Raw genomic sequence first — 144,179 nt, forward strand, 5'->3', positions numbered from 1 at the left:
TCAAGGATCTGGGATTCTATCAGATCTCTAGATCAGTTTAGAAAGAATGTATATCTTAAAATATGCATTCTTCTTTTTGAAGACTATGAACATGATATGTCTCTCTCTCCATTTATTAAACTTTTCTTAATTTCTCTCAAGAATGTTTTATCATTTTTTTGTGTAGAGGTTTTTGCACATATTTTGTTAGATTTATTCCTAAGTTTACAATTTTTGATGGTATTGTAAATGGTATGGTTTTTCAAAATTTCATTTTCTAATTGTTTTTAGATAGTATAATGAAATACAATTTACATTTGCACTGTGATCTTGTATCTCGTGACCTTGTTAAATCCACTTAGTAATTGGAACACTTAGTCTGTAGATTTTGTTGTTTATTCAACAATAAAAAGCCACATTACCAATGAATAATATTGCTTCCTCTCTATCTTCATATATTTTTTTTTTTACTTGCCTTAATGTGCTAGCCAAGACATCTAATACAATGTTAAATAAAATTAATGATAAGATGTGTTCTTGCCTCATTCCTGATTTCAGAGGTAAAGCTTCATATTTCTCACCATTAAGGATACATTTTGCTGTAGGTTTTTTGTAGATGCCTTAAATCAGATTAATAAACATCCTTCTGTTGCTACTTTACTAAGAATTTTTGCCATAAATGGATGCTAAATTTTATCAAATGATGTTCTGTATAAATCAAGATGATAGTGTAATTTTTCTTCTTTAGTCTGTTAATATGATGATTTATATTAAGTTTTAATGTTAAATCAAACTTTTCTTTCTGGAATAAACCCAACTTTATTGTGATGTATTATCCTTTTTATATACGGATTAATTTTATTTGAATCTATTTTGCTTTTGAATTTTGCAACTCTATTCATGATTGATCTGTCATTTTTAAAAAATTTATTTATTTATTTATTTATTTTTGGCTGTGTTGGGTCTTCGTTTCTGTGCAAGGGCTTTTTCTAGTTGTGGCAAGCGGGGGCCACTCTTCATTGCGGTGCGCGGGCCTCTCACTATCATGGCCTCTCTTACTGCGGAGCACAGGCTCCAGACGCGCAGGCTCAATAGTTGTGGCTCACGGGCCCAGTTGCTCCGCGGCATGTGGGATCCTCCCAGACCAGGGCTCGAACCCGTGTCCCCTGCGTTGGCAGGCAGATTCTCAACCACTGCGCCACCAGGGAAGCCCCTGATCTGTCATTTTTTTAATATCCTTTTCAAGTTTTGGCATCAGGGTTATCCTCCTCTCATAAAATAAACTGGGGAAAAGTTTTCATTTTGCTATTCAGTGGAAGAATTTTGGTATTCACTGGAAGAATTTGTATAGAATTAACACAATTAATTACCAAATATTTGATAGAACTCATTGGTATAGCTTCTAGACCTGAGGTTTGCTTTGTGGGAAGATTTGTTTGTTTTTTTTTTTAACTATGGTTTTAATATTTTAAGATACATAAGATTATCCAGATTTTCTATTTCTTCTTGTGTTGGACCATATCTCCTTAATCTTTAGTTCTTCCTCTATTTTCCAGTACCTGGCATGATGCAGTTGCTCAAATAATATTTATTGAATGAGTAAAGGACTTAAAAGTGGATTTGTCATATGAATTCATGAGAAAATAGTGACCCAGACTGCATATGTGTATACATACTTATATGTGTAAACATACACACACATAGACACATATATACATATACATGTGTTTATATCTAATTCTAATGTTTAATGAAGCATGGCTACAAGAGGCTGTGCCGTGGGGCGTGATAAATCACCTACAGCTGCTCAGTGAGGAGCAGAGTAAGTAGACACACACTGGGCCAAAACTAAGAGACCCAAATGTAGTACTAATCTCTGCGAGCATACATAAATCTGGATGAGTTTATCTACAAGCAGCATTAATTATCTTTTGATCTGGGTTGTCATTTAGACACGAGAGAATCTGATCTGATGGATGGTGCAAAATAAGGAGAGCTTCTAAATAGTGGGGATGCACCTAGTCAAGTGAAATCAACATTATGACTGCAGGTGGTCCATTTGCCTTAGAACAAAATAGAAACCAACAAAGGAGGTAGAGAAAGCAAATCTAATCCCCAAAGTAAATGCCAGTGAGGCTTCAGTCGTGTGTCAGAGTCCTACGTACTTCAGTTGGGCTCCAGCTTCAATTTCCAATGCCATCAGGAACTGGAGTGAAAATCAGGAAACAGAGACAGAAGCCCAGGCCCGTAGTCTGCAAACTGATAGTAGAGGTTAATGCAAGACTGCAGCACAATTTACAAGCAACTGCTTGTGAATAACTAAAGAAAAAACAGACCCTGGGCTTGATGAAGGAAGACCAATACTTTAGCCCCAAAGTGGCAGCCAGTTTCTTTGTAGATCTCTCTGGTTTCGTCTAACTTGGCCCAGAGTCTTCACATGATAGGCCCACGAGCTATAGTTAGGACTGCATGACTAGGGCAGAAGGGGCTCAGGATCATGATCTTGTAAAGGGTTTCAACCCTGTTCATTCAAGGAGGTCTCATTGTAAATAGATTACTTATGTGTTTTAAAGACAAAATTAGAAATTTTATTGCCTTATTCCTTTGGAAATAATTCAGTGGAACGTGTAAACCTCTAAGTCATGCATAAGATGTAGAATCTGAAACAGTGCTTCCCCAGTGGGACTGTTATGAGTATATACATGTGGAGCAAGAGCCAGCAAATTAACGGCCTCAAAGACAAAGTTTATGATAAACATCTTATGCCCAGAGAAAGAATGCAAACAGTAATACTGAATTCAAACAAGGGAATTAGATAGCAAACCTGCCCTCTAGTCCTCTTTCCCAGTTGTAAGAAGATGCCTTTCATTTTCACATTCCTGAGTTAATGAGTAAACGCATTGTATTTTATGAAAGCGCATTGTTAAAATGCTTTGATTTGTTTGTACTCTAGGACATGACAGCAACCTGGGGAATCTGGGATGTGTAAGATGTTTATTCTTGCTCTTTGATTATTCATCGTTGCCTTCACTTTCCCTTGCTCTTCACTGGGCATTTTGGTATTCATAAATACCTTTCATAGAAATTATAAATAGACTAAAGGACTCATAGAGCTAATGAAGCTATTTTTTACACAGTAATATTGCTGATATGTACTAACATTTTCTATGTGCAGGATATGTCCTAATTTCTTTACATGTATTAGCTCCTTTCCTCATGAGAAGGGTACTGTTATATTTTACACTTGAGGAAAATCAGACCCAGAAAGGTTTCCGAACTCGACCAGGTTTACATGTGTTAAGCAGTGTAGTTAAGATTCAAACACAGGATTTATGAGTCCCATCTATATACACTTAACCACCAAACTATGCTGTCTCTTAACGATGTCGCATGCTAGAGGCAATCGGAAGACCAAATCCTAAGTTATTCAATAAACCTAACTTTAGTGTCATCTATGAATTAAATGCTGCTGTGCTCTACATGAATAAGACATGCCAGTAGGTCAAAAAGATATATGCCCCAAACTACAGATGTGGAAATAGGTACCCAAATTCAGATTTTGTGTCTAATATTACTCCAAAACAATCAGTGCAGAACGAGGAGCAAGTCCAGATTTTTGTAGCACCTGCCTTAGACTTGAGTTGCAGCCCCGTAGAGTTTTTTGAAATTTTATTTATTTATTTTTTGGCTCCATTGGGTCTTCGTTGCTGCACACTCTTTAGTTGCGGTGAGCGGGGCCAGACTTCATTGCGGTGCACGGGCTTCTCCTTGCAGTGGTTTCTCTTGCTGCGGAGCACAGGCTCTAGAGCGCAGGCTCAGTAGTGGTCGCGCACTGGCTTCGTTGCTCCGCGGTATGCGGGATCCTCCCGGTCCAGGGCTCGAACCCACGTCCCCTGCATTGGCAGGCGGATTCTCAACCATTGCGCCACCAGGGAAGTGCCAGCCCCTTAGATTTTAGGCACAATGTTTCACAGAAGAATTTGTTGCTGCACCTTTTTCATGCCTGCTGGTAAGGTCCCTGTATCAGTACTCCATTTCTTGTTTTTCTTTCCGCTTATGATCTAAATCATCTTGCGTAGTCTATTTCTGTAGCTGGAGGTAGGTGGGAAGACTAACTCCCACATCTTAGTTCAACCTTGCAGCACCTCGATTGTGTTTAAATATACTATTCTCAAGTTTTCAGTTCTGGGAACCATGAGGCTAGAGTTTCTGGAGAATTGATGTTTCTAAGTAGAGGTCACTGCAGTATAAACCAGACTACTATCTCTGCTGTGTTTATGTGAATTCATGCAGCCTAATCAATAGCGCCAAAGGAAATGGGTGGGAAAGCAGTCACTGTATTGGCCACTGCATAGAAGTGCTGTGACACAGTGACACTGTCTCCTGCTCACCCACCCCAGTGGATTTGTAATGTTAGGTGATTTAAGGCTTATGATGGCTCATTAGATTACATGGAGTCATTGATACATCAGTGGTGGTAACAAGACTTCCACAACTCACAACCATGAGTTGTCTGTGACTCCCAAATCTATCTTTGTAATGTTTTTCATTTTGCTTTTTAATAGAGAGACCTGGTATTTTAGTCCTCAGTGGCCCTGGCAATCAATCCTATACCAATTCCGGACTGGAAACTGATGGGCTTATCAATCTAGGACATTAACAAAACCCAGGGAACTTTAAAAGTTGTAATCCTTCCTTGGGTCTGATGGCATAGAATGCCAGAACCATCACTACTCAGGGCACTTACTCCTTGCTTTTTTTTTTAACCACCATGACTTGCAAAAATCACTTATAAACATTTTCCCCATAGAGCAAGCAATAAAAAAGGATGCCAAACCTTTGGGAAATGCAAAATGCCATATAAATTCAAGTGCAGTTCTGTTCATTGTAAACCTTGCATGGAAGCAAATATTACTTTTACTTAATTTAGGGGCAGAATGGATGCATTCAGTGAGGATACTGGTGCAGTGAAAAGAGCATGGATTTGGGTTTGGAGAGACCAGAGTTTACTTCCAGCTTTGCCACTCACTAGGTATTGGACCTGGACAGATTAATCTCTCAGAGCTTCAGTTTTGTAATCTACATAATAAAGGTAATCACGCACACCCACGCACACACACACACACACGTACGTACACACAACCCCTCAGAGATATGAGATATGAGAACTGAATGAGATAACAGGCAAAGTGTCTAGCAGAATGTCTATCTTACAGATTTTCCTAATGTTTTCAATGCTAAATCACTAGAGCAAACAGCGTTCAATAGAAGACAGGCTAGCAAGTGTGGTGCATTCAATAAAGTTGCCACAAAAGAAGAGGAAACCCTGATGGAGTCTCATTCTTTCTCATCCTAGCTGCTCTGCTTGGAATAAAAATCCATGTGGACCCAGAATGACACTGAATGAGTAGGTGGAACTCTTCCTGAAACTGCTCCATAATGGGTCATTGCAAGTTCATTAATGATGGTGGAATTACATTGGAGAAGGTATTAAAGAAACATGGTACAGTGGAAGCAATCCTGGACATGTGCTAGGTGTGGAGGGATCTAGTTCCACCTGGTTGCTAGCTAGCCAGTCCCCCAGGCTCCGTGGGTGTCACTTTCCTCACCTGAAAAAAAATGAGGAAAATGGCCCAATGACCTTTGATAGCCTTGAACTGCTATTTGAATCTGTGAAATGAAATTCCTTCGTGAAAGAGAGATTGTTCTGTAGCTCAACAAATAGGCCATCTGCTAAAGAAGAGTTATAAGCTTTTAGAGCAGGAAAGAAAACTACCTCTATCATTTCCAGGATGGGAATTTAGTTTCAGCCGTCTCTGGAGCACTGGCTGTTGGCAAAGCCGTGGGCTCAGTCACTGAAGAGTAAAGCACAAACGACCTTATTCCAAATGGGAAATGTCACCTGTAGATGCAGCAACATTTTTCTAACCAGTATCATTTATGAAGTTATTCCAGACCTTGAGGATTTTACAACAAAGTGAAAAATTTTAAAAAAAGAAAAGAAAAGAAAAACCTCTCTTGGCTTCAACATCTTCTTTGACAAATGAGAGAGTGGAACAGAGTAATTTTAAAAGCATCTTCCATTTCTAAATTCTATATTTTTATTCTACATACATCATGGATTCTTGATAATCTCACAGTTGTATTTGGAAATGACACGGATTTAAGGGATACTAAAATGACTTTTCTCCTCAAAAATATAAAATGACTCTTCAGTGCCTAAATTTCAAGTTCCTGAAACCTGGCATTCAGATCCTTCACAACATACAATTTATCAATTCAACATGATATGTTTTCCAGGGTCACTTTCAACATACATTACTCAATATACATGTGCAATTTTAGAGGATCAATAATATTTCTTGCCACAATTGTCCATTCCTTAAGTCTTTGTAAAAACTCCTTGAATAAGGATTGAAGTTTTATTTTTCTTTTAGTTCTTGTGAATGTTTTGCATATAGCTGGTGCTAAAATATATGAAAATATAAATGAATAAATGGCATCAAATCTTTTTTTTCAAACACAAAATGAAGGAGCAAAAAAAATAAGGAAACCCAATGAAAGTGTCAGGAAAGGAATAGAGAGTGGATCTTCTTTAACTAGAGGTTTAATTCAGATCAGAGAGATATAGGAGTGATTGCAAGCAGGCAGGGTCTTAGCTCTGCAACACACCTGTTGAAAATACTTGGAAGAAAAATATCAGATCTATTGGGTTGAGCATATATAGATTCAAACAAATTACTTCTGCTCAGTTATACCAGGTGAGAAGCACATGGAAGTCATTGATTGTTGAAGATGGTGCATCCTAATTTACAACCTGGTGCTGTGTGATCATGAACAAACCACTTAACACCCCTGGGCTTAATAAAACTGATAGTAAATGAGGAAATGCAAAGAACATAGCACAGAGCTCGACCCTTCTTAAATGTTCAGAAACATGTTAGTTTTATTCCCCTCCACTAATTTTGTATTTCTTATTCTTCTCTATGAGATTATAAAGAAAAAGTCATGTGCAACCATTTAGATGATCAAAAAGCATAGACCATTTTATGACGTGTAATCTTACTGGGGTCCATCCATGATAAATTGACTTTGCTTGCAGCCAATTCTGGTCATTTTCATCTCTTTGCCCATTTCTACACTATTGCTTCTTTTAGACTGCAAATCAAACAATGTGTCATAATAGATGTAGCATAAACCTAAAGAATTATTGACTCATTTTTTTAAGAAAAGGAAATTAGGGAAACTTTCCTGTGTGGCAATCACTTTTGGGTGAGTTTCTGGGCACTTTGACAGCTTTGCAGTTTCCAAACTCAGAATTGTGTCCTAGGCCTATTTATCTGTCACCTCTCCTCCTTGCAGAGATTTAGCAAAGCGCCATAACTCTCTTAACTAAAGATTTCAGGATTTCCAAATGGGCCATTATAGAAGAATTGGCTTGGCTCTCTTGGTTCCTGCATCTTCCTGAAGGTCTAACGTGGTGATTCTGAGGAGAGCACCTTCACAACTCCAAAATCCTATTAAATTAACCCAAATTGCTGAAACAATTCCTCCCAGTGATCTGGTCATGTTTAGCTTATAACTTTAATGTTTTCCTATTGCTGACTACATCTAATTTAGATATTTCTTTTTTAAAAAAATTTTTATTTGAGTCTAGTTGATTTACAGTGTTGTGGTAGTTTCCTGTGTATACAAAGTGAATCAGTTATACCTATACATATATCCACTCTTTTTTCGATTCCTTTCCCTTATAGGCAATTACAGAGTATTGCATAGAGTGCCCTGTGCTATAATACAGTAGGTCCTTTTTAGTTATCTATTTTATATCTCATAGTGTGTATGTGTCAATCCCAGTCTCCCAATTCATCCCTCCCCCCCCTTACCCACTGATAGCCATAAGTTTGTTTTCTACATCTGTGACTCTATTTCTGTTTTGTAGATAAGTTCCTTTGTACCCTTTTTGTGGAGTCTTAATTTAAATATTTCTACCTAGCTTTCAAGCTCTTCTATTGAATGACTTTGTCGACCCATTCAACCCCATCTCCCCTTACTCCCCAGCACCTGCTGCCCACAGTCTTTTAATGTTCTACCTCGTTATCTTTACATAAATGTTACCCACCCCTGAAATGCACTCCAAGCTCTCTAGTCCCAAGTCCTTCATCTCTATCAAGGTCAAGTTGGTTTTATCTTCTCCATAAAAGCTTTCCTGATTAGTCCAACCTTTGTAATTATGAATTTCGTACCTCTGCCGCTAACACCCTCCCCTACCCCCTCAGCGTGCACGCTTCTATATTGGAACTCAGAATGACTTGCTTAGATAAGTTAATCCCTCTAGGCCAAGCCTTCCTTCCTCATGCCCCTAACAGCCATGTCTCTTCGTATCCATATTTTATGCCTGAAGGGGGTGCTGTGAATAGGAGCAGGGCCTAATGAGAAGGATGGAGAGAATTATTAAATTGTTTTCTTTTTGCCTGTTTCCTAAGATCGTAGGAAACTGAGTTTCATGAAATTTTCATGACTTAACTATATAGAAACTGATCTGTTTTAGGGCTCATGTAATTGCATGTGGCACCAAACCAGGAAAAAGGGTGAATATTCTCCTCACCTCTGCATGAAACTAAGCAGAATTTTGTTGTTGTAGCCAACAGGGTCTAGGCAGATCACAGATGCCACACTCAAATGTGGGTAATTGATGAATGTCAATGAAAAGAGTAGCAAGAAGAGTAGCAAGTCACACTGAAGTAAAGAATGACCAAATATCTTCATCCTAACTGCTTCTCCCCCAGTAGCACACAGGGTAGATGGGGAACTCTGAGTGGCTTTTTACTTAGGAGAGGGGTGGGCAGTGGGGCTGAAAATGCACTTAACAATCCGCCTTCTGTGGTAGCAGAGGCCGAGGATGCGATGCCCTTATTACAGAAGATTATTTGTTCTGGTTCTGACTCTGTTTAGGACATCGACAAGCCATTTTCTATGCTGAGAATGGAGATGGGAAATCAGGCGTGACTCATTTATCTATCTTAAAAAACACATTATTTCTTTTTAAATTACAAAAAGTAATCTCTTTTGCTTTTAACTAGTAAATTATGCAAACGTATAAAGAGAAATTTAATCATCTCCTTGCCTCCTTTACTTTCTCTTCCCTGCAATGGCCAAAGTTTGGAGCCTGAAAGACAGTCTTTCGCAAGGTCTTTGGGGTTCAAACCCATACACGTTCACACGTGAGGTAGTTCACACTGTGTTTCTCTTCTGTCTGAGGTGAGTGCTTGACACTTAACACGGGATTTTTTTCTCGACAAATTAGCCTTTATTCCCAAGCTGATATAAGTGACTTGATAACAAGGATGATTTAAATTATCTTTTGTTTCCTATCAGATACATCCTTACCTCCCAAACCAATGAAAACCCACACAGCACTAGGTTGTACTGCAGACCATATCTTAAGCTTCCTACCCTACTCTGGTTGCCATTAGAAATACAAAAATTTCCTTGGTATCGTTGGCTTTATAAGAAACTAACTAAAACAAAACTTGTAGTTCTTCTATTTCTGATATCTTGCCCAAATGCAACTGTCTTAAGGAGCAACTTTGTACCTCCTGTAATTAAGAGAAAAATTATATACTGAACAATATGCATAGCTGAAAAATTTGGTATGAAAAAGAGAAGGATTTTAACCACAAGAATGCAAGTATTAGCATCATTAGCTTAGTGGATTTTTAATATTTTTCTTGTGACATAGCTATTCCTCTTTTAAAAACCATCTCTACTTATACATGCCTGCATCCTCTGAATCTGCTAATAAAAATTATTCTCAGTAATAAGAAGAAAACTGCACTGTCACCTTCTAAGTACTGTAGTGTAACGCAAGATAGTTTAATCACCACCACGTCTAATTAAAATAGTAAATCACTTAAAAAAATCCTTGTGTATTATTGAAGACTTGATTATAACAGGCCTATGTTAGCAGTGCCCCTTAAAGCAAAGAGGTAAGTAAACCCATTACCCAGAAGAAACAAGCCCTCAATGCTAGACTTCTTAGTCAAAAGCAGGATGCTTTGTCAAGTCAATCAGATTTCTAGTGACACTGTCATCCAATGATGCTGTTTCAGTATTGCAGCAAAGCAGGGCTCTGACTTGATCACTTGAAGACTGGTAATCTCATCTATTTCATTAATTTAGGATGGTTTACAGATGTCATGCATCGAATTTCACAATAAGAGAACAATTTACCCTTTGTGTATTTGTTCAATTTTTGAGTCTTCCTTTCATGAGATAGTCTGACATTCTTTTCTGCTCCATCCTCTTTACTGGGTGAACTCACAGATGCTGATGTATATGGAGAATTTACACAACCTTAGTGGTGGTCATGGGCTCCCACCTCTCTGGTTATTCCAGGACACCTCCTAGTCTTGTCATTCCAGCCAATTCTCTCCAAATGGCCAAGCTCTCCAATTCCAGTTGACTTTCAATATGTGGGCTCTTGATGCTTCCTGTATTGCAGTTTAAGGACCCACTCTGCACACGTCTCTTTGGATCAGGCTCAATTATGTCTCTTAATCGCAATTTTACATTGTCCCTCTGGCAGGATGTTGATGGAACCGTCTTGGTGCTTGCTGAATCAACCCCTCCATACACTCCCTTTAGTCTGCCCAGCCTGAATTCTCCACTAGGGGAAACCAACTTGAAATATAAAGGACAATTTATTGTGAAGATCAGAAAAATTGCATCTTTTGGTGTCTCAATCAGAAAATTAAAATATTACATTTTCATCGAAATTGTCTAAGTTATTTACTCATTTACATGAACCAGAAGTCTAATTTCTTAATTAGATTACTGGGTCTCAGGATGAACAGAGACCTTATGTCCATTAAAGGTATTTTTTTTCATGAAACATACATATAATTTAAAATATCAAATAATATTCAAGATTTATAATGAAAGACAGGAGCTTCTGCCCCATACTTTCCCATTCACTCTACACTAAACAACCCGTACTGTAAGTTATTTCCACTACCAGATACCTCCATATTTCTAAATAAGTCACTTATGTTTCCATTGGTACATTTGTCAATTTTAGGAATTTTCTACCATCTTCCATCTAAGAACGATAAAGACTCACCACTCTTTTACCTCCTTCTTCTTACCACTTGTTTCCTAATCTTTCCAAAATAGGTATAGCACAGTTGTTTTAAATATCGCTCATAGTTGAACAGCACAGTATATGTGATTACATTTCTTTCCTTGTACATTTTCTTCCTTGGATTTCAAATAGCCCCATTAAAATTTTTTTGTATTAAACTCTCCAGGACAGGGTTTTTTTTTTACCTTGGATCTATTGATAATTTGGTCTGATAATTCTTGGATGGGATTGTAAAGGGCAGGAGGCTGTCTTGTGCATTGTAGGATATTTAGATGCATCACTGGTCTCATTCTACTAGATGCCAGTAACACCTCCATCTAGTTGGAACAACCAAAAATGTCTCCAGACATTGTCATATGTCTCCGGAAGAACAAAACCACCCTCACTGAGAACCACTGCTCCAGAAGAACTGGAAACCACATCTCAGGATGGTAAAGGCACTGTGTTCTCAGCCAGGTCCACTATTGTGTTTTTGTTTATCTCCTCTTGGGGACATCTCTTCTGGAGCTCTCTATCCTTTCTGCAATCTGACCAGCGACTTTCTGGGACTCCCTAGGACAGCAGTCATCCTGGGACCTCCCTCCACCCACATCTGGGAAATTTCCTTTGCTTTTCTACTATGTTGAATCATCTGTTCCTCAAATCTCTTTGTCTTCTTTATTCTTTTATTCTCTTACATTTTGGAGCACCTCCTCTACCAACTTCCAGTAGGTGAATAATAGCAAAAATTTTGAAAGCTTGCATGGTGAGAATGTTTATTCTACCTTCATACTTGATTATGAAGTTTAGCTGAGTTTAGACTTCCGGTTTGAAAAACATTTTTCCTCAGTATTTGAAGGCATTGATCTATTTTCTCCTAACCTCCTATACAGTATTGAGAAATATAATATCCCTGATTTTGATTCTCCTCTTTATAACCTATAACTTGCCTCTGAGGGTTTGAGTTCTTCTCTTTAAAACTGGTGATTTGACATTTCACTACACTATAACTTTTTTTTAAATTAATTAATTTATTTATTTTTGGCTGCATCGGGTCTTCGTTGCTGCACGCGGGCTTCTCATTGCTGTGGCTTCTCTTGTTGCGGAGCGTGGGCTCTAAGCACGCGGGCTTCAATCATCATGGCTCGTGGGCTCTAGAGCGCAGGCTCAGTAGTTGTGGTGCACGGGCTTCGTTGGTCTGTGGCATGTGGGATCTTCCCAGATCAGGGCTCGAACCCGCGTCCCCTGCATTGGCAGGTGGATTCTTAACCACTGCGTCAACAGGGAAGTCCTTTTTAACATCTTTATTGGAGTATAATTGCTTTACAATGTTGTGTTAATTTCTGCTGTATAACAAAGTGAATCAGCTATATTACACTGTAACTTTTAAGGTGGGTACTTTCTATCTGGAAACTCACATGCCTTTTTGAAGGCTTCTCCACTCTGCCAAATAGTACACACCTCCTCTTCCTTCCCCTGGGCAACCCCATCTACTGCCTTCCTCCTTTGTGCCTTTCATCACACTATTTTATGACCATCCATTTAGAGGCCTGTTTTGCTTTCCCATGAGGGTTGGGTTTCTTAGGGCAGAGCTTTATCCACCTGTATATCTTCATGTCCCTAGAACAATACCTCCAACACAGCAAGTGTGCAATGAATCCTTATTGAATAATGAAGTAAATGGATAATGAAACAAGAAGAACCTAAATGCTATCAATCCATATTTGTGATTCATTTTGTTATTTTTATGCCATTTTTTTCCCCTCTGAAATTTACAAGGATTATCGGTCTCTGTTTCTAGTTTTTACTTGTTTGCTTTTAGAAGTGTCACCGAGTGGGGGAGTTCCTAGTGAAGAAGGTCATATTTTGGCTGTTCTGTGATCCTGAAATGATGTTCATTGTATCACTCGTCTTTCCTTTTTTTTAAATTAATTTGTATTGGAGTATAGTTGCTTTACAATATTTTGTTAGTTTCTGCTGTACAACAAAGTGAGTCAGTTATACATGTACATATATCCACTCTTTTTTAGATTTCTCACTCTTCTTTCTATATCCACTCTTTTTTAGATTTCTCACTCTTCTTTCTATATCCACTCTTTTTTAGATTTCTCACTCTTCTTTCTGAGCATTCTCTCAGTTGAAGATCCAAGTGAACCCAGGCAGGAGTATGACATTACATTGGCCTTGTGTCTGATAATTCAGTTCTGAAGGTGGGATGTTGAGTGGCAGAGGGTTCAGCTGGTGAGATTTTCAGCATAGAAACCTGTTAAATCACCAAAGCATCATTAATGAGATGGGGTGAATTGATTTCTATTCTGAATTGCTTGGCAGTGCCTCAGTACTGAGACATCAAATGTGCTCAGTGTGCTACGTGGAAGACCATTTCTTTTTTTTTTTTTTTTTGAATTTTTGAATTTTATTTTATTGATATTTTTATACAGCAGGTTCTTATTAGTTATCCATTTTATACATATTAGTGGATACATGTCAATACCAATCTCGCAATTCACCCCACCACCACCACCCCCGCCACTTTCCCCCCTTTGTATCCATACATTTGTTCTCTACATCTGTGTCTCAATTTCTGCCCTGCAAACCGGTTCATCTGTACCATTTTTTTAGGTTCCACATATATGCGTTAATATACAATATTTGTTTTACCCTTTCTGACTTACTTCACTCTGTATGACAGTCCCTAGATCCATCCACGTCTCTACAAATGACCCAATTTCGTTCCTTTTTTTGGCTGAGTAATATTCCATTGTATATATGTACCACATCTTCTTTATGCATTCATCTGTCGATGGGCACTTAGGTTGCTTCCATGTCCTGGCTATTGTAAATAGTGCTGCAGTGAGCATTGGGGTACATGACTCTTTTTGAATTATGGTTTTCTCAGGGTATATGCCCAATAGTGGGATTGCTGGGCCATATGGTAGTTCTATTTTTAGCTTTTTAAGGAACCTCCATACTGTTCTCCATAGTGGCTGCATCAATTTACATTCCCACCAACAGTGCAAGAGGGTACCCTTTTCTCCACACCCTCTCCAGCATTTGTTGTTTGTAGATTTTCTGATGATGCCCATTCAAACTGGTGTGAGGTGATATCTCATTGTAGTTTTGATTTGCATTTCTCTAATAATGAGTGATGTTGAGCAGCTTTTCATGTGCTTCTTGGCCATCTGTATGTCTTCTTTGGAGAAATGTCTATTTAGGTCTTCTGCCCATTTTTGGATTGGGTTGTTTGTTTTTTTAAAATTGAGCTGCATGAGCTGTTTATATATTTTGGATATTAATCCTTTGTCTGTTGATTCATTTGCAAATATTTTCTCCCAGTCTGAGGGTTGTCTTTTCATCTTGTTTGTAGTTTCCTTTGCTGTGCAAAAGCTTTTAAGTTTCATTAGGTCCCATCTGTTTATTTTTGTTTTTGTTTCCATTACTCTAGGAGGTGGATCAAAAAAGATCTTGCTGTGATTTATGTCAAAGAGTGCTCTTCCTATGTTTTCCTCTGAGTTTTATAGTGTCCCGTCTTACATTTAGATCTCTAATCCATTTTGAATTTATTTTGTGTATGGTGTTAGGGATTGTCCTAATTTCATTCTTTTACATGTAACTGTCCAGTTTTCCCAGCACCACTTATTGAAGAGACTGTCTTTTCTCCATTGTATATCTTTGCCTCCTCTGTCATAGATTAGTTGACCATAGGTATGTGGGTGTATCTCTGGGCTTTCTATCCTGTTCCATTGATCTATATTTCTGTTTTTGTGCCAGTACCATTTGTCTTGATTACTGTAGCTTTATAGTGTAGTCTGAAGTCAGGGAGTCTGATTCCTCCAGCTCTGATTTTTTCCCTCAAGACAGCTTTGACTATTCGGGATCTTTTGTGTCTCCATACAAATTTTAAGATTTTTTGTTCTAGTTCTCTAAAAAATGCCATTGGTAATTTGATAGGGATTGCATTGAATCTGTAGATTGCTTTGGGTACTATAGTCATTTTCACAATATTGATTCTTCCAATCCAAGAACATGGTATATCTCTCCATCTGTTGGTATCATCTTTAATTTCTTTCACCAGTGTCATAGTTTTTTGCATACAGGTCGTTTGTCTCCCTAGGTAGGTTTATTCCTAGGTATTTTATTCTTTTTGTTGCAGTGGTAAATGGGACTGTTTCCTTAATTTCTCTTTCAGATTTTTCATAACTAGTGTATAGGAAAGCAAGAGATTTCTGTGCATTAATTTTGTATCCTGCAACTTTACCAAATTCATTGATTAGTTCTAGTAGTTTTCTGGTGGCATCTTTAGGATTCTCTATGTATAGTGCCATGTCATCTGCAAACAGTGACAGTTTTACTTCTTCTTTTCCAATTTATATTCCTTTTATTTCTTTTTCTTCTCTGATTGACATGGCTAGGACTTCCAAAACCATGTTGAATAATAGTGTGAGAGGGGACATCCTTGTCTTGTTCCTGATCTTAGAGGAAATGCTTTCAGTTTTTCACCATTGAGAATGATGTTTGCTGTGGGTTTGTTGTATATGGCCTTTATTATGTTGAGGTAGGTTCCATCTATGCCCATTTTCTGGAGAGTTTTTATCATAAATGGGTGTTGAACTTTGTCAAAAGCTTTTTCTGCACCTATTGAGATGATCATATGGTTTTTATTCTTCAAGTTGTTAATATGGTGTATCACATTGATTGATTTCCATATATTGAAAGAATCCTTGCATCCCTGGGATAAATCCCACTTGATCATGGAGTATGATCCTTTTAATGTGTTGTTGCCTTCTCTTTGTTAGTATTTTGTTGAGGATTTTTGCATCTATATTCATCAGTGATATTGGTCTGTAATTTTCTTTTTTTATAGTATCTTTGTCTGGTTTTGGTATCAGGGTGATGGTGGCCGCATAGAATGAGTTTGGGAGTGTTCCTTCGTCTACAATTTTTTGGAAGAGTTTGAGGAGGATGGGTGTTAGCTCTTCTCTAAATGTTTGATAGAATTCACCTGTGAAGCCATCTGGTCCTGGACTTTTGTTTGTTGGAAGATTTTAAATCACAGTTTCAATTTCATTACTTGTGATTGGTCTCTTCATATTTTCTATTTCTTCCTGGTTCAGTCTTAGAAGGCTATAGCTTTCTAAGAATTTGTCCATTTCTTCCAGGTTGTCCATTTTATTGGCATAGAGTTGCTTGTAGTAGTCTTTTAGGATGCTTTGTATTTCTGCAGTGTCTGTTGTAACTTCTTTTTCATTTCTAATTTTGTTATTTGAGTCCTCTGCTTCTTGTTCTTGATGAGTCTGGCTAATGGTTTATCAATTTTATCTTCTCAAAGAACTAACTTTTAGTTTTATTGATCTTTGCTATTGCTTTCTTTATTTCTATTTCATTTATTTCTGCTCTGATCAGTATGATTTCTTTCCTTCTGCTAACTTTGGGTTTTGTTTGTTCTTCTTTCTCTAGTTCCTTTAGGTGTAAGGTTAGATTGTTTGAGATTTTTCTTGTTTCTTGAGGTAGGCTTGTATTGCTATAAACTTCCCTCTTAGAACTGCTTTTGCTGCATCCAGTAGGTTTTGGATTGTCGTGTTTTCATTGTCATTTGTGTCTAGGTATTTTTTGATTTCCTCTTTGACTTCTTCAGTGATCTCTTGGTTATTTAGTTACGTATTGTTTAGCCTCCACGTGTTTGTGTTTTTTACGTTTTTTTCCCCTGTAATTCATTTCTAATCTCATAGCGTTGTGGTCAGAAAAGATGCTTGATATGATTTCAATTTTCTTAAATTTACTGAGGCTTGATTTGTGACCCAAGATGTGCTCTATCTTGGAGAATGTTTTGTGCACACTTGAGAAGAAAGTGTAATCTGCTGTTTTTGGATGGAATGTCCTATAAATATCAATTAAATCTGTCTGGTCTGTTGTGTCATTTAAAGCTTGTTTTTCCTTATTAATTTTCTGTTTGGATGATCTGTCCATTGGTGTAAGTGAGGTGTTAATGTCCCCCACTATTATTGTGTTACTGTCAATTTCCTCTTGTATAGCTGTTAGCAGTTGCCTTATGTATTGAGGTGCTCCTATATTGGGTGCATATATATTTATAATTGCTCTATCTTCTTCTTGGATTGATCCCTTGATCATTATGTAGTGTCCTTCCTTGTCTCTTGTAACATTCTTTATTTTAAAGTCTATTTTATCTGATATGAGTGTTGCTACTTCGGGTTTCTTTTGATTTCCATTTGCATGGAATATCTTTTTCCATCCCCTCACTGTCAGTCTGTGTGTGTCCCTAGGTCTGAAGGGGGTCTCTTGTAGGCAGCATATATATGGGTCTTGTTTTTGTATCCATTCATCTAGCCTGTGTCTTTTGTTGGAGCATTTAATCCTTTCACCTTTAAGGTAATTATCAATATGTATGTTCCATTTTCTTAATTGTTTTGGGTTTGTCTTCGTAGGTACTTTTCTTCTCTTGTGTTTCCCACTTAGAGAAGTTCCTTTAGCATTTGTTGTAAAGCTGGTTTGGTGGTGCTGAATTCTTTTAGCTTTTGCTTGTCTGTAAAACTTTTGATTTCTCCATCGAATCTGAATGAGATCCTTGCCGGGTAGAGTAATCTTGGTTGTAGGTTCTTCCCTTTCATCACTTTAAGTATATCATGCCACTCCCTTCTGGCTTGTATAGTTTCTGCTGAGAAATCAGCTGTTAACCTTATGGGAGTTCCCTAGTATGTTATTTGTCGTTTTTCCCTTGCTGCTTTCAATAATTTTTCTTTGTCTTTAATTTTTGCCAATTTGATTACTATGTGTCTCGGTGTGTTTCTCCTTGGGTTTATCCTGTATTGAACTCTCTGTGCTTCCTGGACTTGTGTGGCTATTTCCTTTACCATGTTAGGGAATTTTTCAACTATAATCTCTTCAGATATTTTCTTGGGTCCTTTCTCTTTCTCTTCTTCTTCTGGGACCCCTATAATGCAAATTTTGTTGCATTTAATGTTGTCCCAGAAGTCTTTTAGGCTGTCTTCATTTCTTTTCATTCTTTTTTCTTTATTCTGTTCCACAGCAGTGAACTCCGCCATTCTGTCTTCCAGGTCACTTATCCGCTCTTCTGCCTCAGTTATTCTGCTATTGATTCCTTCTAGTGTATTTTTCTTTTGTTACTGTATTGTTCCTCTCTGTTTGTTTGTTCTTTAATTCTTTTAGGTCTTTGTTAAACATTTCTTGCATCTTCTCGATCTTTGCCTCCATTCCTTTTCTGAGGTCCTGGATCATCTTCACTATCATTATTCTGAATTCTTTTTCTGGAAGGTTGCCTATCTCCACTTCATTGAGTTGTTTTTCTGGGGTTTTATCTTGTTCCTTCATCTGCTACATAGCCCTCTGCCTTTTCATCTTGTCTGTCTTTCTGTGATTGTGGTTTTTGTTCCACAGGCTGCAGGATTGTAGTTCTTCTTGCTTCTGCTGTCTGCCCTCTGGTGGATGTGGCTATCTAAGAGGCTTGTGCAAGTTTCCTGATGGGAGGGACTGGCGGTGGGTAGAGGTGGGTGTTGCTCTGTGGGCAGAGCTCAGTAAAACTTTAATCCGCTTGTCTGCTGATGGGTGGGGCTGGGTTCCCTCCCTGTTGGTTGTTTGGCCTGAGGTGATCCAATGCTGGAGCCTCTGCAGGCTCTTTGGTGGGGCTAATAGCAGACTCTGGGAGGGCTCACGCCAAGGAGTACTTCCCAGAACTTCTGCTGCCAGTGTCCTTGTCCCCGTGGTGAGACACAGCCACCCCCTGCCTCTGCAGGAGACCCTCCAACTCTAGCAGGTAGGTTTAGGTCAGTGTCCTACGGGGTCACTGCTCCTTGCCCTGGACCTGATGCACACACTACTTTGTGTGTGCCCTCCAAGAGTGGAGTCTCTGTTTCCCTCAGTCCTGTCAAAGTCCTGCAATCAAATCCCACTAGCCTTCAAAGTCTAAATCTCTAGGAATTCCTCCTCCAGTTGCTGGGCCCCCAGGTTGGGAAGCCTGACGTGGGGCTCAGAACCTTCACTCCAGTGGGTGGACTTCTGTGGTATAAGTGTTCTCCAGTTTGTGAGTCACCCACCCTGTGGTTATGGGCTTTGATTTTATTGTGATTGCGCCCCTCCTACTGTCTCATTGTGGCTTCTCCTTTGTCTTTGGATGTGGGGTATCTTTTCTGGTGAGTTCCAGTGTCTTCCTGTCAATGATTGTTCAGCAGTTAGCTGTGATTCCAGTGCTCTCGGAAGAGGAAGTGAGAGCACGTCCTTCTTCTCCGTCATCTTGAACCAATCTCGGAAGATCATTTCTTTTCCTTTCCTTGGCAGCCTAAAGACTGCAGTAGATAATGATATCTTAATCTAAGTCCCTCTTCAGAGACAGCATCACACACATTTCCGAGATAAAACTAATCTCCAGCTACTTTGCCGGGTGGACCTGAAGAAGCATGTTCCAGAGTCAGGACCTCAGATTTCTTCTTTTTTTAAAAAAATGTCACCTTTCCCGGGTCATGATCATAAACTTTTATATCAAGAGGCTGATCCTGATAAAGTGAGGGAATGGAAAAGTTTAAATATGGGATGAGAATGATTTTTAAATGCTGGAGGATTTGCCTAAAATCATTCATGTTTTTCTATCCAGCGAGTCCTTTTTTTGAGTCCTGTTGGAATGACGACAGACCTTTGAATATTTTCTTCCCTCTAATCATTACTTTGAAGAACCTGGAGAAGATATGAAAAATGAAATTGATATCTGTTGCTTTATGGCCAAAACCCAGGCCCACCCACTGCACTTCGTTGGGCAACCCCTTTCTAGATCAAAGTCGTGTTCCCCAGGAATAAACTCTTAGGTCATTCACCAGCGACCTGTTATGTTGTTGTCACATTGGTGCCTGACTGTTACCCACTCCAGCCTCAAAACTGGAATGGGTAACAGTTCAAATCATGGTTTTATTCTGAGGTCCATTTACAGCTGTATGTCTGGGGACCACTTATCATTAGTTTCCTTGTCTATAAAATAATAGTTGTCACAGAACTTTGCAGTGGACATCCCAGGAGAAGTGTGTAAAGGTCTAGCAGGTGCCTGGAGTCTGAAAGGGTGCAGTACAGATACCCTCTCTTTCCTTACCTGTGAAAGGTGACCATCTGGGCATTTTTTTTTTTTATTAAAGCAAGGAAGAAGGCTTCATCAGAGGGTTCTGCCTCTTTATTGATGCCCGCCCCCCCCCTGGCGCATCAGCTGCTAAGTGTCAATAATTCTGCTGGTTTTCCTTCCCTGAGCACAGATGGTGGGGGCAGCGTCAGACAGTTTCCCAGGCATGCTAAACTGAACTAAAACATCAGCCAGGGAGAGCCCCGTTCTGTTGAGAAAGCATTGTCCGGAACCTGAAGTAGTTGTAAAACACAGAAAAGATTCCAGGATCACAAGCACCCCCTAGGGAGTGGCCAGGAGAACGGTAAAAGGTATTAAAGCCTCAGCTGTATCCCCAAACACAGCTCTCTGTGGACAACAGCTTCTCAACTAGAGTAAATTGGCTAAATCGGGAGGTCACTGCTGCCTGGCTTCCCTTTTCTTTCCTTGCTGTGTTAACCCATGAATCACTGTCCCTGTGGCTGCAAAGGTTGGGAAGTTTGGTGGATGGAAAATGAGAATGGGTGTGAGATATATTAATTTCCTTCCCAGGAGTCTGAATTTGGAGGAGGCCTCAGCTTTTTCCCTGTCAGAATTATATTTACAGCAGCAGCGTGGGAGTGATTGAAAGCATACTCTTTGGAGTTAGACTTCCTGGGTTGATGCCCTGACTATGTAATTTAATCAGCTATCTCTCTTTCGGTGGATTATTTGACTTTTGACCTTGATTTTCTCAAACTGTAAAATGAGAATAATAATATTAGTTCACTCAGAACTGTTTTAATTTTAAAATGAAATTATACATATGAAGTGCTTAGAATAATGCTTAACAAATAGTGTGCACTCAGTAAATGCTGTATTTGCTCTCCTTGTAGCAAATTGCTGGTATCCATGGCAAGAACACTGGCTTTTACATTCCGTTATCTGAGATTCTCTAAGACAGCTCTGGCATAATTTCTTCTGAGCTAGCACTCGGGTGACACTGAAGACATCTTTTTCTATGTCTTTCATTCCTGGAGACCCCTGAGGTTTAAAGTTATATGTATCTTCTTTCCTTAGCAATCAATATCCATTACGTATGGCTCACGGTTACCGCTTTTCCTGGAGAAAGATGTTAATGGATTCTGTCAAGGCCACGAGGCAGCCACTTCCTTACAGAATGGCTTTTGAGTTTCTTAAAAGCCTGACCTTCAGTTAGAAAGTGATCAGGAAGCTTCCAATAAGCTCAGGAGTCTAATCAATATTTCTGTCTTTGGTGATGATCAGTTGTCATCAAGGGTCCACCAAAAAATCATGTAAGTCGCACAGGCTGTGGCTTTTCCTGACATTTTCTATCCATTAGGTGTCCCTGGAAAAGGGGGAGCTCTTCAAGTTTCCACGGCAGAAGTGGCTAATCTGCTGGCCTTCTAAAAAATAAGTATACAGATAATACAAAATTTAAAAACAAAAGCAAAATCTCACAGGAGTCTTCAGGAGACTGGGTTATTTGGGACTATTGACAGGTCAGCTTCAAGAAGACTGGATTGCAGAACTGAAAGTAAATAGTATTTGTCTTTCCAATTTAAAATCTCCAATCATAGCTTTCAGGCTGCCAGGCCAGCTCCCCTTTCGTTCAGTGATATGATCCCTATTTTTCTAACTCAACCCACGACCCTGGCAGACAGGAAGTTGTGTCTGGCTAAATTCACAGAGTTACCTCCTTAATAATCAAGAACAAGACTTTAACACATTTCTTAGTAAATTTATTTAAAGTCATGATTTTGACAGCCTGGTGTTGTCTGACAAAGGGATGAAATCGTCCAGCAAGCTGCCCGCTCACAGGAGATTTAGTTTCCTATGTCGCCACCTAGTGACCATTGTAGGAACTTCATTGATGGATTGTCGGGTACAGACAGACCTGCCACATATGTGCACGTTTATAAGGAGGTTATTAGCTTTCTTTAGAATATATTTCCCAGTTTTAGCACATGTGTGTGCTAAAATGTATGGTTTTTTTAAATTCCACAATCTCTTGTCAGTACAGATGCTTTGAGAAAAAGGCAAATTGGGTATATGGAGCTGGTTGGTATTTGAGAATACAGTCATCCCTCTGTAATCATGAGTTCTGCATGCAGGGATTCAACCAACTGAGGATGAAAAAATAGTTTTTAAAAAATTCAGAACGTTCCAAAAAGCAAAACTTGAACGTGCCACATCCCGGCCACTATTTACATAGCATTTACATTTTATTTACAACTATTTACAAAGCTACTGTTTTCATTGTATTAGGTATTATAAGTAATCTAGAAATGACTTAAAGTATACTGGGAGGATATGCTTAGATTATATGCAAATACTTTGCCGTTTTATGTTAGCGACTTGAGCTTGGGAGGAGTTTTGTTTGGGGGGTCCTGGAGCCAATCCTCCACAGATACCGAGGCAGGACTGTAATGGATGCTATTGGGAATGCTGATTTTGTTTTGTTTTCGTTTGGGTCACCATCACTGCATTCCTGGCAGAACTGATGTAAAAATATACTTGAGATTCCTTGGCACTGTAGCATTTAGGCAATATATTATAACAAATACGGATTCTGATTTATTTTTTTGGAGAATTTTTTAAAGTGATTTGTGGGAAGTTAAACTGCAGAATCTGTCCCCCACCTGCCCTCCACCCCCTGAAATGTACAGCCACTAATGTCTCTGCTCAGTTTGACTTCTTTTTATATTTTACTGATTTCTATGGGTTTCCCTGGTTCTGTATCACTCACTGGTCAGAGGTTTGGGCAGTGGTTTTGCTCAAATTCTGGGAGCCAATATACCTTTGGCCCTCTGCCCTTGATCTGTGCCTGGGCTGGGGAGCATAGTCAAAGTTCAGCTGGGTTTCACTCATGCCTTGGATTTTCCTCTGTGGCGCTCTCTCAGGTAGTCACCCCCCAGGTGGGGGTGGGATGGTGTGGGGGGCTTGTCAAACCTGCCATGCTTCTCTCATGCCCATACCCCCCTCTTCCCATTTCAGGTCCGGTCCACTCTCGCCCTCCCTATGACTAAACCTCAGCCTAACTAAGATGCGTCTTTGTCCTATTTGTTTTCTGTCGGCACTTTTGCTCATCAATCGTTTGAGTTCCTGCTCCCCAACCCAAACCAGCCCACTGAATGTCCTTAAAAAATGTAAATACAAAGTTAGATAAAAGGTCTTGGAAGGAGCAGTGCATGTGATGGGCCCTGAAGCCCCAGCTTCGTGAGCTTGCCGATAAATCTGCCTCTGTCCAGGGCAGAGGGCACATGACCCAGCTGTAAGCATAGCCCAGCATCCCACGACACAACATCCCAGACCCGTAGCAAGCTCTGTCTAAGTTTAGGCAAGTACTAGCATCAGGAAGGGTTATTTATTCGTGGCAGGGCAGCAAGGCACTCACGGGGCTGAGGTGGGAGGCAGAGGTGCTCGAACAGTAGGTCTAGCAGGTGTGTCCATTCCCACCAGGAGTGGGCCTAGCAGGTACGTCCATTCCCACCAGGAGTAGGTCTAGCAGGTGCGTCCATTCCCACCAGGAGTTCTGTCAGTGCTTGTGGGTTCAAGGGAAAGGATTCAAACCCTGGGAGGTGACAAGAGCTAGAAATATCAAGGCTATGAAATCATAACTGCTCCATAACCAGGGACAGAACTGGGCCTACAAGGGGCCCACTAGTAGGGGATAGCTGTGAAAATGCTTCCTAATCTGTAGACAATATTGGAAGAAGAAGATCCCTAAGAAATAGGACAGAGAGAGGCAACATTTGAAAGGACTGTAGGTAAAGTCTCTAAGGCCCAGGTTGAGTAGTATGGGCAAGCATGATGAATACCACCTGAAATTAAAAAGAGGCTCAATTGTCAGAAGGCCCCTGGGGTTATTTGAAAAATAAGGAAGCAGATTAGAAGACTAGAGTGATTATCTAGGCAGGAAGCAATGAAGCAGGAGGACTTAGGGAATTCCAGACATATTTATAATTGGAGAGAAGAAATTTGAAAAAAGGAAAAATCACTAGAAATTGGTAGTGGAGCCCAAGACAAAGGACATGAGTGGCGTCCTCGGAAAGGACACCATGAGGGGAGTTTTCTGAAAGAGATATGGGAACAATAAAAAAAACCCAGCAAATCAAGAAAATGATTCTTTTAAAGGGGGAATATCACCAAAATGTATATTGTTCATCAACACGTATTGTTCAGGCAAATATGGATATGTGGACATCCCTTCATTTTGTCTTTTTTAAAAAAATTGTTTATAGTTGATTTACAGTGTTGTGTTAGTTTCAGGTGTACAGCAAAGTGAATCAGTTATACATATACATATATCCACTCTTCTTTAGATTCTTTTCCCATATAGGTCATTACAGAGTATTGAGTAGAGTTCCCTGTGCTATACAATAGGTCCTTATTAGTTATCTATTTTATATATATAGTAGTGTGTATATCTCAATCCCAGTCTCCCAATTTAACCCTCCCCCTGCCCCCTGCTTCCCCCCGCTTCCCCTCCCAACCATAAGTTTGTTTTCTACATCTGTGACTATTTGTTTTGTAAATAAGTTCATTTGTTCCATTTTTTTTTTTTTAGATTCCACACATAAGCAATATCATATGATATTTGTCTTGGACATGAGGTCTATTGTTTGCTTTAATGAGGCTAGTGTATATGATGTGGAATTTCTCTTCTCTCAAAAATTTACATAAAATATTTCAATTAGTATATTTTGCATTAAGCATGCCTTTATCGGTATTGTTTCTTTCTTTTTTTTTTTTTTTACAGATAAAGATTTATTTTAATCAGGTAAGTATTCATTATCTCTTTTAAGTGTCCAACTTATCCTGTGGAGGACACACAGGAGACAGGCACTTTTGTGGAGGCCGGAGCACAGAGGCAGACTCTGTATCTCCTACCAAGACCAGACTCATGTCACTCTGGAAAATGGGACAAATTAAATCTATAACACCTATCAATATATACTGTGAAACCTTATTTCATTACCACAGGCTGGTAAATGCCCTTGGTGCATGAATGCATTGCCCATCCAAGGTGCCAGTTTTGTTTCTTAAAAGAATAGCTTTGATTAGAAAAACAGATGCTTTTTGAAAGCACACTAGGTACAGAGTGCTGAGTCACTGCTGTCCTTTGCTGATTTCACTCACTCTTCCCATCTACCAGTCAGCAGAGCAACAGAAATTCACCAAGAACCACCAGCTTTCTTCTTTGATTCGCAGCCTTTATTTCATTGAATCAGAAAATTTGCAGTTAGCCCTTGAAAACTTTATTTCAGTAAGTGAAAGAATAATTGCAGATAGCTTTAGCAGTTAACAAAAAAGAAAATAGAGAACACATGAGAACACTTTGAGGAGCCCCCGTATAAGAAGGAGCTGAAATCATTCCCAGGACAATCCCACGCATCACCATCAACCGACGGAAGGGAAGGAAACAGTGCAGAAAATGCACAGGAAGTGCTCAAACCCGTATATTGTAAGGATCTCAAAAGCCCTTCGTGGGAATTGTCTTTCTTCTCTGCTGGAGTCAATTTTCTGAAATTTTTGTAATGCTCTGACTTTTCTGTCAAGTTCTTAAGGAATTCTAAAAAATAAGGAATTTTGAATTAACTTCTAGGCATTTAGAATTACCAGGAGCATTTCATGTCCTCTTTGGCTGCCACCACAAGTTTAAGAAGGATTTTTGTAGTTAAAGTGACTATTCTTTTCCCCCTTTCACTGTTAGGACTGAGTGGGACAACTGTCTACCTTTTGATTAACTAGTGGAATCTGATGTTTCCTGCACGGATTTCCTTGGCATCTCTGCAGGAGAGAAGTTTATTTAAACCATAATTAATGGTAATTATGTCAGGTTCAAATTAAGATAAGTACTTTTATGTTCCCAAAGAAATAACCTGTTACAAGAGATGTTTTACTTCTTAGACTCAGCATTGTAATTTACTATCCTCTAAGTTTTGACTCTTTTTTTTTTTAAGTAATTAGATTAATATTTTGTAAGAAAATACTAGAGCAAGAAGACTATTTTTGTATTAAACTAAGGAGCGTTTGAAAAATGGTAGATTTTTTTGGTAGCATATGTCTATGCCATTCTACAGGTAAATATTACAGAAGATGTTGTTTCTCTTCACCGTTTTCTGTCTGGATAAAAAACATTTGAAAAACTACCAGAAATATGTGTAGCAAACATCTAGGGAAGGTTAAGAAGATCTCGCATCCAGAATCCTCAGCCTAGCCTTGCACAGCCATTCTGGATATCTAATTTCAAGCTCTAAATAAAAAGAGATGGTTAAAAGTAAATTGTTTTCTGCAAAATCTATAAGCATGTTATATTTCATTATAGCTACTAATTACAGTAACCTTTCTGGATTCTGTTGTACTTCATTTATTCACATTTTCCCAGATTGCCTTAGCCATGGCTAATTAAATAGTTATTATAAAATCGACAAGCCTATCACAAAAGAAAGAAAATCATTTTATTTTTCAATACAAGAAGCCAGTTTGCTTGCACTAAGGAGCATGTCTTTCTACTCCCCAGTATGAGACAGATTCATCCTTGAGGAGTGGAAGGGCCATTAGAAAAGTCTTTCCTTCTCCATTCCAACAGGGAAAGTGTATTGGGCAGTATTTCTAGTAAGAATGCTTTCTGGGGGAAAGCTTCACATTAACCCAGTACATTGTAGGGACTCAGCAAAAGTCACTGAACGGATGAATGAAGGAATGAAAACAAAAACTCTGAAATGTAGTCTCCCTTTGGCAAAAATCACAATTTTTTGATAAATTTTCTGACATTAGACATAATAATTCAAAAGTGAAATCATCCCTCGGGCATAGTCAGTTATTGATTTGTAAGTGAAAACTTTGGCAAAGTAATCATGAAAAAAACTGTTCCATTAGAAAGGATACCTTTTATATGATTACCAGTACTGTTGTGTCCTTTAAAATACCTCATGAGAACCCATGGGTATGTATACTCTAGCCAAGAAAAGTTTGAGAAAGAAATTTTGTTTTGTTGTTATTTCCAAAATGTATTCAGACTCTGACACTGTTGAATTCTAGCTTGCTCCTTGAGTCGGGTTGAAAACTCTTGGACTAAAACATGCACTGCAGAATTATCAGAAATTTAAGCATATCGGGGGAAACAATTTCAACCCTCCTAATCTTTTGATAAGAACAGAGGATCTCTCCAATCAATGAGTAGACAAAGAACACAAAAGGAGGCTAGCATTTGAAAAATTTAAAAAGGAGGGAACCGTCTGTCACAGGAACCTACCACTTCGGCACTTGGATTGGGATCTGCGATTCCTCTTGGCTCTTTATTTGCAGGTTTCTATAATAAACACATTTTGTTTTGTCAGGAACCAAACCAGATTTCACACACAGGCACACATACACATGAGCACATATACACACAGACCACCTCTTTTTGATCCATGAAAAATCTAAGACTGTAAATCGCTAGGGAATGGAGGAGATGGGGCTGGGGTGAGGCAATGATAGTTCAGGATAAGTGAAGTTTTATCAGAAACCATGTTTCCTTGTTATCCTGGTTGTAACTCTCTCCAACAATATATTTGGTAAGAAGATTGCCAAACATTTTTCAAGTACTAGAGCTTTCATTCAAAAAAAAATCTCAGTTGAAATCCCAGTAAAACCAATTTATAAAAAGGGACTGCGCTGGTGGAGCAGGGCATGGGGAGGTATGCTCATTCCGTGCCACCCTGACTATACAGCACGTTCTGAGACCCTTTTGTGTGACAGGCAGATTCTGTGGAGCCACAGACTGAACACTACCTTAATCACATCCTTCTAGCCATTAAACAATGCGTAATGAGAACTGCTGAGTTTACAAAGATGTAGTTGAGAATCTCGGTGATTTCGGCACCCAGTTCTGAATAAGAAGTGTTCTGTGTGACCTTGAGGATACAGGTGTAGATAAAGATTCCAGTGGCTCAGGTGCTCTTAGAAACCTGGTAATATCTCTTTTTTGGCTCCGTGTCTCTCGTGCATGTGTGGGCTGATTTAGCTAGTTTGTTTCTTTCTCATCAATATTTATTCAGGGAAGACATCTCCTCAGTTAGTGGAAAGCCCTCTGCTGATCAAGGCCTCTCTGGAAGCTGTCATTGGGTTTGACCCCTGAGAACCAGGGCTGGGACCAGGGCGAAGTGAGCAAGGCATTTATCCCAGGGGCAACATTTAAGGGGTACAAACAAACTCTGTGATCACAATAAATAATACGTTAATGTGTTGTTTAAAAAAAAAGTCAGAACTAATTCCCAAGAATTCATGATGAGCACAGTCAGTATTTTAAATAATGACGGTATCTGACTGTGTACTTACAAGGGTCACTGTGCTCTTAATCACCCTAATCCCAGCCCTGCTGCGAAGTAGGAAGTCCCTGTTTCTGCCTCAAGTCAGAGAGCCATGTTATATTGTTGGAAATTTTCAAGGAACCAATGAGTGGTTAAGTGGCACCAAGATTATCAGTGAAAAGGACACAGACTAGCACAACCAACAGAAAAGAGCCAGGGGACCGACCATACCAGCGTGATGCAGTGCGGGCTCGAGCAACTGGCTGGAAGTCTCTCCAAGGACTCTGCCGTTCTTGGCTGATGAAGAGAGATACTCTTAACCTGCAGTTAGGGCTCAAACAGTATGACTATTTTCCAAGCCTACAAAATACATTTGCTAGTCGTCTCTAGAATACAGTCCTAGTAACTGTACAAATATTGAAACACACACACAGACAATGTTCTTGCCTAGGTTGTTCTCTTGTGATGGATGAGTCTAACAACTTATCTGTAAATCAAGCATACATACAAGAGTGGGAGTTTCTTTACATGTTATGATATGAGTAGTTCAGGGTCAGTCTATTAACTTCCAAATCTTAGAGTCTCTAATGGTCTGCATGCCTGAAATTCCACAACCAGGCACATCCCTTTGGACCTTGGAGGTCTTTGAGGATTTCCAGAACTTGCTATTGTAATGCAGATGTGCCTGGCCGAAGTTACCCCTTTTTTTTCTTAACATCTTTATTGGAGTATAATTGCTTTACAATGGTGTGTTAGTTTCTGCTTTATAACAAAGTGAATCAGTTATACATATACATATGTTCCCATATCTCTTCCCTCTTGCGTCTCCCTCCCTGCCACCCTCCCTATCCCACCCCTCTAGGTGGACACAAAGCACCGAGCTGATCTCCCTGTGCTATGCAGCTGCTTCCCACTAGCTATCTATTTTACATTTGGTAGTGTATATATGTCCATGCCACTCTCTCACTTCGTCCCAGCTTCCCCTTCCCCCTCCCCATATCCTCAAGTCCATTCTCTAGTAGGTCTGTGTCTTTATTCACGTCTTACCCCTAGGTTCTTCATGACCTTTTTTTTTTTCTTAGATTCCATATATATGTGTTACCCTTTTTGAAGTGCTTTCTTTTAACCCCCAGTGGACATTAATACAACCAGGCAGCATGGTTCAGTAGAAACAGGACCTAGGAGAGGCACTGGGTACCAGACAGAAAAGCTAACCAAATATCATTAATGTAACTGGGAAAGGACACCAAACACAGATCTTTTCCAAACCACAATTTTGCTGAGAACTGGCCTTTGATGGGTAACTAATGTATCAAACAGGAGTCAGATAAATCATTATTATTCATATAATTTTATGACAAATAATACAAAAAACCTAAACAAGAGATTCAGGGACCCAAACTGTCCTATACAATCTACATTTATAATATATTATGCTATATGGTTAATTAAATTCATTCATATATTTAACAAATATTTATTAAGCTCTTCTTCTAAGTTCCCACATTTAACTAAAAATCCAAAAAGCCCTTAAGGATTTTGTATTCAATACAAATATGCCCCAGGCTCTATTTGAACCTCTGGTGACTATCTATCATTGATCATATGCTCAGGCTAACTTCACCTGAATCCTTTCTCTGGGAGTGCAACTGTTTTGCACATTAATTTAAAGAAAATGTAATTAGGAAAGTCACTGAGACAGTGCATGAGGCATAGTAGATATTTAACACATATTAAGTGCTAAATATACCAAACACGGTGCTAAGTGCATTTACATTCAGTTTCTTATTTAAACCTGATATTAGCATCCCGTGTTTTCATATCAGAAAATCTCAGTGTAAGCTTAAAAAATTATTACGCGATATTTTCCTTTCATTTGCGTGGACAATGAAGACTTGTTTATTTGGGTCACCACTGGCATAATAAAATGTATGAATGGATAAAAATGATAAACCATCATATTACCAGAGAAAGGGTAACTACACAGACATAAGTAAGAGAAGTTCAGTAAAAGCCTTTCTACTATAATGTCATATATGTGTTCCTGGGGGTAGGGTGGGAGCTTGTTCTGTAATACTGTACAGTAAAAGCACAGGGCTTACGGGACATGGAGAGTTGGGGCAAAGCATTCAAAATCTCTGGAGCCGTGGAGCAAGATTACCACTAACCAAAAAAAAATAATAATAATAATAATCCTAATTTAAAAATACTAACACCATTATATTTTCATTGGCGTTTGCATCTAACAATGATCAGTTCATACTTCCTTCAAGACTTAGGTCCTAGTGGGCAGTTTCATCCGTATAATCTTATCGCAAATTCTTTCTTCACTGGTTAACTTTTTTAAAAGGAATGCTTTTGTAGCGTCCTAACCAGCACTCAAATTTTTTTTTTTTCCCCCACTGAGTCAAATGCACTGGAAATCATAGCTGTTGTTAAAGGTACTGAACAAGCCACTGCTTGCAGAGACTTTTACAGGATTGTCAGCTTTTTTATTAGGTTTTCATATATTGCTATGGGTGTTATTTTAATAAACTTTTCTTTTAATGTAAAAGATACACAAAGAAATGTACAAACAGAAAGTATGAGGTGGGTGAATTTTTAAAAATGAGCACCTATGGGTAACCGAACCCCACCCAGATCAAAACTTAAAACTTTACCGTTCCCTCTGAAAATCTACCCTGTGGTACGACTACCCTGACTTCTAATACCATAGAGTAGTTTTGTCAGTTTGAATTTATATAAGTTGAATCATACAGTTTGCTTTTGGGTTTGGTGTGTTGTCTAAGAGTATGTGATAGTAAGATATCACATACAATAGTATGTTGTAAATGTCAGTAGTTTGTTCATTTTTCCTTCTCTATAGTGTTATTGGACATTCGTATTATTTTTACTTTTTGCAGATCATGCTGTTGGAACATTATTGTTGATGTTTTCCAATATACACATGTACACATTTCTGTTTGGTGTGTTCATAATGACAGGAATTGCTGGATTACAGGGAGTGTGTATGATCAGGTTTAGGGTATAGTATGAATTTTACCTATTGGTTGTACCATTTAAAGTTTCATTAGCTTTTATGAGAGTTTTTACTCTCTATAGCCCCACTAATAATTGGCATTGTTGCCCTTATTCATTTTTAGTCATTTCTTGGGAAAATACAATAGAGATAAAAAACACACAGAAAACAGATTCATGGCTTAATGAACCATTTAAGGTAAATATCCTTGCAATCACTGCACTGATTAAGGAATAAAACTTTGCCATTTCAAGTTTCCTATCATTACTGTCACCCACTTCCTCCCCCCAAATTAGCCACTTTCCCAACTTAAAAATAATGACCTCCTCCTTGCATGTGATTATACTTTTACCCCTGAATATTTATCTCTTAACACTATCATTTAGTCTTGTACATTTTAAATTTTTTACGAGAAAAAGATTTTTCCCAGTATTTTTCTGATACTGATTTCTAATAGAATTTTATTTTGAGAGCATATTTTGTATGACCCCAATTCTTCTAAATTTATTAAGACTTGTTTTATATCCCAGAATATGGTTTATGCTTGTACATTTTTCCAGTCATGCACACATTAGTATTTTATTTAACCAATATATTCTGCTCTGAAATAGTGTCTTGGTGTGTTTGAGTCCTGCCATCCTCTCCTTCCCCACCTGTCAGCTGAAGGTTATTGGTGTGGAATCATGTTAGACTATTCCGCATTTCCCACCTCACTTAGCTTAGGGATAGTTCCACTTCAAACATACATACAACTACTTTTTAAATTGATTAACTAGTGCAAATGGTATTTTCTTACATGTAGGGGGTGAATATCAGGTAAGATGGGCTCAGTCCTTGTCTGCTGCTCATCACCGAAGTATCCTTTATTCTCCACTCCTAGGGTTTCTCTCGGTGGGCTGCCAAGAAGGGAATTGAATGTTGATACCAGCTAAAGTATGAGGTAAGCCTGTGGTTAATATTAAATCATCTAGGAGATTTTTTAAAGACTGATACTCATGTTACACTCTATAACAATTAAATCTGATGGAGGAATCAAATTTAGTATTTTTTTAAAATCCCTTTTTTTAAAAAAATTGGAGTATAGTTGCTTCACAATGTTGTGTTAGTTTCTGCTGTATAGCAAGGTGAATCAGCCACGCGTATACAAATATCCCCTCTTCCTTGGATTTCCTTCCCACTTGGGTCACCACAGAGCATTGAGTAGAGTTCCCTGTGCTATACAGTCTGTTCTCATTAGTTATCTGTTTTATACATAGTAGTATATGTCTGTCAATCCTAAATCCCTTTTGATTCCAGTGTGCAGCAAAGTTTGGGAGTCACTGGGATAAACATTTCAATGAGAGCAAAGTGTGTAAAAGCTTGACTTATTACTACTCTTACTTGGTCTTCAGTAAGAGGCTTATACTTTTCTCCCATCTCTATGGCCATAAAGCTTACATAATCTCAGTCATGGGCCCCTTCAACACACAGAGAATACAGACATACCTTTGAACTTGCTTCAACTTAATACATTTTTTGTAACGAATTAATACTATGACAACCACGACACCAATAATAACCAGGATGAGAACAACCACCAGGATGGAGATATCTGTAACATTAAAACACATGAACTTCAGCCAGGACATCAACTTTAGGACAATGGAATATTAACATTTAACTGAGCTGTTACCATTCTGCTTCTTCCTTAAAGGGCTTTAATTCTCCTTCCTCCAGTTATTTTTTTAAATAAAGTAAAAGGCCAAAGCATTGCACAATTTATTATCTGTATTAACAATTAGCACTCCACCCAAGATTCCATTGTGTTTAAGGGAATCACAGTCAGCAGGAAAAGTTGGATTGTCAGTTATTGACTATAGAAAAGGCCTTACTGTGTTATGGGTTCTTAGAAGAACTCATCCAAATTTAACTAGAAGGAGATACGTTCATTCTAAAAAGAAATTTTAGTAAATTCAAACTTGGGTATTTAAATATCCAAAGTACCAAGAAGACCATACAAATCCATACAGAAATACAACATATGTGTAGTAGACTTAGCATATAAGCAAAAAGCATTCTCACTGGTGAGGCTTTTGATATATGCAAGATATTATATTAATCTAGGATGCTCACTGGTAATATTTAAGGTTTCCTCCCATTCAGCAGATGCCTGTACTGCCTCGCACTGGCACTCAAGTTCACCGTCATCCACCTGGAAGAGCCATAAATCATAATTCATCAAATGACTGACGTAAGTTGTGTTTTGCAGCTCATTTAGCTTAGTGCCAGCTCTACATCAAACACACACACAAAAATACACACACCCACACACTCATGAACTTTTTATTGATTAATTAACTAAACTGCATACCAAAATCAACGTTGGGAAAAATAAGCAAACAAAATACAAGGAGCAGCTATCTTTGAAGATGGCCTTGGAACAAGAGAATGATCCTGACAAATTCAAAACCAGGTGAGCCAGATAGTTTGACTTATTTTTCCAGAAGCCATAAATCTTATTAAATGAACAGCCCCGGCTAGAGCTGGACATGTCATAGCCAAAGAGGAGACTCTAACTAGGCTTAGTAACAGTGAGATAATATTAACGTGGGAAAAAAGTGATGGCATAATGTTTAGTTCATCAAAGAGCATTGTGTAATGGTTAAGAACACACACTCTTTCTGTATCGAATTCTCACCTTTTCCTTGCACATACCATCAGTGTGACTGGTTTGCCATCTCTAAAAGTGGGCATAGGAATAGTACTTATCTTTTAATGTTGTTATGAAGCTTTTAAAATTTAATATATATGTAAAATAATTGAAAGAGTACAACTCTATATACGTGTTACTGATTAATTTGGCTTAGGAAAGATGTTACCCACACATGCAAACTGCTAGGTACTGCTAGTATTGAACAGTGTTAAATGAGTGAAAAAAATTGTTTTTATTGTTTTTCTCAAAAGCTTTAGGCTAATGTTGATATTGGTGTAATTTAACTGTAAGTGAAATTATGATAGATCCAATGTTAAACTTCAGGTTTAAACTTCATTCATACGTAAGCTCCTGGGTTTCTGGATTACCAGTCCAATGATAAGACATATACTTGCAACACTGGCGTTATCTATGTATAATACTTGGTTTGGCTTTTGGATCAATATTATTGATGATACACAAAAAAAAATGGATCCCAAATGCATATTTGATTTAAAAATCACTATGCATACATATATACATACATACATACACGTGTATGCGCACACCTGCACTTATACATAGGCTCAGGAATGAAGTCTTGTGTAAATAAATGACTGGTAAGACACTAATTTTAAAAGAAGTCAAACCTTACAGAATTTTCACTGCACTGAGAGGAGCAATCGGTTGAATTGTAGGCCTTTGCAGTAGTCACACATTCACCATTGCTGCACACCTAGAAATGAAGTCACCAAGATAAATTAGAATTACTTGCTCTTAGAATTTGCATCATTTGTTCTATTGTGAAAAACCATATGTAGAATCTTCTGTGGAAGAAGAAATCCTCTATAAATATTCGATGGTTATTTGAAATGTGTACTGCACATTCAAATACTGTTGTATACAAACATTAATTATTATAATGTCTATGTCCTTATTAATTCTTCAAATGTTAATCTATCAAAGATTCCACCATTGTAATTGCAGCAATTTCTTCTATTACTTCTATCAACTTTTCTTCTGATTTGATAAGGATCCATGATTGTTTATTTCACAGTTGCTGGTTGGGCATTTTGTCAAAATCAATTAACCTTCTTATTTATACTTATTTTGTTTTAAATTATGCTCGTTTTTGGGGGTAAGTTTTATGACCAAATTACTGTTGTTTTGTTGCTTGTGGTTATTGCCTGGCTTATCTTAGCTCATTTATTTGTCGACTGTTATTTTTATTTTTACCTGTTTCTTTAGAAAAAAAGCAGACATCTAGAAATGTTTTTCCAACTCTATTGAGGTATAATTAACAATTAATAATTGTATATATTTAAAGTGTATATCGTGATGACTTTAGGTACTCTTATACATTGTGAGATGACCACAAACAACCTAATTAACACATCTGTCACCTCACATAGTTACTTTTTTTGTGATAACACCTAAGATCTACTTCTCAGAAAATTTCAAGTACACATTATGGTATTATTAACTATAGTCACCATGCTTTACATTAGATCTCCAGAATTTACTCATTTTATAACAGAGAGTTTGTACCCTTTAACCAATGTCTCTCTGTTTTCCCTACCCCTCATCCTCAGCAACCATCATTCTCCTTCCTGCTTCTGTGACTTTAATTTTTTTAGATTCCACATATAAGTGAGATCATACAGTATTTGTCTTTCTGTGTCTGGCTTATTTTGCTTAGCATAAGTGAAATCTCCAAGTTCATCCATGTTGTTAAAAATGATTTCTATTTTTAAGGCTAAAAATATTCATATATATATATATATATATATATATATATATATACACACATATATAAAGTCACATATATGTGTGTATATATATTTACATATATAATCACATTTTCATTATCCATTCACCTGTCCAAGGACATTTAAATTGTTTCCATTGGCTATTGTGAATAATGTTGCAGTGAATACGAAAGTGCAGATATCACTTCAATTTAAATCCATTTTCCAGTTGGCTGGAATACTTGACTATTTTTCTTTTCAGAAAATAAATGCTGTCTAATTTTAACTGTATATTGTCTTAATCATAAGGTTGTGAGGGTGTTGTTCTATTACTTTACACTCTGAATAATAGCTTGGTTATATATATGGTTTTAGGGTCACCATATTTCTGTTTCCCAAAACTCTGTGGATTTTGCTGTGTTATCTTCTGGCATTTTTTGTTGGAGATAAATATGATGGTAATGTGATAATTTTTCCTATTGAAACAATACTTGCCTTCTTTTGTGCTCATAGAACATTTTCTTTATTATTGACTTCATGGTATGAAGGTAAGTCTAAATGCTCATTTATTTTTATGATTTTTTCCTGGTACTGAGTTTTTACTTTATGCCTTCCTAAGCTCAGGGACATTTTGAGTATTATTTCCTTAATTACATTTTTTTTTACCTCTATTCTGTTTCCTTTATCTAGAATTCCTATTAACACTGTATCAGGTTTCTTAGCACTGTTTCTCTTGCTTTTTATTCATTTTCTTTTATTTTTAAAAATTTCCTTATTTTATTTTTCTGTGTTAAGAAGTTTAGCTTCCAATTTCCTTTTTTTTTTCATGGAGTTTCTATTCCATGGCTTACTGCATAAATTGCATATAAACAGGCAATCATGATTCATTTTGCAATTTGAAGGCAGTGCTTCTTGATTTCAAATTATATCATTTTTATAGATTTAATATCCTTTTAAATAGTATAAAATATAAATTTAACTTATTTCTAAAGGATTTTCCTCTTTTTAAAAATGTTTCTGTTTCATAGGAGACTATCATCTTTGATATCTCACACTGGTCTCCTTTGTTCACCATACTGAATTCTCTTATGTCTGTTGTTTATCTTCTTTCCTTATGCTTATAGAATGGGTTTTCTATATACATGATTAAACACTGAGAAACATTGTTTTAAAACCCATGTAGACCTTACTTCAAGTATTTCAGGCTCAACTAAAGGAAAACACTGAGACGTATTTTATTTTGATTTTGCTGTTCTGTATGTTTAATAAAGAGATAACTACAGAGACAGTTTTTGAGCAATTCTTCTGTGGTAGAGAATGAAAGAATTAACTAATTTCCTCTCTTTCTTCTCTTCTCTCCTCTACTCTCATTCTCTCCGCAGTCTACTATCTTTCTCTCTTACCGTCTCTCGTCTTTATTTTTCATCTTTTTTTCTTATCTATGTTGTAAGTTCTATAGTATAACTAAGGAAAAGGGCACCCAGGGGTAATGGGATATGTTTGTCCACTTTTCCCATGCCAAATTAAAATTTACCCAGAAAGAATAACTACTAAGAGAAACTAGAGTGTTTTTAGGCATTTAAAGTTCCTCAAGTCTAAAAAATAGTATCTCAGAATAAATATGAAAATGACAAATTCTGTCAGTAGTGTCTTTGTGATACCTCTACAGACTAGCGTTTGCTATGCATAGATTCCCTCAATAGGAATTGGTTCAAGAATTGGTACCATTGTGAGTGGTGCACTTCTGTACTAAGATTTCTCTAGAAGGAATTAGGCACTCTATGTGGTGGCACATGGTCGTGATGTGTTTGCACAATCGCGAAGTGTTCCTTAACAACTGCTCCCCTATCCATTTCTTGGCTGAATCCCTGCCATTCTATGAAAGGGATGTCATATGTTTGCTTTGTACCTCTGGCTGATTTTCCTTACCTGAAGTGAGTAGAAAATTATTCGGTATTTTCTTCAAACCAATGCCGCGTATACTCTATCTTACTGAACGTCCTTGAACTTTCTAGTTTGGGTAGGTACACATACCCAAATTTTCACAGCTATTAACTCTTCGCCATTTTTATGCTTATTTAGTCCTTTTAATGGGAAACTGTATAATTAAATCTATGGACTTGAAATAGAGGTCTCTATGAAATTATTAAATTCTGGTTCTGCCTTTTTTTTTTTTTTTTTTAATTTTTATTTTTATTTTTATTTATTTTTAATTTATGGCTATGTTGGGTCTTCGTTTCTGTGCGAGGGCTTTCACTAGTTGTGGCAAGGGGGGGCCACTCCTCATCGCTGTGCGCGGGCCTCTCACTATCGCGGCCTCTCTTGTTGCGGAGCACAGGCTCCAGACACGCAGGCTCAGTAATTGTGGCTCACGGGCCCAGCCGCTCCGCGGCATGTGGGATCCTCCCAGACCAGGGCTCGAACCCGTGTTCCCTGCATTAGCAGGCAGATTCTCAACCACTGCGCCACCAGGGAAGCCCTGGTTCTGCTTTTACATGCTGAATTTTTACTTTCCAATTCATTTATCTATCTCATTATATGAATGATACTGTAATGCTTGTGGATGGCAGTGTCGGGGGGGTGGTGCGTATCACAGAAACTGCTCACTTCAAAATTGCTGATTTCTCTACAGCATTATATTTTTTCCAATATTCTTGTGTTTATAAACCTTGATGAGATGGCTGCTTTTTTTTAGTTACATTCTCAGGTTTTCATCTTGGAGTGATAAAGCCTTTCCAGTCAGGCTTCACTCTACCTGTTCAATTTAATTTTTTGCCATTTCCTCGGAGCGCCAGTCACTCTGAAACTGTCAGCTACCTGTCTGTGCCATACACGTGTACCTTTTCGTATTATGTAGGTATATTTCTTTTTTAAAAAGTCTTTTCTATCTTCTGTGTGTTGAAAAGTGTTGTTCATAAAGTCAAAGCTGAAATGTCACTCATTTAATGGCATCAGAAGATGCCACTCTGTGTTCTACAAGTAAGGTCAGTCACTTCCTTTGGACTCGTGCACATTGATCACACCACCGTGAAAACAGTTGAGTTGGATTGTGGTGATACACTTGATTTAATCTACGAAATTCTCAAGTACACTCATCTTTACATCAAGTGTGTCCTGCACAGACACTGGCACCTTAGTATGTGCCCAGTAAATATGTCTGAATGAATAAAATAAATGAAGAGTCTATGGCTACTTCATAGTCAAATAAATTTTAAAAATTCAGTCTATAATTTTATTGAGCATCTACTGTAAGACACTAATTAAGCACATTTATAATATTTTCATAATTTGTATAACAAATATTAAGCAAAATGATATTTACTATTAGTGTTATTGCTACTCTGCTCAATTAAAAAAATACTGCAGAGTTTTTTTCTGTGTTCCCGTATATAAGCCCTCTGGACCATTTATAGGATCCAATGAAGTTTTAAGTGACTGGACAAGCAGTTTTAATAAAACAAAGGGCGTTCATCTTACCAGTCCATCTCCACATTTTGTTCCAGGAGCAACCAGGCCAAAATCCTTAGAATCGTGGTAGTAAAAAAAAAGTTTTGCATTCAGTGGCATTCTGCTTCAGAGGCTTCTTAAGGTGATAGATCTTTTCTTCTCCAAGGACAGAAGAATGCTGCCCTCCTGTGCAGAAATCTTTCCACATTTGATATCTCTGAAGGAAGGAAGAGTATTCTCACACTTGGGACCAGAAATACAATAGAACTTTAGAGACTAGGTTGGAAGTGAAGTGACCCGGTCACTTTTTTCTAAACCAGGCTTGTCAGAGCCCAGGAGAGGCTGGGTAAACTGTTGGACCCTGTTTCCTGACCCTGGAAACTGAGATGAGTAGACAAAGATGTAAAATGATTGTATTTCTTTATGATATCTATGTAATAATAAGCAATATTAGCTCAAGTTTACAGGAGAATATTTCTTATTAGTAATTTGAATTAGCATAAACTTTAATCAGGATATTAAGATTTCCTTCTTACTCTTTCTTGCCTGGAGCACATCAGTTGATTCTCACAACAATCTATGAAGTTGCTGTATTATAACTCCCTCTTTACAGATTAGGCAGCAATTGGAAGTGAGAGAAGTTAAGCTACTGCCCATTTTTAGGATTATATTAGAAGCAAAGTTGAACTTGATTCTAGGTTTTTATTATTGTTGTTTTCAGTCCAATCCTGTTTGGGGGCACACAGAAAGCCTTGCCAAATGTCAGAAACAAAACCCAGAAGTGGGGTCAACACATGCTTTTTAAAAATCAGATCTAACATCCAATTCTCCCATTCTGTCTTCAACTTCAGCGTCTACCTTTCTTTCTTCTGATGGCTTTCCTTCTTTTTTCCTCTTCTCCCCCTTTTCTACTATTTTCCCCCTCCTCTGTTGCTTCTTTCTCCCTTTTTTTGTACCTTCTTTTCCTCCCTTTCTTCCTAAGAATCTTAAATCTTTCCCATCTTCCTCCTTGTATTCCATGACTTTCAGTTACAAAATACAGAACATAAATGCCAGTTAATTCCATCAGGGATGTATGCTCTCTCCCTTCTTGCTTCCCTTCTTCCTAATCTCCTCAGTAAAAACAGGCTGGCAGCTGTCAGAACAAGAGGCTGCTCTGATTTTGCAAAACACTCTGAGAGGGCACGTACTTTTCTTTACAAGGCACTTACTTTTTCTTCACAAGGAATTAATACGTGTTTCTTGTTTTTGCAGTATCCAAATTTATTTCCAATTTTATTCATCTTGTAGCAGATATCAGAACTGTCTTTTGCCTCTGGGATGCAAAAAATGGTATGATAAAAGTAAAGAATGAAAGCATGAATATGACAAATCATAAAATGCCTTACTTTTCTAATATAATTGAAGTTCAGTGTTATGTAGCAGTGAAGCAGAATGGAACAAATAAATTACTAAAAACTATCCTATTGCCTCAGGAGGATATTTTAGGAAGGACTATGCCATATAAAAAAGAAATACTGAGCTAGTTAATTAATATTAGAGGTAAAGTCAATGATATGAAAGGTATTATTCAGAAAGGTGCCAGGTACTATCTGCCACAATGGCATTATCTCCAATCTTGTCCCCAGATTCCTAAAGGACGTAACAGAAATACGGCTATTATCTTTATCAAGCATTCACTGTAATTGTCTTTCACCTTTATCAAACAGTTCAGAGCACTGGTCATCCCGGGTGGGACAATTCCCCATGAAGCAGTAGCCTTTTGCATTCTTGCAAGGAAATCCATTTATTTGGAATTGGTCCTTAGGACCACCCGGAAGAGTGGCCAGTACACATCTCAGGAAATCACACTCATCTTTTGCTGGTCTGCATATAGACGCTGCTTTTTTCAACTGTTGAAGAAAACGAATAGATTGAATCTTGGACACCCATAGGTTAGGAAAGGTTCAGTAAGTAGGAGGAAGTAAGGAGGTTGACCCATTTAATTTACCTAAAAATGTTTTAAGGATGGATCATGACTTCCCTCTCCATTCCACTGAGAATTATTAGCATTCTTGGTTTTTATGTAATTTTAGGAACGACAGGTTGGTGTTTTTGAAATTTGGTATTAGAGCAGCACTGGGAAGAGTTGGAATGGACATAAAATGGGGACATGAAGCATATGTTCTGTTCATCTTTCCTTCTTCATCCCTTTAGTACATCCCTTTCTCACACCTCACCCCACTGTACACGCACAACTGGGAACGCCAGACTCTAATGAGGAATCACCACTCCCAATAAATCAGATCTTTTCAGATGAACTAAAAAAGTACCCAGGCTCTCACTGCTGGAGGGCACGACATGGAAATATTCTCTTTCATTCAGCCATTCAATATGCATTTAATTTGTGCTGGGTTTTGGAAAGATTTGAAGATGAATAAAACACACTTCCTTTCCTTTGTCAGTTCACAATCCAGTGGCGTGAAAGAAGTGTCAGTAAACTCTTGGACAGAGACATTTGGACTTTTGGTCATCTTTCCTAGGAATACATCTCCAGCTGCTGGTCACTATCACTTTCCAACTCCAGGATAACCCTTTTCCCTTTCAGTTCACTGTCGTTGGGATGCCATTTTCCCCCTCAGCTGAGGTGAAATAGGTTGGTAATGATCGACAAAAAAAGCAAGAATAATGTTAGTCGTATAACTCCACTCCTAAAAGTCCAAGCACTGCTTACCTGCTTCTCCACTCCCCAGACCATAACACTGCTTAGTATTTAGAAGTCTGAGCATCTCAGAAGAAGCTGTATTGGGTACGAGCAATCTTAGCTCCAATCTGGGATTAGTGGTGGAAGGTCATTCAGTGGCCAGACGACTCTGGTTCTATGTATACTTAATAAACTGAAAACAGAGAAACCCAGTCCTAGCAAAGGATCTTACCTGACAAGATTCACAGCATTCTCCTTCTGCACAACTAAATCCTGGCTTCAGCATACATTTGTGTGCATCACAGCAAGGATTAGTGCACTCCTGGCAATAATCAAAAATGAAAAAATTAGAAGCGGTTTGTAGTTGGCTCCTGTTTGAAGAGTTAATTTGTGGTGCTTCTATGCAATTTAGCCATAATTGTTTTTCAGAGTTAATCCAAATGCATGGTCCTTGTCTATGATATGTATACAAAGACTACTGCTTGCAACTGGTGTTTGGGACTTTTACTTTGTTTCCTTCCCTTGTGCTGTTCAGTACTCCACAGCTAATGATTCTCACTGGTAGCATACAAAGCCCAAAGTTTGTGACCTTCCATTCTCCTGATGACTTCTGTTCTCTGGAAGAGTCCTGCGGCTTCTCATGCTAAATGTTGGGTGTGAGATAATACAACTTCTGATTTTATTTTTTCTCAAGATGCTAAATATTTCAGGCTGAACTTTTAACAAATGCATCATTAGATAATAACAGGATAGGACACTTAGACCCTATCTGCTGAAACAAGTTAAAACTGCAAAATATTGTCTGCATCTTGTCATGTAAGGTACTTCAAGTGTTGGAATGAAACTGTAAAACCATTCCAAAAAATGCACATAGGCAAAAGCATCACTTTCCAAAGTTAGGATTCTCTTTCCATTTAATCTGAGACATTTGAAAAATAGAAGCTGTAACCTCTGGACATTCGCTGCCTCCGCTCTGATCTTGGAGTCTCTTCATGGCCAGAATGAATTTTGAATTGTGCAGTGTCTAGAGCATAGCTACTTAAAATGTGCTCCTTGGACCGGCAGCCTTAGACAACCTTGCAGGTTGGTAGGAATAGGATCTCAGTTCCACTCCAGACCTACTGAATCAGAATCCACATTTTAACAGCATGCCCAGGTGATTTATGAGCACTTGATTATGTGAGAAGTCATTATCTAGGACACATACCTATATGATGAGCTCTTGAAAGAAAAGCTCCTATGTTAGAGAAAAGCAGAATAAGAATTAATTTAAAATATGCCTCCAAGGCTTATTCTAAACGTATCAGAGACTGCAATAAATATGTGTAAGTTTAGAAGGTTTCTGCTCAATTAAGTTTTCTAATAATGCGAACTGGTCAACAGGGATATAGACTAGCCTCATAAGACCCTGAGTAAAACTCAATTGACTGACTGTGAGGAATTTTGTAGAACAGATTCCTACTGTGCATGAGAGATCAGACTTAACGACACCTATGAGCCCTTCTCACAAGAAGAGCCAATTAATGTATAAACCAGGCTAATGTGATGCTTTGAATCTCCAGCAAGATCATTACATGACTTGGTAAGAAACCTTGCATTGAGGCTGCACCAACAATTTGTTTCTATTTTTTTTTAAAGCACAGTTTTTAAAGCTTTACAAGAATTACCATGGTTGATTAGTGGCTACATCCCTGTCTAGGTTCTAGCTGAGGTTACACTTTGTAAATGTAAAGGTAACATCATTTGCAAATACCTGAACAGGGCCACAATCACACTCTTCTCCATCATCCAACCTCTTGTCTCCACAATATGGATAATCACTTAACTTATCAGAAAATGGAATATTGAACATGCACGTTGGCTTATAATCCTTGAGATATTGCTGGTACTGGTTTTGCGCATTTACTGAATTTTAGTGCAGGAGTGCTAGAAATAGGATGAGTTAAAAATAAAGATCAATCATATCAATGCATAGTGGTAGAACAGCTATGAAAGTTCTATGAAGAATTTAGAGCAAAAAAAATATGTAAATGATGGACTCAAGGTCCATTTACCTTTTTTACTCTTGTCTTACTGTTACAACAGAGTAGTAGCTGGGCTCTTTATTATAGGAAATGTCTTATTGAAACACAGCCAACACATACTATTTTAGTGAAAATTCTCAGACTATACATCCGCCAGAATATCCTTCCTGAAGCCCACGGTTTAGACCAATTGTGCCTGCTGCTCCCATATCACTTTTTATTTGTCCCACTTGAAATAATCTATATATTTGCCTACCATCCATGCAAGAATACAAGCTTCTCAATACAGGGACTGACTTGTGTTCAAAGTTTTTAAAAATAAGCACTAGTTAACACAGTGCCTGGCACAAAGTAGTTCTCTATAAACATTTTCTGAAACAAACTATTAATATTTAGTACGCTCTTACACATCTTAGGAATGTGACATATTTCTTTTTAAGCTGAAACTTGCCTCCCTTCCATCTTCCTTTTGTTTTGACTCCCTTGTCATTATTATTGATACAATGATTGGATACAGGTGGACTTTTAAAGTCTTGGAGACGTTTCAGTGGGATATTGTGGTCCCCCCAAAATTATGGTCCCCCTACTAATTATGTAGATAATGATGTAAAATTAGATATCAGTTACTGAGTTCTTACCCAGGAGATATTAGGAAAATTCCAGATAATAACAGTATGTCCCTACAATATTGAGTTTTACTCAAAGCCACTCCCCCAATATTGAAATATATTCTCTATGTTGTTTAAGCCTCACCTTCCATCACTATCCATCACGCATTTTCCCAAAGTACAGGTACATGGGTAATCATCATGCCACATCCCAAGGTTATGCCCCAACTGATGTGCCATTCTGCTTGCAATTGCATTTAGGTCAGGTAAAAGATCCTGATGCCAAAAAAGATGTGCATTAGAAATTTCTATAAGATAGTACACTACAGTACATAAAGCTTTGAACTAGTGGTTGAGAGCTGGTTTCTAGCTTCTGGTTAACTAGTATTTTATCTAAGAGGTCGTGGACTTAGTTATCTTCCGTTCTTGCACCTTAGTTTCTCAGTTATATAATGAGGTTGGACAAGTAACCTTTTGGATGTCTCTAACACTAACACTTTGAAATTTTTTTTTTTTGGTGCAGTAATAGTCATTGTTGGTTTTATATAGACTCATTTTTACAAATAGCTCAAATTTATTAAAGTCCTACACAATAAAATAAACATTATTGATTGTCTTCTATTACTAGATATTCAAAGGGAGTAAAAATAGAAATATGTGAGTTTCGGGTTTCCAATTTATAGTCTCACATTAGGCAATAATGTTATACAATCATGAAGAGGCAGTTACTACTATGAAAAAAGTCAGAAGATCAGTAATGTAAAATCCAACACAGAGTTGATAGTTATCTCTGTTCTTAGTTCTATTTCATGTTTTAATCTCTATATTAATGAAAAAATTAAATTTCCAAAGAGGGGTGGGGTATCAGGTTACTGTAAAAGTAAAACACCCCTAATTTGGTGATTTCATCTTACTCATATGACATTTAAAATGTGTCCTGGATGGGTTACAATGTCATAATTGGAGTTGACAGCCTATATTAGATTAATTTGACTCTATTATGCAAAATTTTGTTTCTAAAATACCATGGGCAAAGGCATAATCATAAAAAGAACCATAGGAATAATAAATCATGTAGTCATTTTAATAAGTACTGGCTTTTAAGTTCAAGGTCTTACAAGACTTGCTTAAGCATAACAACAATTAGGCAGAGACACTACAGGAAATCAACCCAAACCTTGATATCTTAAAGAATATCTTAGATAGTGTTATTTGGGCAGCATTTACTAGAAGTGTAGTGACTTGGGAAGAGATCAGATAAACAAGGGGAGTCAGCAGTATGTAGGTCTTAGGCTTTCTGAAAGTGAATGGTAAAGCCATCTAGATACGATATTTTCCACATAAGAACAATTATCCTTACTTGCTAAACCAGCCATCAAGTTTTGTGTATATCACATGTCCTTATAAATAACTATATTTAATATGCAAAAGAGCTTTCCTAATCTTTGTAGGTTAATTCATGTATGACGTTCATATAAACTCTGGAAAACACTGGTTTATCTTCATTATTTATCTATAGTTTTTAATAAAACATTTCCCATTTAATAACGGAAACATGACAGTTTCATCATGACATTTTGGTGGGAATGTATGACAGGATGCATACATGGTCCCTTTTAATAGGACACAGAAGATTACAGAAATCTAAGATAAGCATTTTGATTAAGTAATATAACATAAATAAAAGACAGCCCACCTTAACGACACTGGAGGAATAATAGGGCAGGCATATACCCCCTGGATAAGAAGTTCCGTGTGCATGTGCGTAGAGCCACTTTCCACTATAAACAAGATATAAATAAACTCATAGTTCAGTTAACACAAACACTGAAGTGCAGTGAGCCCCCCCAATGCTAGTGCCTTGGCACTGGAGTTCTGGAATTGAGGATGACCTTGGTTGATATGAAGCTCATTTTAAACCTGTGGTATTTTAGAGGCATGGAGAAAGTCAATGTAATCTTGAGTTGAAATCATAAAAGAGTACTTTCCCCCCCCCCAATAATAATAAGGTCAGAGTCCATTTGACTTGACTTTAGTTTGCCCTACACTCAACTTTGGATAAAACCACTTAAAAGACCAAAAAAGTTTAAAGTGTTCAGAGGGGAAAATGCAACATAGTGAATGGACTCAACACCACGATTAATTTGCCGTGGTTGAAAATTAAAACAAAAAATTAACCATAGAAACTCATAGAGGATTTGATAACTATAATCAAACATTTAAAACACTTGTCATGTGAAAACATGTCTATTCCTGGATTATCTAAAAAGACAGATGTAGATTTGAATATTAAAGGGAGCCAACTTTGATATGCTTTCAAGAAGAACATTTAGAGTTGGACCACTTTAAAAAGAACTATCATAGGCTGAAGGACCATACGTAGAGTATAATAGAGATGGTTCAAATACAAGAAAGCTAGTCAGGCTAGAGGACCCCTTCCCATGTTTAACTGTTTTGATCAAGAAAATATGCTATATTTCTTTCTTCACTGCTGATATGTTTCTGTCCCTACATTTTAAAGTCTTAGTATTTGACTATGCATACTGGAAGAACTTAGAATTCTGGTCTTCCCAGACTCTGGAGATCTTGGGAGAATATCAGCTATGGAGATGAAGCACCAGAGAAAGCACAATCTGGATTCTGACTTGCTCATGGTCACTGAAACCAAAAGTCACACCATGATAATATCATATACGGTATCCAATCACTTCTAGATCTATGTGACTATAGAGGGAAGACATATAAGAAACCAACATGAGAAGTTCTAAATATGATGCCCAGTTAGTCATTTACTAGCACTCCCCCATATCTCTATTTGTAGACATACTATTGGTGTGTGAAACTACTGCTCAAAATAAGAGACACACATGGAAGTAAAAGATTGTCTACTTATATCAGGTTAATTTTCCTAGGCTAATTTATTAAGTATTTTAAGACATACATCCACGGAATAGGCAAAAGAGCTAATCTTGCCTGCTGTGAAGGTCATGATAATATTTTACTTTACCTCCATAATTTTGGGGCACAGTAGTACATGAATATCTGAACCTAACCACTATTCCCCTGGAGATATGTGTTATGGACCATCCTGGATATGAAAATCAGAAATGATATTTGGAGGTCTGGTTCACTCATCAGTCTGCCAAAGGGCTGAACCTGACCTCTGACTATGGGCATTGGAAGCTTCACAGTTCTGAGTTCAGACTGAAAGTTAACATTTAGATAACGATAGAAAGCATATTTGCAGGCTATGTTTGTAGCCCTTAGGAGAAATACTGGTAATATAGGTAGATGAAATAGTTAAAGTGGATACCACTCTTATATAGTAGCTTAAGGACATCAAAGAGATGCTAAAAGACTCCACTGCTTCAAAGTTGTTCTTCCCTAATTTAACATTCCTTATGATGACAGGACTATGTGAAACACAGAGGTGAAGTTAGATCAGTTCCACCATAATTTATCATTTTCCTATAGGCTGAGTAGTGTACTAGGTATTTTGAATGACAAAATGGTAAGATTAGCCCCCCTTTTAAGGAATTAATGACCTAGTATTACAGAAAAATCCAACCCTTTACTTAGGAACATTAAAGCTGTGACAGGTTTAATTTATCAGATTAATTATTTGTTATCTTAAATATAGATGCTCTTGAAGAGCTGGTCTGGATGCACACACTCTGTTGAGGGAAAATGTCCAGGAAATGAAGTGCTTTCTCAGAAAGGTGGGTTTAAGTGCAGTGTTGAAACGGCATAGCATGGAAGGCTGAAGAGAGTTAAAATTGGCTGCTGATAAGTAAAGTAAATGGATTCTAAGGGTGCTTTGCTTACCTAATGACATTTTCAACTCTGCCCAGCAACATGAATATTTCAAGGTTTTCCTTTCTGATATTAATCATTATTAGGAAGAAAGGTATTTACAAGTTCATCTGGAAATTTTCTGTATAGCTACACATAACATTTTTATCCCTGTGACTTTTATCCAAAAAATCAGCAGCTTTAAAAAGTATTTTGGTTTATTTGTTTTGTTTATTTTTAATAATCCACCTAAGATATGCAGGAAAATAGAGCAGCGACATACCTGAGTAACATAACGTGATCAAAAATTCTTCCTTTTTTTAAGGATTATTTCTTGCCAAGCCGAAAAACGTAATAAGGTAGTTTCTATTTTAGAATCTATATCTATTTTGTCTCCATTTGTCCATATTCAAAGCCAACTAATGTCACTTGAATGTCCAAGGTTTTATAAATCTGTTCAAAGGAGAAATAATTTTTCACAATGTCAAGTTGCAGAAGGATCCTTTATCATGACTATATTCCTTTATATTAAAAAAAGAAATTTTAATGTGTGAAGTACATAAGCAAAAGTTCAGACCTCATTTTACAAACAGTTGTATGAAACAGAATATAGAGTTGAATTGTCCAGAATATTGGGTGAATTGCCATGACCAACAAAGAAACTTGACTAAAAACACCTGATTCTCCTTGAACTATTATAATCCTTACAGACACTGGGCTCAGGATATGTCTAAAATAAATAATTTACTAAGCTCTGAGATTATACCTGACATGAAAATATGAATTTATGAACAGTGGCACATAATGGAATGAATGTTCTTTATTCATCTCTCTACTTAGGTCATGAGTTTGTTCTGTAGCAGATTAGAAAGTTGATATTGTTTTCAAAAACCAATAGCTTAGCTTTCATGTTTGTTCCCCATGTTTGATTTTTGGAACTACTTTGTTGTGTAAGAAATCTTATTGGGAATTGCTCAAAGCCTCAAAACAGACAGAAATAGTTGTAGCCCAAGGCTTCTTACACCTATTCCCATCTGCTTTTGTAAACACCTAGTTGATAGGTACTTTGATGCCAGGACAAAAGAGTTTAAAAGTTTAAGGAAATATTATGATGATTTTGAGATGAAGAACTATGTATTATATCAATTTTATATTTCATAACAGCCAGTACAAAGTTGGTTGAAAGGAAGAATGAATGATAAACTATGAACACTAAGTTAGGAACAGAAATAGAGAGGTCAACTCAACAATATTAATAGAGAATGTAACTGATTATTAAGAAGTTTAATATTCACATCATTGCTATAACAATAACCTTGTATTAATTTTTCACTTTTCTTAACCTGCATAATATGAATATATTGAATTTCATGTGCCAACATGATAACCGTGACCCATAGTCATTTCATAACCGTGAGAACTGTGGTTCTCATAAACTCTTATAATGTTAGACCTTTAGTTAAATCATGATCTCAAACCTAACTAGATGTCCATTCCTTTTGGATCTGATCGTATTGTGGAATAAACCTTATGAATTAGGTCCCACCAAGAAAGATAATTTTTTTAACCTTTGGATTCTCTACATTCATGGGTGGGCTTTAGGTCCATAAAACTGGATTCAAGTGCAAATGGGAACAATATTTGTTATTCTATGGATGTATTCTCTTCTAGTGAGAAAATATCCTATAAAATAAAGCCATATTTTATCTACAGCATGCTTGGATGGGTTTGGATATACATATTCGGAAGGTTGTTGAGAGAGTTGGTTCACTCTTCTTAACAGAGAAAGAACTTTGGAATTTCTGAGGCAAAAGAGGTGAAGACATGAAAGTAAAGTGAGAAAGGATGCAGTGAAATAATGAGTGTGGAGGATAAAGGGCCAGTAAGAAGGGATATGACAGGAAGAGTCAAGGACTTTTAGACTATGCTACTTTAAATTATTTGTGGTATGAGCCCCCAGTCTGAACTGAAAATCTTTAGTAAAAGTTCAGCAATGTGTAACAGTTTTGGAGATGGGACCCCAAGGAGAGAGATAGAGTCTTATATTTGGGTCAGTGTTAGAGGAGTAATAAAGACAATTGCAAGATACAAGAAACAGGAGAAGCAGCACTTGAGATCACCCCCAGAGCAAAGCCAGTAGTGGGTGTGGGAGCTCCCCACTATGCCCAGGAAAGGGATTAATTTATATCCAAGGCTAATGGTAGCTCTCAGCCTCTCCAATCCTGTTTGGGAAATTGAGAGTACCCTGAAGCAACTCCTCCACATCCTGCCCATGCTAGGGGGCTGAGACAGCCCCGCCCACTGTGGAGAGTGTTTTCCAGCCCCATCTGACCCGAAGGGCTGGTGAGAACACCTGAAAGATGTGCATCCCAGTGGTGCTCAAGCTGAGAGAAGGGCAGAGAGAGCCAGTAGTTTGCAAGCAAAGCCAGTAATCCTGTTCAGCTGGGAAACTTGGGGTCAGCTTGAGTTAAGGAAACAAACAAGGAGCTTTACCAGTTTCAGGGCTGCTTCTCCTGCTGTGCCCAAGCAGGGAATTTAATTTGCAGCCCCACTCATTGCTGAATATAGACTTCAGCCTGTCTGACCAGGGACCTTCACTGTGAGACGCTATGTAGCCCATTCAACTGTGGAACTTGAACAGAGTTCAGCCCGTGGCTTCCCCCATCTGCGGAGCAAACCTGGTGGCCTCATCTAACCCTGGAATTCAGTGCACTCAGGTCTGATTCAGGCCCCAAACATTCTAGTAAAAAACTAGAAAAAGATCAAATGTCCTTCAACTGGTGAATGCAGAAACCACTGATCTAAAGGAGCGATTTCTTACAATGTCTTTCTTTGGGGCCTCTTTATCCTGGTAATGGAGCTGGTCGGAAGGAGTCAGCTTTAAAAAGATGTGTATAAATCACAGTATTACTTCTTTAACAGGATTCTAGTTCATTTCATGTTAGACGAATTAATCATTTTAGTGAATTTTACAGAAATATTTCCCCTGATTTTTCTGTCTAAACATGGGCAATAAATTATAGCTTGAAAGACTTTTTGCTATGCAAAGGTCATGGAAGAGTGATTTAAAATAGTGGATTTGATTTACTCATGATGGGTATTCAAATCTTTGTACATTGCTTTATAAATTTTGTGATAGTGACCAATATTTGAAACTTATGTAAATATTAAGTGTCATTTACTTAGAAAACCAAAAACTTAGAGCTGTGATGCATTTGTTGCTGTGATTTTTTTTTTTCAATGGAATTTTGCTAGACTACTTGGTGAACTGTTATGTTTTGGGCTGTCTTAATATCAGTATTACTACAAAAATCCAGCAGAGATCTATCCTAAAAGTTTCTTTCCATTTGTGTTTTTGGCTTGATTCAGACTGTATCAAATCTTACCATGTTGACAAAATTGACCATTCCCCAAACTCGATTCCTCAGTTTGTTAGGGTGATTATTCCTGCGATACTGGAAATATAGACATCAAATCAATACTCATTAATCATAGGAGTTGAATAAAAATTCAACATCATGAGATATTTCAAAGAAAAAAATTCGTTGACTTTCCTTCCAGAGAGCTAAAAAATCTGGGCAACTTATGCAGAAATACATGTTTTATATAAAATAACTAGATATAGCAGTTTCAAAAGTCATGCTTCACCTTGGCACTACTTTAAGGTTTTCTTTATAACTCTGCTCCCTCTTCACATTAAATATATTACATTACGTTGATTTATTAAACCAACTGATAAGTGTTCTTTAGAGTCCATATTCATAACAAAACTTATTAAAGCTCCACAGCAACCATTATATTGCAAAAAACAACTTTGTCAGCACTCCTGTATCCATGGTGGCTACAAACTAAGGAGCATATAATCAAGGATCATCCTGGAGCCAGGGATATGATGGAGAGGGGCAAGAAATTGTGGTTTCCCCCTCCTTTCTCTCCAGGAAAAGGCTAAGAAGACAAAGCAGTTTCCTGCTCCAGCTTATTTAGTATGTTGTTCTCTTCTTACAGGTGGATTCCCTATTTGTACTTGTTCTCAACATTATCAATTTAGACCTAATAAAATACACTTAATAATAACATAAGGTATCCCATAGAGATAAATGCAAATGGTCAAGCTTCTTTTATAATAATTTTAAAAAAATGCCTTTTCTGAATGCTGCAATTATCCTATAGTTAACATTCCATTGCTCGCCTGTTATCTTAAATACCTGAATACCCCAAAGATATTACATTAGAATCCCTTTAATTTTCATTTCCTACCCACTCCTCAACCTACTACTCATTGATTTAAATGCCACTATTCTACTGAAACTATTCCTGATAGGCCCATAAATGTCCTCTTAATTATCAAATCCATTGCGTTACTAGAATAAACCTTCATTGTTATGCACACTTTTTCTTTTGATATGTGCTGGGTTGGGTTTGCAAATATTTTTAGGGTATTTACAGTCATATTTGTAAGTGAAATTGGCTTATAATTTTACTTTTTTTTTTTTTTATAAATTTATTTATTTATTTAATTATTTTTTGACTGTGTAATTTATTTATTTAATTATTTTTTGACTGTGTTGGGTTTTCGTTTCTGTGCGAGGGCTTTGTCTAGTTGTGGCAAGCGGGGACCACTCCTCACCGCGGTGCGCGGGCCCCTCACCATCGCGGCCCCGGCCGGCCCCCCACCCCCCGCTGCGGAGCACAGGCTCCAGACGCGCAGGCTCAGCAGTTGTGGCTCACGGGTCCAGCCGCTCCGCGGCACGTGGGATCCTCCCAGGCCAGGGGTCGAACCCGTGTCTCCTGCATTAGCAGGCAGATTCTCAACCACTGCGCCACCAGGGAAGCCCTAATTTTACTTTCTTGTCTGGATTTGTTATCAGTGTCATCATAGGTTGTTATGGTAATGACCCTTAAGGAATCGCTCTTCCGGGTATCTGCACCAATGTGTGGTTCCCTCAACCATTGATTATAGACTTGGCCGTATGACTTTAGTTAATAAGACATTAATAATTGTCCTATAAGCAGAAGCTTGAAAAGCTCTTGTACATTGAAGCCTGGTCTCTCTCATGATGTTTTGATGCCCAGCTATAATACCAGAAGCACGGGCTTGCCTACTGGGGACACATGGGCCAAACCCAACACTATATACCACACAAGTGGCTAAGGCCAAGTTACACCATCCAGCCAGCCCAGTGGAACCACCAGATTACTGCAACTGTATAAATGACCCACACTAAGTTTTGGGTAGTTTGTTACACAGCAGTAGATAACTAATACGAATGTTATAATAACTATGAAATGTGTGAAGAATTTTTCCTATTCTTGAAAACAGTGTATAAAAGATGGGGTTTTCTGTTACAATAAATTTCGGTAAAATTTGTCTTTAAACTCATCTGAGCCTAGTTATTTGTCAATAGATTGTGGACTACTTATTTAACTTTAAAACTTTGTTATATTCTTTTTGGAGTTTCCTATTTCTTCTCAAGTCAGCTTCTTAACATTGTACTACATTCTTCTGCTCATAAATTTATTGGCACAAGGTTGTTCATATATTTTTTAATGATATATAACCTTTCCTATATTTATAGTTATGTTTTTCTTTCATTTCTAATTTTATTTGTACTTCTATTTTTATCTTAATAAGTATGGTCAGAAGTTCCTCTATTTCATTTATCTTTCCAAGGGACTAGCATTTGACTTTGTTTCTTTTTGTCTTGTGCTTTTTGTCAATTTTACTCATTATTAAAATCATTTTTCCTTCTCTTTTTTGGTTTTATTCTGTGTTTATGTTCTAACTTTTCCAGTTAGACTCTTAATTCATTAAATTTCTTTCTTTTTTAATATAAATATTTGTCTACAAATGTCCTTCTAATTACTGTTATGCCACCTGCATCTAGAAAAATTTATCTCAACTAATGTTTTCTTTTTGCTATTATAAATATTTAATACTTTCAGATTTGACTTTTTTAGTCAATTAATATTTGGCAATGTATTTTTCTTTTAGTTTCCAAATCAATTTTCTTTTTGTAGTCTAGTTTAACAATTTTTTTGTTATACCTTCCAATTTGGTTGTGGTTAAAAAAAAGCAGTGATCTTCTCCATATATATCTTTCCTATCTGTTTTACTTCCTTTGTGGCAAAATGTCAGTTTAATTCTTGAAAATGTTTTGTTTGAACTTGAAATGAATACATATTGTCTTTTTTTCTGGTTGCAGTATACATCCATCAATTGATTAGATCAAACCTATATTTATGTGGTTCAAATCTTTTCTATTTTTGTTGAATTTTTTCCCTGCTTAGCCTAAAATTTTCTAATAGAGAAGTAAAAAGACACCCTTCTTACCCTGTAACCATGTTTTTGTTGTTGTTGTTGTTGTATATCTTTTTATACTCTGCTGTAAGGTGTATAATCTGAAATATCATTGGATGATTTGCAGTTCTTGGAGAGCTCATTCTTCTTTTCGTTATGTTGGTTGACTCTTCCTCATGTGATTAGTTTTACCTTGGATTATGATTATAGGGCATTTTTGACTTGAAGTCTAGCAGTTTATCGAATTTATAATCAGTTTTTTTGTTGAAAGCTTGGCGTGGCATTTCTGTATCTATAGAAAAGTATGTCATGCCCCACATCAGTGCAGGACACAGGCGTAGGGTTTTGTTTTCCCATGCATAATATTTTCCCTGCCCATTGCTACAGGCAGACAAACAAAACATTTCCTTTCTCTTTGCAGTTTCACTAGAGAGCTTTTCCAGTTCCCTTTCAGAGGTGGGACAGCCCTTTGTGGCTCTGGGCCTTATGCAATATATTCTGTATACTGTGTGTTGTGTCACCATGCCTTTGAATTTTAGTTACTGTTTTGATGGAGATTCTCTGCCTCATTTTTAGGACTTGGAGATTTTCTGTGTTTTTTTAGCTCAACTATAGATTGTGGACATATTTTCAATTTTTTGAAGTTGTTCATCATTTCCATATGTTCATAATGCGGAGGGAGGTTCTATTTTGGCTTAGTCTGCTATACTGCCAAAGGACATTATCATCTCTTATATATGTCTGTTTGGGGAAGCTAAAAACAGAACATTGAACCTGGAATGGAATTCTGATTAAAATACTACTTTCTCTTTGTTAAAAATCACAACTATAGTTTTATAAGAATGAATGGGGAGCAAATGTTTATCTGAAAACTTACCATGTTATCATCAGCAACAATGAACAGTTCAATATACTTTTCTTTTTCCATACTCTGGAAATTTATGGAAAATTGAATGAAGTATGGTTAATGTCTCTTATCTTAACATTTTAAGCTAAAATTTTCAAGGTAAGAAATGTTAGTATTATTGGAAGTTGACATGCAGGAGTATATCTAATAATTCTAGAAATGTAGGTAAATAAAACCCACTATATTATTAAAATGTGTGCTTCTATGCATCAGATTCTAGTAAACCTGAAACAACATTCCATATTTTATTATCCTTTTTTTTTTTTGTTTAGTCTTTCAGGTAAAATAAGGATTATAAATAAAGGATCATGAATCCAGTTTTTAACATTTAGGTTTTTTTTTTTTTTTTTTTTTTTTTTTTTTTTTTTTTTAAATTTTTTTTATTTATTCATTTATTTATTTATTCATTCATTTATGGCTGTGTTGGGTCTTCGTTTCTGTGCGAGGGCTTTCTCTAGTTGTGGCAAGTGGGGGCCACTCTTCATCACGGTGCACGGGCCTCTCACTGTAGCGGCCTCTCTTGTTGCGGAGCACAGGCTCCAGACGTACAGGCTCAGTAATTGTGGCTCACGGGCCCATTTGCTCCGCGGCATGTGGGATCTTCCCAGACCAGGGCTCGAACCCGTGTCCCCTGCACTGGCAGGCAGACCCTCAACCACTGCGCCACCAGGGAAGCCCTTAGGTTTTTTTTTTAATTTACAAAGTAAATGCTTACTAAGTAAGCTCATGTAAAAAGGACCATCTACAGTTGAGAGCAAGACGTATAACTGGCCAACAGGAGTGACTGTATTCCTTCTACTCCTCTTCTATCTCCCAATCTCCCTTTGTGGGAGTGTCAATTCCAAGGAAACATATAAAAGTTGTTAATTATAGATCTTTTATTTTATAAAACACAATACCAAGAAATTCTAAGTTTTCAGCTTTCAGTGTCATGCATTGAGGTACATGCATATGCTCTTGAATATAAACCAGAGGCATATTGTTCAAATATTTGACTGTCATTCTTTTCTGAACTAAGTAATCATTTATTTATTGATTTATTCAATCAAAAAAACCCATCTATTAGGCATCTAGTAAGTTTCAGACACAGTCTACACCATGGATATGTGAAGAAGATAAACACTCACAGATCTTAAAGGCTAACATGTAGAGGGGATTTAAGTTGATATGAACAAGTATAGAAAAGCCTAAAATATGGAGGACTATCATTGTGCCTTCATTCTACTAGAAATTCCACCTTAACAGTTAGAATATTTGGCCTGATGAAAGGGGGATAACCTGGCTTATCATCAACAACTCCTCCAAAAAAAGTGGCAGGAAAGACAGGGAAAGAAAAGACAATATCTAAGAGAGATTTCAAGATGTAAATTTCATTCTTTCCAACCACTTATAGCCCTAATACTATAAATCTATATGTAGGGTTGTAGATATCCCCCTTCTTAGAAATTGATGAGACAAACTGAGATTCGATGTAGGGAATGAACACTTTCTGTATAGATAACAAAAACAAAAGTTTGACATTTCAGATTTCAAACAATGAAGAGTCAGATTCAGGCAGCCTATACACTTCATTAATTGGGCTCATAATCTCTCTCTTGAGATCAGTAAGAAAGTAGGAGGCATTTGACTTGGGATAAAGGTAATTTAAAAATAAGGCACTCACTTCCATTTTGGAGTCTTCCATGGATTTAGTATTGTCATTTGGAACAGCTGTCCTGGTAAAATTGAGCTCTGTACAAGAATAATTGGCAGGTTGCTGCATCTGGGGTTTATATTTGAACACCAAATGTTCTCCTTCATCCGAATATTTCACTGGTTCAATGTGGTACCTTTGGTCACTCACCCTGAAGAACCCCCTGTGGAAATTGGGAATACAGTGTCTATTTAAGATCGTTTCCATTTTACTACTACATTACTTACACAATATTTATCTGTTCCACTTTATGGAGTTTGCCTTTTTAAGAAAGGGAAACTGCAGAGTCAAGGCCTCATGTAAGCATGTAGCCAGGTATTCTGAGAGACAAAGAGGTGAGATGGCATGTAACCTTTGACTCAGTAACTTTTCTAAGAGTCAACTCATCTGGATTTTCAGAAGTTTAACAGCCCAATCTCTCCTTTGAAGCATAGGTAGAGTAACAATTCCCACCCGGGGTTGAGGACCTCTGGCAAGTCTGAGTTCTTGCAAAAATTTTGTGAATTTTCATGTCCATCATTCATTAATTACAGAGTAAATATATGAAGGTACAGACACTATTATGGGTAATTGTGTCATTAAAGGGTTTCTCATTCTTGAAAATACTGGGACCTACTCAAGTAAAATCCTCAAAAATGAAGACACAGGTTTCTTGCTCTTCTACTCTTTGCCTCCCCACATCTTCTTCCTCTGTCCTTGAGCCCGAGATCTAGAGACAACTTATATAGGCTTTACTTCTGACATTTTTTACTTTCCAGAGTCTGGAAACACTGCCTAATTTAGTAAAAAGCTGTGAAACATTGTAGTGTGATGCAATGGGGATTCACAGGCCTAGAAATTAGTAGGCCTGGTTTTTGGATGGAGTTCAACCACCAGCAAAATGAATGTTCAGGAGCAAGTCTCTGATGTCAGTATCCTGATCTGTAGCATGAGAGGACAGGCTGGATGAGTTCCAGTCACCTTCCAACTCTGAATCCCTTGATCATATACTGAAAAACTTGTCTTGCTTAGGGCTGTGTTTTACATCTTTTTGTCAAAAATGAACGTAAACAATGGGCTGGAGTGGATCCTCATGCTGAAAATATACAGTAGCTTTTTTCCATTAATTTTTCTATTTAAAGGTCTTAAAAAGAAAAGAGAAGTGAATGTCTTTGAAAATTCATAGGAAAACTCATAAAGGTAGAAAGATACGGTGCATACCTCAGACCATTACATGTGCTGATACTGGCAGCAGAATCAAATTCATGTATGATGGATCCTTGGTAAAAACAATGATCCTAAAATAGATGAAGAGGCTATTGATATAAGTACATGTATTGATATTATATAAATATTAATATCTACATATTTTATGTTCAAAATACATCATTACTTCATTTTCACAAACTACACTTATGTTCATTTATGCATTCATTCATGCATTCATTCATTGCATTCTTTCATTGGAAAATTTCGAAGCTACTTTAGAAGCCTTTTCTTTTAATTGCATGATTACTTTGTGTGAAGCAGTGTATGAATTATTCTCTCACAAATTTAAGAGTCTATTAGTTGATGCTAACCTCAGAAATGTGACCCTTTTCCTTTGAAATATTACTCTTTTAATCCATCTTAAAATCCTATCAAACTACCCCTCTTGTGCTATTATTATAAATTTTCCCCAGTTGCCTATGAAATAAAGTCAAAATTTTTGATGATCGCAGAAATTAGGTCTCACTCTCCAACCAGGTCCCCTCGTGCCTTTGTCTCCTGCCTCTCTGCTTCGATCAAGTTGGTATCTTTATTACTCCCTACTGGGTGTTCCATCCTTGGTGATTCCACCAAATAATTTCTCTTTCCATCAGTTCCTTATGTTCAACTCCTGCCTATATGTGACACTTTCCATGGTCCTGGACCTCAGACTCTCACAGACGAACAACCACTCACTGTATAAAAGAATGTTACCCAGTTTTCTTACTGTTCTACTTTACAAAGATTGCATGATGACTGAGATTTCATAGTTGACAGCTCCTTAAACAGAGGCAATGTGGTTTAAAAGTATACATTTAATAGAAGAGAATAAACTCATCCTTGGCTAGAAGGCTGCAGTGGGCATGTTCTGTAAAGGGGAATAAATATAAAAATAGAACTCATATCCACTGGAATAATATTCATGATTAATGAACAAAGATTCATTTGGAGAATGAAGGAGAGGACTCAATGTTGGTGCATCAGAAGGACAGGGTAAGAGGATTTGACTCCCGTAAGGGTCAGTTAGATGGAGGTTTTAAACTTGTTTCATGTCTTTAAGTTTTATCCTTTAGCTTAATTACTATTCCATCATGGTACCTTATACTTCTCTGGTGTCCTGCTTTACCCTTCCTCCAGACTTTACCCCATTTTGGGTACATAGAAGTTAGTGTGGTAAAGGAAAATACATTAGCAGTCATTGATTTGCTTGTTAGGCAGTGATCAATCTCCTTTAGAGGTCAGAGTGTCATAGTTTCTGTTCTAGAATCATTCAGTGATGGTAGTCAATGCAGGAGTAATTTCTGATGTAACACTTTCTGAAGCTGCTTGTAAAGCTAGGATGGGGTTTAAAAATCATACGAGGAAACAATAGTTTCAGAGAAGAGACATAGGAAGGTCCCATAAGATACCATGATCTGAGGATGCTTGGTGATCTGCTCTCCTTTTGTGGAGTAGTATGTCTCACTGTAATCTGAGGCTAGGAACTTCCTGGAAAAGAGGGCAGAGAGGTAGTGAGATTCACTTATTCTAAAAAGTTAGGAGGTAAAACATATTATGTGAGAGTGAAGGCTCTAGGCTGCTTTCACTTCTCAGCAAGATCCTCTTATGCTAAAAGCAAATAAGCAAAATCAATCCCAGTCACATGAAAAGCCTTTCTACCTAGATTTCATGGTTTGGTAAAGATGATAAAAGATTCTGGCAGTTCTAGCAAGGCATCATTTTGAGAAGAACCTAGAGAAAATATTATCTAAGTAAAAATCTTCTTGCTTTAAGCGCCAAAATTAATGCAAAAAAATTGTGATGTGTATGTATCATATATATAAATATATATACTATATATATTTTATCTAAATATACAGCTGTTGGGTTGATATGTATTAAGATATATGTATCATATGTACATAGATATGGATTTAATATGATTGCAAAGTTTTTACATTTTACATAAAATTATACAATATTAACTGTAAATATTGTAACCTCTAAAACAAAAGCTTTAAACTAAAACAGAGAGATATTGCTATAAAAACAATCAATAAACAAAAAGCCAGTAGATAAGAGTAAAAAAGAAATCAAATAGTTCAAAGATCCAAAGAAGGGCAGGAAGAGAAAACCAGAGGAACAAAATCAGAGGCAAACATAAATTAAATATTAAATACAACCATATCATTCATAACATTAAATGTTAATGGATTAAACTTTCCAATTAGAAATCAGATTGTCAGAATCACTAAAAAGGCAGAACCCAACTACTTGCCATCTTACAAGAGACACCTTTTAAATGTTAAGACACAGGTAGGTTGGCATGAAAAATAGTATTTTATGGAAACAGTAAATATGTGAATGCAGAGCTAAGCTGTAGTAATATCAGGTAGAATACAGTTCCCAAAAAGATGGGCATTCCATAATGACATAATGATAAAAGAGTAAATTCACCATAAAGAAAAAATAATAGTACATGTGCATAACCTAATAGCTAAGCTTCCAAAACATGAAGAAAATATTTTAAAAATTGAAAAGATAAACAATTCTAAATCATAATTGAATGTTTTGACATTCCTCCCTCAGCAGTTGACAGAACAAATAAACAAGTAATATAAGTAAAAATAGAAGATCTAAATAATCCTGTCAACCACTTTGTCCTAATTGTTGTTTATAGAGCACTTCACCCAGTAACTGCAAAATACATATTCTTTTCAAGGTATGTTTAACAAATTAGAACATAGATTTGTCCATAAAACAAATTGCAATACATTTCTTAAAAAATGGTATCATACAAAGCTTGAGAAAGGGTATGCAAAAAGTACCAAATGTTGGAAATTAAATAGCCCACTCTTAAATAATCCATGAATCAAAGAAGAAATCTTAAAAGAAATTAGACAATATTTTGAAAGGAATTATAATAAAATAAAAGACATCAAGGTGTTTGAAATGCATCTAAGTTAATGCTTGAAGGAAATGTCATGGTTTTAAATATTTTAAATACTATGACAAAAAGATGAAATGTTTTCATAAAAAAGTAAACACTAAATAAGTAGAACAAATTAAATAATAAAGATAATAGATGGATTCAGTGAAATAAACAGACAATTGCAATAATAAACAAATTCAAATGTTGGTTATTTGAAAAGATCAACAAATTGATAAACCTCTTTAGATTTGTCAAGAAAAAAAAAAGAGGGAGAACTCAGATTACCAATATTAGAAATTATAAAACGGTTATCATTAAAGGTACCACAGATATTAAAAGAATAATCAAAGAATAATATGAAACACTTTATACCAAAAATTTGACAACTTACATGAAATATACATTTTCCTTGTAAATTACAATTTAAAACTGACATAAAATGGAATAGAAAATCTGAATAACCCTCTCAATAAAATTGAATTTGTAATCATAAAACCTCCTCCCCACATATACACACAAAAAACCCCTCAAGGCACAGGTAGTTTCATTCGTGAATTCTATTCAACAATCTAAAAATAACATTCTTCAGAAAATATAGGAAGAGAGAACACTTCCCACTTCACTTTTGAACACTTCCCAATTCACCTCTTAATATTAAATATGTGACAAAGACATCACACACAAAAAGCTAAAAATGCAGAATAATATCTATCGTTAACATGGTGTCAAAATCCTTAAGAAAATCTTCGTGAACTGTATACAGCAAAGAGGGTTTTATCACAGTGATGCAAGTATGATTTAACATTCAAATATCAATCAGTGTAAATTACCATATGGACATTTCAATGGATGCAGATATGCTTTCAGTAAACTTCTCAGGGAGCTATCTTAATCTCATAAAGTACACAAATGACAAGTCTACTGGCAATATAATATTAATCATTCAATATTTATCACTTTTCCCTTAAGATCAGGGATACTGTAAGATTGCCAACTCTTCTATTTCTACTCAAATTGTACTGGAGTTCCTAGCCATTACAATAAAGCATAGAAATAAAAGGAATAATGACTAGAAAGAAAGATATACAACTGCCAATACTTGCTGATGAAAATCTCTAAGTAATCTATGAAACAATAGATAAATCCATAGATTAAGACCTCTCAATAGAAAAATGAAATAATAAAAACAATTCTGCTTACAAGAACATTGCAAGCATTAAATATGTAGAAATACATCTAACCAAAGACATATGAGAGCTGTACACTATAAAATACAAAAAATTGTTGATAGAAATTAAAGAAGATCTAAATTAATATAGAAATGCAACACGAAGACTCAATATTATTGATATCAATTCTTTCAAATTCATGTATAAATTCAGTAAAATCACAACCAAAATTCTAGCAGGCTCTTTAAAAAATAAAAATTAACAAGTGAGTTCTAAATTTTATAGAGAAATGCTAAGGATCTAGAATTTTTTTTTAATTCTGCAAAAGAAGAGCAAAATTGGAGAAGTTACCCACACTGGCTTTTAGACTTACTTTAAAGCTGCAGTAATCAAGACAATGTGGTCATAACTTGGAGATTGAAAAGCAGGTGAACAGGATAAAATAGAGAGCTCAGAAATAGTCATTTGCTTTTGGTCAAAGGTGCAAAAGCTATCCAATCCAAAGAAAGGCAATTCAACAAAAGAGCCTGGCAATGTATATGCAAAACCAAGAACCTTGACCCACCTTCAAATTACACACACACACACACACACACACACACACACACACAAAACACAAACACAAATTCAAGATGATAATAGACCAAAACTAAAAGCTAAAACCATGAAAACATTAGAAAATTTAGTAAATTGAAATTTCTTCAAAATTGTAAATTTTACTTTTTAAAAGAATATTAAGAAAATGAATATAAAAAGTAACAGGATGGAGAAAACAGTTGACAAGAAATATATCTGACGAAGGGCTAATCTCCAAATTATATGAAGATCTTCAACTCAGTAAAGGACAATTAACCCAATTAAAAATGGGTAAATATTTAAACAGACACTTTACAAAAGATATACAAATGGTCAATAATCACATAAAAAAGTTTTCAACAGGGAACTGAAAACTTATCCAAAATGAAATCTCACCACAAACCCACCAGTATAACTAAAATTAAAAAGGGGGTGAGAACACAAAATGACGAAGAGGATTTGAGCAACTAGAATTCTCATACATTGTTCGCAGTATTTTGGAAAATGATCTGAAAATTTTTTATAAAACTAAACATATACATCCCCTATGATCCAGAAACTTCACTCCTTGGCGTTCACCAAGGAGAAATGAAAGCATATATTTATAAAAGGACTATACAAGAATGCTCATTCAAGCTTTACTCATGATAGCCAAACACTGGAAACAGCCAAGGTCTCCATCAATAGAATGGATAAAAAAATGGTAATGTGTATATATGTGTGTGTGTGTGTGTGTGTGTGTGTGTGTGTATACATATATATATATATGTATACACACACACACACACACACACACACATATATACACACACACATCATGGAGTAGTACTCAGAAAGTAAAAGAACCACACTTCTGATACATGAACTACATGAATGAATCTCTGTTTATGGAATGCTAAAATAAGAAGCCTTACACAAAGGGTACATGCAGTGTAAATCTACTTATAAAAACTTCCAGAATGGACAGAATAATCTATGATGAGTAAAACCTCTGTGAACAGGTTTTGAGAGAAGTTGACTAGGAAGGAGCAGGAGGAAATTTTCTGAGTGACAGTTCTTTTATAATTCATTTGTATAGAAATTTGGGTAACACAGGTATGTGCATTCGTCAAAATTCAATGCATGTACACTTAAGGTTGTGCATTTCATTGCATGAAAATTTTACATCAAAAGAAAAACTGTCAACACATATTAAACTCTAATGATATGCTTGCTGAAGTACTTAGGAGGAAGTATACTAATGTCTGCGATATAATTTGGTATGCATAAAAATAAGAAGGAGGATGGATGGATGATAGAGTAATGGATAGACAAAGAAATATGATATAAAATAAATATAGTGAAATGTTAATGAGCATATTTGTATTTGTGTGTCTTGATGGGATTATGGGTATATGTATATATTAATGGGTATATGAATGGTCAGTATAAGATTCTTTCAACTCTGCTCTCTGTATAAATTTCTTTTCTAATAAACTGTTGGTAAAAATGAAAGATACCACAAATAAGTAGAATACAATCATTTTTGTGGTTATTTTGAAATAGCATATATAAAAGTTTTAGTTAAGTACTTGGCTGTATAGTATATTCTAAATTAATGGGGGTTTTTTTTGCCTCACATACACATACAAATGTAACTTTTCACCTATTAATGGGTTGTTATAGTGAAAACAAAGTTGACCCAGTCAATGTTTCCACTGGATGAATAAACAATCAGATTTGACATGGTTGACCTATGAAGGTTCACCTCTAATACTCAACATCAGGTTATACAATAATATTCATTATGATTAAAACCAAGCCAAATGAAACTCATAGGGAAAATATGGGAAAAAAGTGGGTGATGGAGAAAAAGAAAAAGAAAATCAAAATTAATAAGATCAAATTTTTGTTTGCTACCATATTATATGAAACATCTGAATAAATAATATTCACAGATTTGGGAGGCTCAGTGGTATGCACTAAACTCATTTACTTCATAGAGCTGGGGGAATGAGGGTAATGTTGCCCACTGGAGATATCACATCAGATTTAAGTGCTTTGCATGTCTACAATTCTATAATATACCACTGCAGGCTGATTAACAGAATTAAACAATGGCTAGTCTATTACGATTGGCTACTTGAGGCATAGGCAGCATTGGGTAATTTTGAAAGCAGGAAGGTCTGAGTTAGAGCATCAGCCTCATCACCTGCATTGTGACCTTGGAACAAGTTATTATTTCATTGAATCTATGATTCTTCCTCTGTGAAATGGAAATAAAGCAATATCTGCTTCATATGGATATTGTAGGGATTAAAAGAGAAATTTGAGGAAAGCAAACAGAAATTGCTCAATAACTGTTAGCTTTCTTCCATCCTAAGAATGTTAGAATATGCAGATTTTGAACAAATTATCAATATATTATGTTATTAGGTTTATATTTCTGTACATTTGTCCAGTGGGGAACTCAGAGTGGAAGGAGAGGTTTTTTTGTTTATTTATTTGTTTTGTACTTCTGTTTGTTTTTAGCTAATAGGCCAGAGTCTCAATTCTTCAATGGAGTTATCCTTAGATTTTATGTAACGTTTGACAATTCTTTATAATTTCAATGTCTGGGGCTGAGAGGCAGAGCTATTGTGTATGGGAACGGCCCAAAGGAACACAGTGGAAATTCAACAACAACAGCAAAGGCTGTGAAGAGAACTAAGAAGAAAGTTAAAGGTGTTAGAATTATTTAGCTTACAGACAATTAACTTGATAAATTAAATTCTTCCCAGCCCTTAGCTTCCTCTCCAACAGAACCTGGTTTGATATCTATTTTCAATAACTTAGAAGTCACTTTAAAAACTACGGTTTTCCAATTTCTTTTGTTCCACTGATTTACAAAGAAGTAATGTACGAACTCTCAGAGTGAGCATACTCCAAGTACCCCAAATAGGGAGTAATTTAGGAACTGGAGAACAGGGTATGTAATTGTTATTAAGGTGCTGAAGTGAAATGGGCTTATTTTAGAGGAGTAGGAATTCAGATTAGTATAGATAACAAGTTCTTGAAGAATTCCCTGGAAATTTTATGAAAACTAGGATACTATAGACTAATAACATCTATAAGGTATTGAATCTTAATAGGACTTACCTTGATTTTAAAAGGTGAATTATCAAGATTTTTCTATTTAGGCTTAGTTCATACAACAATTCTTCTTCATAAGCTTCCTGAAAAACAGTATCCATCATGTGATTTAAATGTGTGCTCATTTATTAGTGTGTGTTGGTGGTGGGTAGAGGGGTGGGTGGAGGGGGAAATTACAGATCTTTCACAGTCTACCCAGTAGTCATTTCAGGCAAAATAATAAATACTGATAAAGCTGAATTTATATGGAGGGTTTTCTTTTCAAGTTATTTTTAATTAAAACTTTGGATGGGCTTTTCTTCTAGTTGTAAAATGAAATGAAATGAAAAAAATGCATATTCTCCCCTTATTCAGAGATACACAAGTTACTATATGTCCTTGTAGTTCTACCCACCCTGGATCTTCTGTTTATGTATTTTTAACAGTTTGTGTATACCGTCCTATAGTCTACGTTTTCACATACAAATAAATGATAACCATGAGCATTTCCTATTCCAATACATGTTGTCTTACAGTATGTATTTTTTGAAAAAGTGAATTTATTTAATTTACATCTATATTAGAAATTTCATTGGGGTATTCACTACAGTTAGAATTTCATTTTCAATAACATGGAAAAAAATGTAAAGCTTTTGGTAAATACTGCCAGGTAACCTTGAAGAAAGGAAGTTCAAAATTAGAATTTCACCAGAAATTTATAGTGATTCTTGTTTCCTTGCCTTAGGTATTGTCATTAATAAAAGTCTTTTGAATAATGAAATGATAACTTATTGTGATAAATTATTCTCTTTGATGACCACTGGAATTTATATTTTCCTTTTGTTTAGTTTATTTATATATTTGCATATGAGTTTCTAATTTTTGTCCTTTCACCATTTTCTTTTGTGGTATTTTATTTCTTTATGATTCATAAGGGTTCTTTATAATTTAAGTATTCACAGTTACTAGTCATATATCTTGCACATTTCTTTAGTTTATTGTTTACTCATTTATTCAACAGTGGTGCACAAGATACAGGTCACTGCCCTCAAGGAAGCCACAGCCTGGCAAAGAAAAAATCAAGTAAATGTAATTGGGTATTATAAGCATCATAATATGAGAAATGCAAGCGACTGTGTGAGAGATATTGAAAAGAGGGATCAGGGGCAGGAACAGCACATGCAAAGGCTCTGAGGTAGGAAGAGGCTTGACACATTTGAAGGACAGAGAAGTTTAATATTTCCAGAAAATCAAGTGTCAGTTGAATAGAAATGAGAAACGAAAAGTTAGGAAAGAGTCAAATCATGTACAGCCCACTAAGTCACTTAAGAGGATTTGGGACTTTATCCTAAGAGCAAAGAGAAGCAAAAGGTTTAGGCAGAAAAATGGCAGAAGTTGGTCTGGTGTTTTAGATGGCTTGCTTATTATGGATAATGGATCAGCAGAAATCACGACTGTAGGCAGAAAAAGAATTTACAGGTTATTGATGGTGTACAGGTGATTTGAGCAGGGAGTGCTGCAGGAATAGTGATGAGTAGATGATTCCAAAGACTATTTACATACTGGAATCTTCAAGGCTTAGTGATTGCTTGATAGAGGAGGCAAAAGAGAAAAGTCAAGGATTGCCCCAGGTTCTGGTTGTTTAACTTGTCACCACTGAAAGGTGGGTCTTTTGAAGAGGGGCAGCTTTGAGGGAGGAAAAGGGGAGGTTTGTGTTTGTTGAATGTGAGGAACGCATTAGGTTAGGACTTTTTTATTTCAGGTTTAATATAAAATTAGAACTTTATTGTAAAGATGCAGAATTCATAGATGGACAGCAGAAACTAGGTGCTCAATCAAATAAGAAGGGTTGAATCCCATCTTACAACATAACTATATGTATAGGGGTGTATGTGTGTGTGTGTGTGTGTGTGTGTGTGTGTGTGTAACAAGATGTTATAATGGGACTTTTTTGAAATTTCAGTGCTTGAATATGGATTTTATATTAGCTAATATATGAACTTGTTAATATTGTTAAATGTGATAATATTGCTTTTCATCTTGTCATTCTGTTGTCAATAAACAGAAGTTTTCACTTTTTTATTTTAGAATTATATTTATTTTTGTTTAATTTTGAATTCATTTTATTTAGAAGCATTTTAGATTTAGAGAAACATTGGATAGACAATATAGAAAATTCCCATGGACCCCACAACTCAGATTTCCCCGTTGTTAACACCTTATATTACTGTGGTATATTTGTCCCACTAATGAACCAAGATTGATATTATCATTAAAGGCTACATTTATCCAGATTTCATAGTTTTTGTCTAATGTCCTTTTACTGTTTTAGAGGATTCCATCCAGGACACATTATATTTAGTTGTCATTTCTCCTTAGGCTCCTCTAGATTGTGATAGTTTTTCAAGACTTCCGTTACTTTGATGACCTTGACAGTTTTGAAGCATACTGGTCAAATACTGGTCAGGTTGTTTGTAGGCTTTCCCTCAATTAGGTTTTTCTGATGTTTTCTCATGTTTAGACGGGAGTTATGGAGACTTGACAGAAAACAACAAAATCAAGTGCCAGTTTTCATCACATCATATAAAAAGTATGTGCTGTCAACATGACTTATTACTGATGGTTAACATGGACCGCTTTGCCGAGGTAGCATTTGTCAGCTTTCTCCACTGTAAAGTTATACTTGGTTCCTCCTTACATATTATTCTATCTACTCTTTGGAAGGAAATCACTATGCACAGCCCACTCTCAAAGGGTAGGGCTCTATGCTCCACCTCCTGGGGGGATGAGTTTCTACATCAATTTTTTGATTCTTCCTTATGGGAGATTTGTCTATTCTCCCTCATGAATTTACTTGTTCAATCTTTTATTTATATCAATGTGGGCTCATGGATATTAACTGATACTTTGTGTTATGGTCCAAAACCATGTTATTGACTTTGTTGCTCAATTGTCCTTTTGGCCACTGAAAGATCTTCAGCTGTCCGCTGGTGTTCTCTTGACATATTCCCATCAATGTGGGTTTGGGTTTGTTTTTCATTTGTTGGAGAGTTCCTGACTTTCTAGAACTACAAGATGCTCCCAATCATTTGTATATTTCCTGCCCTGTCCAGGCTCATCTTGTAGATTCATATGGGAAATTTCATATTAGTCTGGATTAAGTCTTAAGACAGTAGATGCCAAAGAACCCATCAGCTTTGGACAATGGGTGATAGAAATTTGGTTTGGACCTCTTAGCTGAGTACCAACGTCCAACCAGTGAAGGGTTTGAGAATGTGAGAAAGAATTGAAGATCAGAGACACTATTTGCAGGAGAGCATTAGAGAAAAAATGGTTAGAACATTATTTCCAAATGGCAGTAGATGGAGACTTGCTTGTTTATCATCACAAGCCATGGGAAAAAGGCCTCAATGGGACCATTTGGAAACTTGAAATGTGTCTTACTTGTGACTGAGAAACCTAAAAAGTGAAAGCCTGGAAGGCTGTCTCCTCTCATGGTAGGGGGAAGACAGGTCATTCCATTGAGAAAGGTCTGCTTTCTCAAGGAGTGCTGGGGCAAAGCGACAGTCAGGATGCTCCGTGGGCCAAATTAAAATCCTAAAGCTCAAAATGGAAATGCCTGATAATAATTGTCTAAAAACAGTCATTGAATGTCTTTTATAATTGTGGGCATTGAAAAGAACCTAATTTTGAAGCTTCCTCCCCATTAGGTGTATTGTATATTTTCTACATAAATATTTATTATTTTTGGAATGAATTTTAAATGTATTTAAATTTTAACACCTGAGTAAACACTCTTCTGAGCAACAGGCTAAGTAGGCCTTTGTGTTCCTGTGAAAGTTGTCCAAGTTTGCTGTAGAATTTGTGAGGTAAATAAATCTGCATATTAGATCACTGGGAAAGCAAAATGCTCAGAGATTACATTCCACTGGCACCAGCTCAGAACAAATGAGGTTGCCTTAGATCAGCCTGGAAAGCTGTTAGTGGAACTCGTCACATCAACTGGAAGAATTTAAATGTCTCTCCCCCACAAAACCTGAGCTTTATTCTTTGTTGTTTCCTAATCTGTCAAGGGATTACTTTCTCCCCCAACCTTTATTTCCCACCCACCAAGCACAGGCAGTAAGCTGAATAAGAGTCCTCAGAAAAATCAAGACACCTCCCTTGTTTGCTTCTGATTGGAGACAGGTTGCTTTCTTTATGCCTGTGAAAGTAATGCATCTTTTTATTAAATCAAAGCCTGTACCTGTATGTCATCCTCATGGGTGTGCCAAATATCTCGCTCCTGTATCAGAGGAAGCCTTTTAGGATAAACCAGTTCTTGACCCTCTACTCCAAGGATGACCTTTTCTAAAAGGAAACATAGTGGCAGAAATATATTTGGTATTAACATTCACCCACAGTAATTGGATAACAGAATTATTCTCATAGAGTTCACTTGCTCCCAATTAGCAGTCATGGACAAGAGCATCCCCACCTTATGGATATGGAAATTGAGACTGATATTTCTAAATTAGGAAAATACAAGCAAAATTGGAAAGTAGGGTCCTTCAGCTTCTTCTGTCTTTTCACCTTGTTTTGCAGGTGTCACCTTTGTCATCTTATTCCTCTCATGCCTGTCTCTGGATTCTGCCACCTATCCAAACCAGCCACTGGAATGGGCTGTTTCAATGTAAATTAGTGATTTCAACTCCATGGGACATTTGCATTTGAAGTCTTAACTCTCATAGCTAATATAAGGCTTTCCCCTGTGAAAGGGATTTTAGATACTGAGATAATCTTCTATGCTTTACCTATCAAATTGGTAGTCATCTGTCAGGTGAGCCCTGTCAACCCCACTACAGAGAGGTATAGAGAAAAGAGTATAGGATTTTGGAATCTGCTCTTATTTGAACCAAAGTTTTACTAGTTTATTAGCAATATGACCATAAGTAGTATATCTAATCTTCCTGATCTGTAGATATTAGTCTCAATTTCTTTACCTGTGAAGTGGAGATAATAACATAGCATTTTAAGCATGCTAATATGCAAAGTGGCTGATGGCTAACAGTGTCTGCTGCCTTGCAGATATTCAGTAAAATCCACTCCTTCCTCCTTCTCATGGTCCATCAGAGTATTTAAGAGTGATACTGCATTTCATAGACTTGTAGAATCTCAAGATTAGCCATAATCTAGTCCAAATCCTATGCTATGTTCTCAGCAAAATCATCAATGGATATTAATGTTTTTATCATTTACAATTTAAACTTAATGATGAGAGAGACATTACCTCATAGCTTAATAAGGAAACCCTCATAAAAAGATTATGACATACCTTTAATCTGAGAAATGAGTAAAATCGTGAAGAATAAACTCCTGGGAAACATTCTGAATGATTCTGGCAAAAGTGGGGCACATGTGCTTGAGAAGAGACATGCACAGTTTTTGGTCCTTGCTTCCGCAGTGAGGATGAAGACCCTAGCAGATAGACAGGCAGTTTTAATCCAGCACAAGGAAGTGTTCCTTGATCATGTTACACAATTTGTGAGGTACTTGAGGCTAAAACCGAGAAAGTGGACGTCATGTACTAATTAAAGGCAACCACTGAGATGGTGGTGGTGGAGGAGGTGGGCTGGGCAGAGATCCCTACTTTATGCCTAATATAAATATGATTCCAGATGTATTAAAAATTCAAAAGTGAAAAAAATCACCTATGACTTGGAAAAAATTATTGAAGAATCTTTATATAAACTGTGGTTGAAGAAGGTCTTTCTATGCTGAAAGCCACTTGTAAGAACTGTTAAGGAAAATTTGATAAAAAAAACTAGACAGAAATATTGAGAACTTTTTTTCCTAGCTAAATAAAGGTCTGGGCCAGGAACATGAGGATAATGGTCTTTAGAGTACTGAATGAAACACAATCAAAATGAATATTTCACCCCCCATCCTGATAAAAGAACCCAGAGAGTCACTGGGGCAAGAGGGGGAAATGAAGGGAAATAACCTCCTTTTTTTTCTTCCAAGTTTTATTGAGATGTAATTGACTACAGCACTGTATAAGATTAAGGTGTACATTATAATGATTTGACATCATATGTTATGAAATGATTCACCTCATACAGGTACCAAAAAAAATATTTTTCCTTGTGATGAGAGCTCTTAAGATCTGCTGTCTTAACAACTTTCAGATATACCAGACAACCCTGTTCACTACAGTCATCATGTTGTACATTCCGTCCCTAGTACTTATTTATATTATAACTGGGAGTTTGCACCTTTTGACCACTTTCATCCAAGCTTATTTATGAAAACTTATTTATGCCATAAATCACAAATTAATTACAATTAAAAGACAAATAAAAACTCCAGAAATGTATGCAACATATATAATAAAATGTAAGGGCACATATCCTTATAATATAGAGCTCTTTCAAATCAATACAAAAAGCAAACATTAATGGGCAAATGTGCAGAAGACCTGTACAAACCTATCTATATGCATGTGTTCTCTCGTTATATTAGAAGAGAGATCCCTTTGCAATACAATCCCTTATCTGGGATTTTATCCCCTCCCCATCTCACATTATTGATTATCCCTATAATATTCCCATGAACGGAACCAATCTACCATAGTGGGAAGCTTTCTTTTGATATTTAAATAATCTAAAATCTCTCCCTTTCACAAAATCCTACCCTCAATCCTATATTCCACAGACCGCCACCATCACCCTCTTTCATTCCCTTTTCAGTTAAACTTCTCACAAAGTTGATCTATATTTCTTGTGCCAATCTCCTCACCTCCAACTCATCCTAACACATCCCACTTGCACTGCCTTTATTATTCTACTGATATAGCTAACTAATATCTCTGATGATTTCACAATTTCTATAGCCAATGGATACTTTGGTTCCTCATCTACTTGCCCTCTCGGCATTGTTGACCATACCCTTCCCCTTGAAATATTCTATTGAAGTACCTTGACACATAATCTTAATTTCTTTCTAGCTCTCTGGCAACTTGAGTGCTGTATCTTTTACCCAACCTTTAAATTATGGAGTTCCTCAAGGTATTATCCTATATCTTCTTTTCCCTTAACTGTACACTTGTTCCAAATCCATCTCATCTTCAGTTATGGTTTAATTCTCTATAATATGCCTCACACTTTATATTTCCAGTCATCTGAGCGATAGACCTTTACAGCCAACTCTCTGCTCAACACCTGCATTGGAAGTGCTCAAAGCCCCTACAAACTCAATAGATACAAAACTTAAAGTGCTGCTCCCCCAACCTGTTCTCTTAGTTAATGATGTCATCATCCATTCCTCATTGCAAGTCTGAAACCCAGTAGTCATCATGGATATCCCTCATAATCAGTCCATCACTAACTATGTTTATCTTACCTTCTAAAAAATCCCATCCACTTTTCTCCAACTTTTCTGTCTCCATCCTAGTCCAGGATATCATAGACTGTCTTTGGCTATATTCCAACAAGCGTGATCTTTTCAAAATGCATTTTTTTTATGGGTGATAGGATTAAGACTCACTTGGCTTTAAAGCCTCAGAAGGTAAATTGCCTGCCACCTTTTGACTCTGTGGCTTTGGGCAAAACATGAAACATTTCTCTACTTCTGTTTTTTCTCATCTATAAAATAGGTATAATATTATCAATAACATGTACCTCATAGGGATGGTGTGCGTATTAAATGAATCTGTGCTGACAGGCAACCTTACATTCCCTGGTTTATTCACTCTCCAGTTCTTAGCTGACTATTTTATACTCCTTCTTCTCACCTCAAATCTCTAAATCTCCCCTTAGTATCAGCTGATCACCCTGCTTTCTTTCTATTTCGCTGAGAAAAAAGAAGCCATCAGATGAAAAAAATCTCGCCTTCTCCAATGATCACATCTACATTACTGTCAAGATGTAGAGAGAAAACAGACTAGTTCTCTCTCGTTTCTATAAATGTACTGCCCATTCCTCTAAGGTCTACCCACCATTAATATATTGGTTTCCATTTCTTCTTGTCCCCTAGCCCCAATATCATCATTCTGGCAAGTTCTTTCTTGAGACTGAATACTCTCAATTAGTATATATACAAATATGCTGCCATTTTTATATCTTTTCAAAAAGCATTTCTTCTTTTACATCACCCTACCTTCCACCCAGCTACTACTCCGTTCCTGACTTCTTTTAATAGCACAGCTTCTTGAAAGATGAATGTACAGTTCCTCTCTCCCCATTTGCTCTTGAAATTACTCCAAACAGACTTTTTATCCTTTACTCAATGAAACACTTCTTGTCGATGTTACCGATGATCTGCACCTCTGCCAAATCCAGTGGTCAATTTTCAATCTTCACTAACTTGACCTTTTACAACCTTTGACACTGTTGATGACTTTCACCTTTTGAAGGGTTTAGCTCATTTGTGGATCTCCTCCATGCTTATTCACTGCTTCTTCTTAGTCTCATTTGTTGCATCATCCTTCCCTCCCCAGTATCTAAATACCTCAGATCCCCAGGGCTCGATTCTTGGAATGTTATATACAGTCACTAACAAGGTGGTTCTCAACCAAACTAATGGCTTTTTCTTACTCTGGTACCACAAATCTAGCAGTGCCTTGCATATACACACTGTATTCAATATAAATTTGTTGAATGAAATAAACCTAATTTGCAACGTGATTATCCACGTGTGTTTCTAAAAATTTTGAACGTAACTGAAACAACTTTGATCCAAATGATCATCTCTACCAGTAGAGTTTCTGATAATCTTTCAGGTCATTACAAGAGATAGTAGAAGACTGATGGGCGTACTCAGTATATCTGACCCGTCACCAAACAAATACTCATCCACATATCAAATGGAACTTAGCAGCTTCATTCACAGTGACAGTTAAAGAGAGCATTTTAAATTGGGTGATAGGTTGGAACTATATTGAGCTTGCCTTTATTATAGTCTAAATTGTGGAAACTAGAATAAACAATGTTTAAAATACCAATTGTGGAATCCCAATTATTTATGGTGTCATGTTAAATGATAAGGCTTAAAGGCATTTGTCTGATGCCTTTAGTTATGGCTGAGCTAACTTTCTAGCATGTCTATAAGATTAGAGATATGACATTATCCATGGCTAATCCAGGTGAAACAGCCAAGAACTTTCAAAGAAGAAAAATTTTTGGAACTTACTCATGACCCATAATCAATAAGTGAAAAGCAGACATTAAAATAAAATTTCTGCTTGGCTCTCTGTTCTTATTATACACTAGTGCTTTTTTTGAGGGGAAAAGAAACTATTTCTTCTCATAAAACTCTATCAAGTGACTAGTGTGGAATAGTGCAATATTATAATATAACTAGTTTATAATTTATTCTCACTCTCAGGTCACAGCTTTCTGTGTTTAAATTAACATCATCACTAAAGTATATAAAGCTTTAGAAACAAACAAACAAACAAACAATGATCCCTGAAGCAGATTTCAGTCAAAGTGGCTCTGGGAAGTCTGCTTATCAGGCAAAAGCAGATTTTAAAAATTAGACAAATATGAGACTGTTCTGTCCCCTCATATCTTAGCTGCAAATTAGTGAAGCAACCTCTCATAGGAGGTTCTCCAATCTAATGCCATCTTGGTTTCAGGGAGGGGTTTGGAGGTTGTAGATTCTTGTGTCCAATCCTTATCATTACTAGGATCACCCTTTAACAAGTAGTGAAGCAGGAGTATGTGTCTTGGGGGCTTCCCAGCTTTGTGAAGTGCATGTCCACTTTCTCCCTTTGACCTCCCTCACAATCCAGGTACCCCTTCAGGCTTGCCCTCCTGAGCTTCCTTCTCTCTTTCTTTCCCTCAATCCTGCTCCCTCTCTCCTAGCCAGCAACTTAGAGAGCAATCCCTCACCCCTTTTTAAGGACTTAACAGAGTGAATTCACAATAGTGGAGGCCCAGGAAGCATGACAGATGATAAAGAATATATTCTAAGTCAGAAACGGGAGGCGGCCCACTCTGCAGGCTCAAAATGCTTATTCTTTTTTTTTTTTTTTTTTAATGGGTTCTTTTTTTTTTTGGCAGAATAATTCTTTTTATTTATTTTTTTTGGCTGTGTTGGATCTTCGTTTCTGTGCGAGGACTTTCTCCAGTTGCGGCAAGCGGGGACCACTCTTCATCGCGGTGCGCGGGCCTCTCACTATCGCGGCCTCTCTTGTTGCGGAGCACAGGCTCCAGACGCGCAGGCTCAGTAGTTGTGGCTCACGGGCCTAGTCGCTCCGCGGCATGTGGGATCTTCCCAGACCAGGGCTCGAACCCGTGTCCCCTGCACTGGCAGGTGGATTCTCAACCACTGCGCCACCAGGGAAGCCCAAAATGCTTATTCTTGTATGTCCTTTGCCAAGAGAAACATGAAGAAAAGGGGAAGTAAATTCAAGTGAATGAAGAGAACGAAGTGAATAAAAAAAAAAATCTTATTCAAATTACACTAGAAATGGCAAAAACTTCACACAGAAATACTGGAATAAAGATTAGCATTTTCTGTCTGACTTTAAAAGAAATATCATTATAAAGTACTGCAAAACCACATTAAGGGGAACTTGCAATTCTTTTTGTAGAAGCTAGTTTCAGCCCATTAATTGTGTTTTAAGTGCATTGAAAAGAACACTAGATTCAAAATCAGGAACTCTATGTTCCCCTGTAACTAATTCTGCTACCTCTGACAAATCACTTATTTTCTGGGCCCCAGTGCCTTATTTATAAATTGGGAATATCAGATTATTTGATATTTAAGATTTTTTTTAACATCAAGATGCTATGTTTCCATGCTTTTACTGAATTTTTTTCTCCTTTTCCAAGACCTCTTCACTGTAAGTAGAAATTTTGACTTGATAGAATAATGACAAGTTTGGAGGTTTTTTTTATCATTATGCTACTTTCCACAAATTAATATGCATAGTAAATGTCATGTTATAAATGCAAAAAGAGCCATAAAAAAAATTGACTCACTCTGCTACCCAAAAGGACAAGGTTATTCCTGGGGAATGGCAGACCCAGAGTAAAAAGAGTGCATAGAAATTTCATCTCTTAATTCTGATAATCACATTACTTAACTAGTGACATTGAACAAATTACTTAATATTCCTAGAGTTTTGGTTTCCTCATGACAAATTAAAGATAATAGTGCTTCCTACACAAGATCACTGTGTAGATTAATAAGATTAATGAATAGTGCATAATACATATACGACTCTCAATTTTGTTGAAGGGTTGACATTATTTCTCACTTTCAATTTAACTGTTTCATAAGAGCTTTAGGGAATGCACTAACTTCGGTAAGGTCAAAATGTTTAAACAACATAGACTTAAAGCCAAGTGGTGACAGGGTATGAAATGAAATGCAATTAGATTTTCCCCAGTTGCATAAGTGATAGCATTCATGATCCTATCCATAAGTCCAGTTCCTACAGAACTATGTCACACCTTCACTTCATTCCTCAACAAGCTGTAATTTTCATTTTTAAACAAATTATAGTAACTCTCTTGATCTCTCATGCCCTTCCAGCAACCTTGATATTTTTCTGATCCCTTTATACCAAAATCCACTCAAGGAGTTATCTATAATCACTGTTCTTAGTTCTTCATTCTCTCTTTAAGCCACTCCAGTCAGGGACAAGAGACAATCTCTTTTGTACCCACTACTCTACTGAAATTACTCATCAAGGTCACCAATGATCTCCATATTTTAAATTTGTGGTTAATTTTCAGTCCCAATTTCATTTCTTGGTCATATTCGACTTGTCATTTGACCCTCTCTCTCTTTTTTTTTGATACACGATCCTTACTGGAAAGGAAGCCCTGCTTTTTCTCTCTCATTAGATGCTTTTTTTTTTTTTTTCACTTTGATTCACTCATTTCTCCATATATCCCAGACCTTTAAACATTGGAGGGTCTCAGGTCTCACTCTTTGAACTTATTCTCTTTTCTGTCTATACTTATTCCCTTGGAGACCTCAACAAATCACATGTCTTAAAAACTATTGCGCTGCTGTTGATTGCCAAATTCATAGGTCCCAGAATTATTTCCTTGACTCCAGTTGTCCGTTTGGCATCTCCATTTTGATGTCTAGTGAGCATAGCAAATTTAATATACACAGAAACAAAACTCCTGGTTTTCATCCCCAAAACTGCTCCTCCGCACGTCCCGCTCACCTCAGGAAATGACAATGCTGTCAATCAAAATAGCTACTCAAGCCAAAGACCTTGATGTTGGCCTGGGCACCTCTCTTTCTCTCACATTCCATACACCATCTCTCAGGAAGCCCCAGTGGCTTTTCTTTCAGAATATACTCTGCATCTAATCTTTTCTCATCTCCTCCACTGCTACCACTCTGAGCAAATCCACAATCGTCTGTTATTACAATAACCTCCTGACCAGTGGTTTCACCATTTCTATCCTTGCCTCTCCCTCATAGTCTCTTTTCCAAAAGTAGCTAGTGATCATCTTAAAATGGAAGCAATGCCATGTCAATTCCTTTGTTTGGTATCCTCCAGTGGCTTGCCATCTAATGGTGAGTGGAAGCTAAATTCCTTGTGGAGATTTACAAGTCCCTACGTGATCTGGTGCCCTGTTACTCTTGGACCTCATCACTGGCTCTTCTCCTCAACCTCTTCCGCTACTCTGTCCTTCTCCCTGTACCCAGAATGGACATGCTAGCCCATTGTCACTTCAAGGCAACATCCCTATGGCTCCCTCCCTTACCTCTTTTAGCTCTTTCCTCAGTACCTTTTCACCAAGACGTTCTCTGTTCACTCTAGTTTAGATTGCACCCCTCTTTGAACAAATATCTAAGCACTCCGTATCCCCCTTCCCACTTGGTGACTGAAGGCTTCTTAGTACCTGTAAAATGAAGACTTTTATTCATGTATTTATTTTTCATCCTCTGTCTGTTCTAAAATGTAATGTAGAGTTTTTTTTCTGTTTGGTACTATACCCCCAATGCTTAGGATTGTTCCTTGCATTTAACAGACTCTCAATAAACTTTTTGTGTAAATTAACCATTTATTTCAGGATATTGTCCATATAGCTTATATTTTCTTTTCAAGAAACTGAATATTACCAATGAATGACTGAGATTCTGGCCTCTTCTGCCTTTCTGAAGAGGATTTCTTAGTAGCATGGATGGTCAAATGTAAGGAGACATAAGTTACCATATCTAGCCACTGTTTGCACAATATTTTAAGATTATCAACAAAACGGTGTAAGGACTTTACTTTTAGCCAAGTGACCGTTTGGTTGGTTGTCCTGTTCGGTTCTTGGTGCCCCTGCTCCTTTTATCAGCACGCCTGTGGGAGTTCTCCTACACAGTTGGCCCTCCTTTCATCTGCCTACAATTTCAGCTGAAACATCTTTTTTCAAGGTTGATTAAACAGAACTCAGAGTATACTTGTCAGTCTTTTGTGGCTTCATCATATGCTTCATTCCATGCCACCCTTCACCTCCAATTTGACAAATATAATAAATCACTCTCTGGGGTGAAGGGCCATCATCCCCTGTCCACCTTCCCTGAACCCAACACATCTAGTACCACATTCTTCATGATACTTCTGTTACCCCTATTACCCACCATAGCACGCACTACTCCTTCCTTCCCCTGACTCCTAATACTCTGCCTAGCTCTGCTCTACAGTCTGCATGTTGGTATGTGAGTACCTTTGAGTGAGTCTTTCTTCTCTGCTTGTTATGGTAGACTAGATATAGTGGAATCCACAGTATTAAGTTTGTTTGTTTATATCTTAATAAAGTGATATATCTGAAGTTACCCTCTGCCTATCACTGCTCTCAAATATTTGCAGTCATAGAAATTATTAGTATAATTTTCACTTTATCTTCTGAAATATGTGCAAGCTCTTTGAAGACAGAGACCATGGCGAGCATTCATATGTCACCTGCGGAGTCTAACAGTACCAGACCTTGCATGTTGCTGGTACTCAATAAATAGTAATGTAAGAAGTTGATTATAATTTATCATAACATTATTGCTACACTCATTTTATAGAATAGATGATAAATATTGTGGATTCACTGGGACTGAACAAAAATTTCACAATAATTCTCATTTTCCTGAAAAGTTGAGCTTCTTTGGGTCTCTGTATAGCTAACCTAAGGCTGCTTAAAAGCCCCCTAATCACCTGTGACTAAGGGCTATTCATGGACCATCAAGTAGTAGGAGTCAGGGTCATAGTAATATTTTGAATAACTTGGATATCGATCGTGCCTTTCTTCTGAATATGGGAAAGATGTGATACCATCTCTAGAGTTTGCCCATTCAAACTCTGTAGATTGCTTTCACCCACAATAATACCTGCCGGCACAGCTTGATCTTGATGTGGCCTGTACCAGCAGCACTTCATTAATCGTGGAGCAGAGGCTGGGAATGGCCCTCAAACCTGTGCCAGAAGCTCCCCATGGGACCAAAGGTTGTCACCTCACAAAGAGAACATTAAGGGAAGGAGGAATATTGGCACCCTGGATATTCCTTAACTCAGAATGCACAGTCTTGATTCAGCCTTGAAATTAAAGGCTTGGTGAAGTAAAACTTATACCCTGAGCACTCACTCTGTCAGTCACTTGCTCGTTCAGTGTTAAACAATATGTGGTAGTTAAATTAAATAATAATTTAGCCATTTTCAAATGAAAAAATTGAGTCTCAAAAGGAAATTCACCCATTCAAGGATAATCAGCAAATGGTGGAGCTTTGTGTATGCTCAAGTCCCTTAGACAATGTGTGATGTTCCCATTATTCTACTCTCTCACTTCTGAGCATAACAGAGAAGTCCTACAGTAGTGATAATCTCAAAAAAAATTCTTTAATCTTCAAAGTAACCAGCCCCTGCATAAGGTTTGAAATTCCCTTCCAGTTTCAAACTCCAGCCACGGGCCATGCAAATATGTAGGGAGTATTTTGAGCCTTGCTTTCCACAGTGCTTTGTTGGTGATGGTCCTGCTGCCTGCTAGTATCCATGTTAGAAGCAGAAATAGGAAGAGAAAGTTGAGATTGATAGTTTTAATTTTTTTCATTGGTTTCTTCTTTTAAGAATCATACTAATTTCTCCCTAATTCTTAAGGAGAATTCACCCAAGAAAACTATTTACTCTCATTCTCTTCCTATGAAGTGAGGAAGTATGCTTTTGGTTTTGTTTTGTGTTATGTTTTTCTCTTTGTTTGTTGTTATGGTTTGAGCCCTCTAATCTTGGGCTTCTGCCATTCCTTTGTTGAACTTTCTCAGTTGCTTCAACTGAGTAATACATTCTTGTAGAAATTGTAATAGTTTTTTAAGCAGGACAAAAAAAAAATTAGTTGGATATTAATGGAATGAGACTTGCTCAAAGGTATGAACTCTCTAGGAGAGTATTGCTATGAAATTAAATGAAATTGTTTAAAAAACAATCTAGATGAAGTCAACTCATATCTAAAACTCTGACAGATCCTTTGATTTGGGTGATCAATGGAGATGTTAACAATGGAACATGTTAAATGAGATTGGGGAGGTGGATTGTGCCATGAAAGAAGGCTTCCCAGGTAGGTTGAAGATGGAATATGAAGAGGTCAGTTTGCCAGAGTAACAGGATGATACTTTATCCTGAAGACAATAGCTGTTAAAATTTTCAACACAGAAAAAATGTTGTCAGACCTGTTTCTCATATGATAAGGATATCTGGCTTGATGAATTGTATTGGAGAAAGGAGAAAATGGTGTTGATTGTACTAGATCTTCTGACTGACCAGGAAGAGGAATTTTATCAGTTTTATCTTAATTTAGTTTTCAGTCAAATTGGTAAGTTTCAATCCTATCCCTCAGATGGAGGGATTTTATTCCTGGGAGTTTTCCTTGCTAGAGACAGGATATTCCAGCTGTATTTAGTGTGGAAGATTAAATGTAATGATTTGTAACCCACTATTTGGAAGGTTGCTCTGTGATATTCTGCAAAATTAAGAAATAAAATTGCATCCATTGTATTTTATGAGCCAGGGGTTGTGATATGATGGTCTGTGGGCCACCAGTTTTATAAATAAAATTTTATTGAAAACTTAGCCACACCCATTTGTTTATGTATTGTCTATGGCTACTGCAGAGAAGTAGTTGTTACGTCAGAGACCACATGACCCACAAAGCCTAAAATACTTGCTTACTTTCTAGTCCCTTACAGAAAATATATACCAACTCCTGTCTTAGGCAATGTTGTTTTTGTCAGTGTATTTTTCCTTTGTTTGTTTTTAAAGTTTTGAACCATTGAGGAGATAAATATTCAATAGTACTGAGGTTGCTGCATTACATTTTACTGATCAGAGCTCTTAAGAGGAACTGAAATGGAAATCTGGAGAAAAGAGTTGAATAGAATTCCTCTCAAATAGCCAAAGTTACAGAGTACTGCACATAATACACACAGACATGTACACACACACATAGTAAAAAACAGAAAAGCAAGAAGAAACAAAAATGGAGCAATTTGTTTTGCTCACTGTGTTACATAACACTTTATCTTTTTTCTTGAAAGAAAGCCAACTTGTCTTTTAGAAGTATTTAATCTCATAATGAAGTTTCTAGGCATTCTTTTCCTGGACACCAAGGCACCACTCTTTGTTGAAAGTGTGTAAATGATCATGTCAGTATAAGTGATGCAAAGAGTGCAGTCCTCAGATGCACAAGAAGTTTTCCAACTGTGTCCTGAGTTACCCTCCTGTGTTGAAGAGGATAGAGCTATGGAAAGTCAGAGATGTTTAGGTGGTCCATCTGAGATTGAACAAAGAGAAAAATGATTTCTATTATAGAAATCTGCTAAAATTATTTCCATGGGTTGAGTGCTTACTGTGCTCACACACACAGCTAGCAATTTATATATCTCTGTTAAACCTGTCAAAAGTTTGCAGCATGTAACCATACTTCATCCAGTGCCTCTACATCCTGTGTCCTTATCTATTAATGGGGGGTAATTTCATAGGTGAGTAAACCAATCTCACTTTCCAATTTCATACAGGTGGTAAGTGGCAGAGTAAGGATTCCAACCAAGTCTATATTCTAGAAGCCAGTGCGTTTCAGGATATCACACTGACTCTAATAAAGGTCAATACCTTTTAAAAAATCCCAAGCATCTACCTCCTGTCAACATTTATGATTTACAAAACAGAAACAGACTCACAGGCTTCAAAAACAAACTTACGGTTACCAAAGGGGAAGGGTGGGGGGAGGGATATATTAGGAGTGTTGGGATTAACATATACACACTACTATATATAAAATAGATAATCAGCAAGGACCTACTGTATAGCACAGGGAACTGTACTCAATATTCTGTAATAATCTATATGGGAAAAGAATCTGAAAAAGAATGGATATATATATATATATATGTATAGCTGAATCACTTTGCTGTACACATGAAACCAGCACAGTATGGCAAATCAACTATAATCCAATAGAAAATAAATTAAATTTTTAAAAAGATATAATAATTTTAAAAGATTTATGATTTAAAGCGGTTAGAAAGCCCGTCTGGGTAATAAGAACATAGAGAGGTAACTGGAAATATATAATTCTGAAGAAACACAAACTTCGTCAGTACTACAAATCAATATGTATCCTAGACATACTTTTTCTAAAATTAGCTCTGATTCCATTAGGGCTGTTAAATATTGAAGGGTTCTTCTAGCTCTAAAATGCTCTGTTCCTAATAAGGAAATCTGACTTCAATAACATGCCCTGGGCAAAAAGCCCTTTATCTGAAAAAGTAAAATCAAAAGAGCATTTAAGTCAACCTAATGAGTTTTTCTCTCTATTTTACAACAAATATTTTGGTTCTCTAATTTCTGTGAAGCTTATTTTAATTTCCCAAGAGGAAGTAAAACAAAAACAAAACAAAATATAGTCACTTATTTGAGTGAAAATAATGGATTTTTTCTGCTTGTCTTTTGTGTGTGTATATGCACAGGACTATATGTATATGTATTTTACTCAAAAGAGAGAGTCTCTTAACTAGGAAATTAGTTGATTTCTGGGATTTATTAAAAGAGAAATTTCAAGGACTCAACCTAGAGCTACTTTCTCCTACTTTTGCTGTTCCATATAAATTTTATGATCTTGCCATTGTATGACTGAGGAATATAGAGAAAATATTTTTGTGTTTCTGCAGATCAAGGATTTTCTGAATAAATCTTGTAGAAATTTTGTACCCTGACCTAAGAATAAGCCATGAGAAGATAATACACCAGTATAGAGAGTGAGAGAACTCCAGTGACATTTATCTAATTCCATAGGTACAAGTATGAGTTAACATTTCAATGGAAAATGAGACCTGGGACCTTGGAGATATACCTATAGGTCATCGAAGCCTGAAAGTCTGGGGCATCTCTAGCCTTTGGAGTGATATATTTATATTCCAAAAGATTAGAGTAGAACTTAGAAACTTTTCCATCCTGTCTCTAAGGAACAAAGGTTTTTCTGTGTTCTTCTTGGACTGGAGAGAAAGACAGCTGTGAGACAGCTGAGAAAATCCAATTTTTTCCATTTCTTGCTTAGGGAGTATCTGACCACTCAAATAAGTTTTCCCATCTGGCTTTCTTTGTATTGTCTTGGGGTAAGAGTGGAGCAAAGGAAACAATACAGCTATTATTATGGAAATACTAATAACTAATCTCTCTCTGATCCAGAACACCTCTTATTCACATTGAGGACAAAATTAATAAAGATGAATATTTTAAAACCCAGAGGTTTACTTTTTGTTCCTTGCTTCAAACTGATGTTTTCATCTTTGTGTATTATGTATCATTATTAGTTACCTTAACAATTTTTTTAACTACCCAGTGTAGGAATAAGTAGGTTGGTATGGATAGGATGATAGATTAGAAGAGAGAGAGAGACCAGGCAATAAGCTTTGATATTCATATTTACTAGTTTTTTTTTTTTTTGGTTTTTTTTTACTGCGGGTTACCAATTAAGGGAGATATATGATTTTTAAAAATCTAATTTAAATCTGAGGATAATGAATAAATATTTGACTATACTAATTGGAGATCCATTAATTTTCTTAATGAAATGCATGCAAATGGTTCCAATTCTCCATATAGTTAAAATCAAATGCTTTTCAGGAAGAGAGACTCAGGACATACACTATCAAAGTAATTTCTTAGTAAAATAAATATTCTCACATACATTATAATGGCTTATGTCAAGGACATTGGGACTTCACAAACGTGTGTATGACATATCTATAGCTCAATACATCTAAAAATAGGCACCTCATAGATTATCTCATGTGATCCTGGTCATACCTCATAAGTTAGTAAAATAGAAATTATCCTTATGTCTTAAGCTATGAATAGTGAAGTGTAGAAAGAATAAGTGGTCAGGCCAAGGCATGCAGACCAGGCGTGTAGAATTCCCATAAAACAAACAAAAAATATTTACAAGCATACCTCATTTTATTGTGCTTCATAGATATTGTGTTTTTTTAGAAATTGAAAGCTTGTGGCAATCCTGCATAAAGCAAGTCTGTCAGTGCCATTTCTTCAACAGCATTTGCTCACTTCGTGTCTCTGTGTCACATTTTGTAATTCTCTCAATATTTCAAACTTTTTCATTTTCATCCTATTTGTTATGGTGATCTGTGGTCAGTGATCTTTGATGTTACTGCTATGACTCACTGAAGTCTCAGATGATGGTTAGCATTTTTCAGCAATAAAATATTTTTAATAAGGGTATGTACTTTCTTGGATATAATGCTATTGCACATTTAATAGACTACAGTATAGTGTAAACATAACTTTTATATGCATTGGGAAACCAAAAAATGCATGTGATTTGCTTTATTTTGATAGTCACTTTATTGTAGTGGTCTGGAACTGAACTTGCAGTATGCCTGTATTGAATGGAAAAACACTGTGAATAAAGAGACATATAGTTCTGGTTTGAATAAGAACTTCAAGAACTGGAAATGATTGCATTTCAATCATGAGATTGATGTACATTGCTCTAAAATAAGTTTCTTCCTGCCCTTTTATCTAGTGATGAGAAATGGAGTACATGGAATAGTTTCTGTGAGTGGGAGGTACACTTATGTTTATAAATTCATGATGCGTTTTATCTTTGAATTTAGCGTTTATTTAAAGGGATTGGATTTTTCTTATATTTTACAATAAGAACAAAGTTTTGTTAGGATAACTGCATCCAAAAACCATATGTTATGGTTAAAATGTTATTCTTCACTGTTTCGAAACTATAGGTGTTAAGGTGACAAATTAAACTTAGGCGTTCCTTTCTCCAAAATCTACAGATAACTGATGAATGGAATAAGAAAAAATAGGTCCAAATATTTCCAATTTCCTCATTAAGGGGTATCGAAATTTGGGTTTATGCTATAGACAACCAGAAAACAGGACAAATTATATGTAATGATTTTTTTAGAAATTAGACAACAGACTTCCCTGAAATAAGGGAAACAAACAAGGAAGCCCCACAGCAACCTTGATTTCAACCTGAAATGCAGCACAAGAAGAGGAAACACAAACATAGCCTATGGTTCTGCTGAATTGAGGAGAGAGTTCAATTGGGTGGGAGAGTCCTTAGGAAGATAGGATTTGTAGATCAGTGTAGCAGAGAAAGTGCTCCAGAAATCTGCACATTGGGTCCATTGAGTGTATGGATGAACAAAAATTTGTGCATGTGTGTAACAGAAAACTTCGTGATTCAGGAAAATAGCGACTTCTGGAGAAAGAATAATTACAGAGGAGTAATAAACCAAACAATTACAAAAGCTCAGCTAGTAATTCTAAAAGCTAAATTCAGAACCAGAATGGAGAGACTTTGTTCATCACTCAGAACATTCAGTAGAGTAAGAGGGGATCACGTCTTAGTAGTAAGGCTAAGCTAGTGCTAGATTCATGCTCTAAAAGGCTACTCTAGATCCATGCTAAAAGTTCTAGAGTCCATGCTGAAAAGACTATCAGAGGGAAATCCAGTACACTGTATTTATTTATTTATTTTATTGGAGTAAAATTGCTTTACAATGTTGTGTTAGTTTCTGCTGCACAAAGAAGTGAATCAGCCACATGTACACCCACATCTCCTCCCTCTCGGACCTCCCTCCCAACCCCCGATCCCACCCACCTAGGTCATCACAGAGCACCGAGCTGAGCTCCCTGAGCTATACAGCGGGTTCCCACTAGCTATATATTTTACACATAGTAGTGTATTTATGTCAAACCTAATCTCCCAATTCGTCCCACCCTCCCCTTCCCCCCCATGTCCACATGTCCGTTCTTTATGTCTATATCTCTATTCCTGCCCTGCAAATATGTTCATCTGCACCATTTTTCTACATACATATGCGTTAATATACGATATTTGTTTTTCTCTTTCTGGCTTACTTCACTCTGTATAACAGACTCTAGGTCTATCCATGTCTCTGCAAATGGCACTCTTTCATTCCTTTTTATGGTTGAGTAATATTCCATTGTATATATGTACCACATCTTCTTTATCCATTCATCTATCGTTGGACATTTAGGTTGTTTCCATGTCCTGGCTATTGTAAATAGTGCTGCAATGAACATTGGGGTACATGTGTCCTTTTGAATTATGGTTCTCTCAGGGTATATGCCCAGTAGTGGGATTGCTGGGTCATATGGTAGCTCTATTTTTAGTTTTTTAAGGAACCTCCATACTGTTCTCCATAGTGTCTGTATCAATTTACGTTCCCACCAACAGTGCAAAAGGGTTCCCTTTTCTCCACACCCTCTCCAGCATTTATTGCTTGTAGATTTTTTGATGATGGCCATTCTGACTGGTGTGAGGTGATACCTCATTGTAGTTTTGACTTGCATTTCTCTAATAATGAGTGATGTTGAGCATCTTTTCATGTGCCTCTTGGCCATCTGTATGTCTTCTTTGGTGAAATGTCTATTTAGGTCTTCCACCATTTTTTAATTGGGTTGTTTGCTTTTTTGATATTGAGCTCCATGAGCTGTTTGTATATTTTGGAGATTAATCCTTTGTCCATTACTTCATTTGCAAATATTTTCTCCCATTCTGAGCATTGTCTTTTCGTCCTGTTTATGGTTTCCTTTGCTGTGCAAAAACTTTTACGTTTCATTAGGTCCCATTTTGTTTTTACTTTCATTACTCTAAGAGGTGGATCAAAAAATATCTTGCTGTGGTTTATGTCAAATAGTGTTTTTTCCTATGTTTTCCTCTAAGAGTTTTATAGTGTCCAGTCTTATATTTAGGTCTTTAATCCATTTTGAGTTTATTTTTGTGTATGGTGTTAGGTAGTTTCATTCTTTTACATGTAGCTGTCCAGTTTTCCCAATACCACTTATTGAAGAGGCTGTCTTTTCTCCATTGTATGTACTTGCTTCCTTTGTCATAAATTAGGTGACCATATGTGTGTGGATTTATCTCTTGGCTTTCTATCCTGTACCATTGATCTGTATTCTGTTTTTGTGCCAGTACCATACTGTCTTGATTACTGTAGCTTTGTAATACAGTTTGAAGTCAGGGAGCCTGATTCCTCCAGCTCCTTTTTTCTTTCTCAAGATTGCTTTGTCTATTCGGGGTCTTTTGTGTTTCCATACAAATTGTAAATTTTTTTTTCTAATTCTGTGAAGAATGCCATTGGTAGTTTGATAAGGATTGCATTGAATCTGTAGATTGCTCTGGGTAGTATAGTCATTTTCACAATATTGATTCTTCCAATCCAAGAACATGGTATATTTCTCTTTTGTTTATGTCATCTTTGATTTCTTTCATCAGTGTTTTTAGTTTTCTGAGTACAAGTCTTTTGCCTACTTAGGTAGGTTTATTCCTAGGTATTGTATCACTGATGAACATAGATGCAAAAATCCTGAACAAAATACTAGCAAACAGAATCCAGCAACACATTAAAAGGATCATACACCATGATCAAGTGGGATTTATTCCAGGAATGCAAGTATTCTTCAATATATGCAGGTCAATTAATGTGATACATCACATTAACCAATTAAGGAATAAAAACCATATGATCATCTGAATAGATGCGGAATAAGCTTTTGATAAAATTCAACACCCATTTATGATAAAAACTCTCCAGAAAATGCATATAAAGGGAACCTACGTCAACATAATAAAGGCCATATATGACAAACCCACAGCAAACATCATTCTCAATGGTGAAAAACTGAAAGCATTTCCACTAAGATCAGGAAGAAGACAAGGATGTCCACTCTCGTCACTCTTATTCAACATAGTTTTGGAAGTCCTAACCACGGCAATCAGAGAAGAAAAAGGAATAAAAGAAATTGGAAAAGAAGAAGCAAAACTGTCACTGTTTGCTTATGACATGATATTATACATAGAAAATCCTAAAGATGTCACTAGAAAACTACTAGAACTAATCAATGAATTTGGTAAGGTTGCAGGATACAAAATTAATGCACAGAAATCTCTGGCACTCCTATACACTAATAACAAACAATCAGAAAGAGAAATTAAGGAAAAAATCCCAGTACACTTTAAAGGAACACAACAAAGCCCAGAATTCAACAGTATAAATCGAAAATGCCTGACATCCAATAAAAATTACTAAGCATGATAGAGAAAAATATTACCCAATACCAGGAGAAGATCAACCAATAAAAAAAGAACTAGAAATCACAGAAATAATGGAATTAGCCCACTAGAACAATAAAACATTGATATGAAATATGTTCAAAGATTTAAAAGAAAACGAAGTTAATGAAGTGATAAATGAATTATATAAAGAGTACAAAAAAGGAATTATTAGAAATTAAAAAATTGCTCTCAAAATTTAAATTTTTGCTTATGATTTACAGTAGATTAGGCATGCAAAGGGAAAGATCAGTGAACCTGAAGATATAACAATAGAAAATGTCTATAATGGAGCATAGAGTGTACAAATACTGAAAAAAATAAACAAAATTTCAACAACTTATGGGAAAAGGTCAAGATTTCTAATATGTATATAATTTTAGTCCCATAAAGAGAGGGAAAGTAAAATTAAACAACACAATCTTAAACAACCAATGATCAAATAAGAAATCACAAACAAAATTAAAAAATACCTTGAAGCAAGTGGAAATGATAAAAAAAAAAAAAAAATTCAAGAGGCCAAAGGAAAAACACCTTTACCTACAGAGGAGCAAAGATAAGATTACATCTGACTTCTCAGAAATTATACAAGAAATAAAAGAGTAGAGTAAAATATTCAAAGTATTGAGAGAAAACACCAACTATCCTAGAATTCCATACCCAGAATAATTACTTTTTAAAAGTGAAGAAGAAATAAAGACTTTCTCAGACGAAAAAAACTGAAGGACTTTTTTGCTGGTATACCTGCCTTCCAAAATGTGTTAAAAGAAATTCTTCAGAAAGAAGGAAAATGATAAAGTCAGAAACTCAGATATACATAAGGAAAGAGCATTGAAGGAAGAGTAATTGAAGGTAAATAAAAAGTTTTATTGTTCTTATTCTTAATTGATCTAGTGGATAACAATTTGTTCAAAATGATATTATCAACAATGTATTCAATTATGTTATGCTTATGTATATATCATATATATGGTTGTGTGATATATATATATATATATATATATATATATATATATATATGGTGTGTGTGTGTGTGTGTGAAGTGAATGGTAGCAATCAGGATGGGACTGGTGAGAAATTAGAATTATTTTGTTGTTATAAAATACACTACCTATGAAGTGGTAAAATGTTTTGTGAAAAGGGAACCTGGATTAGTTATATATGTATATTAAAAATTCTAGGGCAACGACTAAAAAAAAAGTAAGAAATGTAATATAACTAATGTGCTAAGGAGAGAAAATGGAATCATATGAAAATCTCAATTAAAAATCTCAAAAGGCAGAAAAAGAATGGAAGACAAAAACAGGAACAGAGAACAATGGCAAAAAATAAAAGAAAAACCAGAAACAAGTATGGTAGCTATGATTCCAACTATATCAATAATCATTTTAAATGTCTCAATTATAAGAGGAATAATTTCTGAAGATCTAATGTACAGCATGGTGACTATTGTTAATAATACTGCATTATTTACTTGAAATTTGCTAAGAGAGTAGGTTTAAGCATTCTCACCACACAAAAAGGTACCTATGTGAGGTGATGGATGTACTAATTAACTTGATTGTGGGAATTATTTCATGATGTATATGTATATCATATCATCACATTGTGAATTTTAAATATATTACAATTATATTTGTCATTTTGTTAAATTAAAGCTGGAAAAAATGTCAATGGTCCAAATGTTATCAATTAAAATTTAAAGACTGAGATTGTCAGAGCGGATCAAAAAACAATACCCAAGCATATGTCATTTACAAGAAATCCACTTGTCATCTACAAGATATATATAGCTTAAAAGTAAATGGATGGAGAAAAAAATACCATGTTAACACTAATCAAAAGAAAGTAGGAGTAGCCATATTAATTTCAGACAGAACAGACTTCAAAGCAACGAACGTTATCACAGATAAAGAAGAGTATTACATTATGATAAAGGAGTCAATTCTCCAAGAAGGTATACAATTCCTACTGTGTAGGCACCTAACAACAGTGTGTTGCAAAGGCTGATAGAACTGCAAGAAGAAATAGATAAATCCACCTGATAGTTGATAGTTGGAGACACAACACTCCTCTCTCAGAAATGGACAGATCCAGCAGGCAGAGAACCAATTAAGACATAGCTGAAATAAACAGCACTATCAATCAACAAAATAGAGTTGACATCTATAGACTACTTCATCCAACATCAGCAGAATATACGTTCTTCTCAAGCTCATGCCTAACATTCAGCAAGATAGACCGCATTCTGGGCCGTAAAACACACCTTAACAAATTTAACAGAATAGAAATCATACATCTGCTCATGGACCACACACTAGAAATCAATAACAGAAAGATAACTAGAAAATCCCCAAATATGTGGAGATTAAACAACATGTAGGTATTAAGGTAAGGCTGGACCTCATTAAAATTTACTTCTGTTTTGCAAAAGACAATGTAAAGAGAATGAGAAGACAAGACACAGACTGGGAAAAAATATTTGCAAAAGACACATCTGATAAAGGACTGCTATCCAAAATATACAAAGAACTCAAAATTCAATAGTAAGAAAACAAATGACCAAATTAAAAAATTGGCCAAAGTCCTTAACAGACACCTCAGCAAATACTATCTACAGATGGGAGAAAAGCATATGAAAAGATGCTCCATACCATATATCAGGGAAACACAGGTTAAAACAACAATGAGATAACACTGCACAACTATTAGAATGGCCAGAATCCAGAACACTGAGAATACTAAGTGCTGATGAGGATGTGGAGTGCCAGGAACCGTTACTCATTGTTGGTGGGAATGCAAAATTGTACAACCACTATAGAAGATGATTTGGTGGTTTCTTGCTAAACTAAATATACTCTTTCCATGTAATACAGCATTTGCCCTCTGTACTACTTTCCCAAAGTTGATGAAAATTTAGGTCCACACAAAAACCTATATGCATGAGTGTTTATAGCTCTTTTATTCATAATTGCCAAAACTTGGAAACAACCAAGTTATTCTTTAGTAGGTAAATGGATAAATACACTATGGTACATCCAGACAATGGAATATTATTCAGTGCTAAAAAGAAATGCGATCTCAAGCATGACAAGACATGAAAATACCTTAAATGAATATTACTAAGTGAAGAAGCCAACCTGAAAGGGGTGCTTACTATATGATTCTAACTCTATATACAATATTCTGAACAAGGCAAAATTATGGAGACAATTAAAGGATCAGTAGTTATCAAGGGTTGGGGCAAGGAAGGAAAAACATCTGCAGAGCACAGAGGATTTTTAAGGCAATGAAAATGCTCTGTTAGATACTGTAATGATGGATACATGTCATTATACATTTGTCCGAACCCTTAGAATGTACAGCACCAAGACTGAACCCTAATGTAAACTGTAGATTTTGGTTGATAATGACATGTCAGTGTAGGTTCCTCGGCTGTAACAGATATGCCACTCTGGTTTAGGACATTGAGGAGGCTCTGTGCATATGCCTGTCGGGGCAGGGGCTATATGGGAAATCTCCCTTTCTCTCAATTTTGCTGAGAACTTAAAACTGCTCTAAAAAATAAATTCTTAAAAAACAAAAAGAAATAAAACCCTTTTTTTATTGAAGTGTAGTTGATTTAGCATGTTGTGTTGGTTTCTGGTATACAGCAGAGTGATTCAGTTATACATATATATCTATTCTTTTTCATATTCTTTTCCATTATGGTTTATTACAGGATATTGAATAAAGTTCCCTGTGCTCTACAGTAGGGCCTTGTTGTTTATCTATCCTGTATATAATTTGCATCTGCTAACCCCAAACTCCCAGTCCAGCTCTCCCCTGCTTCTCTGTCCCCCTTGGCAACCACAAGTCTAAAACAACAATCCTTTTTTTTTGGAATTTTTGAATTTTATTTTATTTATTTTTTTATACAGCAGGTTCTTATTAGTTATCCATTTGATACATATTAGTGTATATATGTCAATCCCAATCTCCCAATTCATCACACCACCACCCCTACCCTGCCACTTTCCCCCCTTGGTGTCCATACGTTTGTTCTCTACATCTGTGTCTCTATTTTTGCCCTGCAAACCAGTTCATCTGTACCATTTTTCTAGGTTCCACATATATGCTAAAACAACAATCTTTTAATCTTGGAAAGAAATCTTTAAGAAAATGAAAAGGCAAGAGATAGCCTAGGAGGAAATACTTATAATAAGTATATCTGACAAAGAACTTGTGTCCAGATACATAACGAATTACTATCACTCAATAATAGGATACACAACATAATAAAAATGTGCAAGTGATCTGAATGCACACGTTGCACAAGAAAATACATATAGCCAATAAGCATACAAAAATGTGTTCAATAACATTTGTCAATAAGAACACGCAAATTAAAATCATATGGAGATAATGCTGCGTACACAGCAGAATGCCTAAAATTAAAAAAGATGAATGATACTAACTGTTGGTGAAGATGTGGAGTAACTTGAGTTCTCACATATAAACTGATGGGGATACAAAGTCATAATATTCTAGAAAACATTGTGTTACTTTCTTATATTAAATATATACTGCCATATGGCCTAGTAATTTTCTTTTTAAACACTTTTAAATTTTATTTATTTATTTATTTATTTATTTTTGGCTGTGTTGGGTCTTCGTTTCTGTGCGAGGGCTTTCTCTAGTTGTGGCAAGCGGGGACCACTCTTCATCGCGGTGCGCGGGCCTCTCACTGTCGTGGCCTCTCCTGTTGCGGAGCACAGGCTCCAGACGCGCAGGCTCAGTAGCTGTGGCTCACGGGCCTAGTTGCTCCGCGGCATGTGGGATCTTCCCATACCAGGGCTCGAACCTGTGTCCCCTGCATTAGCAGGCAGATTCTCAACCACTGCACCACCAGGGAAGCCCCTGGCCTAGTAATTTTATCCTCAGTATTTTCCTGAGAAATAAAAATATATGTCCATAGAAAGACTTGTACACAAATATTTATTGCAGTTATAGTCATAATAGCCACAAACTAGAAACCACCTAAAGATCTATGAAAGGTTAAATCAATTACACTAAGTATGGCACAGCCATACACTGGTGCTCTACTAATTGATTTTAAGAAATGAACTGCCAGGGCACACAATTAAATAGATGCGGTAGTTTTAAAACATGTTCACAGATTCTCTGAACATGGACCTCTCCTCTTGAATCTAGACTGACCACAGGGGTGCATTTGCAAGCAATACAATACAGCACATGTGGTGCTATGCAACCTCCGGGACTGTGTCAGAAAAGGCCATGCAGCTTCTGCCTGGTTCTGGACGCTGCCTTTGGATCCAGGACCTGCCGCATGCTAATGCTCACTCACCATGCTGTGGGGAAGCAGCAGATAAGTGTCCCAGTCTATAGAGCACAGAGGTCTCTGCCCATAGCATCAACCGCTAGATGCATGGGTGACATCGCCTCAATTGCTCTGACACCCAGGCATTTAGTCACTCCTAGTACTTCCAGCTGAGACCCCAGACGGTAAAGTGCTGTCCCCACCGTGCCCTGTTGAAATCCTAACCCACAGAGCCCATGGGCAAACTAAACTCCAATAAAAATTAAAAGAAAAGAAAAGAAAATGCTCAAAACAAAACATAGGAACAAACATACAAAAGGAACTAGAAACTATAGAAGGGTGCTATCTACCTGCTCAAAGAATGGGTAGATGTCTGCAAATATTTGTCCATCTGGTGGTCACTAAATCACTCATCACCAAATCCTCAGGAAAAAACAAGGGGGAGACACAGAGACATGCTTTGGGCTGCTTACAATATTTCAACACATAATGCTACCTACTTAGTACTGGAATTTCAACGGTCAGGAAAAATTAACTGTTCTTTGCTCATTTTCTCCTAGAAGTTTTCATGTTCTAGCAATATTTATCTCTTTTCCATAGGAAAGACCAGCAAGGAATTGGAAAGTAAGTTCTTTGTTTCTGACAGCAGGTGTCACAATTGCCTAATAAAAGAGAAGCATGCTGTAAGTTTTCTTAATGAAAAAGAGAAAGGCACTAATCACTTTGACATATGGCTTTAAAATACAGGCAACTAGTATCATTAACACATTGTGAGAATTGACATGGTAATGAGTGCATTCCCGCATTGGCAAGTAACATGCTGGTAAACTACAGCATTGATTTAATTATAGTTATTGAAGAGAAAAATAGAACACTACCTCATCAAATGTGCGTGTGTGTGTGTAAAAATATACAACCATATATACTACAAGCAATATCCCAACTTCATAATGTTAAATGTGAAAGGATGTTACCCTTAGCACCAAGGAAGTATGGTCACTAACCACATGCTATTTGCAAGTGGCTGGTGAGTTTCACACCCCTGCCACTGCTTCCCAGTTTCCCAGACATCTGCCCTGTTCAGTTTCCCTTGCGCAGAGCCTAATTCTGGAGGGTGCCAACCGAGTGTCAGTACACCTGCTGGCTGATCCTTTAAGGAAACAACATGATGCTATACATTACCAGAATTCTGAGAATTTCAAGGCCACAGGGCCTGGGGTGATGAAGGATGGTGGTGGGCCCTGGTATTTGCTGATGGACACAGGAGGTGGTACCCTCTTTTCCATTTGCATTTTTGGAGTGGTTAAGAGGGAAATAAAGAATTCTCTCTGCTGCCTGAAATAGGAGCCTGCAGCAAGTGCCTGCTGTTTTTTTTTTTCCCTTGGCCCACAGTAGGAGTTCAATAAATACAAGAAAAATAAACCAGGTAACAATCTCCGCACAATGACCATCCCAACCCTGGCAGCAGACCATGAGAAACTTTATCCCCCAGTGTTCAGCGGAAGCTTTTATCTTTCTTTGCTCACATTCTTAGAGAAGACTTTACTATTGAATATTGTTTGTTTGTATTTCCCTTTTTTAAAAAAAGTAAATTAGCCCCTAGTTTTTCATATAATACATCTCTGCACTCAATCCCGGGCCCCTCATTTTAGCGAAGACCATCACATCCTTTTGGGGGGATATCCCTGTGTAAGACAAGAGGTCTACATGTACTGTGGTCAAAAAAGATGTCCTCTTGTAGCTGAGTTGTGAAAAATATCCTGGCATATTCCAAACATGAGTCCATCTTCCTCAAATTTACAATTTCTTCTGTACTTCTATTTATTCTACAAAAGGAAGAAATATTGCCATAAACAATCAAATAAATAGACAACAAAAAAATAAAGCAAAAAAATACAAATCCTAAATTATCAATTATGGAATATGAGATTTTTCCCCCCCATGGAGACAGCCCTCTCCAGGGTAAAAGCTGGAATCTCCAGTGTCTGAATTACTGGGCTAGCAATGTTGCCTAAAGCAAAATGTAGATGATGCCACTGACTTGGAGGATGGGGAAGGCCGAGTGATGGTCGTATCAGCCTGGTTCTTGGTGGGAGGGCATGTGTACGGGACAGGAAGTCATCACATAGCAGCATTAGGAAAGAGTGAGGCACCAGGGTGTGGAACAGAACGCACATGCCACATCCAGACTGAATGGCGGTCACTGAACTGGCTGCACAAACTGACTTAGGAATAGCCGCTAGATCCTAAATAAGGTGACACATCAATGAAGAGCATTGGGATTTGTAGTCCTCTAGACGACATACAACAAGAAAAGGCAGTATTTAAATTAGGGGGGAGAAAAAGCTGTTAGGGGCTTCCCTGGTGGTGCAGTGGTTGAGAGTCCGCCTGCCAATGCAGGGGACACGGGTTCGAGCCCTGGTCCCGGAAGATCCCACATGCCGCGGAGCAGCTGGGCCCGTGAGCCACAACTACTGAGCCTGCGCGTCTGGAGCCTGTGCTCCGCGACAAGAGAGGCCGCGATAGTGAGAGACCCACGCACTGCGATGAAGAGTGGCCCCCACTTGCCACAACTGGAGAAAGCCCTCGTGCAGAAACGAAGACCTAACACAGCCATAAAATAAATAAATAAATAAAATTTAAAAAGAGATAAGCAAAACATTCTCTCTATAAATTTGATCTTAAAAAAAAAAAAAAGCTGTTAGAATGAATAAGTTAGTTGAGCAAGGTCATAGATTAGATACATAGATCAATGAAACAGAATAAAGAATCCAGAAACACGCTCTCACATATAAACCATTGATTTTTTGTTTTTACAAATGCATCAAGGAAACTCAATGAGGAACTGATACTTTTTTTTTCAACAAATGGTGCTGGAACCACAGGCCATATATATATATATATATATATATATATATATATATATATATATATATATATGGAAAAAGTGAACTTTGGACCTTACCTAATACCACGCATGAAAATTAACTTGAAATTCATCATAGAGCTAAATGTAAAACCCATCAATACAATAATAAAAATTCTGGTAGAAAGCATAAGAGAAAATCTTAACAACCCTAAGGGAAGAAGGATGTGCGAATGTAGAGTAAACAACAAACATTTAAAAAAATCATAAATTAGCCTTCATTAAAATTAAAAACTTTGAATCTTGGAAAGATAGCATTAAGATAATGAAAAGGCAAGTTGCACTATACCCAATGGGGAGATTATATATATATATATATATATATATATATATTCATATTCTGGCTTATCTGAATGTTTGTAATACATATATCTGACAAAGGACTTGTGTCCAGAATATTAGCACTCAAAAATGGTAGTAGATGGATAGCCATAATCCAAGAGATTTGTGGTCCACAGGCAAGGAATGAGGGGTAAGTCTCAGGTCCCAGGTAGAATTAACAAGGAAAAACAAGGGAGCAGGTCATCCTGCATCTTGTGTCTCTAGGCTAAGGTTAAGGAGAAAGGAGGGAGCTTGTGTAGGATTTAATGAGAAGATAGCTTTCCTTTTGAGTAGAAGGGGAAAGGAAAAGTTTGATGAACCCTTGGATAGGAGATAGCATGGTTGGACTAATTTTAATTCTTAGGCAGAATAGAGGATGTATCCTAGTGATTCAGTGTTTACTCTTGGCCCTAAACTTTCTGAAAGCTCACTAAATGGAACATCCGCCCAACAGGGCTTAGCAGGGTTCCTTTTGGCTGAATGAACCAGCTTACCTCTAGGGCCTGCGAGTCTGGGAATGAAACCCAAATGCTTGAAGTCTCTGACATATGTCACTCTGCCAGAGCAGAAGCAATCTGCCAGAACAATCTTCAGACCTCTGATTTCCTCTGATCCAGTTTTTTTTTTTTTCCTTGTATCCCTGGGAAATAAACCAGAGTGTCCTCAGTATTTGACCTTTCCTTTTGTGTTTATGACTAGGGACAATAATCCTGTGGTTTATACCCCCTGCCCAGGCTCTGACAGCTGCGTGGAATCTGTAAACCCCGTGGGTAATTATCCCAGGTAATCAGTGCAGTCAGCTTGGTGTGTGAGTATGTGTGTATGTGCAGTACATTAGCAGTGCTGGGAGGAGACCATTTCCAGAGCATGCATGCCCATCTGTCCTCTGAGCTCCTTCAAAGAGTCTTCTTAGGTGGGAAACTGGTCAAATCTGAAAGGAATAAGGAAGAGTGTCCTTATAAACTCTTAAAACTCAATACAGTTTCAAACCAAAAGTAGAACCAAGATACCAACATCCTCATTTCAACAGTTAACCAGAGAGCAGTTTGTTGTATTGAACTGAATGGATGAAGCTTGGCCAGGGGTGCAGCTTTCAACCCCAGGGGATCAACTTTGTTAAGATGACTTGAAGGAAATGCAGATTGGACTGGTAGTAAAGGCTACAGGTAGGACTTAGGTCAGGGACAGGTCCTAAGTAATTCTCTTTGGAGCTGGGTTTCTTCTCTCTGCCACGGTGGCATGGTCACATATGCTTCACCAGCACATTCCGAGGCCTGTCTTAAAGGCATTCTCTGAGGGTCATGTTAGCGCTGAGGATTTACTAGGTCAACAGAGAATTTCGACCTGGGCTCTGCTGCGATATATATTGTGGCCACACGAGGGCGCGTAAAACCCTAAATAGTGTCCACAACTGCGAAAGCCGGCGTTGAGTCCACAAGTCCTGGCCCTGCCTGAGCCCCTCTCTAAGCTTCCAGACTTCAGAGTAAAGTCCACCCGCCCTGATCCTGGAGTCCTCTACTCTGTTCAACAACGCGCACTGGTCACAGCCCCTCTGATGCGGGAGAAAAGTGGACTAGACTGAGATGCAAAGATGGGGAAAGGCAAGAAGTCCTTGCTCCCGGGAGGTCCTGACGATCAGCCGGCCTCGGAGAGCCCCTCCCACCCTGCTCTGTGTCGCCAAGGCCGCTGGGCTGAGCAAATCTGCTGTCTGTTCCCTGTCACTGGAACTCGGCTCCTTGTCCAAAGCCTTCCTGGAAGAGAGTCTCCTGCAGGGAAGTAAGCGGCTTTCCTGGAAACTTACAGGGAGGGCCTTGCAGATGGTTCTTAAGTGGGATTTTTTAGGGATGAATAAGGATCAGAAATTCAGGACGAAAAGTTAATAGATAATAAAATGGAATCCCTCCCGTGGAAATAAAGAGGAGGAGGAAGGGCTCTGGGCAAAGTACATGAAGATGTACAGTCCTTTGGACTGGCGCTTGTCAGAAAAGCCACACTGTGGGAAGACGGCTATGTTTTATGTTTCCTTTTTATGCTGTTATTTATTTTTTCCTGTTATTAAGTCTATAGTAAAGTGAGTTTTTTCAAAAAGCACTTTAGTTAGCTCTGCTAAGAGAAACAAGAAAGAAGTCATTATTTTTCATTATTTAAGATAGGCTTGTGTCGATAACAGGTGAGGAAGAGCTATATCAGGAATTTTCGTGGTGCATCAGCAGAAGGAAAATGAGTGAGCCCAGTCTAGGAGGGCAGTCAGGGGCTCCAGAATATTTGAAGAGTTATACATGTTTCCTGTACGATGGGTTAGATTCCTTATAAGCAGTCTCTATATAGCTGATCTAACTGTGTAGTTCTAATTTGATTCCACAGCACTGACCTTTCAAACCTTGATTCTCCCTCTCAGCTTCTTCCTATTGGTCCACAGAAACATTATTACCTACCCTTGACCCTGATTTCTCACTGCTTTCTTGTATCCCATGGACCTTATTATACCTGAGAAAACAGCACTTCTCTTTTTACCCCTAAGATGTGTAGGGGCACTCTCTCCCTCTTACAGGTTTATCTTTTCTTGATTATTGTCATTTGTCTATGAAGTTGCCAAAAATCCTGATTAATTTGATTTCAGAAATTAAAAGCTCTGTCAATTTTGGGCTGTCCCTAGGTGGTGGTAGACTCGGGGATAGGCAAAGCTGAATAGCTGTGAGTAACTATCTAATATTCTGATGTGTTGATATTTGATGGTCAAGATGAAGAATGATTTTTCTAGTCACCTGGTACAGAGCGGTAGCCACCTAGAAAGGGTATTTTCTAATATATCCATTGAGGAGAGTAGATTTCTTTTCCTTCTACTTCCTCTCTTTCCCCTCTCTCTTACCTTTTCTCTTCTGGTGAGCTTCTTCTATTTTTTAATAATTTATTTACTTGGCTGTGCGGGTCTTAGTTGTGGTATGTGGGACCTTTATTGCGGCATGCGGGATCTAGTTCCCTGACCAGGGATCGAACCCAGGCCCCTTGCATTGGGAGCGTGGAGTTTTAACCACTGACCACCCAGGAAGTCCCTGGTGAGCTTTTACTGACCCTCTGTTTCTATGCCTCCGTTTTTCTCTTAGAATTTGTTGGCTATGTGATCACAAGGAAGATGGAGAAAGGCATGTAAAAACTGATTCCAACATTTCAAGACTTCCTGAAACATGTATTTGAAAAGGAAGCTCTTTGGAGGAAACAGAAGTAACACCTGCAGTGTCTTTAGAAAGCACATTACTGAGCACTATCTGTAGACATTAGGCCTTTGAGCTCAAATTAATTTTCCAACATCCTAGGTTCTCTTAGGATTTATGACACACTCTAAGGTTTAATATATAAATGCCATCTGAATGCTTTAAGATGTGAGGTTCATCCATTTCCAGAGATAATCCCATCAGAAGGGAGGATAAAATGGTAAAATCTAAATTATTTGTAAGTGATCTGACGTTGGGACTCAGGGCACTTGAGTCTGAGTTCTGTCAAACTTTACTATAGAAGTCTAGATAAATCACTAAACAACCTCTTTGGCCAAGATTCTTCCTTATGAAATAAAAATAATAATATTTTTCATGCATATCTCTTATTGATTTCATTAAGAATCAAACTAAGTAAAAGATATAAAAATAGTTTGAAAAACTTACAGCATCGAACAGATGTATGGTGGTGTTTGATTTGCTTTGGTTGGAAACAAAATTATGCCTTTGAAAAGTAAATTTCTAGATGTTTAAAAACACATCACATTAACTGTTGGACTGTCTGCATATTACCAAACATCAAAGCAAAACTATCCAGATGTTTGGTCTACCAACATGCCAATCATCTGAAGGTTTCCAAAAACAGTATTTAAGTCTTTATGACAGCAATTTTTTCCCCAAATAGTTTGATGACTCCTGATAAACTCAATGGAAGACTTTTATATAAATTGGTTATTTGGTAATATGCCAGTTATAACCCAGCCTTTAAAATTGTCCAATCTCTAAGCCACTTTTCTGAAGATGCTATCTTTTTTTTTTTTTTTTTAAAAGGAATTCTTTATTTTTATTTTTTATTTATTTATTTTGGCTGTGTTGGGTCTTCGTTTCTGTGCGAGGGCTTTCTCTAGTTGCGGCAAGCGGGGGCCACTCTTCATCGCGGTGCGCGGGCCTCTCACTATCGTGGCCTCTCCTGTTGCGGAGCACAAGCTCCAGACACGCAGGCTCAGTAGTTGTGGCTCACGGGCCTAGTTGCTCCGCAGCACGTGGGATCTTCCCAGACCAGGGCTCGAACCCGTGTCCCCTGCATTGGCAGGCAGATTCTCAACCACTGCGCCACCAGGGAAGCCCTGAAGATGCTATCTTTTCATGACAGATAGAAACAGAACAGGACCCTATGGTCCTTGTCCCCCATGTCCTCTGCCTGTCTTTCATCTGTGGAAAAACTTTAGCCAAAGAATAAGTTTAATCAGAGAAGTGAGAAAATGCAGAAACAAAGGAAAATGGTCAAAGGAGACCAAATAATAATAGTTTAGTCATTAAGCATAGTCAAGGACCCTTAGTTCCTTCTCAAGGGCTATAGATAATATTATGAGCCATATCCTGTGAGGTCTCTTATAGATACTGAAACCCCCACCAGGTGGAAGAAGTTAACTACATGATGCCCAGACTGTAGCCATGACATAAGCTGCCACAGTTCCAAGAATTGGCCTCAAGGAAATGGGAACAAACCAACCCTAGAACCGAAGATTAACTGTACTTAAAACAATCAAGATGGCAGTGGTCAGACCACCTCATGAGCAATTTCAAGATGACTGTCAGAGCTGAATGTGCTGTTTCCGCATGTAGTCTCCTCCCTCAGCCTATAAAAGCTCTGCCCCCAATTGTCCGAGTTGGGGAGTCAGCCTTTGGACAGGTGTCCGCCTGGTTGCTGGCATCCAAAATAAAGCAAACTTTCCTTTCCACCAACCTTGCCTCTTTATTGGCTTTGAGCAGCAAGCAGCTAGACCCCACTTTGGTTACAAAATGAGAAGTTGTTTAGAAATTTAAAATTATGTAATAGGACATTTTAGCTAGGCAGGGCTTGGGACTTACAGCCTGAAGCCACTTGGAGTTAGGTGTCGCCCCCCTCCCCCTCAATATACATCAGCTTTTGGAGCTTAGATACTATTAAGTAGAATTGGAAGGGGTCCTCCCTACTTCACTCTAGTCCGTGTATTTTATATACTGTTTTAAGGTGGAAAAAAATCAAAATCCTGACTCTTGCCTTTGAGGTTTATAGATATAAGCCCAAGTTGGATAGACTGGAGCAGCCCTAATCAACGCAAGTTTCAGAAAAACACTAGGGATCTTTTAGGAAAAAAAAAAAAAAGAAACACTGAAAGGAAGAGGAAAGGACCAGACTATGTATCTGGACTTAGTAGGTGAGAAGAGAGTGGAAAAGGGATGGAGATCATATTTCTGGGCTATTAGAATCCATTCCCATGACCTGAGCATTCTGATAACACTGATATACCCTGGACAAAGTGATTTTAAGTCACATGAGTATGACTTAAAAATTTTAGATATAAAATGCTCTAATCAGTGGTACATTGGTAAAATTTTAACAACTGGCTCTCAGGGGGGAAAAAAGGCATGTTTGCACATAAGTACATATGCTTATTATAAACTTTACTGATATAAAGGATGTGTGTCATATAATTTTTAAATAATAATAAAACATACAATATTCTTTATTGTAAATTCCATACAGCCTTTGGATTCTCACAGGATGCTTTCTTCGATTTCTGTTGAACAATTGTGTCTGTAGCCAAACTAGCTGCTGCAAGTGATGAATGAGGGTAATTCTGATATGAATATCAGAACTTGTATCTTTGTTTATGCAAATGAACAAAAATGAAACAACAAAAATATATATTGGAATTTCTCTCATTTGTCAAAGATGTGAGTGACTTTGTTTAAGTGGATAATAGTTTTCCAATACTGACAGAATAGTCTCTCAATTTTTTTGTGCTATTCACATTGTAATTGCTATAAAGACTCATTTTTAAGTTGAATCTGCATTATAAGAAACTACTCCATCAGTTTCTGAAGTATAGACAATACACAAAACAATCAGTGATTTATAGCACTTGCCTGTTTCTGTAATAAAATTCTCCCGCCAGGGTCCATTTCAAAGCTACTAATGTGACGTCACTGAACACAGAGTAGAGGTGTACCCACTACACAGAGTAGCACACGGGTATACAGACAGTCCCAGACTTATGATGGTTCAACTTAACAATTTTTTGACTTTATGATGGTGCAAAAGCGATACCCATTCAGTAGAAACTGTCCTTTGAATTTTGAAATTTGATCTTTTCGCGGGCTAGTGATATGCGGTATGATCCTCTCTCAAGATGCTGGGCAGTGGCAGGGAAGCAAAGCCTCCGGCCAGCCATGCAGTCATGATGGGAAACAACCCATACACTTATAACCATTCTGTACCCAGACAGTCACTCTGTTTTTCACTTTCAGTACAGTATTCAATAAACTACTTGCAAGATTGAACACTTTGGTGTAAAACAGACTTTTTGTTAGATGATTTTGCCCAGCTGTAGGCTAATGGAAGTGTTCTGAGCGCATTTAAAGTAGGCGAGGCTAAGCTACGATGTTAGGTGTATTAACTGCATTTTCACTTAATGATGGTTTGTTGGGACATAATCCCATCATAAATCAAGGAAGATCTGTATGAGATTTCTATCACATGATTATGGTAGACCTAGACAACAAGAAGAGCATAGGTTAGTAAAATGTAGTATAATAGGAAGTGATAAGTTTTCAGTATGTCCTTTGCTTTTGTGACTGCTAATTTTATGGGTCAACTTGACTGCACCACGGGGGGTCGTAGGGCTCAGTAAAGCAGATTCTTCCTCAAGGTTAGTGGGCATCATCCAATCTGTTGAGGATGTGAGCAGAACAAAGGGTGGAGAAAAAAAGAATTTTCCTGTTTTCTCTTCCTGCCTGCCTGCTCGAGCTGGGGCACCTCATCTCAACTTCTCCTGCCCTTGGACTGAATTACACCACCAGCTCTCCTGGTTCTCCAGATGGTAGATCTGGGGACTTCTCAGCCTTCATAATTGTGTGAGCAAATTCCTCACAGCAAAATTCAATCTCTCTCTCTCTTACATAGGTAGGTAGATAGACAGACAGACAGATAGATATAAATATAGATGTAGATATGTATTTATCTATTTATCATATGTATATGATAAATAGATATCATATGTATATGATATCTTTTATCATATAGAGTGAATAAATGTAAATATAGTATGTATGGTGTTTCTCTGGGGAGCTCTAATATAGGTTTTAATATAATGTATTTAATTATAAATTTTTTACAGGCTGGTTTTTTAGTAATGGCTGTGTTTTACAACCAATACTAGCTGTCTCCAGCATGCCACTGGCTATAATCCTTGCAGGTCAAGCAGTTTTACTATAAGAAGCCTCTATCTGAGCATGAGGTAGGGGAGAAATAAACCTAAAGAAACCCTTTTTCGTTGGAAGATTTGGGTGGGAGTTTGTATCAGACCAGTGGACAGTGGGGGATATTGACAAGTCCTGGCCGCAGCAGGGCTACCAGCAACCTCAGATGTGCAGCTTCACTGTAACACTTGTAGTTACAAACCCACCAATAACATGGAAGCAAGGAAGGGGAAGACAGCCGACACCAGCAAGCAGGGCTTTCTGGAAGGTTGCTTGTTTCAAAAGCTAATCTTTAGAAGTATGTTTAAGTTCCTGTTCTCCCAGCCCAGGCATCAGTGGAAATGTGGGCAATTATTTTAATTGTTAAAAAGGGTTTAGAGAAACTTCAAAAAGAAGTCTAGTCTTGTGCAACTGGCCTCAAGTCATTTCATTTTGGGCATTAAAATATGATGTAACCTTTTCCATCTCCATCACGATGCCCAGCTCTCCGTGGCAATGCCATCAAATGACCAGAGGGAAAATTGTCTAATTATGTGAGGCTTTAACGTCTAACACAGACCTATAGCGAAGCTAGAAAATATTCATTTTTGAAAATGACCACACAGAAAATCCTCAAAAAGTTGTGCTTTTATTCATTGACATTGTGGTTCATTACGCCAATAGATGAATGAAGCATTCCTTGGTGGCTAAATTCCAGTGTGAGCAATGCAGACTTCTCCAAATTAATATTAAGTGTGATGGTGAGAGGATTACACATGACAAAATTAAAAATGCTTAATTAGTCTTGACATGATATAGATAAATACCACATTTCTAAGAGCAAGGTAAGCAGAACACTGAAGAGCAAGAAATGACACGGGAACTCTGCTTTCCTTTCTTCCACCAAAGACTTTACTCTTCAAATGGCCTTATATTTTCATGGACTATACTAAAATAAAAGTGGGGTTAAGACACAAGACACTTGTCATTTTACAATTCTGAATTGAGCCAGCATAATTCAGCGGAACATTTTGAGGTGTTTTAGTCAAAGGCTAATTTCTTTTGTTCTCCAAAGAGCAGAGCTAAACAACAGCTTCAGGGTCCTTAAAAATACATTAAAGATCAGGCTTAGAAAACATGCAGCTTCTCTAAATACATTTATTGACCTGTTGGCTGGAGTGGTAAAAATATAGGAAGCATAATGACAAGTGAAAAGCAAAATATATCTCAGGACAACAGTGAGAATATGCAAGATTCTTGGCATGTTTAGATTTCTTGATTCTTGTCCTGGCAAGTAACATCTCAATGAAGTGGATTTTGGATTCATTCTCTGATCAAAAGAAAAAAGTTTGGAAGCCATGGTTATTATAAATTATAAATATGTAATGATAATAAATATTTACAGAATTTAAAAAATGCTAACAACCCTACTGAAAGACAATATCATTAGCTTCATTTTACAGGTGAGAAACTAATTAAAGAACTTGGCTTAAAGTCCCTAGTTTTGGGAAGAACTAAGAAAAGAATTGAAGCTTCCTTAGTCCAAGTCCAATTTTCTTTCCATGATACTAAATTGCCAATCTTGCCCGGTAATGGGGCATGCCCACCTATCATTCCAAGCCCCTAAAGAGTTGAATGGATATTTTTTGTGATGCTATGCTTCTGGTCTCTGTGACAGAGGAAGAAAATGGGCCTAATGTCTAGCATTCCCTGCAGAGTGGATCACACCAGGGTTTCAGCTGAGTGCAATGATGCTTGGTGAGAGAATGAATGATACTCCTCATCTTATGACCTTTCTGAGCCTTTCCTTGAGGAAGTTATAGTCAATGGTCTTTGAGTCAATTATTCCCTTTATAATCTCTCTGCAGGTTCTGTCCCAGAAAAGATTCAGGAAATTCAGGAAAGGGTGGGGATTTGTAAGAATAGCTCCTTTAATATAATTTATCCTGAACCTTTCCCCTATTTATAACTTTTTGTTGTTGTTGCCATTTTTAGATTTGGAGACTGTTTTTCACTGGAAGGAATATATTCAGAACAATTAGGTTTCCTAGTCTAAATCATGTAGGAGTGTGTGAAACACAAAAATAATAAGTGAATTATGAATTATTGAGGCATTTTGAAAGGAATAAAATTGCTAAATCTTGTAGTGTGTTCTTAAATGTTATTTTCTGACTATGCTTCAAGTTTCAATGACCAGCATTTAAGAACAAAATTTGCTCTTTAATTGAGACCTTTTTAAATAAAATTTTCTGTCTGTCATACTACGTTGTATTAAACTTATAACTATCTAATAGAAATTTTACAAATTTTAGCACAGATTTCAGCAGTCCCTGATCTAGTAGATGATAAAGTAGCCACTTTTCTCATTACTATATTAGTATACACACAACTCTGAGCTATTTACGTTCATATTGATGGCTTTTTTCATTTCTGAAACTGTCATTTAAAAAATGTAAAATAAATTGTGTTTTAGTGTATTGTAGAACTCAGTGTCACATCTTTTTTAAGTCACATAGAAGTATGAAAATATTTGGAAACAAAGAACGAAAAAAAAGTCTTACGTGTTATGGTTTACTGTTTTTTCCACAGTCAGCTTCAGGTTTTAACATACAGGTCATGGCCTCACAGCAAGGATTGGCACATTCCTTTAAAGCACACAAACAATGGGAAAGTAGGTTCAAGTATTTTTTTTTCCTGTAGACTAGGTGCACAGAATTCTGGTACAAGATGACAGTGAAATTTCACTTTTTAAACTAAATTACTCTGCTATACAAATTCCAATGGAAATGACCAAAGAAATTTAATAATAGAAAAAATGCTGAGTAATGAAAACTACCTCCTAAAAGGACAAAAATAGAATTATCCAAGAATTATCCCAAATAAATTTGCCCACATGATATTACATGTAAGTTAATTTAAAAGTTCAAAGGACAATATTTCTATACTATTCAAACAGCTTGAAGATAGAGAAAAAAATTTTCTTAATTCTCAATTCATTTTACCAAGCCTACATAATTTCAGTAATGAGATTTGGTAATGAATATACACATATATACTATTCTCATTTATGAATATAAATGCAAAAACTTGAATAAAATATTAGTAAAACACTAGCTTATTAATATAACAACTCTCTACTACAAACTATGCAGGTTTTTTTTGTCACCAAAAATGCAAGAGTGACTCAACTGTACAGAATAAAGTAATATAATCCATCATATTAAAAGGCTGAGGGGAGAAAACAACTAATATTATTGTGATAGATGGCAAAAATTAGTACAAATTAGGTAGCCATTATTTATTTAAGCATATATTAGTAAACTATGAACAGAGTTATGCATCATTATGATAAAATCTATCTGATGAATAGCAAAAATATATTCAATAATGTAAACTATAAGACAAGAATTATTTATAAGCTATGTAAAGCAACTATACTCCAATAAAAATTAATTTTAAAAACTTACTCATAGGCTATATTTTAATGTAAATTCTGACAAATGCTATGAGTGAAAAAATACATGAAAGTATAATAATTGGAACATAAAATCACACTTTCATTATTCATATGTGATACAATTCTTGACCTAGGAAAAAAAGAGAGGATCAACTCTAAAAACTTTGAATGAGTCACTAAGATAGCTGTTTAAGATAACAATAAAATAATGTCAAGAATACTAATAAATAAGAACCTAAATAAAAAAGAAAACATTACACATATTAATAGCAAAAAGAAAAAATTGAAAATACTTCAAAATAAACTTTCAAAATGTGCAAGAACTGCATGAAGAACATTTTATATAACTTCCCTGAAAAACTTCAAAGGCAACTTGTCTTTTAAAACAATACTTAACATTGTGAAAATGCCAGTGGCCTTCAGAGTGAATTATGAATTTAACACATTTCAACCAGAATCTCAATTGTATTTGTGGGCAAGTTGACAAAAAAAAAAATACCGGGAGTTTTATGGAAGAATGAACACTGAATAATTGCTATGTAAACACTGCAAAAAAAAAAAAAGCCAGTGAAGAAATTTTCTATTAAAGATATTAAAGTGTGTTACATAGTTACAGTCATTAAAATAGCATTCCGGTTGTGTGATAATATCTAGACAGATAGAATGATTATTTTTTAAATCTAGGAAAATACCTAAATACGTACAGAAAAATAATAAAGTAGCATATAAGATCATGGAAAACTGGATTTTTCACTAAAGGATACTATATAAAGTATATATACACTACTTTTTAGATAAGAAAACAGTTGTTTAAAAATTCAGTTGTTCGTAAGCTCGAACTCTCTAACTGTCTGAGTTTATTCAACTACAGAAGAAGAAAATCAACAAGATATGGAAACAGTATAGCAGTTGGATGATATACTTAAAGATTATTAGATATTATACATCATATATATAGTAGTTTCTCTCTCTCCTCTCCTCCTCCCTTCCCTCCCTCTTTTTTTGTATGTGTGTCTGTATGTACTGAATACATGTAATTTATCTGCTGAAATTAGAAATACCAAGGATTGTGAACAACTTCAATGATCCTCCACCCAAGAAACCACATGGGAATATAAGGAAGTAAGAATAAGTCTAACCTATTGTAAAGTATCACATCATTTGTAAATTTCATATCTCATTATAATTAAGAGAATATTTGCAATATTCTTTGCAAATGATTAAGTTGCACCATGTAAACTTTTAATATAATTCAATAGCTTAAAATTTCTGAATAAATAAACTCAGGCATAGGGAAATTACATGCCTTCCCCGTTGTCATAGAGCCTCTTAAAATAATGGATAAGTCTTGGGTTGCAACAGGCTTCACCAATTACTAGCTTTGTATCCTTGGATCTAGTTACTTAAATTTTCTGAGTCTCACTTCTTTTCTAAATTGGGAAAATAACAAACCTATTTTGTAGATTTGTTGTGAGTAATAAGGAGATTGTGATTATAAAAGCATTTTGCGATTGACACATAAAAATTCTCTTCAAATAGTAACTCATTTTCTTAGTCTTCAAAGTAAAAGAAGATTGCTAAGAAAACAGAATGCTTTCTTTTAGAAACCTAGTCTGGGATTGCTAGTAAACATTCTATCAGAGACATTCTTTAGAGTACACTGATGCCTTGAAGGGGTCAGATTTTTATGAAGATTAGCAGAAGTATAGTAATTATCTTAGACGTTCTATGTTAACCCATTTCCTACAGTTTTGTGTGATTTTTCTTTTTTCTCCTTCTGTTTTAATTTCTCCTCGTTTACACACTGGTTTGATGAGAGAAGGCCAGCTTTTTCTATGGAGAGAACTTACTTCTAGACTTTTAATTGTTATTGCTCAACAAATGATCAGCTGTGACTTTATGTGATTTAGGAATTTCTGACTAATATATCTAGGAAAGATCATAAGTGACATGCTATAGTTAATGATTTACTTCTTTACACTGAACTTCATAAAATCATGTCATAAGTGTATCCTGGCTTTGAAGTGCTTTTCAAAAGATTACTAAAAGCAGTACTGAAAACAAGCACAAGCCTACTTTTTACTAAGATGCCAAGTTTGTCTTTAAAAAGAATTTCCAAAAGAACATTTTAAAGGAAAAAAAAGAAAAAGAAAACAGTATAATTCTTATGCAACAATAACTCTTTAGTAAATGTTTTAAACCGTGGATATTTTCATACCTCAGGAGAGCCACAATCACAGACTTCTCCTACTTCCAGAAGTTGGTTCCCACACACTGGTTTTATCATCATATTTTTAGGAACCAATGTTTGCAGCAAGCATCTTGGTTTTCGAGATAAAATATATTTTTTAAAATGTGAGCGACTGACTGTACTGAAATCCTTTGGGAATTTTGAACTGTAACCAGAAGAAAAATGAGAAATACCATGACACACAGTGATAAGTCAACATGAGAATCTGACTTGTCTAACTATATTACGTAGTTCAATGAAAATTCCAATTTTAGTATAAATGGACCATGTTATATGTGGAGCGTGATAGAGCATGCATACTATGCTGGTTGGAAAATTCTTTTCCTAGACACCCAGTTGTAGAGTTGGAAGAATTCAAATTTCCGTGTGGATTCACTTCTGTCCTAAAGGGCAGCAGTGATGAGCCTCGCCATTTGTTTTCATTCACTCATCTCGCCAAGGGCTAAGAGGTAAGCGATAATAACAATGAATAGTGAAAGGAAATAATTGCAGAATTAGAGTTCTATGGACATATTTATCTTTCTATTTATGAACACTTCAAAAGCAAGGTATGTTTATTCATTTTTCTATCCCAAGTCCTTGCAAAGTGCCTGGAATTAAAAGGCAACTATTAATAACATAAAAATGAATTGATTGGTGATGGGGATTTATAAGGATGTTGTCATCATCTTAATTAGATAAATATTTTTAGAAAATATTTTAAGTTAAAATAACATGGTCACTATACTTATAAACTCTATCTTGGCATATTTGGAGATCTTTAATAATGAACTCTGCTAGCTGGTAAATCCTATACATCAAGAAGCTGGAGGGTGGGGATTTCCCTGGCAGTCCAGTGGTTAAGGCTCTGTGCTTCCAATGCAGGGGGCACGGGTTTGATCCCTGGTTGGGGAACTAAGATCCCACATGCTGTGTGGTGCAGCCAAAAAAAAAAAAAAAAAAAAAAAAAAAAAAAAGAAGCTGGAGGGTGAATTAGCAGGAAGCACACAGCCCTACGTAAAAAAAATGTCCATCCAACTATATAGGCTGCATCTGAATTCTTTAAGATTTAAGAAGTATCTTTTTCTCTAGGGTGACAAGGGCTCACCTCAGATATTCATTCATCACACAACTCCCAGAGGGACAGTTGGTGTTATATGGAACATCAGGCATACCAAGGACATGACCCAACTCATGTGCCATCACTCCTACAAGAGAGACACTATTCTTTCTCTTACCCTGGAAAACAAATAGAATATATATTACTTCTGATTTTATTCAGTTATTTGTTAATTTTTGCCAGTGTTCAGTGTTACAAAAAAATAGTTTGACAGATGAAAATTATTGAATCATTGAGCTTCTTCCCCTGTCATTGGTTATTGTAAATTGTTGCATAAACATTTGAAATGATTGCCTCCTGGGAATCTAACCATTGAGCCAGTGTTCAATCAATATTTGCTGAATTAATGATGAATTCTTGGTAAACCATGGTTAAATTATGGTAATTCCATTCTTCATAAGAAGTACTAAAATACACCATAGTATGTACTCAAAACCTCCAAAAACTATTGCCGTGATGCTTATGACATTGGTAGTGTTTGGCCATATGACACCAGCATGCACTTTGTCTGACCTTCCTGGCCATAGATACTAAGGATGATTAATGTGAAGTTGCCTCGGGCCCCAGAGGGTACCTGGATTCCCTTTATGTCCCAATCTTCCTGTTCTTATTCCCTAACACAAACTAAAGAGTGAAACCTCTGAGATGGTCAATGTAAAGAGATATTCTGTTTCATAATCCAAGGAATCTTCAGTGTAGTGATCTAGCAGGAGGTTCATTTCTACTTTTATTTACTGACTCAGCAAATGTACATTGTGCTAACTCTGAATAAGACATTGTGCTTGTCTTCCTGGAGGTTATAGAACCTCATGGAGCTATATTTTTACAAACCTCAATAACGGCAACAGATGATGGGGAGCACAAGGAATTCGAGGCTGCCAGTCCTGTAATTCGATTTCTGAAGCCAACTCCACTGTGTGAAAGTTACAGGTACATTGTCACAATTTGAATCTTTGGAACCATCAGCTTTTTCAACTATGTTTGAGATTTCCCTAGCTCCCCTACCCTTTTCATATTCATGAGGCCCCAGAAAAGCTTCTGCTGTTCTATAGCACTATAATGACCACAGATGGCTATCCCACATCCAAGAGTTGATTTTAGTGATCTGACATGGGTCTCCAATAATCTCACAGGTGAACTGCTATTAGTAGAACTTTAGGCTCTCTGACATCTGATCAGGGAGGTAGAATTGAACAGGAATCTCTGCCAAGAAACCTTTGGGATAACTATCTTCTCTGCCAAAATAGGCCTGGCCCTGTCCAGCGTGTGCTCACCTGAGTAGCTGAGCGTGGTCATGGATCTTCATCTTCCCCAGGTTAGAACGATGCCAATTCAGAAAGTTATTAAAGGTGACACCTGTGTTGGGTACCACCTTTATCTTATCACCATCAGACCAGATTTCCATACCTATCAAGACCACTTGAATGTCTATGGTATTATAAATCTGTGGAAAGAACATTTTTCTTCATGAAAATGTTTGAGATTTCTTTTTTTAAAAATTTTGATTGAAGTATAGTTGATTTACAATGTGTTAATTTCTGCTGTACAGCAAACTGACTCAGTTATATATATATATATTCTTTTTCATATTCTTTTCCATTATGGTTTATCCCAGGATATTGAATATAGTGTCCTGTGCTATATAGTAGAAGAGATTTCTTTAGTATTTTAGATATTTTACTGACCACAAGTGATGGATAAATGTATCCGAATTTTGGAAATAGAAAACCTAGAAGTTGCCTTTGCTACAGTATATGTGATTTTACCTTGATGTTGATCATTATCTGCTAAATTTCCCAAAACTGCTGGCCATAAGCCATTGTGACTCTCCCAGCTCCTTATTTGGTGAACACATAGGGAAGCCCTAAGCTCCTGTGTGGAAATATATGTTTAGAGAACAAATATCTTACCACATTGAGTAGGTTTATCACATCAAACACAAAGCTTCTTATCAAAGTTATATTCCTATTATACATGTTATACTGTAAAACACAAAATGCAAAGAGTAATTAAAACCACAAATTGAAGTGAGAAAGCTGATGGGGTACAGGATTTTACATTCTAAGAAAAATTACACATTTCAATGTAAATAAATGTCTATTCATTCCACGTCTATCTTACATAAGAATCTGTTTCAACAAATTCTAATTCAAATGTAAGAAGTTTTTGGCAGGAGAACAATTTGGCATTCATATAAAATTTCAATTCAAATTAAGTTGAATAAATCAAATTAATTTCAATGTTTTTAAACCAATTTAATATTATTAAAATTTGGTTATAAAGCAGTATTTCAGAGTTAGAAGCACAGATTCTAGTATTTTTGACCATATGAATATAATTTGTAAAGTATATATAGTTTTATGTCTATATTTACGTATTATAGTGAGAACTTTAAAAAGATAACCCATTCTTTTATGTTTCTAGTTATTGTGGTTGTTTTACTGTTGCTATCTGGCATTAAGTATATTTCCAATATCTGAATATTTTGGCAGAAGATTTTAAAGGGGGGGATGAATGAAAACTATTTCTGACAAAGCAGGTAGAACAGACAAGACAATCAGGTGGACAGGCTTTGTATTTTCAGCTAGAATAGTTTATTGCTTGTGTCCGCTTGATAAGAAAACTTAAAAATTGACTTAACTGTCCAAGAAGTACTTATATTTCATACTCACAAAGGCATTATCCAGCACCAAAAAGAGATCGATGTATTTCTCAGCCTGAAGAAAGTCTTTCTTTACAAAGAGTGAAAGAACATTGTTAATAATGTCTTCAACCTAAGAGATTAAAAAGCTTACAAAGAGATTTAAATAAGTAAATAAGGGTTGGGCTTTACTCATACGAGTCATTGCTGGGTGCACCAGTATTTCATATATCATTACTGAGACAGTTGAAATGAATGTTGGTCGGAAAGCTGCACTCACCTCTGGCCTTTTGAGTGACCTTGAGGTTCGAATAAGGCCCTGTTTCCTGCCAACATTTCTTACACCACAGGTGTGATTAGCTGGGTCTAGCTCCTCCTGGTTGTGTATGAGGACAGCATGTTCTTCTTGGTCTGTGATTTTCAGAGGCTTTATCATGTATCTCTGATTGTGATGTGTGAAGTATCCCCTGTGAGATACAGAGGCTCATATTTCAAGATTGTCTGCCAGAGTCACATCCACTGACCAGAGTGGAGGGATACCTCTTCCTCAATCCCAAGCTCACACACAGAGTTTTCATTCGTAAGCCTTGCAGCTAACTTTTGCTAACTTAAGTTATACTCAGTATTTGTCAATACTAAAATAGAGCCTATTTTAATTACCCAGAGAATTCTGAACAAGAAGTACTAAGATGAAGCTATCCCAAAGAATTTGGAACTTACACCATAGTTTATTTTCACATTTAGCAGATATTTCTTGGCAGGTCCCAGACATATAATGGAAAATGCAGTAAAGGCATGTTTAGATACCAAGAACCCCAGAAGAGAGAAAGAATGATGAGCAGATCAGCCAGAGGAACAGTTTGTAATTAGTATTAACTTAAAGATTTTTCTCTTCTTAGAAGGAAAATTAGTTCAGAAATACAAAGTAAATCCATATGATGGAATATTAGAAAGCCAACACAGCTGTTAAAAATTACATCTATGAAGGTATTTTATGATCTGGGAAAAGGCTTATGATGTCATGTGGTATGTCCCAGGTTGGCAGAAGAATCATGTATATTTTATTTCATATTTCAATCATGTAAAAGATATATTTGTCTATATGCATAAAAGGCAGCAATCATGACAAAATATTAATAATAGCGATACACAGAGGTAAAATTTTATGGTAGATAATTTTGTATTTGTGCTTTCTCACACTTTACAAATTTTCCCTAATTGGCAAGAATTACTTTAGTAAACAGAAATACCGCACAGACACACACACACCCATACACACAAACTTCTAAAAATTATGTTCAACCATGACAATTGCAGGGTAGAATCTTTAAGAAAATGAAACAGGTAGTTTTGGGGAGTGAGTGGTAGAGTGGGTGATAAACATGAAAATGGATCCAGATATCATCATGCTCCAGAATGTAGTACTTGTTTAAAAATTGCTAACTTTAACTTTTACTAGAACCACAGATAATGAAATGAGTGCAAGGATGATACATTATTCTTCACTTTAACCACATATATTCAACATTTTATTATTGGAGACAATTTTACCAAGATAGCAAGAAGATATGGTGTTCAGAAAGACTCAATTTTGTGTAACAAAATGGTGCTTGATGTTTAACATTTTTGCAAGTGACACTCACCTCAACCCATCACAAGTACAAATACTGGCAACAGAATCCTTTTCATTTAGGACGTGTCCTTTATAGTAGCAGTGTTCCTAAGGTTGGAAAAAAATGTGTTTGTTTTTTTTTTTAACTACAAAAATAAACATATCACAGTTGTGTTGAAAGCTCTTATCTTGAATACGTAGGAAAGTTCTTCAAGTAGTGGCTGTGGCCAGACCAGTTCCCAGAAACAAAAACATTGAGAACCTCAGTGGTTTCATGAACTACTCCACCACTGACCCTGGAAACTCTCCATATTTGGTGGCTGAGCTGTCTTTCTGATACTAATTCACACTAAAGAAAAGTCCAGGGAATTTGAATCTAAATAGACTCATGGCAAGAGTGGATGCTGCATTTGAGAAGTAGCCAGGTCCCGCATGGGATCTACAGCACTCCCCAAGAGCTCTCAGGTTTGAGTGCCAACTTTTGAGAATTTAGTTCCCTTGTGCAAGCTCCACTGTGCATCACATATCAATAAAATGAGGTATTCATTTTTCCAGATTCTAGAGTCCTCAAGGGGCCACACCACCACTCCTGAGCTCCTCAGACTAACGGGTCCAACTCATTATTTTAACTAGTGTGTTAGTGGCAACGCTTTACCAGCATCCAAAGCCCAGAGAATTTATCTACAACTAGAGATTCACACATGGTTGGCGCTTTGTAGAAGCAAAGTAGTGGCTCACTTATGTAGAATGGTCCAAGAAAGCTAATGAATAAACTCTTGCTCAAAATAAACTGACTTGCCTCAGGGTCTGAAAATCCATCTGTGTCTTTCTTTCCTTTGTAAGAAACCTTGTCATCATAAACATTTTCTTATAGACGACTTGGAAAAGGTACCACATTAAGATATCACTGGCCATTCACACTTGAGCATGAATTAATTTATCAGATATTTTTCCCAGAGGTCAATGTTAGCAACAATCCAGACGTCCATGAAATGAGAGTCTTGATTTGAGAAAGGAATGGACAGTCATTCTGTGGCATAAGTCTTGTCTGTTTTTTTATAGAAACATAGATGTTTGGGGCACCGTGGAGGGTGGCTCTGAGAAACTCGCTTAGCTTGGTAATACTCTATGAATGAGTCTTTTTATATTCTCTTCCTGTTTTTCCTTGGCCTTGATTCTCTATGTCTGATATCTGTACCTTGGCATTATTCATATGATGGTGGTTTAACCAGATAAAAAATTATATTAATTAAATAATTGATATACCTTTGCTGACCTCAGGATAAATGCATATATCATTAGAAAACAGTAAACAGTGACATGACCTTTCAAGTACCTAGGGGAGAATATTTCTAACCTACTGATAAGATGGTTTAGGGGAAAGCAGACTTTTGGTTGCTTCTAAAAATGCAACACTTGGAAGCCTCCTACTACTTCTATCTTTTAAAAAGGATACAAATTTTTTCATCTGTTATCTCATTGGTCTTAGATGAGCACCCTGTTTTCAAGTCCTTTAATTTTTTTTAAGTTGTCCTTGAACCTATGAATCTTATGATGTAAGCAGCAGATCCAAGTAAGAGTCCCAGAAAGCATTTGGAACCTACCATGTTCTGAGGGCTTGTTGTGATTTTCTCTCCTCTGGGTGAGTAATATGTTTCAGTGTAGTCTGGCCCCAGGAGATGCCTGTAGAGAGCAGAAAGTTGCATGATACTCTCATGGTGGTAATAAAGGCTAATATTCCTGTATGATCATCAGTACTAAAGGAATGATAATGTCTACAGTGAGAAAGAGCTGGCATTCTGACCCACTGGTCCTTTTCCAACATCAGAAGTCTGCTCCTGAAGCAAATCAAAGCATTAGTTATACCTCTTAGATCTGAGGAAAGAAATACCCTGAAATACTTTACTGATAGAAAAATTACATAGGAATTTTTCTACCTTCAAATGGATTATTTTGGGATTCTTTGAACCAAGGATATAGCCTCCAAAGGATCTCTGTAGGGTGTTGGGTCATAAATGCACATGAAAGACCATTGCATTCAGGGAGAAGTTTACTGACTATTATAGAACTTGGTGGAGCCCCATCCCCTGGGATCTATCTCAAACTTGTGTGCCCTGAATGAGCATTAGATATATGTTATTATAAAAGTAATGGAGGAGAGGACCTTCAAGATGGCAGAGGAGTAAGACGGGGAGATCACCTTCCGCCCCAAAAATACATCAAAAATACATCTGCATGTGGAACAGCTCCTACAGAACACCTACTGACGCTGGCAGAAGACCTCAGACTTCCCAAAAGGCAAGAAACTCCCCACGTACCTGGGTAGAGCAAAAGAAAAAAAGAAAAAACTGAGACAAAAGAATAGGGACAGGACCTGCACTTCTGGGAGGGAGCTGTGAAGGAGGAAAAGTTTCCACACACTAGGAAGTCCCTTTGCGGGCGGAGTTTGTGGGTGGCAGAGGTGGGAAGCTTCAGAACCACGGAGAACAGTGCAGGAACAAGGGTGCAGAGGGCAAAGTGGAGAGATTCCCGCACAGAGGACCGGCACCAACCAGCATTCACCAGCCTGAGATGCTTCTCTGCTCACCCGCCGGGGTGGGTGGGGGCTGGGAGCTGAGGCTCCACCTTTGGAGGTCAGATCCCAGGGAGAGGACTGGGGTTGGCGGCGTGAACACAGCCGGAAGGGGGCTAGTGCGCCACAGCTAGCCGGGAGGGAGTCCGGGAAAAAGTCTGGAGCTGCCTAAGAGTCAAGAGACCACTGTTTCGGGGTGCATGTGGAGAGGAGATTCAGAACACAACCTAAATGACCTTCAGAGATGGGCACAAGCTGCAGCTATCAGCGCAGACCCCAGAGATGGGCATGAGATGCTAAGGCTGCTGCTGCTGCCACCAAGAAGCCTGTGTGCGAGCACAGGTCACTCTCCACACCTCCCCTCCTGGGAGCCTGTGCAGCCCACCCCTGCCAGGGTCCTGTGATCCAGAGACAATTTCCCCAGGAGAACATATGGTGCACCTCAGGCTGGTACAACATCACACCGGCCTCTGCTGCTGCAGGCTCGCCCTGCATTCCATACCTCTCCCTCCCCCTGGCCTAAGTGAGCCAGAGTCCCCTAATCAGCAGCTCTTTAACCCCCTCCTGTCTGGATGAAGAAGAGTTGCCAGAGGGTGACCTACATGCAGAGGCGGGACCAAATCCAAAGCTGAACCCCAGGAGCTGTGAGAACAAAGAAGAGAAAGGGAAATTTCTCTGTGCAGCCTCAGGGGCAGCGTATTAAATCTCTGCAATCAACTTGATGTACCCTGCATCTGTGGAATACCTGAATACACAACAGATCATTCCAAAACTGAGGTGGTGGTCTTTAGGAGCAACTGTAGACTTGGGGTTTGCTGTATGCGACTGACTAGTTTCTGATTTTTATGTTTATCTTAGTATTATTTTTAGTGCTTCTTATCATTGGTGGATTTGTTTATTGGTTTGGTTGCTCTCGTCTTTTTTTTTTTAATTAAAAATTTTTTAAATTTAATAATATCTTTTTATTTTTTTTAATAACTTTATTTTATTTATTCTTTTCTTTCTTTCTTTCTTTTCTCCCTTTTCTTCTGAGCCATGTGGCTGAGAGGGTCTTGGTGCTCCAGTTGGGTCTCAGACTTGAGTTGGGAGACACAAGTTCAAGACATTGGACCACCAGAGACCTCCCGGCCCCTCATAATATTAATTGGTGAGAGCTCTCCCAAGATCTCTGTCTCAACACTAGGACCCAGCTCCACTCAACAACCAGCAAGCTCCAGCACTGGACACCCCATGCCAAACAACTGGCACGACAGGAACACAACCCCACCCATTAGCAGAGAGGCTGCCTAAAATAATAATAAGTTCACAGACACCCCAAAAACACACCACTGGATGCGGTCCTGCCCACCAGAAAGACAAGATCCAGCCTTATACACCAGAGCACAGGCACCAGTCCCCTCCACCAGGAGCCTACACAAGCCACTGAAACAATCTTAACCACTGGGGGCAGACACCAAAAACAACAGGAACTACAAACCTGTAGACTGTGAAGAGGAGACCCCAAACACAGTAAGTTAAGCAAAATGAGAAGACAGAGAAATACACAGCAGATGAAGGAGCAAAGTAAAAACCCACCACACCAAACAAATGAAGAGAAAATAGGCAGTCTACCTGGAAAAGAATTCAGAGTAATGATAGTAAAGATGATCCAAAATATTGGAAATAGAATGGAGAAATATAAGAAACGTTTAACAAGGACCTAGAAGAACTAAAGAACAAACAAACAATGATGAGCAACAGAATAAATGGAATTAAAAATTCTCTAGAAGGAATCAATAGCAGAATAACTAAGGCAGAAGAACGAATAAGTGAGCTGGAAGTAAAATAGTGGAAATAACTGCCACAGAGCTGAATAAAGAAAAAAGAATGAAAAGAATTGAGGACAGTCTCAGAGACTTCTGGGACAACATTAAACACAACATTCAAATTATAGGGATCCCAGAAGAAAAAGAGAAAAAGAAAGAGACTGAGAAAATATTTGAAGAGATTATAGTTGAAAACTTCCCTAATATGGGAAAGGAAATAGTTAATCAAGTCCAGGAAGTGCAGAGACCCATACAGGATAAATGCAAGGAGAAACACGGCAAGACACATGTTAATCAAACTATCAAAAATTAAATACAAAGAAAAAATGTTAAAAGCAGCAAGGGAGAAGCAATAAATAACATAGATGGGAATCCCCATAAGGTTAACAGCTGATCTTTCAACAGAAACTCTGCAAGCCAGAAGGGAATGGCAGGAGATGTTTGAAGTGATGAAAGGGAAAAGCCTATAACCAAGATTACTCTACCCAGAAAGGATCTCATTCAGATTCGATGGAGAAATTAAAATCTTTACAAGCAAGCAAAAGCTAAGAGAATTCAGCACCACCAAACCAGCTTTGCAGCAAATGCTAAAGGAACTTCTCTAGGCAGGAAACACAAGAGAATGAAAAGACCTACGAAAACAAACCCAAAACAATTAAGAATATGGTAAAAAGAATATACATATCAATAATTACCTTAAATGTAAATGGATTAAATGCTACAACCAAAAGACATCAACTGGCTGAATGGATACAAAAACAAGACCCGTATATATGCTGTCTACCAGAGACCCACTTCAGACATAGGGACACATACAGACTGAAAGTGAGGGGATGGAAAAAGGTATTCCATGTAAATGGAAATCAAAAGAAAGCTGGAGTAGCAATTCTCATATGAGACAAAATAGACTTTAACATAAAGACTATTACAAGAGACAAAGAAGGACACTACATAATAATCAAGGGATCAATCCAAGAAAGAAGACCTAACAGTTGTATATATTTTTGCACGCAACATAGGAGCAACTCAACATAAGGCAGATGCTAACAGCCATGAAAGAGGAAATAGACAGTAACACAATCACAGTAGGGGAATTTAACACCCCACTTTCACCAATGGACAGATCATCCAAAATGAAAATAAATAAGGAAACACAAGCTTTAAATGACACAATAGACCAGATAGATTTAATTGATATTTATAGGACATTCCATCCAAAAACAGCAGAATACACATTCTTCTCAAGTGCTCATGGAACATTCTCCAGGATAGATCATATCTTGGGTCACAAATCAAGCCTTGGTAAAGTTAAGAAAATTGAAATCGTATCAAGTATGTTTTCCAACCACAATGCTATGAGACTAGATACCAATTACAGGAAAAAAAACTGTAAAAAGTACAAACACATGGAGGCTAAGCAATGCACTACTAAATATCCAACAGATCACTGAAGAAATCAAAGAGGAAATCAAAAAATAACTAGAAACAAATGACAGTAAAGAGACGACCACCCAAAACCTATGGGATTTGGCAGAAGCAGTTCTAAGAGGGAAATTTATAGCAATACAATCCTACTTCAAGAAACAAGAAAAATCTCAAACAACATAACGTTACACCTAAAGCAATTAGAGAAAGAAGAACAAAAAACCCCAAAGTTAGCAAAAGGAAAGAAATCATAAAGATCAGATGAGAAATAAATGAAAAAGAAAGAAGGAAACAACAGCAAAGTTCAATAAAACTAAAAGCTGGTTCTTTGAGAAGATAAACAAAATAGATAAACCACTAGCCAGACTCATCAAGAAAAAAAGGGAGAAGACTCAAATCAACAGAATTAGAAATGAAAAAGGAGAAGTAACAACTGACCCTGCAGAAATACAAAGAATCATGAAGGATTACTATAAGCAACTCTATGCCAATAAAATGGACAACTTGGAAGAAATGGACAAATTCTTAGAAAAGCACAACCTTCCGAGACTGAACCAGGAAGAAATAGAAAAAATAAACACCAATCACAAGCATATAAATTGAGACTGTGATTAAAAATCTTCCAAAAACAAAAGCCAAGGTTCAGATGGCTTCACAGGTGAATTCTATCAAACATTTAGAGAAGAGCTAACTCCCATCCTTCTCAAACTCTTCCATAAAATTGCAGAGGAAGGAACACTCCCAAACTCATTCTACGAGGCCACCATCACCCTGATACCAGAACCAGACAAAGATGTCACAAAAAAAGAAAACTAGAGGCCAATATCACTGATGAACATAGATGCAAAAATCCTCAAGAAAATACTAGCAAACAGAATCCAACAGCACATTAAAAGGATCATACACCATGATCAAGTGGGGTTTATCCCAGGAATGCAAGGATTCTTCAATATACGCAAATCAATCAATGTGATCCACCACATTAAAAAATTGAAGGATAAAAACCATATGATATTCTCAATAGATGTAGAAACAGCTTTCAACAAAATTCAACACCTATTTATGAAAAGAACCCTCCAGAAAGTAGGCATATAGGGAACTTACCTCAACCTAATAAAGGCCATATATGACAAACCCACAGCCAACATCATTCTCAATGGTGAAAAACTGAAACCATTTCCACTAAGATCAGAAACAAGACAAGGTTGCCCACTCCCACTGCTATTATTCAACATAGTTTTGGAAGTTTTAGCCACAGCAATCAGAGAAGAAAAAGAAATAAAAGGAATCCAAATCGGAAAAGAAGAAGAAAAATTGTCACTCTTTGCAGATGACATGGTACTATAAAACGAGAATCCTAAAGATGCCACCAGAAATCTACTAGAGCTAATCAATGAATTTGGTAAAGTTGCAGGATACAAAATTAATGCACAGGAATCTCTTGCATTCCTATACACTAATGATGACAAATCTGAAAGAGAAATTAAGGAAACACTCCCATTTACCACTGCAACAAAAAGAATAAAATACCTAGGAATAAACCTACCTAAGGAGACAAAAGACCTGTATGCAGAAAAGTATAAGACACTGATGAAAGAAATTAAAGATGATAGCAGCAGATGGAGAGATATACCATGTTCTTGGATTGGAAGAATCAATATTGTGAAAATGACTCTACTGCCCAAAGCAATCTACAGATTCAATGCAATCCCTATCAAATTACCAACGGCATTTTTCACAGAACTAGAACAAAAAATTTCACAATTAGTGTGGAAACACAAAAGTCCCTGAGTAGCCAAAGCAATCTTGAGAAACAAAAACGGAGCTGGAGGAATCAGGCTCCCTATCTTCAGACTATACTACAAATCTACAATAATCAAGGCAGTATGGGACTGGCACAAAAACAGAAATATAGATCAATGGAACAGGATAGAAAGCCCAGAGATAAACCCATGCATATATGGTCACCTTATCTTTGGTAAAGGAGGCAAGAATATACAACGGAGAAAAGACAGCCTGTTCAATAAGTGGTGCTGGGTAAACTGGACAGCTACATGTAAAAGAATGAAATTAGAACACTCCCTAACACCATACACAAAAATAAACTCAAAATGGATTAAAGACCTAAATCTAAGGCCAGACACTATCAAACTCTTAGAGGAAAACATAGGCAGAACCCTCTGACATAAATCACAGCAAGATCCTTTTTGACCCACCTCCTAGAGAAATGGAAATAAAAACAAAAATAAATAAATGGGACCTAATGAAACTTAAAGGCTTTTGCACACCAAAGGAAACCATAAACAAGACGAAAAGACAACCCTCAGAATGGGAGAAAATATTTACAAACGAAGCAACTGACAAAGCGTTAATCTCCAAAATATACAAGCAGCTCATGCAGCTCAATATCACAAAAACAAACAACCCAATCCAAAAATGGGCAGAAGACCTAAATAGACATTTGTCCAATGAAGATATACAGATTGCCAACAACACATGAAAGGATGCTCAACATCACTAATCATTAGAGGAAGGCAAATCAAAACTACAATAAGGTATCACCTCACACCGGTCTGAATGGCCATCATCAAAAAATCTAGAAACAATAAATGCTGGAGAGGGTGTGGAGAAAAGGGAACCCTCTTGCACTGTTGGTGGGAATGTAAATTGGTACAGCCACTATGGAGAACAGTGTGGAGGTTCCTTAAAAAACTAAAAATAGTACTACCATATGACCCCGCAATCCCACTACTGGGCATATACCCTAGAAAACCATAATTCAGAAAGTATCATGTACCACAATATTCATTGCAGCACTATTTACAATAGCCAGGACATGGAAGCAACCTAAGTGTCCATTGACAGATGAATGGATAAAGAAGATGTGGCACATATATACAATGGAATATTACTCAGCCATAAGAAGAAATGAAATTGAGTTATTTGTACTGAGGTGGATGGACATAGAGTCTGTCATACAGAGTGAAGTAAGTCAGAAAGAGAAAAACAAATACTGTATGCTAACACATGTATATGGAATCTAAAAAAATAAATAAATAAATAATAGTTCTGAGGATCCTCGGGGCAGGACAGGAACAAAGACGCAGACATAGAGAATGGACTTGAGGACATGGGGAGGGGGAAGGGTAAGATGGGACGAAGTGAGAGAGTGGTATTGACATATATACTCTACCAAATGTGAAATAGATAGCTAGTGGGAAGCAGCTGCATAGCACAGGGAGATCAGCTGGGTGCTTTGTGACCACCTAGAGGGGTGGGATAAGGAGGGTGGGAGGGAGACGCAAGAGGGAAGATATATGGGGATATATGTATATGTATAGCTGATTCACTTTGTTATAAAGCAGGAACTAACACACCATTGTAAAGCAGTTATACTCCAATAAAGATGTTTAAAAAAATTAAAATGCTTTACAGAACAACAACAGCAACAAAAAGTAATGGAAAGTCACATCAAAGGTTTCAGTTTATCTGGGTGGAAAATATTTTCAGTAAATTCCAAAAGCAGCAGGGAAGAAAGTCATTCGTGCAGCTTTCTTTGTTTTACTCTTTGCATACAATTTCCTAGGGAAACATCAAACTTCTTAGGTAATATTAACACCAACTATTAGAATCTAATGCTCAATATGCTTCATGTCTTCTATGTCAAATTACAGTATACAGAGTCTCAAGAAGATTTATTTTTCCACATTCTCTTAGGTATAATCCAGTGGTTAGACTTGCAGGAAATACAACTTACTTGGCTTTTTGTAGGCAAAGAATGACTTCTTCTCCATTTAATATCATCTGATACTGAAGTTCAGGTTCATATCTTTCCTAAAAATATTTAATAATATAATGATAATTTATATTTATGAGTCTATCTAAAATAATTATAATATAATGATATAGGTAGCTGTATAGAATAATAATTACAAATGTAATAGTCAGAAAGTTAATATCTATAATACATTTTTAAAATCTTGTTAATTAATGAGATAATATGATTTATCTATTATAGACAAAAGGCAATTCAGTGGGGCCAGGGGGTGAGGGTAGGGAGGAGACATGGGTTTGGTGGGCTTGGCAAGGAACGTCTCCTCCTAGATATACTGCCGTTCTGTCTTCCTTTTTTTTTTGTTCCCCCCACAGACTTGGAGAAACACCCAAACTTTTATTTTTTCTGAGCCAGTGTGGGAGTTAACTCCCTTCCTGCTGCTTAATTGTAAAAGCATTTAGAGAAATCCTATGCCCTCTCCTGGGCAAAGGGGAGCATTTGTGTAAATGGGCTTCAAGGCTAAACTACTAGATGTTGACTGTGACATGACTTCTACTAGTAAAAAGGTCCTTTACTGTCTCTTGAGATGACAGCAAAATCCCACGGTCATCCCATTGCTTACCTCTTTGCCATGCTTCTCTGTCTGGTTGTTCTGTATCTCTCTTTTGTGTAAAATGTGTAGTTTTTTAGGACGAACTACTTCATAGGGCTCTAGTTCAGGAGTCGGCTTTATGGCTATTGCTAGAGAAAGAGAGGTAACACTGACAAAATTAAGGTTTTTGTTGGTTGGTTTCTTGAAACTGAGTGGAAGACAATTTCCACTGAGAAGGGAAATATTGAGAAGAACAAGTTACTCCTCCAGTTCAGCTTTGATAACAAAAACTTTTTCTTTAGTTTTCTCTCCCTATTCTGGAAAAATGTGACAATGATGAAACAATTCTTTGGAACTGTCAATATATTAGTACTTACCTTGAGCTTGAACGATGAGCCAGAGGGTGGAAAGCAGGACCAAAGACATGCTGGCTACTGTAGGTAGCTGAGACGTCCCACACAACATGAAGATTTTGTCCCCCCCAGCTGTCCAGTTTTATCTTCCCCTACTTCTCTTTACAAATTGAAAAAAATAATAAAGTTAAAAACCTCAGACCTTCTTTGGGAGATTGAGAAATGTTTCCTAATGACACTGGGAAGTTGCTAAGAGATTGCAGTGTCAAGATCGTGAGAATGTTCTTCATTTATGAGAGGTGTTTATGTCTGTGGTTACAGCTTAAGGAGTCACATCTGGACAGCTGCTTGGCCCTGGTGCTCCTATAGTAGTGGGAAAGTACCAACTGAGACTGAGCTGTGTGCGCATATATTTGCATATTCATTAAATTCAGCCATTGCTCATGCTGTTCGGTAATGTTATAGAAATTGATCCATACATTTAGAAAATATTTCAGTAGCCTGTACATATTTTGAAAAATTGGCACAGAGAAAACAATCTGTAAAACAAGCACCAGACAAAGTTTTATAAGCTAGGATATTATAATTTCTCTGACCCTCACTTTCCTTATCTGTGAAAAGGGGATGATGATAACGATACCTACCCTAAGTTTCTTATAAAGTTCATACAAGGTAACACACACACATGCATGCACACACACACGCAAAACTATAAGGAAATGTGCAAATGTAAATTCTCTTGACAGTGTTAGCCTCAAATTATACTGCATATAAAGTTTTTGAAACGCACTATGAGTTCTACTGAAGGAAAATAACTGTTTTTCTGATTACAAAAATAACACATTTTCATGGTCATAGGCATCAAAACAGTATATTGAGGCAAAGAAGTTGGTCACCCAACAGCCCAACATCATGAAGTGACTTCTGTTAACATTTTGACAACTTATTTTCATCTCTCTTCCATGCACTAGTAAAAGAAAGGAAAGGAAAAGAAAAAAGAAAAGAAAATTAAACTTTATAAACTATAGTTCTTACTGTAGAAAAGGTTTGGGGAACCTGTTATTTTTTGCATAGCATTATAACATAAACATTGTCATCCTATTGTATATTAATGTGTTATTTTAATGACTTAAGAATATTGCCTTGTGTGTAATGTTTTATATGTCGCTATATGTGTATATTTCTATGATTGAATTTCTGATTAGTTCTTTTCGATAAATTACTAGAAATGGTATTATTTAGTTAAAAAGGTAGAACAATTTGAGATTCTTGGTATACATTGACCTGGTAATTCTCAGAGAATTAGCTCCAAATTACACTCCCATTTGCAGAGTTTTCCCAGTCTAAAAACCTATGCTCTTTAACTACTGAGCTTAGTTTTTACTGATACATTTGGGAGTTTGCTAGCATCGGATTGTAAGTTTTATAGTTACCTCTCCATGTTTATGCTTCTTTCTGTTCTTCTACATTCTGTTGAGTCATTTAAGCTTTCTCTATAACTTTATACATATATATATAATATATATATAATATATTATATATATAATTATATATATAATATATATTATATATATTATTAATATATATATTATATTTATATATATATATATTTTTTTTTTTTTTTGCTGGTCCAGAAGATCAACAGTCTACATATATCCTATAGTAGTTACCATTAAAATTTCACAAAATATAATCTTAATTAACATCTACCATCAAATAATACATCAAATAATACAAGACCTTAGAATGGTGTAACTCTTATCAACATCCCACCCCTTGCCATCTTACATGTTGTTGTCAGGTATTTTAGTTCTACCATGATTTTCACCCCTAAGTTAGTCATTATCATTAGTTTGTGTTTTATACAGATAATACTATTTGAAATTACTCACAATCATACCACCTTCTTTGCTTACAGATCCTTTTAGCATTAGTATTTTATTTTTTTAAAGTCTTTATAAAACATATTCTCTGACAAATCATTTCTTAGAGTAAACACTACTTTTTTAAAAAATTTTTTTTCTGAGAGTATTTATTTCACCCTATTCTTCAATGGTGGTTTAGCTGGGAATACAGTTTTAGAATGACAATGTCTCAGCATTTGTGAGCTATTTTACTGGGGGTTTTTTTTGTTTTTGACAACTAGTGTTGCTGTTGAAAAGTCTGCTTTCAGACTATTAAACACCACATTAATTTTTGGTTACTTATACAGCTAGTATTTCAAAATAAGTTAAATATTTATTGAGATCATGTTAAATTTGAGTTTATATTAAATTAATACTACATTTCTGGACATTTCAAGATGACCCTGATACTACCCTTAGTATTGTGATAGTCCCATAACAAAGTCTAATAAGATTAGAGATTAATTTACAAATAGGTCAGTTTATACAAATGGTAAACATTATGATTGAGGCTTGTGCACTACATTCAGGTAGATTTTAGAATACATCATTTGGTGGGCAGAGAGTCAGATAATATTAGCTGGAAAGGAAATAGGGGAATGAGTATTCTGTGAGAGAAAACTATGTGAGAAAAGCCATGGATATGTAGAAAATCATAATATGTGTGTAGAACTACAATATATTATCCATGATTGAACATAACAGAAAAAGTAATAGGTATATGGCATAAAGCTTTTGAGATATGCAGGGAGCCAAGTTATGGAGAGACAAATGCTAAAGGGCTTAAAGAAAATGGTACCTATCTGAGAAATATTTAGCTCATAAAATTGTCACACTTGCTAATTGATTGGATTTAACAACTAAGGAAGATAGAAAAATCTGGAATGAGTTCTAAGGTGCAGCTTGAGCAACTGTATGAATCTTATAGATGACATCTTCCCATTTGGTCAGTTGATCAGACTGTTTAGTTATAACCATTAAAGGCTGGATATTTATCTCCTGGTGTGTCTTTCAAGAGCACAGCACCTTGAAGATAATAGATGTTCAAAAATACTCATATTCAATGAAAGAAGTTTGTAAACTGAACTATCTTCCTGAGATACTAATGCTGTTTGTTAAATGGTTGAGTATCAGTCTATAAATTAAAACTATGGAAATAATAGTGAAGAGATTGTTTACTTGATGCATCTGGAGGGAATGAGGAATGACATATACATGTATCCTTATGAACACATTATCCAAGTAATTACCAAACATAGGACTTAATTTATGATCATAAAACTAAGAAATCATGACCAACGTCTTGACCACAGAGAATTTTGTTCCCATAAAACTTAACTTAAAATTCTGAAATGTTTCATAATAAAGTATACTTGATGACTGGGAAAGATGTTTAAACAGTGTCTAACTAGAAATGAAAATAGAACAGTAACATGGATAAAAATTACAATAATCCCTTAAAATGTGAATATTTTACATACATTCTTTTACTTGGTAATCATAATAGATCTAAGTAGTCAGTTCAAAGATTATGATTCCAATTTTATAGATGACTCAAAGAGACTTCAAATCATCCAGAAGGTCTGTAATATGTCTCCTAAGTCACTGACATAGGAGAAGAGTTGCTTGATACGGGAACTAAAGTATTTCAAATATCTTATTATGGGAGAGATCCATGATGGCTTCAATTCCTTCAAGGAAGAAGCCTATTTTAAGAATATGAGAGGATAGGAATTAGTGGGTTGGGTGAGAGGTTTGAGATGAGAAGAGAGGGTTTAGAATAATTAAATGTATATATATGTATAAAGGAATCACTTTGCTGTACAACAGAAATTAATACAACATTGTAAATCAACTATACTTTAATAAGAAAATAAATAAGTACTCAGAATAATTATTCAAAACAATGGAAGGGGAGCTGACTAAGGAAAGGTAAGAAGATTGTTTAGTTAGTATTACTGAAACAACTAAGGTTATAAATCACAGAAAGAGGTAGATGTACAAGAGTTTCATATTAGACAATAGATTAGGTACCTAAGTTATCTGAAATGATAGTAAGGCTTGATACCACTAGAGTTAAAGTTTTGTCTTGCAGTAAGATCCAAGAACTATAATGTTAGTATGCTTCCGGGTCTTTAAATATTAAAAGTTCTAAAGTTATAGAAGACTTTATTGATAAGGAGAAGTACCACGGTGCACTATTAAAGGGAATTCTAAGGGTAGTAGCATGTAAATCTTAAATCTCAGTGGCTGTACACAACATATAGTTCACTTAAAATCCAATCAGCAGCAAGGGGCTCTGTTCCACACAGTCATTCGGAGACACCGGTTGATGGAGGCCCCACCATTTTCAACATGTAACTTTCGGTGTTACCATGGACATCAACATCCATCTGAAAGATGGAGGAAGAGAAAGAGTGGAGCATTTATGGAGCTAGGCTTGGAAATAACATCACATCTTTGGAACTCCATTGGCCAGAACTTACAGGGTCACATTTTAATTGTAAGGGAGGCTGGGACAATAGTCCAGCTACATGATTCCAGAGGAAAGGGAAATGGGTTTGGTGAACAGCTACATCACACAGCTTTAATGTGTATTTGTTAGCTATCATCAAGTTTTTAGATATCAAAGATAAGTAAAAATAGAAGGTGATAGCTGAGCAACATGAGACTTAATGGAAGTAAAAGTGAAAATGCAATAGTTTTAAAGCCATCTTTGGTGAACTAGCAGTTTTCCCAATTAATGTGGGAAATAAGTGGAGTATGTTGGAAATATCCCTAAAATGCTTGCAAGGTAACAAGGTCATTGAATGGAGAATGGGATTTCAGTTATGACAGATGGTAAAGAGATTGAAGATGAGGGGTAAGTATATTTTCAGGTGAATAAAGTAAAAGGAATGAGAGAGGGTTCAGTTGGGTTTGCTCATTCATTCAACAAATATTTAGAATTGCTTATGTTCCAGGCTTTGTATAAGGGTTTTGGGAGGTGAGATTCAATAGTATAATTGTGAGGAAAATTACACTGAACAGTAAGTGGAACAGTGCATGAGGGAAAAGAAAATACAGAATTGGGTAAGAGAAGAGTATTTTGGGTATCAACCAAAGAAAGCTCCCAGCTATTGTGGACTAGGTTGTATCAGACCAGTCCTCCACTAGTAACATGTTCATGAGCTAGAGAAAAAAAATGTATAAAACCTATTAAAATGAGTTTGAGAATAGCTATATAATATGTCTTGGAATTAGGTAAATTGATCTTTTCACTTCTTCCTTTTCAATATTGTTTTAGCTATACTAATTTCTATGCCTTTCCCTATAAATTTTAGAGTTATCTTGTCTGTATATAGAAAAAATCCTCATGAGATTTTGATAGGAATTGTGTTGAACCCATGTATCAGTTTGCAAAGAATTGACATGTTACTATACCAAGTCTCCCTAACCATTAATATGGTAGGTCTCCCCATTTATTTAAATCTTCTTTGATATACTTCATCAGCATTTTTTATTGTTCAGCATATAAATCCTATATATGTTTGTTAGATTTACACGCATGTTTAATTTTTTAAAAAACTGCAAATGGGATTGTAGTTTTAGTTTAAGCTTCCTTGTTTTCATTAGTAATATAGAGAAATAAAACTTATTTTTATATGTTTATCTTGTATCCTGCAACCTTGTGGAACTTACTTATTCTAGGATTATTTTGTAGATTCCTTGAGATTTTCTATATAGACCATCATGTCATCTGCAAATAAAGTTTTATTTTATCTTTTCTGATCTGATTTTTTCCCCCCTTACTTGCTTGTAGCACTGGCTAGCACTTCTATTACACTGATGAATAAGAGTGACGAGAGGAGATATCCTCACCTTGTTCCCAGTTTTAGGAGAAAACACTGAGTTTTTCATCATTAAATATAATTAAATATAATATTATATAATTAAATATAAAAAATTGTTAGAAGTTCTTTAACAAATTAAGGAAATTCCCTTCTATTCCTTTTTTCTGAGGGTTTAATCATGCACTACAGTTGAATTTTGTTAAATTTTTTCTTCATTGATTGATATGATCATTTGATGTTTCTTCTTTAGTCTATTAATGTGATTGATTTTTAAATACTGGCTTTTGTTTCTAGCATGCTAATAGTTGCTCTTTCATGCATCTTTATAAAGACTGGTTTAAAATCTTTGTCAGATGATTCTATAATCTCTGTCATCGCAGTGTTGTCATCTATACTGGGTGTTTTCTTGTTTTTGTTTTTTTATCATTTAGTATGAGATACCCACTGTTCCTGGTATAATGAGTAATTTCTTATTAAAACTTGGGCTTTGGAGATATTATGCTTTGAAACACTAAATATTACTTAAACTTTCTGTTTTAGCTGGCTTCTTCTAACACCTCTCTGGCAGGAGAAGGGGGACACTGCCTCATTACTTCCTACTGCAGGTAGAAATCCACATTCTCCTCTCTAACTCAACTGACACCTAAAGGTGGGAATGCTTCTTGTCACTCCTGGGTAGGAGTGGAGGTTCTGGCTCCCCACTAGGTTTCCACTGACACTTCCCTCTCTGGAGAGGTAGGAGCACCTTGTTACTGCTCCCCACATGGTCTCCATTGACACCTCGGTTAGGGAAAGTGGCCTTGTTACACCCGGGAGGTGATGAAAATCTTGACTCTCCATCAAGCTTCCTCTGACAACCCTGCAGCAGTGAGTGGGGAGGGAGCTCTTCATTATCCCCAGGTAGGAGTAGAAGTCGAGGCTCTCTACCTCTTTTCCACTGAGACCAAGGGGAGGGGGCTGTCATGATCATTACCGCCTGGTGAGAATGAAAAAAGCTCAGGCCTCCACTTAGCCTTGTCTGACATCACCCCAGTATGGGGGTCAAAGGCTTTTGCTGATATAGTTGGAGTGTAGCCATAAATATTTGTGTAGTGTTTGGCTGGAGTAGAGCATTTGAAGTTTTCTGTGTTGCTAACCTGTCTTGTTCCTGGTTCTTTGACTAAAATGAACAGACTTCTGTTGAGGATTTTCTTGTCTGTGTCCATTGACATTTCCAAGTTGATGGCTTCTTCAGATACAGTCTGGGTGAAAGAAAACCCAGGGAACTCACCATTATGTCCTTCCTTGCAGCCCAAGGTCCTAGATGTTCTGTCTTCTCTCCACCTTTGAGTCTTATTATGTTTATTTTATATATATTCCACATACGGTTTTTAGTTGTACTTCATGTGAGAAATAAGGAAAAGTACACCTACTCTGTCTTCCTGGTTAAATTGTTTTTAAAGGAATTTTTCTGTTTTATCTAAGCTGCTGAATTTTTACGGTAAAGTTTTCACACTACTTTGTTATTATCCTTTTAATGTCTAAAGGGTCTGTTTTGATGGCATCACTCTGATTCTTGATATTAGTAATTTCTGCTTTCTCTTTATACTTGATATGTTTGGTAAAAGTTTATCAAACCTTTACCAAATTTCTCTTTTCAAATCAAATTATTACTTTGTTCATTCCTTTATTATTTTTTGTGTGCCATTTCATTTTTTCTTATTTTTTTAAAGATATTTTTGATGTGGACTATTTTTAAAGTCTTTATTGAATTTGTTACAATATTGCTTCTGTTCTATGTTTTGATTTTTTGGCCACGAGGCATGTGGGATCTTAGCTCCCCAACCAGGGATTGAACCCGCACCCCCTACATTGGAAGGTGAAGTCTTAACCATTGGACCACCAGGGAAGTCCTTCATTTTTTCTTATTTTTTATAAGTTTAATTTTAATTAATTTATTTTCTTTTTAATTTTTTATTATTTGAATCATTGATTTTAAATTTCTGACATAAACATTGGGAAGCTATATATTTCTCAGCACTATCCACTATTTCTTTTATTTAAAAGAGATAAAAATATCAGTTAAAAATATCTCCTAATTTTATTTTTGTTATTAATTTATGAGATTTTGAAGCATACTGCCTAATTGCAAAATATTTGGAGCTTTCCAATATATCTCACTTAAATGAAACTCTAATATATTTCTGTTGTGTTCTGAGAAAATTTTTGTAACATTACAGTCTTTTGAAATATATGAGACATTCATCAACATATTAGTGAAAAATCCATGTTCTCAAAAAATCATACATTTTCTGTGGTTATGAATATAATACTGTACTCATTATTAATTAGGTCATACTAGTTGCCTAGTTGGTAGTGTTGTTCAAGTCTTCTATAACTGTACTGTTAAAATTTTCCAGGTTGTTCCATCAATGCCTGAAAGAGGTATTTTAAATCACCTACCATAATTGTGGATTTACCTGTTTCTCCCTTAATGCTTTTTAGTTTGTGTTTCATGTATTTTTAAGCTTTATTACTTGGTGCACAACATTTGACATTATTATATGTTCATGATGAATGTCCCTTTTTGTTTCCAGCTGTATTTCTTGTATAAAATCTATTTTTTCTTATATTTATGTAACCACACTAGCTTTCTTTTTTTTTTTTTTTTTTTTTTTAAATTAATTAGTTTATTTTTATTTTTGGCTGCCTTGGGTCTTTGTTGCTGCGTGTGGGCTTTTCTCTAGTTGCGGCGAGCGGGGGCCACTCTTCGTTGCGGTTCACAGGCTTCTTATTGGGTGGCTTCTCTTGTTGCAGAGCACAGGCTCTAGGCATGCAGGCTTCAGTAGTTGTGGCACTCAGGCTCAGTAGTTGTGGCACTCAGGCTCAGTAGTTGCGGCTCACGGGCTCTAGAGCGCAGGCTCAGTAGTTGTGGCACACGGGCTTTGTTGCTCCGTGGCATGTGGGATCTTCCTGGACCAGGGTTTGAACCTGTGTATCCTGCACTGGCAGGCAGATTCTTAACCACTGCACCACCAGGGAAGTCCCCACACTAGCTTTCTTAAAGAGTGTTTACATGATATGTGTTTTTATGGTCAATTCTATTTTACAGTACTATTGAGTATATGTCTCTATGGATGTAAATCAAACTTTAAACTTTTTTCTGGAAATATTTTCTCTACTTGATTTCTTTAATTTACTGATTTGTTCTTCAATTCCGTACATTCCACAATTTATTCTATTTTATTCTGTATTTCAACTGTTAAGTTTTTCATGCCTAATATTTTTCCTTATATTTTTTAATGTTTTCTTGTTTTATATTTGGAGTAACTTCTTATGCCTATTAATAAGTTTATTGTTATTTTTGGACCCTCTCTTCTAATATATCTGCTCAGGCTGTTTTATTTTAGGTGTTTTGCCCATTTTCATTTTAGATATTTTTATTATGGTGGGGAGAATATGCTATTTTGCTGTTTTCTTTCTCTTTTTTGCATTTGCTTTTTTTTTTTATTTTTGAATTTTTTTTTATTCATTTTTTTATACAGCAGGTTCTTATTAGTCATCAATTTTATACACATCAGTGTATCCATGTCAATCCCAATCACCCAATTCATCACACCACCATCCCCCCACCCCCACCACAGCTTTCCCCCCTTGGTGTCCATACGTTTGTTCTCTACATCTGTGTCTCAGCTTCTGCCCTGCAAACCGGTTCATCTGTACCATTTTTCTAGGTTCCACATACATGTGTTAATATACGATATTTGTTTTTCTCTTTCTGACTTACTTCACTCTGTATGACAGTCTCTAGATCCATCCACGTCTCAACAAATGACCCAATATCGTTCTTTTTATGGCTGAGTAATATTCCATCATATATATGTACCACATCTTCTTTATCCATTCATCTGTCGATGGGCATTTAGGTTGCTTCCAGGACCTGGCTATTGTAAATAGTGCTGCAGTGAACATTGGGGTGCGTGTGTCTTTTTGAATTATGGTTTTCTCTGGGTATGTGCCCAGTAGTGGGATTGCTGGATCATATGGAAATTCTATTTTTAGTTTATTAAGGAACCACCATACTGTTCTTCATAGTGGCTGTATCAATTTATATTCCCACCAACAGTGCAAGAGTGTTCCCTTTTCTCCACACCCTCTCCAGCATTTGTCGTTTGTAGATTTTCTTATGATGACCATTCTAACTGGTGTGAGGTGATACCTCCTTGTAGTTTAGATTTGCATTTCTCTAATAATTAGTGATGTTGAGCAGCTTTTCATGTGCTTCTTGGCCATCTGTATGTCTTCTTTGGAGAAATGTCTATTTAGGTCTTCTGCCCATTTTTGGATTGGGTTGTTTGTTTCTTTAATATTGAGCTGCATGAGCTGTTTATATATTTTGGAGATTAATCCTTTGTCCATTGATTCGTTTGCAAATATTTTCTCCCATTCTGAGGGTTGTCTTTCGTCTTGTTTATGGTTTCCTTTGCTATGCAAAAGCTTTTACATTTCATTAGGTCCCATTTGCTTGTTTTTGTTTTTATTTCCATTACTCTAGGAGGTGGATCAAAAAGATCTTGCTGTGATTTATGTCAAAGAGTGTTCTTCCTATGTTTTCCTCTAAGAGTTTTATAGTGTCCAGTCTTACATTTAGGTCTCGAATCCATTTTGAGTTTATTTTTGTGTATGGTGTTAGGGAGTGTTCTAATTTCATTCTTTTACATGTAGCTGTCCAATTTTCCCAGCATCACTTATTGAAGAGACTGTATTTTCTCCATTGTATATCTTTGCCTCCTTTGTCATAGATTAGTTGACCATAGATGCGTGGGTTTATCTCTGGGCTTTCTATCTTTTTCCATTGATCTATGTTTCTGTTTTTGTGCCAGTACCATATTGTCTTGATTACTGTAGCTTTATAGTACAGTCTGAAGTCAGGGAGTCTGATTCCTCCAGCTCCGTTTTTTTCCCTCAAGACTGCTTTGGCTATTCGGGGTCTTTTGTGTCTCCATACAAATTTTAAGATGATTTGTTCTAGTTCTGTAAAAAATGCCATTGGTAATTTGATAGGGATTGCATTGAATCTGTAGGTTGCTTTGGGTAGTGTAGTCATTTTCACAATATTGATTCTTCCAATCCAAGAACATGGTGTATCTCTCCATCTGTTGCTATCATCTTTAATTTCTTTCATCAGTGTCTCATACTTTTCTGCATACAGGTCTTTTGTCTCCTTAGGTAGGTTTATTCCTAGGTATTTTATTCTTTCTGTTGCAATGGTAAATGGGAGTGTTTCCATAATTTCTCTTTCAGATTTTTCATCATTAGTGTATAGGAATGCAAGAGATTTCTGTGCATTAATTTTGTATCCTGCAACTTAACCAAATTCATTGATTAGCTGTAGTAGTTTACTGGTGTCATTTTTAGGATCCTCTATGTATAGTATCATGTCATCTGCAAACAGTGACAGTTTTACTTCTTCTTTTCCAATTTGTATTCCTTTTATTTCTTTTTCTTCTCTGATTGCCATGGCTAGGACTTCCAAAACTATGTTGAATAATAGTGGTGAGAGTGGACATCCTTATCTTGTTCCTGATCTTAGAGGAAATGCGTTCAGTTTTTCACCATTGAGAATGATGTTTGCTGTGGGTTTGTCGTATATGGCCTGTATCATGTTGAGGTAGGTTCCCTCTATGCCCACTTTCTGGAGAGTTTTTATCATAAATGGGTGTTGAATTTTGTCAGAAGCTTTTTCTGCATCTATTGAGATCATCATATGGTTTTTATTCTTCAATTTGTTAATATGGTGTATCACATTGATTGATTTGCATACATTTAAGAATCCTTGCATCCCTGGGATAAATCCCACTTGATCATGGTGTATGATCCTTTTAATGTGTTGTTGGATTCTGTTTGCTAGTATTTTGTTGAGGATTTTTGCATCTATATTCATCAGTGATATTGGTCTGTAATTTTCTTTTTTTTGTAGTATCTTTGTCTGGTTTTGGTATCAGGGTGATGGTGGCCTCATAGAATGAGTTTGGGAGTGTTCCTTCCCCTGCAAATTTTTGGAAGAGCTTGAGAAGGATGCGTGTTAGCTCTTCCCTAAATGTTTGATAGAATTCACCTGTGAAGCCATCTGGTCCTGGACTTTTGTTTGTTGGAAGATTTTTAATCACAGTTTCAATTTCATTACTTGTGATTGGTCTGTTCATATTTTCTATTTCTTCCTGGTTCAGTCTTGGAAGGTTATACCTTCTAAGAATTTGTCCATTTCTTCCAGGTTGTCCTTTTTATTGGTATAGAGTTGCTTGTAGTAGTCTCTTAGGATGCTTTGTATTTCTGCGGTGTCTGTTGTAACTTCTTTTCATTTCTAATTTCATTGATTGAGTCCTTTCCCTCTTTTTCTTGATGAGTTTGGCTAATGGTTTATCAAATTTGTTTATCTTCTCAAAGAACCAGCGTTTAGTTTTATTGATCTTTGCTATTGTTTTTCTTTGTTTCTATTTCATTTATTTCTGCTCTGATCTTTATGATATCTTTCCTTCTGCTAACTTTGGGTTTTGTTTGCTTTTCTTTCTCTGGTTCCTTTCAGTGTAAGGTTAGATTGTTTATTTGAGATTATTCTTGTTTCTTGAGGTAGGCTTGTATAGCTATAAACTTCCCTCTTAGAACTGCTTTTGCTGCATCCCATTGGTTTTGGATCGGCGTGTTTTCATTGTCATTTGTCTCTAGGTATTTTTTGATTTCCTCTTTGATTTCTTCAGTGATCTCTTGGTTATTTAGTAACATAGTGTTTAGCCTCCATGTGTTTTTGTTTTTTCACGTTTTTTTTCCCTGTAATTCATTTCGAATCTCATAGCGTTGTGGTTAGAAAAGATGCTTGATATGACTTCAGTTTTCTTAAATTTACTGAGGCTAGATTTGTGACCCAAGGTGTGATGTCTCCTGGAGAATGTTCCGTGCACACTTGAGAAGAAGTGTAATCTGCTGTTTTGGGATGGAATGTCCTGTAAATATCAGTGAAATCTGTCTATTCTGTCATTTAAAACTTCTGTTTACTTACTTATTTTCATTTTGGATGATCTGTCCATTGGTGTAAGTGAGGTGTTAAAGTCCCCCACTATTATTGTGTTACTGTCGATTTCCTCTTTTATAGCTGTTAGCAGTTGCCTTATGTATTGAGATGCTCCTATGTTGGGTTCATATATATTTTAATTGTTATATCTTCTTCTTGGATTGATCCCTTGATCATTATGTAGTGTCCTTCCTTGTCTCTTGTAACATTCTTTATTTTAAAGTCTATTTTATCTGATATGAGTATTGCTACTCCAGCTTTCTTTTGATTTCCATTTGCATGGAATATCTTTTCCATCCCCTCACTTCGGTCTGTATGTGTCCCTAGGTGTGAAGTGGGTCTCTTGTAGACAGCATATATATGGGTCTTGTTTTTGTATCCATTCAGCAAGGCTGTGTCTTTTGGTTGCAGCATTTAATCCATTCACATTTAAGGTAATTATCGATATGTATGTTCCTATGACCATTTCTTAATTGTTTTGGGGTTTGTTTTGTAGGTCCTTTTCTTCTCTTGTGTTTCCCACGTAGAGAAGTTCCTTTAGCATTTGTTGTAGAGCTGGTTGGTGGTGCTGAATTCTCTTAGCTTTTGCTTGTCTGTAAAGCTTTTGATCTCTCCATCGAATCTGAATGAGATCCTTGCCGGGTAGAGTAATCTTGGTTGTAGGTTCTTCCCTTTCATCACTTTAAGTATATCATGCCACTCCCTTCTGGGTTGTAGAGTTTCTGCTGAGAAATCAGCTGTTAACCTTATGGGAGTTCCCTTGTATGTTATTTGTCGTTTTTCCCTGCTGCTTTCAATAATTTTTCTTTGTCTTTAATTTTTGCCACTTTGATTACTATGTGTCTCGGCGTGTTTCTCCTTGGGTTTATCCTGTATGGGACTCGCTGCGCTTCCTGGACTTGGGTGGCTATTTCCTTTCCCATGTTAGGGAAGTTTTTGACTATAATCTGTTCAAATATTTTCTCTGGTCCTTTCTCTCGCTCTTCTCCTTCTGGGACCCCTATAATGTGAATGTTCCTGCGTTTAATGTTGTCCCAGAAATGAATATTGTCTTCATTTCTTTTCATTCTTTTTTCTTTATTCTGTTCCGCAGCAGTGAATTCCAGCATTCTGTCTTCCAGTTCCCTTATCTGTTCTTCTGCCTCAGTTATTCTGCTATTGATTCCTTCTAGTGTAGTTTTCATTTCAGTTATTGTATGTTCATCTCTGTTGTTTGTTCTTTAATTCTTCTAGTCTTGGTTAAACATTTCTTGCATCTTCTCGATCTTTGCCTCCATTCTTTTTCCGAAATCCTGGATCATCTTCACTATCATTTTTCTGAATCTTTTTCTGGAAGGTTGCCTATCTCCACTTCATTTAGTTGTTTTCTGGAGTTTTATCTTGTTCCTTCATCTGGCACAAGGCCCTCTGCCTTTTCATCCTGTCTATCTTTCTGTGAATGTGGTTTTTTGTTCCACAGCCTGCAGGATTGTAGTTCTTCTTGCTTCTGCTGTCTGGCCCCTCTGATGGATGAGGCTATCTAGGCTTGTGTAAGTTTCCTGATGGGAGGGACTGGTTGTGGGTAGAGCTGACAGTTGCTCTGGTGGTCGGAGCTCAGTAAAACTGTAATCCGCTTGACTGCTGATGGTGGGGCTGGGTTCCCTCCCTGTTGGTTGTTTGCCCTGAGGTAACCCTACACTGGAGCCTACCTGGGCTCTTTGGTGGGGCTAATGACAGACTCTGGGAGGGCTCATGCCAAGGAGCACTTCCCAGAACCTCCATCGCCACTGTCCCCATCCCCACGGTGAGCCACAGCCACCCCCCACCTCCACAGGTGACCCTCCAACACCAGCAGGTAGGTCTGGTTCAGTCTCCCCTGGGATCACTGCTCCTTCCCCTGGGTCCTGATGTGCACACTACTTTGTGTGTGCCCTCCAAGAGTGGAGTCTCTGTTTCCCCCAGTCCTGTTGAAGTCCTGCAATCAAATCCCACTAGGCTTCAATGTCTGATTCTCTAGGAATTCCTCCTCCCATTGCCAGAACCCCAGGTTTGGGAAGCTGACGTGGGGCTCAGAACCTTCACTACAGTGGGTGGACTTCTGTGGTATAAGTGTTCTCCAGTCTGTGAGTCACCCACCCAGCAGTTATGGGATTTGGTTTTACTGTGATTTGCGCCCCTCCTGCCATCTCATTGTGGCTTCTCCTTGTCTTGGATGTGGGGTATCTTTTTTGGTGAGTTCCAGTGTCTTCCTGTCGATGATTGTCCAGCAGCTAGTTGTGATTCTGGTGTTCTCACAAGAGGGAGTGAGAGCACGTCCTTCTACTCCACCATCTTGGTTCCTCTTCTCTTTTGAGTTTTTATGTAAACAACTTTTGGCAGTAGCCTTTTAAAGCCTGCTAGTGTTGGAGGGCCTCCTGCAGAGGCAGGGGGTGGCCCTGTTCCACCGTGAGGACAAGGACACCGGCAGCAGAAGCCCCAGGAAGCACTCCCTGGCATGAGCCCCTTCAGAGTCTGCATGCATTTGCTTTTTATTCTCTTGTTTTTCCTTTCTTGCCTTCTTTTGGGTATTCAAATATTTTTTTAGTGTCACATTTTAATCCCTGTATTTGGATTTTTGGCTATATCTCTTTGTAATACTTTTTTTAGATTTTTTTTCTTGTTGTTTGATGCAGACCTCTATATAATTACATTAGTCCTAGCTTGTTAATTATATTGTCCACATCACCTATATATTCTTCCTAATTTTTTGTCTGTTTGAACTATTCATAATCAAAAGGAAGATGTTTGAGATCTCTTACAATGAAGGCAAGTTTATCACTTTCCCCTTGTGGTTCTAGAAATTTATTAGGTGTACAGATGCATAAAATACTACATTTTATTTTGTACCTTTTAAAATTATACAATAACTCTCTTGTTCCCTACCCTCTCCATCCCTCATAATGCTTTTTTACCATAAAGTATATATTCTCTGATAATTGGATACCCCAGGTTTCTTTTATTTATATTGCCTGATATTTCTATTCCTATCTTTTCACTTTACATGAAATTATATTTTAGATGTTTCACTTGTAAACTATGCATATCTGTATTTTATTTTTATTTAGTTCATCAATCTTTGTCTCTTAACTTGTAAGTTTAGTTTAATTATATTTATTGTTACTATTGGTATTTTTTGTCCTTGTTTTCATCTTTTCACATTCTTTCTTACTTTTTTTCTTTTTTTTTTTTCATTTTTTTTTTTTTTTTAATTTTTTTTTTTAAAAATTTATTTTTCATATTTTTTTAAAATTTATTTTATTTATTTTTGGCTGTGTTGGGTCTTCATTTCTGTGCGAGGGCTTTCTCTAGTTCCGGCGAGTGGGGGCCACTCTTCATCACGGTGCGCGGGCCTCTCACTGCCGCGGCCTCTCCCATTGCGAAGCACAGGCTCCAGACGCACAGGCTCAGTAGTTGTGGCTCACGGGCCCAGCCGCTCTGCGGCATGTGGGATCTTCCCAGACCAGGGCTCGAACCCGTGTCTCCTGCATTGGCAGGCAGACTCTCAACCACTGCGCCACCAGGGAAGCCCCTTTCTTACTTTTTAAATAATTGATAACTATTTCTCTCCCCAAATAAGACGAGAATTCACCTGGCTTTCATATTCCTTGCTCTTTCCCAAGTCTTACATTTTATTGATATCATCTAGACTTATACTGTCCAAAAAGTAGTCACTAGCCACATGTGGCTATTAAGATTAACATTAATTAAAATTAAATACAATTTAAACATTCAGTCCCTAAGTCATAGAAGCCATATCTCAAACATTCAATAGTTATGTGGCTAGTGGCTACCATTTACAGGGTGAAGATGTAGAATAC

The 144,179-nt window shown here is 36.8% G+C and overlaps 2 protein-coding genes across 2 annotated transcripts; both read right to left on the bottom strand.

The window, feature by feature from the left end:
• Positions 1-10,365: 10,365 nt before the first annotated feature.
• ADAM7 (ADAM metallopeptidase domain 7) lies at positions 10,366-71,739 on the bottom strand. Its single transcript, XM_036855600.1, is given in 26 exon segments — positions 10,366-10,659; positions 27,472-27,528; positions 32,326-32,425; positions 33,015-33,120; positions 33,642-33,720; positions 34,856-34,936; positions 39,426-39,485; positions 39,487-39,612; positions 40,607-40,710; positions 41,092-41,287; positions 42,311-42,400; positions 43,832-43,976; positions 43,978-44,004; positions 44,856-44,986; positions 46,407-46,491; positions 48,786-48,808; positions 48,810-48,910; positions 48,913-48,955; positions 51,889-51,957; positions 55,678-55,731; positions 57,371-57,563; positions 58,601-58,677; positions 60,037-60,115; positions 66,401-66,477; positions 70,620-70,723; positions 71,688-71,739. Coding segments are annotated over 26 exon segments (2,553 nt in total).
• A 34,867-nt stretch (positions 71,740-106,606) lies between these two features.
• ADAMDEC1 (ADAM like decysin 1) lies at positions 106,607-127,700 on the bottom strand. The gene is made up of 14 exons (XM_036855867.1): positions 127,583-127,700; positions 127,236-127,354; positions 126,596-126,672; positions 118,641-118,719; positions 117,068-117,144; positions 115,705-115,891; positions 115,456-115,515; positions 114,694-114,765; positions 114,058-114,227; positions 113,615-113,696; positions 112,772-112,902; positions 111,652-111,829; positions 108,538-108,621; positions 106,607-107,306 (listed from the first exon to the last, which is right to left on the bottom strand). The coding sequence occupies exons 1-13, from the start codon at positions 127,668-127,670 to the stop codon at positions 108,541-108,543; spliced, it is 1,401 nt and encodes a 466-aa protein (XP_036711762.1). The 5' UTR covers positions 127,671-127,700; the 3' UTR covers positions 106,607-107,306; positions 108,538-108,540.
• Positions 127,701-144,179: the final 16,479 nt, after the last annotated feature.

This window comes from Balaenoptera musculus, chromosome 6 (assembly GCF_009873245.2).
Source record: "Balaenoptera musculus isolate JJ_BM4_2016_0621 chromosome 6, mBalMus1.pri.v3, whole genome shotgun sequence".
Classification (NCBI taxonomy): Eukaryota; Metazoa; Chordata; class Mammalia; order Artiodactyla; family Balaenopteridae; genus Balaenoptera; species Balaenoptera musculus.

What these genes read in the sequence shown, in the direction of transcription:
- ADAMDEC1 (XM_036855867.1), bottom strand. Translation starts at nt 127,670, where the DNA reads ATGTTGTGTGGGACGTCTCAGCTACCTACAGTAGCCAGCATGTCTTTG. An exon ending in GGTCACTCAAAAGGCCAGAG is followed by an intron (nt 115,516 to 115,704) that starts GTGAGTGCAGCT and finishes CTCTTTGTAAAG; the next exon opens with AAAGACTTTCTTCAGGCTGA. An exon ending in TGGTGCTGGATAATGCCTTT is followed by an intron (nt 114,766 to 115,455) that starts GTGAGTATGAAA and finishes TGTGTTTTACAG; the next exon opens with TATAACATGTATAATAGGAA.